This window comes from Rhinopithecus roxellana, chromosome 8 (genome assembly GCF_007565055.1).
Source record: "Rhinopithecus roxellana isolate Shanxi Qingling chromosome 8, ASM756505v1, whole genome shotgun sequence".
Classification (NCBI taxonomy): Eukaryota; Metazoa; Chordata; class Mammalia; order Primates; family Cercopithecidae; genus Rhinopithecus; species Rhinopithecus roxellana.
Window position 1 is genome coordinate 22,634,380 of NC_044556.1, and position 144,179 is coordinate 22,778,558.

At 38.9% G+C, this 144,179-nt stretch overlaps 2 protein-coding genes across 6 annotated transcripts; one reads left to right on the top strand and one right to left on the bottom strand.

Annotated features, from left to right (window-relative positions):
* The first annotated feature begins 2,526 nt into the window (after positions 1 to 2,526).
* Positions 2,527 to 97,794, top strand: ABCD3 (ATP binding cassette subfamily D member 3). Of its 4 annotated transcripts, none has more exons than XM_010385133.1 (23): positions 2,527 to 2,798; positions 45,284 to 45,320; positions 51,798 to 51,896; positions 54,936 to 55,024; positions 60,789 to 60,858; positions 62,176 to 62,273; positions 62,646 to 62,769; positions 65,295 to 65,351; positions 67,450 to 67,592; positions 70,156 to 70,225; positions 73,211 to 73,280; positions 73,363 to 73,460; positions 73,559 to 73,650; positions 75,415 to 75,506; positions 75,593 to 75,665; positions 76,874 to 76,937; positions 84,458 to 84,535; positions 84,641 to 84,706; positions 84,802 to 84,891; positions 85,353 to 85,472; positions 92,635 to 92,739; positions 95,711 to 95,767; positions 97,637 to 97,794. In XM_010385133.1, the coding sequence occupies exons 1-23, from the start codon at positions 2,689 to 2,691 to the stop codon at positions 97,712 to 97,714; spliced, it is 1,980 nt and encodes a 659-aa protein (XP_010383435.1). In that variant the 5' UTR covers positions 2,527 to 2,688; the 3' UTR covers positions 97,715 to 97,794. The 4 variants fall into 4 exon arrangements, with proteins under 4 accessions (XP_010383435.1, XP_030792235.1, XP_030792236.1 ...); XM_030936375.1 differs by lacking the exon at positions 2,527 to 2,798 and adding an exon at positions 3,200 to 3,501; XM_030936376.1 differs by lacking the exon at positions 2,527 to 2,798 and adding an exon at positions 3,200 to 3,484.
* A 12,416-nt stretch (positions 97,795 to 110,210) lies between these two features.
* F3 (coagulation factor III, tissue factor) lies at positions 110,211 to 122,701 on the bottom strand. 2 transcript variants are annotated; one of them, XM_010385134.2, is made up of 6 exons: positions 122,381 to 122,701; positions 121,102 to 121,213; positions 116,835 to 117,034; positions 113,957 to 114,135; positions 113,199 to 113,361; positions 110,211 to 111,506 (listed from the first exon to the last, which is right to left on the bottom strand). In XM_010385134.2, exons 1-6 carry the CDS (start codon positions 122,478 to 122,480, stop codon positions 111,370 to 111,372), a joined length of 891 nt encoding a protein of 296 aa, XP_010383436.1. In that variant the 5' UTR covers positions 122,481 to 122,701; the 3' UTR covers positions 110,211 to 111,369. The 2 variants fall into 2 exon arrangements, with proteins under 2 accessions (XP_010383436.1, XP_010383437.1); XM_010385135.2 differs by lacking the exon at positions 113,199 to 113,361 and having other exon boundaries at positions 111,381 to 111,506.
* Positions 122,702 to 144,179: the final 21,478 nt, after the last annotated feature.

Sequence of the window (144,179 nt, forward strand, 5' to 3'; positions counted from 1 at the left end):
TTATTTACATTTTACCTAAACTCCTTTCTTCTCTAAATACTATAATGACTCCTTATTTCTTCCTTTTTTTTTTTTTTTTTTGAGACATGGCCACATTTCCTCTGCTTTATAGTGTCTTTTGCTGTAGCAAATTAATAAACTTACTGGGTTACAGATTTAGTCCTGGTGATTTTTGTTAGTTGGGCTTTATCAATAGCTAAAATTATTTGAGCTCAAGTAACTCATGTAATTTTTTAGCATCTCCCATGCTTCTTGAACAAGGGCACATTTTAGAATGTTTTGTCAATGGGTCATGTCTATCTTTCCTCTGAAGGTTTTGAGATCTATTTTCTAGACTGTTTTAGACTAATCTTGCTTGTACTTCCTTCATTGTTACAAACTCTAAGATGATACCGTTACTTTCTCACAAGGTTCCCAACTCTTTTCTAGCACTTTGCAATTTATTACTGAATTAGTAATTTCCTCTTTTGTCCTCCTGAGTGACTCCTTTGGTCCTTTAGAATTTAGCTACAGAATCATCTTTGTCAGGCCGTGAGCCTTAATTGAAAGCTTTAGACAAAACTAAATATTTTTGTGTTTGTGTTCCCATAGCGCCTTGTTCATATCTCTAATACAGTACTTACCACATTTATACTTGATTTTTTTTACATGTTTTTCTTCTCTAACAGCCTCTGGAGAATATGATCTCCATGATCTGTTCATCTTTGTGGTATCTGTGCCAGGCATACCCAATTACGTAAACTATGTGAGGTCGTTGGGACTCACAACACAATACTCCAAAATGGAGGCCTCAGTAGCAAAAGTTCTTCTCTGCCCTACTCCGGCACTCCTGTCTCTCAGTCCCGTATTTCCCCAGGCTAGCCACAAAGATTAGGATCCCTATTCCTCAAGGCAAGATGTAAAAACCAGAACCTCTATCCCCTAAAGCCTGCCATAAAAGCCTAAACATGTTTTGCTAATTTTCCCTCCACCTTTTTCTGTAAAATCTGGCCATAAAGAAATGATCTGACCTGCCTTGTTTGACTGTAGGCCGTAAGAGCTCCATTCCATTCCTGCCCCATACCCAGAAGGAAGGAATGGTGCTCAGAAGGGCAAGAAGAATCTGGACGGGCCTTGCTGGGTGTCCCCACTCAGTCTATTAGCATTGGATTATACCATTTTTGTCCAATCACATTTCTACATAGCTGTTCATACTTTGTTGAACCTAAACACAAAAATGGACAATTTTCCACGTATCTTTGGGTCACCATTCTGAACGCTCCCATGTATACACGTTAAATTTGTATGCCTTTTCTCCTATTAATTTTTTCTTCTATTAATCTGCCCATGTCAGTGATTTTCAGTGAACTTTCAGAGGGCCAAGACCCTTGGCCCCTCCAGGTAATGAAAATGTTCACATGATAAATAGTGAATTAGTAGGAGCTCACTTTTGCATAGTTTAGAATTCCCTGTTGAGCACCTCTACACGCCTGCCATTATTGTACCTCGTCTTTGTGATCCTCATAACCTGTATTAGGCAACGGCTCATTTATATTGAGAAAACACCTAGGGCACAGCACCACTACTTTGTAGGCTACTTTAATATGTATGTGCATTACGCGAGGTTTTATGAGCTTATTTTCTGACACTCTTGCTTTTTTCCCTCCAGTTTCCTCGGCTGAAAGCAGCGATTCACTGTTACCGTATACATGCTAGGCTCAATGCTGGGGATAACAATTCCTGCATCATAGGGCCAGACAGGAGAAGAATGTTGTAATCTGCAAAAGCCCTTCTGATTCTGGGAGTGAGGCCAGCATTAATACAACGCACGATTGTTACTTCTGAATGTCCCTTTGCAAAGAACAGTGTTTCTCAAACTTTTTTTCTGACCAGATCTGCATAAATACATTTTACATCGCCGCTGGCGATGCATACGTGTAAAACACTGAAATCAAAATTTCTCCAAACAAATCCTTTACTACGTGATGTACTGTGAAACTTTTCTATTTTGCGCTATTCTCAATTTTAGGGTGGTGATCCCGATCTACCAAACCGATTTCACAATGAGCTAGAGACTATAACCCGCGGTTTGGAAAACACCGTCTTGGAAAAAGCTCTTTGATCTGTGTCATTCTCCTCACATCTCCCTATGTTGCGGAGTTCCGATTGTTTGGTTTCGTCCTAATAATCACTGTGCTGTGTTTTCCCTACACGCTGTGTGACGGGGCCGCCCGCCTCCTTCCTGGGCTCCTTTAAGAGGGTGGTAACGGTCCATCACCGCGGGAGTGGAGAGGCAGGGCCCACTAGGTCCTCGGTGCAGGCCGGGCCCGCTCATCCACTTCTTGTGAAAGCCCGGGTGTGCGCGCGAAGAGTGGGAGAGTAGGGGTGAGGGCGGGGCAGCACTGACGCCTCGCAGGGCTGAGTAGCAACAGCGCCTCCGCGCCGCCTTTCCGGAGACCCCGAGGGGGTCCGCGCGTGCGCAGAGCGCGTCCCGGGAATTGTTCCTCCCTCGGAGGCTGCCGAGCGCGCTCCCGCCGAGCCAAAGTACAAAGTGGGCTCCAGAGCGCGGGCGGCGCGGCGGCGCGCGCCAGGGGGCGGTCCTGCGCGGCCGGTCCCGCCCTCTGCTCGCCTCCCAGTCTCCTCCGCGCTTCCCGCACTGAGGTATCCGCCGCCGCTCCTGTCCGCCGGCTGTCTTGTACCGGCAGTGCCATGGCGGCCTTCAGCAAGTATTTGACGGCGCGAAACTCCTCGCTGGCTGGTGCCGCGTTCCTGCTGCTCTGCCTGCTCCACAAGCGGCGCCGCGCCCTCGGCCTGCACGGGTAAGAACGCCCGTAGCCGAGCCGCCTTCCCGGGCCCTAGCGGTCGCTCCCCGCGCGGCTCCCTCCCCGCCCGGCGGACAGGTCCCTTTGCCCGACGGGGTAAGGCGGAGAGAGGGCCGACTGCGACTGCCATGGGGCTCCAATGTCAGGGTGTGCTCGAGTCCCCGCCGCGACAGCATCGATCCCAGCCGGCCTGTCCGGTGACCTCGCTCCACCCCGGGAGTGCGAATTCTGCGCCCGCGGGCGAACCGGCGTCCAACCAGCCCCCAGGGAGCAGCCTCCATTTGGGGGTGGGAGGGGGACGCGGTGTGTCCCCCTCCCTACATCACCCCCTTCTGTATCAACTTTCTGGGTGTGTTCTGGTTTTGCCATCTCATCTCCAGACAGACCGTGAAGGATTTGTTTTGGGGACGTGGATGTGTGATTGAGGATGGGGATTGGATTCGCCAGGCTGGAGGCTGGTGTTTAAGTCACTTGGACGAGGTTTGGCTCCATTCCCGAGTAACTGCTGTTGAAAGTCGCGAGGGTGGCTCCTGTGAAACTATTCCCGGTCCACTTGGCAAGATTGCCATCTAAAGTGGTGACCCCTTGGAGTCGGTGAACCCTTTGGTCGGTGAACGCCCTGGCATTTCATCCGGAAAGGCTGGATCGGGTCTGTCGGACTTAGAGAGCTCTGTAGGTGAAAGGTGAGAGTGTGTTTTAGGTGAGGATCAAGCTCCTTTTTAATGACACTCCACTGCTTCCACCGCGAGAGAATTTCAGTACTTAAATTTAACTTTGGGAGGCTATCAGATCAGAGAAAGGAAAAAAGAGAGCTGAATTACGGTTGTGACATACAGGTATGTATGCCACATACGTACAATTTTTATTTGCTGGACAAGTGAATGAGAAAAGGCTACTTCCCAAGCGTTCTTGCCAGTCATTGAATATTTCGTATTAAATCTTGACATACTATTTTCATGAATTTTATTTTATTCATTCCTCTGAGCAGGTACTGTTGCCTCCCATGTTTGATTTGCCTACAATATCTAATTAGTAGTAAAGTTTGCACTAAAACACTGACAAGTAGACTTCTAGTTTATAGTACCCTTTCCATTAAGTTCTTTCTAGCCGCCTTCTGTTTTTATCTTACTAGAGTCTGAAGTGATGATCTTTCTTTTCCTTCCTAAATCCATTTAACAGAGTTGAAAATGATTTGCAGCATAGTCTGGGCAATACAGCGCTTACTCATTTTTCTTCTATTCAGTTTGCTTTTAAAAGGATTAATTTGGGAAAATATAAAGCAAGTTTTTCTGTTGGTTTGTATAAACTCCCAGTTGCAAATAGAAGTTACCTGTTACCTGGGAACATGCCGGTAGAAAGAAGATGTTAGGTCCTTTAACTTGAATTCTGTTTTTGCAAAGAAGTGTTTCAGGGCATAGAACAAGTGTTTTACTATGTAGGAGGGGACTGGAGGATGGCCCTGCCAGTTCGGATTACTTTTATAATTTTTTAAAAAGAAACTTTTTTTACTGAAGTATCACATATTTATATGTATATGTGATATAGTATCACATATATGTCACATACATGTAGTACACATAAGTGTAAAGCTTGAAGAATTTTTACAAGTAGAACACACCAGTGTAATCAGCACCCAGATCAAGAAACGGAACATTATTAGCATCCCAGAAATTCTCCTCATGCCCCATCCAGTCACAGTCCACCTAACTACTAAACCAGTTTATAAGACCGTAAATAATTGGTAAGGGAAATTTTGAACATAATCTAATGGGAAATAGTAGTGATAGAAGTAAAATAATATAATAGAATTTGTCTTGTTAAATAATTTTAGCTGCTCATTTGCCATTGTAAAATGCCTAAAAAAACCTTTTTTTTTTTTTGAGAAATGTTATGAGCTTTTGTGGGGATTAAATTATTTAGCAGGAGATGTACTGAACAAAAGATTATTATTAGTCTTTTGCATTGGGATGAGTGGGGAAAACCTCTATTTTACACATTATTTTGTTGGAGGAGATTGCAGATTCTGAGCAGAGAATTGTGAAGTTTAAATTGTTGAGATGAAATGATTGAACTATTTTGAAACCATTAAAAATGGTATTGAGTGTATTTTTGTAGATATTATACTTCCAGAATCTTAGGAATATCTTTCAGTCACCACCTTTGGTATCACAGTTTGAAGATTAGAGGATTCTTTTTTTTTTTTGAGACGGAGTCTCGCTCTGTCGCCCGGGCTGGAGTGCAGTGGCCGGATCTCAGCTCACTGCAAGCTCCGCCTCCCGGGTTTACGCCATTCTCCTGCCTCAGCCTCCCAAGTAGCTGGGACTACAGGCGCCAGTCACCTCGCCCGGCTAGCTTTTTTTGTATTTTTTAGTAGAGACGGGGTTTCACCGTGTTAGCCAGGATGGTCTCGAACTCCTGACCTCGTGATCCGCCAGTCTCGGCCTCCCAAAGTGCTGGGATTACAGGCTTGAGCCACCGCGCCCGGCCAGAGGATTCTAACTTTATATTTCAGTGGCCTTTTGAATACCTTTGGCAACAGAACTAATTAATTTTAATATCTGGTGCTTAGTTAAGGAAACTGTGGCTACTTGGCCTTTTTTTGTCTATGTTGTTAATACTAGGTTGGTTTTAGAATATATATTCCCTAAAATTGGAGAGATAATAGAGCTAGTAAAAATCACTTTAAAAGTTACAGTGTAACATTGTTCCAAACATTAGGAGAATGAGTAATTAAATATTCTGGGTTATTTTTAATTTTTGTTAATGTAATTTGTTTTCACTTAGTTAAATCTCATATGTGTGTGTTTCTGACCTTTTATTGTGGAAAATTTCACACGTATAAAAAGTAAATAGGATAATACAAGGATTGTTCAATACACTTTACCCAAGGGGTACCAACAACATTCTATATTCCTGTTTCATCTATATCAACCTGCCTCTCACCCCTTATTTTTATAGTTTTTTTTAGATAAAATTTATATACATTGAAATGTACAAATCTTAGTTATACATTTTTTTAGACAAATGAATACACTGTAACACATCCCTATGACAAATTAGAACATTTCCTTGTCCCCAGAAAGTTCCCTTGTATTCATTCCTGATCACCCTGTATTCACTCCTGATCCCACCACTGCTGTACTAACTTTTCACCTTAGTTTGCCTAATCTTACATTTTATTTTATTATTTATGGGGAAAGCAGAATCTTTTTACTCATGGATAAAGAGGGCTATTTAAAGGAAGTGTCTATTTCAGAACGTTATATTACTGTGCTGGGAGCTGTGTGTGTGTGTGTGTGTGTGTGTGTGTGTGTGTGTGTGTATTACAGAAATATATGACTTGTTTTCTCAGGGAGCTTACCTTCCTGTTAGGGAAGAGAAGCTTAAACACTGATAGCAGAATGAAATGTACAAGTAGACGTGTGTTAGAAGTTCTGAGAAAGACAAGATTAATGTGTTTGGGAAGGGATGGGGAAGGCTTCATGAAGGATGTGTGTTAAGCCTAGAACGAGGGTAGGAGTGGATAACTGGAATAAAGTGACTGTTATAGCATCCTTTATCAGATTTTTGTTGCATTTATGATAGGAAGAAACTTTGTGGTGCCCTTTCAATCCATCTTCCACTGGCACTGGAGCTCTTTTTAAGAAGCTCAGATATGATCGTAATATTCCTTCATTAAAATCATTCATCTACTCTAAAATACAAACTTTCTGTATTCATGGTGTGGTCCTTGCCTACTTTTCCCACTCATCCAGCCATAAGGAATTAACTTATAGTCTCTAAGTATGACAGTCTCTGCCTAGCCTTTGCAGTCCGATTGCAATCACTGTCATCCCCACTATGTCTCCTCATGTTCTGATATTTATTTATTTATTTATTTATTTATTTATTTATTTATTTATTTATTTGAGACGGTCTGTCTCTTTCGCTCTGGCTGGAGTGGTCACTGCCCACTGCGACCTCTGCCTGCTGGGCTGAAGCAGTCCTCCCATCTCAGCCTCCAACGTATAATCGCTGGGACCACAGGTGCCTGCCACCACGCCTGGCTAATTTTTTTGTATTTTTTGTAGAGACAGATTTTCACCACGTTTCCCAGGCTAGTCTGGAACTCCTGAATTCAAGCAGTCCGCCCACCTCAGCCTCCCAAAGTGCTGGGATTACAGGCGTGAGCCCCTGTGCCCAGCTGATACTTCTTTTTCTTTAAGACTCAGTCAACACTTTGTCTTAGGTGTTTTCTATCTTTTTCTGATCTCCAAACTGATGTAAGTGTCCTCTGCTTTTATGATACTGTAGGCCATGGGTCCCTAATGCCCGGGCTGTGAACTGGTACAGGTTGGTGGCCTGTTAGGACCCAGCCACACAGCCTGTGCAAGCGAGCATTACCACCTGAGCTCTGCCTCCTATCAGATCAGCAGCGGTGTTAGATTCTCATAGGAGCGTGAACCTGTTTTGAACTGCACATGTGAGGGATCTAGGTTGCACACTTCTTATGAGAATCTAATGCCTGATGATCTGAGGTGGAACAGTTTCATTCTGAAACCATCCCCCACCCCAACCCCAGTTTGTGGAAAAATTGTCTTCTGCAAAACTGTTCCCTGGTGCCAAAAAGGTTGGAGACTACTGCTCTAGGAATCCCTTACTCTGGCACTTACCACTCAAAAGGTTGGAGACTACTGCTCTAGGAATCCCTTACTCTGGCACTTACCACTCTGTATTGTATTAGTTTGTTTTCTTGGCTTTTGCCTACATCAGATCCTAAGTTTCTTAAGGGCATGAACTGAATCATTTTTAATTCCCTAGTTTGGCTATGTCATGGGTTAAACAGTGTTTATGGAGAGGATAAATGACATAAGATAGTTGAAGAACTTTTAAGGGTAATTGACAGGCAGTTGGAGATGCCTAGTTCCAACATGAACAGAAACATTCTTTTCACAGAAGTAATAGTTGTGTACCTGAGCATATATAACCTGACCTGGGGAGTGGGAAATCAGTGGGCCAATTTTAGAAGACAGAGAATGCTACCCATCTATATAGCCACAGTATTTTATTATCTTCAAAAAGCAGAACAGAACAAAGCAGTTTCTTTCGCTGCTTATCAGTGCTTGTCAAATAAAGTTCAGATTTCTCATCTTGGATTTCAGAGCCTCCCTCAATCTGGTCTCATTTTACCTGGCTAATCTTATATGCCATTGCCTGCCAACGGGTACTCTCTGTTCCAAATAGGCCAGTTTCTACACTGTTCTTTGAACAGGCCACACTCATTTTTGGCTTTGGAGCTTTATTCATGCTGTTACTCATACCTGGAATATCTTTCTGTGGTATCCCTGTTCTCCAACTCTTGTCATCCTTGAAGGCATCCATGAAGTGTTTATTTAACTACTCTAGATGATCTAAATGATGATCACCTCTTTTAAAATTTCTGAAGCATGCATTTAAATCCCTTTATTGTTTTACCTATTCATTGCTTGACTGGATATAATCTAGCTAGGTATACCAAAGTCCACCTGCTTATGGGGTGATTTTCCTGCTTTTAAAAGCCTCCATCTGTAAATGGTGGGAACACAGTTTCCTCTCCTAAATATTTCTGAGGAATTTCGGGAACTTGTGTTTCTCTTAGTGACACCTTACTTCACTTCCTTTGGAGCACTTTCTGCTCTATTTGAGAAGAAATAGAGTTCTTCTTGTCTTACATCTTGTCTCTTGAGCCTGTCTCTTTGGTGTCTGCCTTGATTTCTCTGAAGAATCAGTCACAAAGCAGATATTTATAGTAGGGCTTTATTGAAAATTTGGGAGGAGTGGTAGGGATTATATCCCATAATAGTCAACAACTTAAAATGCTTTTATTTAGAAGTTTCTTGGACATTCCCATGCTGGAAATTTTTTGACTTTTTTTTTTGTCCTAAGTCTCAGCCCTGTGGCCTGCTGTTGGGCCTTTCTTTACCCACTGGGTGTCCTTATATCTGTAGTTTCTTACTCCCTGCACTACCTTACTGCCAACCCCCCTACAACTTTCCTGCAAACTTCAAAATTCAACTTCCCTTCCCTAAATCTGCCCCCATTCAAATCAAGCTCTAGAAGGGGCTGGCTTCACTTTTCTCAGTTTCACAGGCGCACTGGGTGTTTTGCACAGGACAAGCATGAGTCATGTGAGGGTCTAGAGCTGCTTAAGACCCTTACAGTGACCCATGAGTAGATGTTATATGGGCTGGCCCTGTTTGGATCCTCAAAATAGAAAAGAGATGCTTAAGCAACTTTGGATGGAAAAAAAAAGCACTGAAGAATTTGCCAGCCAAGGTAGCTGTGTACTGAACCCAACTGAGGCAGATCAGGGCCAGAGCAATGTTCTGAGAACTGTGGAGCTATTTGTGGTCTGCTAGGGGGAACTGAGTACAGGTTGTTTAATTAATTGTATGTGCCTGTTATTGGCACATTGGCGTCCTTGGATAGGCATTCTGTTTCAAGGCTTTTGCACTTGCTGTTTCCCCTGCCTGAAGTGCTCTTTCCTCAGATACTTACATTGCTTACTCTCCCTGCTCTTTCAGTTTTTTCTCAGACATCTTTTTAGTGAGACCTTCTATTGCCATTCAATTTATTTTCATTTATTTATTTATTTTGAGACGGGGTCTCACTCCGTCACCCATGCTGGAGTGCAATGGCATGATCTTGGCTCATTGCAACCTTTGCCTCCTAGGCTCAAACAGTCCTCCTACCTCAGCCTCCCAAGTAGCTAGGACTACAGCCACACGCCACAACACCTGGCTAATATTATCTTTTGTAGAGACAAGGTCACATTATGTTGCCTAGGCTGGTGTAGAATTCCTGGGCTCAAGTGATTCTCCCACCTCAGCCTCCTAAAGTGCTGGGATTACAGGCAAGAACCACTGTGCCTGGCCCCTGCCACTCAATTTAAAATAACATCCTGTCTACCTTCCTGGCTTTACTTTTCTCCTTAGTACTTATCACTATAAAATATGCTATATATTTTACGTATGTATCTTGTCTATTGTGTATGTTTGCAGTATATACATACTGTTAGCATGTAAGTTCCACAAGGGCAAGAATTTTTGTCTATTTTGTTCACAGTTATAGCCCCAGTGACTAGAACCGTGACTGACATATAGTAGACACTCATATTTGTTTGACTCTACAACAACAAATGAGATGCTCATTTCTTGGGGGCTGTGGTTACTATTGTTTTAAATAACAAATTCTTTTTGCTACAAATGTAAATGTTATCTTTAGTGTATTTATGAGGTCTTTAGGAGCTGGACCACTTATACCCCCTATATGTACAGGTAAAGCAAATCTCAGAAACTTAAAAAAATGCTATCATTATCATCACCTGCTTTTGACAGTTAATAGAGTGTAAACATTAAAGACAATTTAAGAAAATTAAAAATCATTCATAATGTTATAACCATAATACACATATTGTTTTATTTTTATTTCCTTTTATTCTGTATTTATGTGCATTTTTTACATAGTTATGTACATGTTTTGCTGTTTTCATTTAAAGCATACCTCTTTCCTATATTTCCCTATACATGACCTTCATAACTATACTTTTAAAGAAATATATAAATATTCCTCTATGTGGCTATATCTTAGTTTATTTTACTGTTAGCTATTGAGCATCTAGACTGCCTCTGGAATTTTTATGGATTATACTGTGTATTTTTGCAAGTGAACGTTTTCATCTCTGCCAAATAACTTCCTGGGAATAAGTTGCCAGAACTAGGATTAATGAATGGAGGCTTATGAATTTCCTTAGTGTTTGTGGAAACCATGGGTATTCTTAAACTACACAGGTTGATGTATTACTTTTCATGAGTTGTGCCAATTTGCAATACTATGAATGAATGCTAACTTACCTACTCATCATTAGGGGATATTAAAATTTTTTTCTACTTTACAGGTGCAAAATAGTCTTGAAAGATTATTTTAATTTGCATGTATTTTATAATTTGCAAAAATGAACATTTTTATATGCAGCAACTTGATCTTTATTATGGAGGCAGTTTGGCATAGTGTTAAAGAATAGTCTTGGCCGGGCGCGGTGGCTCAAGCCTGTAATCCCAGCACTTTGGGAGGCCGAGACGGGCGGATCACGAGGTCAGGAGATCGAGACCATCCTGGCTAACACGGTGAAACCCCGTCTCTACTAAAAAATACAAAAAACTAGCCGGGCAAGGTGGCGGGCGCCTGTAGTCCCAGCTACCCGGGAGGCTGAGGCAGGAGAATGGCATGAACCCGGGAGGCGGAGCTTGCAGTGAGCTGAGATCTGGCCACAGCACTCCAGCCTGGGTGACAGAGCAAGACTCCGTCTCAAAAAAAAAAAAAAAGAATAGTCTTTAGAGTCAGATACGGGTTCAGTTTTTCAGTTAGCCATTTGCCAGATCTGTGACCTCGGTCAATTTACTTAACCTCTCTGAACCTCAGTAGAACAGAGATAGTAGTATTTACTCACTCACTCAGCAGTTAAGTGAGGATTAATGGAGAAAATATTTTAACCCAGTGCTCAGTAAATAAAAGGTAGCTCTCATTCCTATGCTTGCTAAAAGAAAACTAAAAGGACAACAAAACATACCATTGTTAACTTCTTAAAATCTCCCGAGCCTTCCTAATTTCCTCAGATATACCCATGACAGTCTCCCGAAAGAAGCCTTTTTCAATTGATAGAATCATTTACTTTCAGAGTTGGAAAGTATCTCAAGTTAGTTTTATGTGACATGGTTTTTAGGTTTCTGTATTTTTTCAGTTACTGCTTCCTGAATATGACAGTCTTTATTTCTCCACCTTTTAAAGAGGCAGTGCTAAATGGAATCCAGCATTCAAAGTGTCTTCTCACTGACACACTAGAAAAGAACTGTGACCTGCCTTGTCCTAAGCTTTCATTAAAGATCCTAAGATGTTAAGCTTTCATTAAAATAGCATGAAGTTACGTTCATTTTTATGACTCAAATATTTTTCACTTGTATTTAACTTACACAATGTTTCTTTCCCCCTCCTCATCTTGATGTGTTTGATTTTTTTTTTGAGATGGAGTCCCGCTCTGTCACCCAGGCTGGAGTGCAGTGGTGCAAATTTGACTTACTGCAACCTCCGACTCCCGGGTTCAAGTGATTCTCTTGCCTCAGCCTCCGGAGTAGCTGAGATTACAGGCACCCGCCACCACACCCAGCTAATTTTATTGTATTTTTGGTAGAAATGGGGTTTTACCATGTTGACTGGTCTTGAACTCCTGACCTCAGGTGATTCGCCCACCTTGACCTCCCAAAGTGCTGGGATTACAGGTGTGAGCCACCGCGCCCAGCCTGATTTTTTTTTTTTTTAAACCTGGGTGCAGGTCTGTATACTTATTTTTGGTTGGACACATTACTTCTTCCCTCTGAAACTTTTTGATCTGCACAATTAATTACTATTCCTTCTGTATGTTTTCCTAAGAAACTTAAAAAACTGATTGGGCAGGACTGAGTATAGAACAGTATGTTTACACCACTATAATCTTTCTATTAATTAACACCCTTTGGTTATTGTATTGGCTCTCATCTTTAACTTACCAGCACCTTTTCACACATTTCCTTCTGATAGTAGACCTGGCATTCTGACGATATCCATAACCTGATTCATACTGGGCCAGAGTCCTCTTTTGGGATGTTTCTGCTGGAGCTGGTGTGGGGAAGGGTCTTTTTTTCCTGGTCATAGAGGTGTGAAGATAGACCTTAGAACTGTATGTGGCCTTGGTCTCTTCCATGGAAAGGGCAGAAACCCTGATTTTCTTTATCATCAAATGCTTTGTAGCATAGTGAACAAAATTTACAAAAAGTTCATGATCCCTTTCAAAGAAAAGAATGACCTTAGTCTGACAGAATTTTTTGGTGAATTCATATTTGCTCCTAAAATTTACCACTTCCTTCTAAGTACCCATGCCATACTGCCCATTTAGATAAGTAAGTTGTAATTTTTTCCCCAGAATCAACATCACACTCATCCATGACCTGATGAATATCATCACCTTCTAATCTGTTTCAATGTAATATGAACTTGAATTATGAAGGAGAAAGATAGGATCTTCCTGCATTTTCTTTGGAATTATATATGCTAAATTAAATACAATTTTATGGGAAATGGTATTTCACTGTGTTGACCAGGCTAGTCTTGAATTTCTAGCCTCCAAGCGATCTGCCGCCTTGTTCTCCCAAAAGTATCAGGATTACAGGCATGAGCCACTGTGCTTGGCCCTGTTATTTCTTTTTGAAAGATTTTTAGGTAACTGTTGTTTGAAATGGCATTTATATTATTTCTACATAAAATTAGGCATCAGGCCCTTGCTTAAACATGGCTTTCATCATATTCTTTTTAAGGGTAAGTCACTTTTGTTTTAGGCATCTCTGTCAAGAATATAGCCTTCTATAAACTTAAGAATAAAATTCTTTGGATAACTGCTATTTATGTAATACAATGGAACTATTATAAATATTAAGATGGTTTGAAGCCTTCTTAGGTAAAATAGAAGGAGTATGCTGAAAGGTGTTTTGTTTATTTTTTGTTTTGTTTTTTTTTTTGCCACAAGATTGAGAAACGGAAAAGTTTTTTTTTTTTTTTTTTTTTTTTTTTTTTTTAGGCGGAGTCTCGCTCTGTCGCCCGGACTGGAGTGCGGTGGCCAGATCTCAGCTCACTGCAAGCTCCGCCTCCCGGGTTTACGCCATTCTCCTGCCTCAGCCTCCCGAGTAGCTGGGACTACAGGCGCCGCCACCTCGCCCGGCTAGTTTTTGTATTTTTAGTAGAGACGGGGTTTCACCGTGTTAGCCAGGATGGTCTCGATCTCCTGACCTCGTGATCCGCCCATCTCGGCCTCCCAAAGTGCTGGGATTACAGGCTTGAGCCACCGCGCCCGGCTGTTTTTTTTTTTTTTAAACACACCTTTCTTACTGGTTTGCTAGATTAGCAGGCCTGAGTGAATGCAGTTAAGTTAATAAAGTATAAAATTGAAAATAAAGCTCATCAAAGCATAATCAGCTAGTTTGATATTTGTAAATGGATGTAGCCGTCTCACCACTATAATGGTACTAGAATAATAGACATAAAAGTGGATTATATGAGTTACTCTATGCTGAAATTATTTTGACTTTAATACTTTATTAATACATCTATTGGCATTAAAAAGCACTGTGTAGAATGAGGCAACTGCTCTAGGTAAATAATAATTTAGTCAGCATGTTATGTTGATATCATATATGTGATATATATGATATGTAATGTATCATTGTATGTCACTATTTTAAAAATATTTATACAGTTTCTTAAACGTATGAAGTAAGCAACATGAGACAGTATGATATGGTCCCTTGTGGAAGGGACTGGTGGGAGGTAACTGAATCATGGAGGCAGGTCTTTCCCATGCTGTTCTCATGATAAGTCTCATGAGAGCTAATGGTTTTATAAAGAGGAGTTCTGTACAAGCTCTTTTTGCCTGCCGCCATCCGCGTAAGATGTGACTTGCTTCTCTTTGCCTTTCACCAGCATTGTGAGGCCTCCCCAGCTACATGGAACTGTAAGTCCAGTTAAGCCTCTTTCTTTTGTAAATTGCCCAGTCTTGGGTATGTCTTTATGAGCAGCATGAAAACGGACTAATACGGAAAATTGGTACAGGTAGAGTGGGGCGTTGCTGAAAAGATACCTGAAAATGTGGAAGCAACTTTGGAACTGGGTAATAGGCAGAGGTTGGAACAGTTTGGAGGGCTCAGAAGACAGGAAAATATGGGAAAATTTGGAACTCCCTAGAGACTTGCTGAATGGCTTTGACAAAAATGCTGATAGTGATATGAACAATAAGGTCCAGGCTGAGGTAGTCTCAGATGGAGATGAGGAACTTGTTGGGAACTGGAGCAAAGGTGACTCTTGTTAATGTTTTAGCAAAGAGACTGTCAGCATTTTGCCCTTGTCTTAGAGATTTGTGGAACTTTGAACTTGAGAGAGATGATTTAGGGTGTCTGGCGGAAGGAATTTCTAAGCAGCAAAGCATTCAAGAGGTGGCTTGGGTGCTGTTAAAGGCATTCAGTTTTATAAGGGAAGCAGAGCATGTAAGTTCAGAAAATTTGCAGCCTGACAATACGATAGAAAAGAATAACCCATTTTCTGAGGGGAAATTCAAGCCAGCTGCAGAAATTTGCATAAGTAATGAGCAGCTGAATGTTAATCACCAAGACAATGGGGAAAATGTCTCCAGGGCATGTCAGAGAACCTTTGTGGCAGCCCCTCCCATCACAGACCTGGATGTTTAGGGGGAAAAATTGGTTTTGTGGGCTGGTCCCAGGGTCCCTCTGCTGTGTGCAGTCTAGGGACTTGGTCCCCTGCATCCCAGTCCCTCCAGCTGTGACTAAAAGGGGCCAAGGTACAGCTCAGGCCATGGCTTCAGAGGGTGTAAGCCCCAAGCCTTGGCAGCTTCCACGTGGTGTTGAGCCTGTGAGTGCACAGAAGTCAAGAATTGGGTTTGGGAACCTCTGCCTAGATTTCAGAGGATGTATGAAATGGCTGGATGCCCATGCAGAAGTTTGCTGCAGGAGTGGGGCCCGCATGGAGAACCTCTGCTAGGGCAGTGTGGAAGGGAAAGTGAGGTTGAAGCCCCCACACAGAATCCCTGCTGGGGCACCACCTAGTGGAGCCATGAGAAGAGGGCCTCTGTCCTCCAGACTCCAAAAGGGTAGCTCCACCAGCTGCTTGCACTGTGCCTGGGAAAACTGTAAACATTCAACGCCAGCCCGTGAAAGCAGCCAGGAGGGAGGCTGTACCCAGTAAAGCCATAGGGGCAGAGCTGTCCAAGAGTATGGGAACCTACCTCTTGTATCAGTGTGAGCTGTATGTGAGACATGGAGTCAAAGGAGATCATTTTAGTGCTTTAGGATTTGACGGCCCTGCCAGATTCTGAACTTACAGCACTTTTGTTTTGGCCAATTTCTTCCATTTGGAATGGCTGTATTTACCCAATGCCTGTACCCCCATTGTATGTAGGAAGCAACTAACTTGCTTTTGATTTTGCAGGCTAATGGGCAGGTCTCAGATGAGACTTTGGACTGTGGACCTTTGAGTTAATGCTGAAATGAATTAAGACTTTGGGGAACTATTGGGAAGGCATGATTGGTTTTGAAATGTGAGGACATGAGATTTGGGAGGGGCCAGGTTGGAATGATATGGTTTGGCTGTGTCCCCACCTAAATCTCATCTTGAATTCCCAGTGTTGTAGGAGGCATAGGTGGGAGGTATTTGAATCATGGGGGAGGTCTTTCCTGTGCTGTTCTAGTGATAGTGAATAAGTTCCGAGTGATCTGATGGTTTTATAAAGAGGAGTTCCCCTGCACAAGCTCTTTTTGTCTGCCACCATCCACGTAAGGTATGACTTGCCTTGCCTTCCGCTGTGATTGTGAGGCCTCCCCAGCCACGTGGAACTGTGAGTCTAATTAAACCTCTTTTTTAAATTGCCACACACTTTATCAGCAGTGTGAAAACAGACTAACACATAGTGTCTCAGAGGATAAGAACAATTCTGTAAATGTTTCTTAATTTAGTGAGTAGGCCTACACCTAAAAAGCTGTTTTAAAATTAAATGCAACTTTAATTTTAAAAATTAAACATTTTTGCATTATCAAAGTTAAATATACACTATGGAAATTTGAATAACTAGAAGAAGGCAGGGAGAAAACACCTTTTCTAGTGTTTATCATTAGTGTCATATTTTATTGATTCTAAGGTGCACTTTTTTTTACATTTTAGCATATCTTTTCACATTTTAACTTCTCTGAAATTTGAATGTAACTTACAATGGTGTGTATTTCCTTTTTACTGTGCATACTTTTATCTTGCCTGTAAAAATACTGCATATCAGCTTGCATGAAACTCAAACTTCTGACTAAAAATTCATTGTTGTTGCCATTCTTCAGTTTATCTTGGAGGTGTGGCTAAGAAAAATGCAAAAAAGAATAATTTGAGATAAAATCGGATTTTTTTCCTCTTTCCAGAATGAGGGCTGGAGAAAGTAGCTTGGCCTGAGATAGGCAGGTGGAAATCAATGAACTACTCAAAAAAAGAAGAACCCAAAGATCATGCCACCAAGTCAAAGTCAAGTGCTCGCTATGTACCAGATGCAGGGTTTTCAGATGTTAAGCTAAAAAGTAAATTAGACAAGAGTTTTGCTGTTGAGAAACTCATAGACTATTGAAAGAGAGAATGTCGTATCTTAACATTTTACACCAAATTTCTAGTTCATCCCTGGTAATATTTTATTTAAAATACGGTTTGTTGTTGCTTTTTGAGACAGGCTCGCTCTGTGGCCCATGGTGGGGTACATGGTGCCATCATGCCTCACTGCAGCCTTGACCTCCTGGGCTCAAGTGATCCTCCCACCTCAGCCTCCTGAGTAGCTGGAACTATAGATGTGCGCCGCCATGCCTGGCTAATATTTTAATTTTTTGTAGAGATAGGGTCCCAAAGTGTTAGGACGTTATAGGCGTGAACCACCATGCCTGGACTAAAATATAGTTCTTTATTTACCTATGAATACAGTTATGTTGCATCAGGAAATTAGATTTAAGGTATTATCAACTGTAGGACTCATGTGACCTTCCCCCCCATCAACAATGCCCAATATACGTTGTTTAGTAAAGAGGTGGGGTGGAGGAAGCAAGCATAGGACAGAATAAATGAGGTGATCCCATTTCTTAAGTATCATATAATTTCTAATTTAACTGTTGCTGGATGAATACATTTCTGTATGTATTTTATGATTGGTTCAAGAAAATATCTATTCTCTCTTCCCCCACTGGAGGAAACATGAATGGGGAAATAATACCATTTATCCAGTACGTTCTGTTGAGTGCTGTATGTCAGTAGGCTAGGCTTTGAGATACCAAATTAAATAAATGTTATTTCTAACTCCAGTCTTGTGGCACTATTACTACAAATGCATAGAAAATTTGTACAACTATGACTAGACCTGTGGTAGGAACACAGTTTAATTCTTCTGGTTGTTACCTGGGAGGGTTTCACATTTGAGCCTGATCTTAAGAAATCTATAGTGTTTTGCTAAGGGGTAAAAGGTATTCCAGGTAGGGAAAACAGCTTGCACAAAGACATAGAGTTAATGGAATTACATTTGAGAAGGAACTGCAAGGACACGAAGCTGGAGATATTACTATAAATAAAGTATTTATTGAACACTTACCATATTTTAGACATTGTTCTAAGTGTTTTACATTTATTCCTAACAACAGTCTTTTGAAATAATTCTTTCTATTGTCTTCATTTTACAGGTGAGGAATCAGAAAAGTAAAAATGGTATCTAATTATGAGAGGCCTTAAGTTCGAATTAACCATGTGGAAGGTAAAAGGCAGAATAAAACATTTAAATCAAAGTCTTTCAAATGAATTTAGATTCAAAGAACTCAAGAATCATTCAGGAGTTAAGAAAGGTTTTATATTAAATTACAAAGTGAAGTTCATTATTAAAATTCTGTTTACTATGTTAAGTCATGCATTGCTTAACAGTGGAGATATGTTCTGAGAAATGCATTGTGAGGCAATTTTTTTTTCTTTTTCTTTTTTTCCAGACAGAGTTTCACTCTTGTTGCCCAGCCTGGAATGCAGTGGTGTGATCTCAGCTCACTGCATCCTCCACCTCGCGGGTTCAAGCGATTCTCCTGCCTCAGCCTCCCAAGTAGCTGGGATTACAGGCATGCGCCACCATGCCTGGCTAATTTTGTATTTTTAGTAGAGACAGGATTTCTCCATTTTGGTCAGGTGGGTCTCAAATTCCTGACCTCAGGTGATCCACCTGCCTTGGCCTCCCAAAGTGCTGGGATTACAGGCCTGAGCCACCATGCCCAGCCCAGTTAGGCAATTTTATTGTTGTATGAATATCACAGAGTGCACTTATACAAACCTAGATGCTATATACACACCCAAGCTGTATGATATATGGTACAGCGTATTGCTCCTAGGCTACAAACCTGTACAGCATGTTACTGTACTGAATACTATAGGCAGTTGTAACACAATGGTCATTTTTTTTTTTTTTTTTTTGTCTAAATGTCTTTTTTTTAGACTGGCTCTGTCACCTAGGCTTAAGTGCAGTGGCGCAGTCTTGGCTCACTGCAACCTCCACCTGCCAGGCGCAAGTGTTTCTCCTGCCTGAGCTTCCCCTGTAGCTGGGACTACAGGCGTGGGCCACCACATCCTGATAATTTTTTTTTTTTTTCTAGTTGAAAATGGGGTTTTGCTATGTTGGCCAGGCTGGCCTCGAACTCCTGGCCTCAAGTGATCCGCCCACTTTGGCCTCCCAAAGTGCTGGGATTATGGGTGTGAGCCACTGCTCCCAGCCTTTAAACATGTCTTAACATAGAAAAGGTACAGTAAAAATATGGTATAAAAGATCAAAAACAGTATACCTGTATAAGGTGTACTTACCATGAATGGAGCTTGCAGGACTGGAAGTTGTTCTGGGTGAATCATTGAGTGAGTTATGAGTGAATGTGAAGGCCTAGTGTATTATTGCACGTGACTGTAGACTTTATAAACACTGTACACTTAGGCTACATGAAATTTATTTTTTTAAAATCTTAGTTAAAAAAAAATCACTGTCTTCCACTTTCACATCTTGTCCCACTGGAAGGTCTTCAGGGACAATAAAATGTGTGGCGCTGTCATTCATATGATAGCAGTACCTTCTTCTGGAATATCTTTTGAAGGATCTGCTTGAGGCTGTTTTACAGTTAACTTTTTTTTTACTTAAGTAGGAGTACACTCTAACAATAAAAGTATAGTATAGTAAATACATAAACTAGTAACATAGTCATTTATTATTATTATCAAGCATTATGTACTGTACCTAATTGTTTTATGTCACTGGCAGTGCAGCAGTAGTTTCGTCACCACATACATGTGAGTAATGTGTTGTACTGTGGTATGATGTCAGCTGTGGTGTCACTAGGTGATAGGAATTTTTCAGCTCCATATAACAAAAGTAATTGCTATCCTTACTTCTGTATAATCACATCTTTGTGTTTCCTATAATTTCATCACCCAAATGTGCATTCCTGAAAACTACAATTTAGTTGTGTTTGTTTGTTTTTTTTTTAATCTAAGTCTCTTAACCTACATATCTCCCTGCCACTTTCCTTTTCCCTTTCTTTCTTACAGTTTATTCCCTGAAGCAGCCAGTTATTTTGACTTGTACAGATTCCGTAGTCTGGATTATGCTGATTGCATAATTTTTCTTCATCCTTTGTATTTCCTGTAAATTGGTAGTTGAATCTAAAACCTTGATCAAATTTAGGTTTTGCTTTGTGTTTTTGTTTTTTTTCCACCTCCTAGGAGTTAGTGTGGTATATTCACCATCAGGAGATATATAACACCAGGCATGATGGCTCTCACCTGTAATCCCAGCACTTTGGGAGGCCAAGGCAGGGGGATAATTTGAGCCCAGGAGTTTGAGACCAGTCTGGGCAACAATAGCAAGACCCTGTCTCTATAAAAAGTAAAAAACATTAGGCAAGTGTGGTGGCGCATGCCTGTAGTTCCAGCTACTGAGGTGGGATTGAGGCTGCAGTGAACCGTGATGGCACCATGCACTCCAGTCTGGGCAACAGAGCAAGATCCTGTCTTGAAAAAAAGAGAGTTATAGTGTCTAATTTTCTCTCTTTTTGTGATTTTTAGCAGCCACTGATGCTCGACACCTAGATCAGTGAATTTATTAAAGCTTGCAATATGGTGATATGTGAATTCTGTTATTTCTTCACTTATAAGGTAGACTGCTTCCACAGAAAGAAACCTTTTCTGCTATCTGGTTAGTAGTTGTACCTAGTGGTGCAGTTCAATTAGGAAAAGTTGGATATTAGCTTCTTTGTTTACCAATTATCAAAATAATATGTTAATTTCTTGTTACCTGAAAGTGACCAGTGAATTCTTGTCATTATGAACCTTTTGATTTAATTATTTGTGCTTTCATTACAGCTGTTGTCCTTATTTTTGCTCAATTGTCCCATCTTGGACCAATGGGAGCCTCTTTAAGCTGGCTCCTTAGTGCTTTTGACATGGCTTTAGTGATCTTTGATAGCTTTCATGCTGTCTGTAGTAAGAAGTTCTGGGTTCCTCTTAGACATTTCCTGACCCAAATCTAGAATCACATTTTTTTCATAAGAAGAGGTTGCTTCCTTTTGTTGGGAAGTGGTATTTCAAGATCACAACTGGAATTTAGGGATGCTTATTGCTACTAGATTGGCCATTGTTTCTAGGCTTTTCTTATGGACAGAGCCAGGATATGTATACTGACACTTCCAATCCATACACAAGATTTCACGATTTTTAAAATTTTCATCTTCTGTTTACATCTGTATCTCCTTGTATCCCATACTGATAATCCTGATTCTCAAAGACATAGTTGATGGTCAAATTAGAGTATCACGGAAATACTCAGTTGCATTATCCCCCTTTACAAACTCAGTGTTCTCCAAATAGTAATACAAATATTTCTACTGTTAATATGATTACTGAAAATAGTTAATTTTTTTTCACATATGCTCTTTACATTCTTCTTTATTTTTTGGTTGTACTGTATCTGTGTTGTCAGAGCATATTGACACAGGCATGCCTCATTTTATTGTGATTTACTTTTTTGTGCTTTGGAGGTAATGTGTTTTTTACAAATTGAAAGTTTGTGGCAACCCTACATTGAGCAAGTCTGTTGAAGCCATTTTTCCAACAGCATGTGCTCACTTCATATCCCTGTATCATATTATGGTAATTCTCGTGATATTTCAAACTTTATCATATCTGTTACCGTGATCTGTGATCGGGCATCTTTGTTGTTACTATTGTAATTGTTTTGTGGTGTCATGAAATGCAAAAGCTAGGTTTCTTGTGCCAGTTAGCCAGGTTGTGAATGCAAAGGAAAAGTTCTTAAAGGAAAACTGCTCCTTCAGTAAACACAAGAATGCTAAGAAACAGCCTTATTGCTAATAGGGAGAAAGTTTGAGTGGTCTGGATAGAAGATCAAACTAGTTGAAACATTCCCTTAAGCTAAAACCTAATCCAGAGCAAGACCCTTACTCTTTTCAGTTCTATGAAGACTGAGAGAGGTGAGGAAGCTGTAGAAGAAAAGTTTGAGATTAGCAGAGGTTGGTTCATGAGGTTTAAGGAAAGCAGCCATCTCTGTAATATAAAATTGCAAGGTGAAACAGCAAGTACTGATGTAGAAGCTGCAACAAGTTATCCAGAAGTTCTAGCTAAGATAATTGATAAAGGTGGGCGACACTAAACAACAGGTTTTCAGTGTAGACAAAACAGCTATCTATCGGAAGAAGATGCCACCTAGGACTTTCATAGCTAGAGAAGAGAAGTAAATGCCTTGCTTTAAAGAACAGTCTGACTCTTTTGTTAGGGGATAAAGCAGCAAGCAGTTTTAAGTTGAAGCCAATACTCATTTACCATAGTGAAGATCCTAGGGCCCTTAGGAATTCTAAATTTACTCTGCCCACATGTAAATGGAACAACAAAACCTGGATAGCAGCACATCTGTTTGCAGCATTGTTTATTGAATATTTTAATACCACTGTTGGGACCTACTGCTCTGAAAAAAGATTCCTTTCAAAATATTACTGCTCATTGTCAATGCACCTGGTCACCCAAGAGCTCTAGTGGAGATGTACAAGGAAATTAGTGTTGTTTTCATGACTGCTAATACAGCATCCTTTCTGTAGCCCATGGATTAAGGAGTAATTTTGACTTTCAAAGCCTATTATTTAAGAAATACATTTTGGAAGGCTGTAGTTTCCATAGATAGTTATCCCTGTGATGGATCTGGGTTAAATAAATAGAAAACCTTCTGGAAAGGATTCAGTATTCTAGGTGCCATTAAGAACATTTTTGATTCATAGAAGAAGGTCAAAATATCCACATTAATGGGATTGGGGTTCAGGATTTCAGTGGAGGAAGTAACTGATGTGATAGAAATAGCAAGAGAACTAGAAGTGGAATCTGAAGATACAACAGAATTGCTTCAATCTCATAATAAAACTTGAAAGGACGGCCGGGCGCGGTGGCTCACGCCTATAATCCTAGCACTTTGGGAGGCTGAGTGGGCAGATCATGAGGTCAGGAAATCGAGATGATCCTGGCCAACATGGTGAAGCCCCATCTCTACTAAAATACAAAAAAATTAGCTGGGCGTGGTGGCGTGCGCCTGTAGTCCCAGCTACTCAGGAGGCTGAGAGGGGAATCCTTTGAACCTGGGAGGCGGAGGTTGCAGTGAGCCGAGATCACACCATTGCACTGTAGCATGGCAACAGAGCAAGACTCTGTCTCAAAAAAAAAAAAACTTGAAAGGATGAAGAGCTGCCTCTTATGCATGAGCAAAGACAGTGATTTCTTCAGATAGAATCTACTCTTGGTGAAGATGATGCGAACATTGTTAAATGACAACAAAGGATTTACAATATTACGTAAACTTGGTTGATGTGACAAGATTTGAGAGGATTGATTGACTCCAATTTCGAAAGTTCTGTTGTGTAAAATGCCATCAAACAGCATAGTATGGCACAGAGAACTCTTTGTGAAAGGAGGAATCAATCACTATGGCAAACTTCAATGCTGTCTTATTTTAATACGTTGCCACAGCCACCCCAGCCTTCAGCAACCACTGCCCTGTTCATTCAGCAGCCATTAACGTGGAGGCAAGACCCTCAACCAGCAAAAGGATGAACATTTTTTAGCAATAAAGTATTTTAAAAACCAAGGTATGTCCATTGATTGTTTTTTAGATGTAATGCCATTGGATACTTGATAGACTACAGTATGGTGTAAACATAACTTTTGTATGCACTGGGAAACCAAAATGTTCACGTGACCCACTTTATTGCCATAGTAGCTTTATTGCAATAGTCTGGAACTGAATGCAGAGTGTCTCTGAGGGTACAGTACTATGTATTCTTTCCCTTTTAACTCTCATTTAGTCCTACTTCTGCAAGTAAATACATACTGAATGCTCACTACCTCTTTTTAGGTCACTGGCTTTATAGTCATTCTTGTCCGGAGCTTGTTCTGTAGTAAATTCCTCAGGAAGAGCTCATGGAACAATACTCCCTGAATTCTTTCATGTTGCAAACAGTTTGTCTGTGACCTTTGTACTTGAAGTTTTGTCTGGATGTAAAATCCTAGGTTCACATTTTCTCTTCTTGAATATCTTAAATGTGTTATTCTATCGTTTTCTGACGTTGAGGTTTGTTAACAAAGTTTGTAGCTAATCTCATTCATTTGCTTTCCCTTTTAAATGACTTGGTCTTTTGGGTATCCAAAGGATTTTTTTTTTTTTCCCCACATTTAAAAAAAATTCTAGGTTGGGCGCAGTGGCTCATACCTGTAATCCCTTCACTTTGGGAGGCTGAGGTGGGCAGATCAGTTGAGGTCAGGAGTTTGAGACCAGCCTGGCCAACATGGTGAAACCCTGTCTCTACTAAAAATACAAAAATTAGCCAAGTGTGGTGGCATGTGCACGTGATCTCAGCTGCTCAGGAGGCTGATACAGGAGAACGTGGGAGGCAGAGGTTGCAGTGAACTGATTGCGCCACTGCACTCCAGCCTGGGCAACAGAGCGAGAACCCAGGAGGTGGAGCTTGCAGTGAGCCGAGGTTGTGCCACTGCACTCCAGCCTGGGTGACAGAGCGAGACTCCATCTCAAAAAAAAAAAAAAAATTCTGTTTTGTTTGAATGTATGAAATTTTATATCTGTATATAATTTGTATATTTACTTTCATGTTTTATCTGTTGTGTTTATTTGCTCTTGTACTTTTTATGGTTTCATATCCAATTTTGAAATTATTTTTCTTTCTAAATTTCTAATTATTTTGTCACTACATTTGTAAATTTAAAAAATATTGTTTTATGCTGTGAGTGTGTGTCTAGCACTGGCTTCTTGTACTTCTTTTAGAGACAAGCTCTCACTGTGTTTCCCCGGTTGGAATGCAGTGGCTATTCACAGGGGCAATCATAGCTCCCTGCAGCCTTGAACTCCTGGCCTCAAGTGATTTTCTAGCCTCAAGCCTCCCAAGTAGCTGGGATTACAGGCACACACCACTGTGCCTGGCTAGCATTGCTTCTTAATTTCTTCTGGATTATTTTGATACCATAGTTTACAGTTTTTATATCTTGTAGGAATGTGTTTCTCACATGCTTTCATTGTCTGTAGGGATGTTATTTTTATTTTTGTATTTTTTCTTACAATGTTGTAAAAGATTTAACTTTGACACTATGCCATTGTTTGCTTTTCTTTTGTTGTCTGAAATTAGTTTTTTCAACTTTTAGAAGAGGAAGTTTGAGTTAGGATAACTTTTCTAATTTATGCTCTACAGCACCCTCTTCCCTGGTTTTCATGAAGTGTTTGAAAATACTGTTTACTATCTGAGATCCAGTCTAGGCTGTTTCTTTCTTTCACTTTGTTCCTGTGATCTCACATTATGTTCTATTCCTTGCAGTTTCTCTTCACAGGAGGCTCTGTTCTGAAAGGGAGCTTTAACTGTTCATGTTGAGTCTTCAAGGGTCCAGGCTGCTCCACCCCCAGTAGACCTTACGTTGAACTCCTTGCGCTTGCTTACAGTGCTGTTTGTTGGACGGTGTGGAACACCTCCCACTTTCAGCTGCTGCTCTCAAATTGGTGCTTTAAGCTTTCCAGTGAGTTCTTGTAGTGATGTAGGGATCTTCCCCAGGTGCATAAGATACCCTATTACTTCACTCTGCTACCTTTCAGGTCTTGTAGTTGTTGGTAGGTTGTTACCTCCTATTCATATTTTGGGATTTGTAGAAATACTTTGTCGTCTAGTTTTCTAGTTTTCTGTATGTGTTGTCCATGGATTTTGGGTTTTGCTATCCTAGTTGCTCAGTCAGGTTTTTTTCTTGGGAGTTGGAGGATGGGTTCAGGGAGCTTCAAAATAATCCCGTTCATCTCAAATCACTAGAATGAGGATAGAATTTTAAATAAATGCTAGTAGGATAATTGGTTAGCCATTGGAAACGCGATAAAATGAGATCTACATCTCATACCATACGTAAGGTTAAATCCATTGAAGTATACAAGTGCCGAAGAAAAACATGGGTGGATTCCTCTATAACCTGGGTGTAGGGAAAGCTTTTGTGTGACTCAAAAATCCAGATGCAACTAAAGAAAATTTTGATACATTTGACTATATAAAATTAAAAAGCTTCTGTGTGGTAAAAACCCACCATAACAAAAGACAAATGACAAACTTACAGAACATGTCTGTAATATATATCACAGATAAAGGGCTAATAAATATATAAATGATTCTTAAACATGTGATTACCTCACTTAAAATAAGAGAAATGCAAATTTAATCTATACTAAGATACTGTTTCACATATTACATTGGCAAAAACTTAAAAATGTAACAATGTACTTTATTGGTGGGGCTGTAAAGAAACTGGAACTCTCTTACAAGCCTGGTGGTAATGTAGAGGTACATCCTTTGTGGAGGGGAATTCGACTATAGCTAACAAAACTGCATACGCATTTGTGTATTGACTCAGCAGTCCCACTGAGGATACAGCTCTGAAAGTGTGCAAATACAGATGTGTAAGATTATTTATTGGAGCATTGCTTGTTGTTACAAACTATTGGAGACAACCTAAATGCCCATACATAAGAGGTGGTTGAATAAACTATGTTACTTACACACAATGGAGTGTTATAGAGCTGTGAAGAAAAATAAAAATGCTTTCTACGAACTGATAGAAAGTGATTTCTAGGAAACATTAAGTGAAAAGTACAAAAGACTATGTATGCTATCTTTTATGTAAGAAAGAAGGGAAAATCAAATAAAGATGTGATTTGCTCATTTTGTACAAAAAGAAACAAGATGGATAAATAAGGAAATTATGAAACTGGTTACTTAGAGGGTATGAATAAGAACAAGGTCAAAAGGAAGGGGTGGTTGAACAGGGTAAGAGGATATTTTTTGGGATAATCAGAGAAATTGGAATAAGGTCTGATTGGTTTTAGTATTCTATCCATGTTAATTTCATGATTTTGAGAATTGTACTGTAGTTATGTAAGAGAAAGTCTTTTTAGAATATAAACACTGAAGTATTTAGAAGTAACTTAATCTCAGATGGCTCAGGAAAAAGTGCATGTGTGTGTATATATAGAGAAAAGAAGAATAAAGCAGATTTGGTAGAACATTAGTTGGGAAATCTAGATGGAAGGCTTAGAGAATTCTGTGTATTATTCTAGCAGATTTTTGGTATGCTTGCGATCATATCAGAATTAAAAGTTTATTTTAAAAATACTGTGCAGGCCGGGCGCGGTGGCTCAAGCCTGTAATCCCAGCACTTTGGGAGGCCGAGACGGGCGGATCACGAGGTCAGGAGATCGAGACCATCCTGGCTAACACGGTGAAACCCCGTATCTACTAGAAATACAAAAACTAGCCGGGCGAGGTGGCGGGCGCCTGTAGTCCCAGCTACTCGGGAGGCTGAGGCAGGAGAATGGCGTAAACCCGGGAGGCGGAGCTTGCAGTGAGCTGAGATCTGGCCACTGCACTCCAGTCCGGGCGACAGAGCGAGACTCCGCCTCAAAAAAAAAAACAAAAAAAAAAAACAAAACAAAAAAAACAAAAAAAACTGTGCAATTGCTATAAGCCATTTTCCCAGAATTCCCTCTGTAAGATGACTTATGTGGCTCTTCTGCCTTTTTTCTAAAGAACTTCCATATTCTTGTGGAACACTATTTGATAGTTGCTGTGGAGGAACCCAATTTTATGAGTGTAGTGAATCTTATAAACAAGTTATGAAATATGCTTTAGTTATCAACTCTTGCATTGGTATTGTATATAATTTTTAAAATAGTCTTTACATTTAAAAAAGGGTTTAAATGTATTTAAGAGGTATAAGTGCAGATTTCTTACATGCATATATTACATAGTAGTGAAGTCTGGCCTTTTAGTGTACCCATCACCAGAATAGTGAACGTTCTACCCAATAGGTAATTTTTCAACCCTCACCCCGCCATCCTCCCACCTTTTGCAATCTGCAGTGTCTGTTATTCCACTCTGTATGTCTATGTGTACACATCGTTAAGCTCCCACTTATAAGTGAGAACATTTGATATTTGACTTTCTTGAAGTTATACATGGGATAATGGCCTCCAGTTCTGTCCATGTTGCTGTAAAAGACATGATTTCATTCTTTTTTGTAGCTGAGTAGTTTTCCATGCTATATAGGTACCACATTTTTCTTATCCAGTCTTCCATTGATGGGCACTTAGGTTGATTCCGTATCTTTACTATTGTGAATAGTGCTGTGGTAAACATACCAGTGCAGGTATCTTTTTTATATATTTGTTTCTTTCCCTTTTGGATATATACCCAATAGGGGGATTGCTGGATGGAATGGTAGTTCTATTTTTAGTTCTTTGAGAAATCACCATACTGTTTTCCATAAAGATGGTACTAATTTATATTCTCACCACAGTGTGTAAGCATTCCTTTTTCTCCACATCCTTGCCAACATCTGTTGTTTTTTGACTTTTTATTAATAGCCATTTTGACTAGTATAAGACGGTATCTCATTGTGGTTTTAGTTTGCATTTCTCTGATGATTAGTGATGTTGAGCATTTTTTCATGTTTTTGGCTCCTTGTATGTCTTCTTTTGAAAAATGTCTGTTCATGTTCTTTACCCACTGTTTAATAGGGTTACTTGTATTTTCTTGTTGAGCTGAGTTCCTTGTATATTCTGGATATTAGCCCTTTATTGGATGCATAGTTTGCAAATATTTTTTGCCATTCTGTAGGTTGTCTTTTGCTATGTAGAAGCTTTTTAGTTTAAGTCTCATTTGTCTGTTTTTGTTTTTGTTGTGCTTGGTTTTGAGACTTGGTTTTAAATTCTTTGCCTAGGCCAATGTCTAGAAGAGTCTTCTCTTGTTTTATAAACAAGTTATGAAATGTGCTTATCAGCTTCTGGTATTTGTGAAGTTTTAGGTCTTATGGTAAGGTCATTAATCCATCTTGAGTTAATTTTTGTATGTGGTGAGAGGTAGGGGTCCGGTTTCGTTCTTCTGCATATGGCTCTCGAATTTTCCCAGCACTGTTTATATTGAATGGGGTGTCCTTTCCCCAGTGCATATTTTTGTCGACTTTGTAGAAGATCAGTTGGTTGTAGGTATGTGGCTTTATTTCTGGGTTCTGTATTCTGTTTGTATAGAAATTTTAGAATTAGCATGTTGGGATTTTGGTGGAGATTGCTTCTGATATATAGATCACTTTCTAATATTGGTTATATTGCCCTCTTTTTTTTGGATCAGTCTTGCCATGAGCTTATAAAATGTGTTAATTTTTCCAAAAATTAAACTTTTAGTGTAGTTTTCTCTCTACACTACACTTCTTTCTTTCTTTTTATTTCATTATTTTTTGCTTCTATCTGTATTTTTATATTTTTCGGCTGGGCGCGGAGGCTCACACCTGTAATCCCAGCACTTTGGGAGGCCGAGGCGGGCAGACCATGAGCTCAAGAAATCAAAACTATCCTGGCCAACATGGTGAAACCTTGTCTCTACTAAAAATACAAAAATTAGCTGGGCATGGTGGTGCGCATCTGTAGTCTGAGCTACTTGGGAGGCTGAGGCAGGAGAATTGCTTGAACCTGGGAGGCGGAGGTTGCAGTGAGCCAAGATCATGCCACTGTGCTCCAGCCTGGGTGGCAGAGTGAGACTCCATCTCAAAAAAAAAAAAAAGGAGTCCCACTATGTTGCCCAGACTGGTCTCAAACTACTGGACTCAAGCAGTTCTCCTGCCTTGGCCTTCTAAAGTGCTGTGATTACAGGTGTGAGCCACTGCACCTGACCATTTTCATTTATTTTAAATTATTTTAGACACTGGACAACATGCTGAACCTTCTTTTTTAATAAATGCATTTAAGGTTGTAAAGTTCTTTGTGAACACTGCTTTAGTTGGAGTCTGCAGGTTTTTCGTTATATAAACCTTTAAATTTGGTAAGTCTGTTGTTACATATATTATTCATTTCTAAATATTTTCTGATTTCTTTGACCCAGGACTTTTTACCACCCCAAAGTTCAGTGTTTTCAACGATTATCTTTTACCTTCAATTCTGTGGGTGGCTGGGCAGTTCCTCTGCTGGTTTTGTCTAGGTTCACTTGTAAGACTGTTGATTTCTTTTTTCCATTATTTCATTTTTTATTGGGAACAGGCCCCCAAATCTGGCCATAAACTGGTCCCAAAACTGGCCATAAACAAAATCTCTGCAGCACTATGACATGTTCGTGGTGGCCATGATGCCCACATTGAAGGTTGTGGGTTTACTGGAATGAGGGCAAGGAACACCTGGCCCACCCAGGGCAGAAAACTGCTTAAGGCATTCTTAAACCCCAAACAATAGCATAAGCCATCTGTGCCTTAAGGACATGTTCCTGCTGCAGGTAACTAGCCAGACCCATCCCTTTTTTTGGCCCATCCCTTTATTTCCTGTAAGAAATGCTTTTAGTTAATCTGTAATCTATAGAAACAATGCTTATCACTGGCTTGCTGTCAGTAAATGTGTGGGTAAATCTCTGTTTGGGGCTCAGCTCTGAAGGCTGTGAGACCCCTGATTTCCCACTCCACACCCTATATTTCTGTGTGTGTGTCTTTAATTCCTCTAGTGCTGCTGGGTTTGGGTCTCCACAACCGAGCTGGTCTCAGCAAGTGGCGCCCATACTTGGGGCTCGAACCCAGGTTGAAGGGTCACTGAGCAACAGTTGGAGAACGTGGAACTAAGCTGGAGGACATCCGAGTACTCTTAAGCAATCCCGTGGTAAGAATGGGAGCTCGGAAGCATCAGGGTAACATTGGGACAAGTGTGGGCTCTGGTTTGTTCCACCTTGGAACCTTTTCACACTAATGAGGAGGAGGAAGGAGAGTATAACGAAGTAACAGAGCAGGTCTGTTTGCCAGCTAAAGCTAAAGCGGCAAAGGAGGAAGAGGTTCATTCCTACCCTTCTGCACCCCCTCCTTATTTTGAAGAAAAAGAGTGGCCTTACCCTCCAGATCTTTCTTTTCCAGAGGACACTGGGTGAAAAGTAGTTGCCCCAGTGACTGTTTGAGCAGCGCCTCGAGCGACTGCTCTCGGTTCCATTCAGGCAGGAATTCAGCAAGCTAGAAGAGAGGGTGATTTAGAGGCTTGGCAGTTGTCTGTTAGAATACACACCCCAGATCAACAGGGAAATATTCTAGCTACATTTGAGCTTTTTCCTTTTAAATTACTCAAAGCATTTAAACAAGCTAGTAATCAATATGGACCAGGTTCTCCTTTTGTAATGGGACTGTTAAAGAATGTTGCTGTTTCCAGTTGGATGATTCCTACTGACTGGGACGCTCTTACTCAAGCTTGTCTAAGTCCTGCTCATCTCTTACAATTTAAAACTTGGTAGGCAAATTAAGCTTCCATTCAGGCTGCTCACAACACCCAGGCCCAACCTCAAATTAATATAACTGCAGACCAACTTTTGGGGGTCGGAGGCTGGGCTGGTTTAGATGCATAAGTGGTTATGCAGGATGATGCCATAGAGCAGCTTAGAGGGGTGTGCATTAGAGCTTGGGAAAAAATCACTTCAGGTGGAGAACAATACCCTTTAGTGCTGTAAAACAGAGACCAAAAGAACCGTACATGGATTTTATAGCTTGGTTACAGGAGTCTCTTAAAAAGGTGATTGCAGATTCAGCTGCTCAGGATCTAGTGTTGTGATTGTTAGCTTTCGGCAATGCTAATTCCGAGTGCCAGTCTGCTCTGCGACCTATTAGAGGGAAAGCACATTTAGTTGATTATATCAAGGCCTGTGACGGTATTGGAGGTAATCTGCATAAGGCTACTCTGCTAGCCCGGGAAATGGCAGGACTGAGAGTGGGTCAAAGGAAATACTCTGTTTCCTGGAGCTTGTTTTAACTGTGGGAAGCATGGTCATACTAAAAAAGAATGTAGAAAAAGAGTCAGGCCACCAGATAGGGGAGAAAAGAAAATTGCTGAGCCTGAAATATGTACAAAATGTAAAAAAGGAAAACATTGGGCTAATCAGTGTCACTCTAAGTTTGATAAAGATGGGAACCCGATTTTGGGAAACGCCATGAGGGCCCGTCGTGGGCCCCATTCCAAATGGGGGCATTTCTGGCTCAAGCCATTCCCTCACCCTTGTACAATGTCTGTCCCCTGCCACAGCTGGTAGTGCCACAGTAGATTTATGCTGCACAAAAGCTGTGAGCCTTCTGCCTGGGGAACCCCGGCAAAAGGTCCCAACAGGAGTCTGTGGACCCTTGCCAGCTTGGACGGATAGGATTGCTTCTAGGAAGGTCTAGTTTAAATGTAAAAGGAGTGCAAATACATACAGGAGTCATTGATTCAGATTACAATGGGGAAATTCAAATTGTTATATCTACTTCTGTTCCCTGGAAAGCAGAGCCAGGAGAGCGTGTAGCGCAGCTCCTGATTGTGCCGTATGTGGAAATGGGGACAAGTGAAGTTAAACGAACAGGAGGATTTGGAAGCACAAATAAACAAGGCAAAGCCGCTTATTGAGTGAAACAATTACTGATAAATGTCCTACCTGTGAAATAACTATTCAGGGAAAGAAATTTAAAGGTTTGGTAGCTACAGGAGCAGACATTTCAATCATTTCTCTACAGCACTGGCCGTCTGTGTGGCCAATTCAACCCGCTCAATTTAACATAGTTGGAGTTGGTAAAGCCCTTGGAGTATATCAAAGTAGTTATATTTTGCATTGTGAAGGGCCCGATGGACAACCTGAGACTATTCAACCAATTATAACTTCTGTACCTGTAAATCTATGGGGAAGAGATTTATTACAACAATGGGGAGCACAAGTTCTAATTCCAGAGCAGTTATACAGCCCTCAAAGTCAACGTATGATGGATGAAATCAGGTATGTCCCTGGTATGGGACTAGGAAAAATTTGCAAGATTTGAAGGAACCTCTTTAAGTGGAAAGACAAAGTTCCCATGAAGGTTTAGGATATCATTTTTGATGGCAGCCATTGTTAAGTTTTCAGAATGTATACCTTTAAGATGGTTAACAGATAAGCCAATTTGGATAGAACAATGGCCACTAAGTCAAAAGAAACTGGAAGCTTTAGAGGACTTCGTTAATGAACAGTTAGAAAAAGGACACATAACTCCAACATTTTCCCCTTGGAATTCTCCAGTTTTCATAATTAAGGAAAAAAATCAGGTAAATGGAGAATGTTAACTGATTTAAGAGCCATTAATTCAGTTATACAACCTATGGGAGCATTGCAGCCAGGATTGCCTTCTCCTGCTATGATTCCAAAAAATTGGCCTTTAATAGTCATAGATTTAAAAGACTGTTTCTTTACTCTCCCCTTAGCTGAGCAGGACTGTGAATGGTTTGCATTTACAATTCCTGCAGTAAACAACCTGCAGCCTGCTAAGCGTTTTCATTGGAAAGTGTTGCCACAAGACATGTTAAACAGTCCAACAATTTGCCAGACTTATGTAGGGCAAGCAATAGAACCTACTGGTAAAAAATTTTCACAGTGTGACATTATTCATTATGTGGACAATATACTTTGTGCTGCCCGTACTCGAGAAGTATTACTCCAATGTTATGATCACTTGCAAAGTTCAGTTTCTGGCACTGGTTTCATTATGCTTCTGGCAAAATTCAGACTACTACTCCTTGGGGACCTTAGTAAATGACATTACCATTGTGCCACAGAAAGTAGCCATATGTAGGGATCAATTGAAAACATTAAATGACTTGCAAAAATTACTAGGGGACGTTAATTGGATACGACCTGCTCTAGGCATTCCTACCTATGCCATGAGTAATCTATTTTCTATCCTTTGAGGAGATCCTAGTCTCACTAGCCCTCGGCAATTAACAAAAGAAGCTGAGGCAGAGCTGCAGCTAGTCGAAAAGCAAGTCCATAAAACTCAAATAAATAGAATAGATCCAGAGAAGACTCTAGATTTGCTAATTTTTCCAACTCAGCATTCACCTACTGGTGTTACTGTCCAAGAGCAGGACTTAGTAGAGTGGCTTTTTCTTCCACATGCTAATTCACGGACTCTAACTCCTTATTTGGATCAAATCACTACTATGATAGGAAATGGGAGAACTTGGATTATTAAATTACATGGATATGATCCTGGAAAAATTATCATCCCTCTCACGAAGGCACAAATACAGCAAGCTTTTATAAATGGGCTTTATAAATGATCATCAAGAATACACACAAAGTCAGCTAATGGGCAAACCCATTTAGCTGACTGTGTGTATTCTTGATGATCATTTTCCTAAAACAAAACTGTTTCAATTTTTGAAATGAACTAATTGGATCCTCCCTAGAATAACTAAATTTAAACCAATTGAAGGTGCTAAGAATGTTTTTACAGATGAGTCTAGTAATGGTAAAGCTTCTTATTCTGGATCAAAAGGTAAAGTTTTCCAGATGCCTTGTACTTCAGCTCAAAAAGCGGAGCTTATAGCTGTAATTGAGATATTGACTGCTTTTAATATGCCTATTAATGGGATTTTTGATTCTGCATATGTGGTTCATTCCACACAATTAATTGAAAATGCTCAGTTATGATTTTTTCTGCCCATGTTAAACGTCACCTTTTGCAGTGTTTTGCGGTGATGGACATTCCAGCTTCTATTAAAACAGATAATGTACCAGGCTATACTAGCCAAGCTCTAGCTACATTTTTCTCTATATGGAATATTAAACACATCACTGGTATCCCGTATAATTCTCAAGGACAAGCCATAGTGAAAAGAATGAATCTCCCAGAAACAGCAGTTGCAAAAGCAGAGGGGGCGGTAAACAGGGACTGTGGGACAATCCATATAAAATTGAATCTAGCATTATTAACTTTAAATTTTTTTAGTCTGCCTAAAGGCTAGGTGCTATGAGCAGCCGAACAGCATCTACAGAAATCAGCTGCAAAGACAGAAGCAGAACAACTGGTTTGGTGGAGAGAGCTGATAACAAAAAGTTGGGAAATAGGTAAAATAATAACTTGGGGTAGAGGTTATGCTTGTGTTTCTCCAGGACCGAATGAACAGCCGATTCAGATACCATCAAGCCACTTGAATCCTTATCGTGAGCCAGATGCTGAGAGAGATTCCGGGAGGATCCTAAGGACCCCCCAGTTGCAGCCATGTTGAGACTGATGCTGAGGAGGACCCCAACTGTCATGAGCAGCACCTGTCAAACACAGCCATCTACTTGGGGACAGATCAAGAGGCTGTCACAGATGGCAGAAGAAAACCTAAGGAAAGCAGGACAACCAGTTACAATGAGTTATTTAATGGTAGCCATGATAGTGGTGATCACCATTGCTGCGAGTATTCCTTCAACAAGGGCTGACACAGAGAACAATTATACTTATTGGGCATATTTATCAGTCTTGGCTGGCAGTAATGCCAGGATGTAATCGCTCTGTGACACAGTTACACATACTTTCTGATCTCAGTATTTACCATAATGAATCTGCTCCTATAATTGAGGCATACCACCCTCAAAAACCTATTTGTAAACAAAATTGAACCTGGCCAGAAAAAATGAACGAACAGGCAGAGGTGCTGCACAGTGATTCCTATGGAATCATTATTGATTGGTCCCTTAAGGGGATGTTCAGCTTGAATTGCACCTCTCAGTCTGTGTGCCACAGCCACACTATGTTCAACTGGTCTGAACAAAATGGTCAGATGGTAGAAATGGTAAGAAGTATGGCAAGAGTTCCTATTATCTGGAAACATGGCAGTATAGTGGCACCTCAACCTCAAATGATATGGCCCACTGTAGGAGCTAAACATAAGGATTTGTGGAAACTATTAATGGCTCTGAATAAGATGAAAATTTGGGAAGGAATAAAAAAGCATCTAGAAGGACACTCTACAAACTTGTCTTTGGATATTGCAAAATTAAAAGAACAAATATTTAAAGCATCCCAGGCACACCTGACCTTAATGCTAGGAACTGGAGTATTTAAAGGAGCTGCAGGCAGATTAGCAGCTAGTAGCCCATTAAAATGGATAAAAACACTTGGAAGCTCTGTGATTTCAACCATGATTGTGCTTTTAATCTGTGTTGTCTTTGTATAGTCTGCAGATACTGATCCCGACTCCTGCAAGAAGTAACTCACCATGACAAAGCTGCCTTTGCTTTTATCACTTTGCAGAACAAATAAGGGGGACATGTTGGGAACAGCCCCCCTCCCCCCGCAATATCTGGCCATAAACTGGCCCCAAAACTGGCCATAAACAAAATCTCTGCAGCACTGTAATATGTTCATGATGGCCATGATGCCCATGCTGAAGGTTGTGGGTTTACCAGAATGAGGGCAAGGAACACCTGGCCCACCCAGGGCAGAAAACCCCTTAAGGCATTCTTAAACCACAAACAATAGTGTGAGCGATCTGTGCCTTAAGGACATGCTCCTGCTGCAGATAACTAGCCAGATCCCATCTCTTTGTTTTGGCCCATCCCTTTATTTCCTGTAAGAAATGCTTTTAGTTAATTTATAATCTGTGGAAACAATGCTTATCACTGGCTTGCTGTCAATAAATATGTGGGTAAATCTCTGTTTGGGGCTGTCAGCTCTGAAGACTGTGAGACCCCTGATTTCCCATTCCACACCCTATATTTCTGTGTGTGTGCCTTTAATTCCTCTAGTGCCACTGGGTTAGGGTCTCCACGACTGAGCTAATCTCGGCAATTTTTACCCCTTCTAGTAGTTTTCTATTAGTTGTTCTCTCTCTTTTTTCTTTTACAAGTTACCCTAGAATTTTTAACATGGGTTTCACTTTTTTTCAAGTCTAAACATTAATCAGTAATACTTTATCATCCTCCCAGATAGTAAAAATACTTTAGAACACTGCCTTCATTGACTTTTAATTTATGTGCATTTGTTGTAGTGTAACTTTTTCTTAGCCATGTGAAATCTCTTAAACCTATTGATTATATATTTAATTTCAATTGTATATTTTATTTTTTGAAATTTCATTTGGTTTTCTCAGATCAGTGTTACTTTTTGGTGGGTATCTTCTTGGTAGGTATCTACTTCTTGGTACCTACTTCTTGGTAGTTATGTTAAAATTTTTTCTGTGTGTATTTACAAAAATACAGTCTACATTGTTTTATAGGATGAGTCTGGAAATGCCAACTGAAATTTTGGGTTTGTTTTTGTTTTCTACAATTTCTGCTAGTCCTTGGTTATGGAGTCTAATTTCCTTAGTGCTTGGATTATTTTTTATTATGGTCTGGACATTTTATTTAAAATTACTTCTCAGAATAATTTTGAGGCTTATAATAAACATACTTTCCTTTTAAGAGCAAAGTCTGCTTCTTTACCTAGGAGCATTGTCAGTCAGGGAACGATTTAAACCAAGTTTCTTGAGAACACAGTCTAAATTTTTTAGTATAGCATCTTAATAAACAAAAACAACACTCAACGTTTCCGATTTTATATTGGTTTCCCAAAGGATTTATAACACTGTATTTCCAAATCATTGTCATGTTAATGTCTTCCAGATCAACAGCTCTGCTCATGAACTTCAAATCTAAGCATTTTTAAAAATTGTCTTCTGAATATTTCCATATACTTAGCTTACTGGAATGTGAAATCAACATGTTTACAATGAATCCAATTACTGTTTCTCTGAATGCTTATTTTACTGTTATTCTTTATTGTAGTCAGTGAAATCACTGTCCTCCAGTCATCCAGGGTGGAAACTGCCTTTGATACTTGGAGAAAAATACTTCACCTTTTGAGATACCAGTTTGGAGTTGATGGCTGCTAATACTTCCTCTGACTTTAAGTTTGTGGTCTTCTCTCCCTCTCATTTCCATATGCAGTTAATCAGTTCTTTTGCTTATGGTGTTGCCTTATTGTAGAACATAATATCATTCTTTTAATCATCTCATCCTATATCCTATTTTTTAAGTCTAAGTTTAGATTCCACATCATTTCTGGAGTAAAGTTTTCACTTTTTCTCCCCCTTGGGTTAACATTAGTTGCTCTTGCCTTTCATAGCACCTTGTTTAGACCATAATACTTAACTTTCTCTGATATGATAGTTGCTTATCTGTATTTTTCTCTAGCTGGATTATGAAATCCTTGAGGGCAAGTACTTTACCTGTTAATCTTTAAGTCACTTATAATATACCGGGAGAGCTTGTGGTTTGTAGTAGGGTATTGATAAGTTTGTAGAGTTTCCACTTTCATATTTTCATTTTGCAATTCTGTTTCCTTAATTATTCTAAATTAGTGTTTCTTAAAGTAAAAGGCAATTTTCTTTATATTTGGCTAAATCTTAAGTTAAAGACCCTGTATAATTCATTCCTGCCTACTTCTGCTCATTTCTAACCTTTCTTATCTTCACTCTATATTCTGCATATTTGTTGGCTTCCTATCTTCTGTTTCGCTTCTTTTCACCGTGATAGTGCTTCTTAGTCTGTAATTCTAGTAGATCAAAAACATCAACGTTTAACATAATCAGCCTATGACATGGCTTTAACTACTTTTGAGCATTTTCAGTACTGAATCAATATGTGGTGTCTTTTTAAACACTTAAGCTGTCAGTGAAAGTAATATGTGTCCAAGTAGGGGTCTTTTAGTGTGAAGTTGTGATTATATTCAAAATTAGATAAGTTATTTAGAAATATTTTATGTACTAGAATTAATAGAGATATGACAATTACCTTTTTTGTTGTTGTTTTTTAAAAGAAGTAGATTCAAATGTAGCTGAACATCTGAGCATTTATTTTGAAATGGTACCTTAAAACAATTGTCTTAGCCAGTGGGTGTTGTGAGGATGTGTATCCTTCTACTCCTAAGATTGCTCGTCATAGGCAGCTGCTCTGTGGTTAACTTGGTCCGGTTGGTTTACTGTCTTGGCCCTGGCAGGTTTCCCAGTTTCATACCTGGTCACTTAGATCTTTTTGCTTTGTTGATAAAATCCAGAAGTCTTGGCCTGACTCAACTAAAAATCTTCCTTTAAAAAATATTTGTGAAAGGAAATTTACTGACATACTAAGTGAAAAGTTTAGAAGGCAAAACAAGATAGAAGTACCTACTATGTATCAGACATAGTCTTAGGCCTGAGTAGAGATGAATAAGACATGGCCCCTGCTCTCAAGAAGCTGATGAGGGGAGAGGTATGATGTACAGATTGCCTAGGGAACACAGAGGGTGTACCTAATACACACTGTGTGAGAGTAGAGAATAGACAGGAAGGTTTCTTAGACAAGGTCACCATGTAATTTATTATCCTAACTGATACAGTTTTGAGACTGAAAGAGTATAATTAATTATTATATCAGGACAACAGGTGTAAACAAGGACCATTCTGGGCAAACTTAATACACATGACCACTCCATTCCAAGAAAATAGGTGCTGAATTTTAAAGAGAAGTAGTAATCAAATAGGTTGATTGATGAAGAGTCCTTTAAAGCAGAAGAAATAGTATGTGAGGAAATAGTGGGGTGAGAGTGAGCACAGTATTAGGTTGAAGCATGTGCAGTTGCCATTTTATAAGTGAGAAATGGTCAAATAATTGCAGGTTCTCATAGTTTAAGCTGATAGATGAAGGTAACTTGAGCACAGAGTGTTTGTGCCTAGTGGCAGGAGATGAACCTGAAAAGAAGGCAGGAGCCAGATTGTGAAGTTCTTTGAGTACCATTTTATGGAATTTGGATTTTATTCTGAAAGTCATTATGTGCATGTTTATTTTTAAATTTTAATTATAAGGTATTCATTTAGTTTTTGAATAGGCAATACATTCTCATGGTCTGAAATTAAAAAAAAAATCTGTTGGTTTAAGTGGGAATAGTTTGTGGTTTTCTTCATTTAATTTTTGTTAGATTTTGGTGTCAATGGTTTTTTGTTTGTTTGTTTGTTTGTTTTTGGAGACAGAGCCTTGCTGTGTTGCCCTAGCTGGAGTGCAGTGGCAGAATCTCAGCTCACCACAACCTCCACTTCCCAGGTTCAAGTGATTCTCATGCCTCAGCCTCCCAAGTAGCTGGGACTACAGGCATACGCCAGCACGCCCAGCTAAGTTTTGTATTTTTAATAGAGACAGGGTTTCACCATGTTGGCCAGGCTGTTCTTGAACTCCTGGCCTCAAGTGATCCACCTGCCTCGGCCTTCCAAAGCGCTGGGATCCACCCACCTGGACTTCCAAAGTGCTTGACCTTCCAAAGTGCAGGTGTGAGCCTGCCCGAGTTTGGTTGTCAGTGTTTTACTTGCAGCAAAAATAATGTGGAAGCTTCTTTTATCTGTGTCCTAAAACAATTAAAGCCCTGGAATTATCTGTCCACTGGGGGTTTGTTAGCATTCCCCAGTAAATTGTTTGGGTTTGGTTCTTTTTTGGGGGAATGGAAGGGTAGGAGGTAGGCAGCTCTCAGACAACTTTATAATTTCAGTTTTTCAGTCTGCTTAGTTTTCTCTTCTTTCTGCTAGGTTTGGAAAATTATATTTTTCTAGAAAATTACCCATTTCATTCAGGCTTTCAAAATTCTTTACATAGGGTTGAGATAAGAGGTCTTTTACCTTTTTTTTTTTTCAAATTTTATCTATGTTCATGCTTTTTTTTTATTTTTTGTGTTTTTATACTCTTTTTAAAATTAGATTGTCTCATGATTTATTTTCTAAAGAATTAACTCTTGAATTTTAATGTATTAGTATTTTGTTTTCTAACTCATTAGATTCTGCTTGGGTGGTTTTAAATTTCTTCTGCTTTTTTTTGTTCTTTGTAAACTTTTGGTTGGATGCTTATGTTATTAACTTTTTTTTTCATTTTTTATTGAAATAAATAAGGTTCTGAGCATTGCTCTAGGTGAATGCCACAGGATATATATTTTATATAGATGTATGTGGTCTATACATATATATATGGCTGTGCATATATATATGTACTTGTGTATATATATTCAGTATGTATATACATATGCACATATTTGATGTGGTTATGGAAATAAATTGAAAGAGGACAGAAACGAATGATAAGGAACTCAGAAAACAAGTGAGAATATTGTAATAGTTCACATGAGAAATTTTGATGGCCCGAATTGAAATCATAGCAGTAGAAATGGAAAGAAGAGCATAGAGAGAGATTGGAAATGAAGTGTATGAGAAAGGGAAAATAAATATCTGAGAATAACTCACAGCTTTGTGGTTTGGGTAGCTGGTAGATAAAGGTGTGTTCACTGATTTAGGGCTTATGTTCAGTATGGAATAATGGAAGAATAGATTTGGGGTGGAAAGGTGAGTTCAGATATAGACATGTTTGCATTAAATCCAGGTACAGATACCTTATTAAAAATCAGATATTCAAGTCAGGAGCTGAAGAAAGAGGAGGAAGCTAGAGATTTTGAGGGAGGGGGTCAGAGAAAGGGTAGAAAGCTGATTTTGTGGTTTGACTGAGGTGTTATAGGATAGTATCTCTATGACCTAGAGATAATAGGTCTAAAGATGTGTTACTCAGGGTCTAAATTCTTATAGAACTTTCTTCTTTTTTTTTTTAAGATGAAGTCTTGGTCTGTCACCCTAGCTGGAGTGCAGTGGCGTGATCTTGGCCCACTGCAGCCTCCGCCTCCAGGGTTCAAGCCATTCTTCTTCCTCAGCCTCCCGAGTAACTGGGATTGCAGATGTACACCACCACGCCTGGCTAATTTTTGTGTTTTTAGTAGAGACAGGGTTTTACCATATTGGCCAGGCTGGTCTCGAACTCCTGACCTCAAGTGATCCGCTAGCCTCGGCCTCCCAAAAGTGCTGGGATTACAGGTGTGAGCCACCACACTCGGCCTAGAACTTTCTTTATAGAACCAATTTTCGTTTTGATGATAAAAATAAATGAATATAGGCATATTCTGGGTTGTCTGAATGACTATCATGCTACACAGATTTTGGTGCCAGTATTGTGTTTAAATGCTTGCTAAGTGATCATCTAGAGCCCGCATGTCTGATAAACCTGTTGTATTGGAACGTAGATCAGGCTAAGTGTATTAATGTAAAATCAAGAAAATCAACTTCAACTTCTGTACTCATGCTGAATTATTTTGCCATTAAAAATTTCTTTTATAGTGATAATTACAGGTGAAAGGTATTTTCATAGAACTTCCAGAGAAACAAATCTTATAAAGAAGTTTGAAGCTTTTAAGAAACTTACAAAGGAATTTTTTCTTTTTTTCTTGATACCGAGTTTTGCTCTTGTTGCCCAGGCTGGAGTGCAATGGCACGATCTTGGCTCACCGCAACCTCCGCCTCCTGGGTTCAAGCGATTCTTCTGCCTCAGCCTCCCGAGTAGCTGGGATTACAGGCATGCACCACCACGTCCGGCTAATTTTGTATTTTTAGTAGAGACAAGCTTTCACCCTGTTGGTCAGGCTAGTTTCAAACTCCCGACCTCAAGTGATCCTCCCGCCTCAGCCTCCCAAACTGCTGGGATTACAGGTGTGAGCCACTGCACCTGGCCAAGAAATTTTAATTGTCACAGACTGATTAAAGAAAATAGGACTTATGTAGATTATGTGTTCAGGCCAATTGAAGCTTTATAAGATGTCATGGTTCCCTCTGAACAAAGTGTTTCATGGAAACTTGGAGAGACAAAAGTGATGAAATGATGGGAAAGCTGACTGACCATGTGACTCACTGGTAGGTGTGTGTGTGTACATGTATATATGTATTTTTGTGAGCATCGCACTGCATGAATCTCCACTTATCTCTAAATATCAACTTATAACATTTATTAGTAGTAAGCAGTGTGGCATTTTTATTGAATATTTTTTTACTTTTATGTTGATATACATACATATACATTGTGAAATGATTACTATTATCAAGCTATATTCACCATCCTGTACATTAGATCTCCAGAACTTTCTCATCTTGCGTGACTGAACTTTGTGCCTTTTGACCAACTTTTCCCCATTTCCCCCAACCCCTGAGCCCCTGGCAACCACCATTCTACCCTCTGCTTCTATGAGTTTGACTTTTTTAGATTCCACACGTAAGTGAGATCATGCAGAATTTGTCTTTTTGGGCCTGGCTTATTTCATTTAGTATGATGTCCCCGAGGTTCATCCATGTTGTAGCAAATGACAGAATTTCCTCTTTTTTTTTAGAGACAGAGTCTTGCTCTGTCACCCAGGCTGGAGTGCAATGGCGCAATCTCGGCTCACTGCAACCTTTGCCTTCTGGTTCAAGCCAGTTCTCCTGCCTCAGCCTCCCAAGTAGCTGGGACTACAGGTGCATGCCTCCACACCCAGCTATTTTTTTGCATTTTAGTAGAGACAGGGTTTCACCATGTTGCCCAGGCTGATCTTGAACTCCTGAGCTCAGGCAGTCTTCCTGCCTCGGGCTCCCAAAGTGCTAGGATTAAGGCCTGAGCTGCTGCACTCAGCTCCTTTTTTTTTAAGGCTGAATTTATTCCATTGTATTTATATACCACAAATTCTTTATCCATTCCTCTCTTAGGTTGATTCCATGTCTTTTACTGTTATGAATGATGCTGCAGGGAACATGAGAGTGCAGATACCTCTTTGAGATACTGATTTCATTTCCTTAGGATCTATACCCAGAAGTGGGATTGCTGGATCATATTAAACATATGGCAATTATGTTTAATTTTTTTGAGGAACCTCCATACTGTTTTCCGTAATGGTTGTACTAATTCATATTCTTCTCAACCAACAATGTACAAGTGTTCTCTTTTCTCCATGTCCTTGCCAACAGTTATCTTTTATCTTTTTGATAGTAGTCATCCTAAGAAGTATGAGTGTTAGCTCATTGTGGTTTTGATTCGCGTTTTTCTGATGATTAGTGATGTTGAGCATTTTTTCACATACTAGCCGGCCATTTATATGTCTTTTGAGAAATGTCTATTCAGGTCCTTTCCTCGTTTTTTAAAATTGGATTGTTGTCTTGCTATTGAGTTCTTTGAGTTCCTTATATGTTTTGGATATTAAGGTGTATGGTTGCAAATATTTTCTCCCGTAGTGTATCTCTTCACTGCATTGTTTCTTTTGTCATGCTAAAATGCATTTTGTATAACAGTTTTACAATTCATAAAAGATTTTAAACAGGTAAGTAACCCTATAATACAACTGAAGTTAGAAATAATAATACCTTACGTGCTTTTTAAAATAAAACATCTACTGTACTTAAGTTTGGCTTTCTAGTCTTGTTTAGTGACCTGGTATCTTATTACTGAAGATGTGCATTCTGCAGATCATCAGAGTTCAAATAGGATGTTGCACATAGAGGGTTGAATAGTGTGTGACCCCTGTAGTAAACTCAGATTCCCCTTTAAAGAAGAGTTTACTGCCCAGCTGTGAGAAATGTGAGATCCTGACAGCCCCCTCTTTCCCCACCCTTGTCCCCCACCTTAGAGTCTGGCTCAGCTCTAGAGACATTCCCCTCTCCTCATGTCACAGACTTACTGGGGCAGCATGCATTTGCAGACTGAGCAAGGCAGAGGTAAAAAAGGCCTGACCATTTCAGCTGGTCACAGAGCACTCTGATGGACAGTGCTTGCTTTAGAACTTCCTATATGGTTGGCTGAAGTTATGTTGGGCTTGCATCAGTTTGAGTTCTGTCCAAATCTGGTTTCTCTGCCTTCCATTCACAGGTGTTTATCCCTAATGAACATTTGTACCCCAGTCACCATATTACCTCAGCTTCAGAGAAACCAGCCTGCAGTAGCTCCTGATAGCATGGAGCTAGTTTAGTGGAAGGGAATATACGTCAAACATGAAATTTAAAATGTTATCAATGTTATGTAGAAGCATAGGGTGCCATAGTAGTGCGTTATGGAAAGGACCAATGCCCAGCTAATTATATTGTTTTGGGAGGTACCCTAGACTAGTAGTCAGAATATGAACCTTGGGCATACTGCTTACTCTCTCCAGGCCACTTTCCTCATTTGTAATATGGGAATGACACATACTCTGTCATCCTTTAGAAGACTAGCCTGGGATTGCTCACGTGGCTGGGGAAAGATTCCCAGCAGTAAGAGGGAGCAATGCACATTTTCCAAGCCTCTGTTTCTGTCAGTTTGTTGATGTCCCATTGGCCAAAGCGGTTTACATGGCCCAACTGTGATTCAAGGATGAAGAAGTAGACTTGCATTTATGTTTGTATTTACACACACACACGCCTAAAAATTACCAAACAGAATGTTATATAATAGTGATAGTTAACATGTATTAAGCACTTTTTGTAAATAATGCTTAGTAAGAGTCAGCCGGACTATTATTATTTAATATGTTCTATCTCACTATGATATGAAAAAGAAGAAACGCTTTTAAATAATTTGGTATATTTGACATCTTAAAATCATTTTAATGGTAACACTTTTCACATAAAGTAAAGCTCTCTCTCTTTTTTTCCTCTGCAGTAAGAAAAGTGGAAAACCACCATTACAGAACAATGAGGTAACATTTTAAATCATCTTCTTTTTGGGATTTCATGTATTTATTTCATTTATTTTGTTATATGGTTCTGATTTAGGATAAAATTTTATAATTAGTAGGGAACTTAAAAATACCTCCAGTCTTCTACACATTACAGGAATGCTGTCTGAAATAGGACTCCTGACAGGAAAGTGTTACCTTAGGAGGCAGCCATAACTGCATTAGTTCTAGCCCATGATGATATTAATTTCCCCACTTCTAGCTTCTTAGCAGTGACTCTGTTATATCTTTTGTATCGAGATATATCTTGTCCCCCCACTCTTTCCCTCCCCCTCCCCTCCTCTTCCCTCTTTTTTCTTTTTCTTCTCTTTTCTTTAAAATTTTCTGTTTACCAACCAGGTCTCATTCTGTCATCCAGGCTGGAGTGCAGTGGCATGATTATAGTTCACTGTAACCTTGACCTCCTGAGCTCTAAGGATCCTCCTACCTCAGCCTCTGAAGTAGCTGGGACTATAGGTGTGAGCCACCTGGTCTGGCTCTGTTTTCTCTAGTAGACCCACATATATTTGAAGATAGTTGTATCTTATGAGGTTTTCTTTCCCTGTGCTTAGCAATCTTGATTCCTTCCAATATGTCTAATGTGACATGGGTTCTGATCCTTTTTCAGTTCTGTATACACTCCTTTGGACCTATAAGAGTTTCCTTAGGCATTGTGCTTAGAATGGAATGTAGTTGTCCAGTTGTGGCCTGACTAGCATGGAATATATCAGCATGATTACATTTCTTGATATGAATACGATATTGCTAAATTTCATCCTAAAATTGCTTTTATTTCTTTAACTATTACTATTTTTTACATTAAGTGAATTTTTTATGGTAAATTATAAACTTCAGGTGTATTTCTGACAAACAGCTCTACATCTCTACATGTTATATTCATGATAGCTTTATTGAGTTATAATTATATACCATAAAATTTATCCATTTAAGTGTATAAATGAGTAGTTAGTATAGTCACAGAGTTGTGTGGCTATCACCATTACCTAATTTTAGGAAATTTTCATCTCTCCAAAAAAAAATCCTATACCCATTAGCAGTCATTCCTTATTACCCTCTTCCCCCAATCCCTGGCAACCACAAATCTGTTTCTGTCTCTGTTGACTTACCTGTTCTGGACATTTCAAATAAATGAAATCATATAATATGTGGCTTTTTATACCTAGCTTCTTTCACTTAGTACAGTGTTTTCAAGGTTCATCATGTTGTTGCTGTATCAGTATTGCATTCCTTTTTATTGCTGAATAGTGTTCTTTGTATGCATATACCACATTATGTTTATCAGTTCATCAGTTGGTGGACATTTAGATTGTTTCTATTTTTTGGCTATTATGAATAATAATGCTGCTATGAAAATTAGTGCACAAGTTTTTATGTAGAGATATATTTTTATTTCTCTTGGGTGTATATATAGGAGTAGAATTGCTGGGTCATATGTTAACTCAGTTGATTTGTTTTAGATAAACATTAATTTATTGCTGTAAATGTCAGCTGATTGGGTTTAACCTACTATCTATACCATTAGTCTAATTTGTAGTGCAATTCTTACATCTGATGTGTTAAGTAGAAGAATTATCTACAAATTTAATTTGCTTTTCCTTTCTTTCACAGAATTCTTGATAGTATTGACTATGTAAGGACCAAGGAGATTGCTCTGTGATATCTCTTAATCTTTGTTTCTGGTTATTCAGCTGTGACTACATCCAGTTATAGCAAAATCTGGTTCTTACTTGTCCATTAAGGCTACAATAATTTTATAAGAAACCTCTAATTCCTTTATTAATTTATTAATTCACTTAGTAAGTCAATCTTTCAGTAAATATTTATTGAGCTCCTCATATATGCCTGGCATTGTTCTTGGCTCTGGGTATATGACAGTTATAAAAATAAGTTTCCATCCTCATGGAGCTTACATTCTACATATCAGCTAGTATGCTAGTATGGTATCCTTAACAAATAAGAAAATTGGAACAATTTAGCATGATGTACTTTTAGTAAACTCATGCTGGCTTCTAGTGATTAGTGTCTCTTAAGTCTTCCCCAACTCTCCATGTCAGTGTCTGTTCTCTGAATATCCTGGTGATTGACATCAAGATTGTCATTCTTTAGTTTCCATAATATTTCCTTCCCAGTCTTTGAAAAATGTGATAAGATGTGTTTATGTTCACTTCTCTGATATCTCCAGCTCCATGATCTCTCATATCTAAGTTATATCTGAGCAATCAAATCTTAGTTATCTGAACTTAGTCATATCTGTTATTTGCATATCGGAGATCTGCAAGTTCTAGGACAGCTTGATTCATTTTACTCATTTTTTTCTTATTTTTCTGTACAGTACTGTTTAGCATATACTTATTTGCTGGTTGCATAGTGTGAGCAAGATAAATTTAGGTTATATTAAGTGATTGGCAATAAAAAGGATACAAGATGCACACTGATACATTTGTTAAATTTATAGGAAGTGCACATGTGTGCTAAAATGAAATCTAGTAGGATATGTAACAAAGACAGTAGGTTTAGTTTTCTTATTTTTGCTTATCAGAATTTTCTAGTTTTTCTACAGTTAATATGTTACTTTTGAGGAAAGCAATTTAACCCATTTTCTTCATAGAAATTTTTTTATATCCTTTGTGATGGGGATAGGGTGGGGAGAGGCAATTTTCATAAGACATAAATTTTAAGGAGAAAAAAGGATTTAATTAGAAAGAGAACAGTATAATGAAATTCAAAATGTATAAAGATAAGTACTGTGCTGGGTTCAGTATTTAGCATTCCCATGCATATTTTTGTATTTTGGCATGTGTGTATATCCATAAACAATATAGGTAGAATTACTTTACATATTTAAAAGTTTCATAAATTCATGTGTAAAATGAATTGCATGCATCATTCTAATTTTTTCCAGCATACTGTTTTTTAGATCACTCCATGTTTAAAGCTGTAGACCTGCTCTTGCATATTCTATTTCTATGTATGTGAGCTGCTTTCTTTTTTACAGTTGTTACAGAGTTTTCATTGAATAATTTTGCTATGATTTATGTAATATTGGTATACATTTAGGTTGTTTTTCATTTTATGGTATTATAAACAGAGTACGATGTTTTCATTTGTGTGGCTAAGCATATGTACAGGTATGTTTGTAGGGTAAGTTCCTGAAAGTAAATTTACTAGGTTATTTTACATTTTACAGTCAGTGTACATTTTACATTTTGATAAATGATATATAATAGTTGTACCAGTTTTCATTTTTCCCTACAATATACAGGAATACTTCTACTATGTCAGCACTACATGGCCTCTTATTTTACTGCTATTTCAAACATCTTTTTCAGTCAATCTCACCTAAGGTGATGGACATATCAATAGGAACTTCTCATTGTACTTTGACCTTGTTACCTTTTGAATTTTAGGTTTTCTTTTTTCCTTTGTTATGTTATTACTTTGACTTCTCAAATAGCTTTTAATGATTTGTTTGCTTTTTCTATAATATTCATGTTAAACTTATATCACCACAGTGGTCTTTTTTTTGTATTTAAAAAAATTATTGGGAAGTTTAGAAGTGGGAAAAGTGGTCTTTTTTTGTATTTAAAAAAATTACTGGGAAGTTTAGATGTGGGAAAAGTTCGTTTTGAATTTAAAATGGAATCTTAGGAAAGGCTAGTAATGTTATGAAATATACTGCCTCTATCGTTACTCTTATTAGATTGGTTTCAGGTAGAGTTTTGCTGTGATCAGGATACTCTCCTATTCCTGACGTCTCTTTGAATTCAGCCCTTCTGAGCCAACCTCCCCGTCCAGGTGGTCCTTTGCAGAAAACAATGATAATTTGGGAGAATATAGTTACTTCCCTTCATGGATTGAAATGTGATGAAAATCCCTCAGCTTTCAGTCACTTTAAGGATAGGGAAAGTGACAACAGGAACGGAAGAAAATGAGGAGGAATTTTATACCAGTTAGCGACTAATATTTTAAAGTGTTTCAGCTTTACTCTATTGTAACTCTTTTTTTCCTAACCTTCCTCATTGTTTGTCCTAGATCATTTCTTTAGCGTAGCTAGAAACAGGTGGTCTTCTGTTTAACTCAGATGTCCGTTTCACCTCAGGATTGTGCCACTTAAAAGTTCCTGCTAGGAATGGAGAAGGTTGTTGGCTACAGGTAAGGCAAGCTGAAGTGAGGAGGGAGTGGTGATGGTGACAGGAGGAAGAACAAAATAGTTTAACTTCTTTTTTTTTTTTTTTAAAGGTAGTTAATATGTATGGCCTTCTCTGTACTCGTTTCTTCCTATGTTTTCCGGGTTTGGGGAGAACACAAACAGAGATTAGGTTGAATGTGTAAGGTTTAGCTTGAGGAGAATACTCTAGTTCAACTAAATGGACTGTGAATAGGGCTTTTCTCTCTGTTTTGTTTGCTCTTGTGTCCATATCATTTGGAATAGGGTTTGGATCAAGTAGTTGTTTGTTGAGTGAATGAATGCATGCATGTATGAATTAAGCAGACTGAGCCTGTAAGTCAGTAGGATGAGGTTTTCAACATTATCTGAAAGACTTGAAATGCTGAGTCTCTGTTCCAGCAGCTGCAGATTAGGCTGATTCTTCTCCAGTTCCTCCTCTTGTAGTCTTTCTAGTCTAATCCTATAAACACAGTGCCTTCAGACTTCCTTTCGTGGCCTATAGTTCTGCACTGCACTCAGTGCCTGTTTATTAGGATAATGTCTATAAAGCCTTAGCACAGTGTCTGACATATAGTTGGTAGTTATTATTCTAATTTGGTACCCAAACAGTTCACTTAAGGCACAAGTTAGATATTTATTTAATCAAAGCACATTTACATTATATCTAGCTAATAGAGTTACTCTACAAATACAAACAGGTATTTGTTTTCAGGAGCACAGTAGTTAGCCAGATAAGTGAGCTGTGATTATGGAGGTGAGGAAACAGTCAGGGAATTGGGGTTTTTCTGGAGTGTCTTGCCTTTTCCAAGAAGTTTCCCCTGTCTATTCTCCCAAACAGTTCAAGAGTAATAAGTCTCGTCACTTTTTTCCTTATCTTTGCAAATGGTTTAGTACTTCCATTTTCTTTTCTTTTTTTTTTTTTTTTTTTGAGGCGGAGTCTCGCTCTGTCGCCCGGACTGGAGTGCAGTGGCCAGATCTCAGCTCACTGCAAGCTCCGCCTCCCGGGTTTACGCCATTCTCCTGCCTCAGCCTCCTGAGTAGCTGGGACTACAGGCGCCCGCCATCTCGCCCGGCTAGTTTTTGTATTTTTAGTAGATACGGGGTTTCACCGTGTTAGCCAGGATGGTCTCGATCTCCTGACCTCGTGATCCACCCGTCTCGGCCTCCCAAAGTGCTGGGATTACAGGCTTGAGCCACCGTGCCCGGCCAGTACTTCCATTTTCATGGAGCTAGTGAAAATGAAAAAACTCTTGAGAGAGGTAAGATTATCTTCTTTTAAATCCGTCTACAATAGCAGTAAACTCTCAGTCCTTACTGTGGCTTCAAGCCTCTGTCCTTTATAAGCCCTGCCTACCTTTTAAACTTCTCTCATTCTTGTTCCCTTTGCTGTAGCAATACTGCCATCTTGCTGTGAAATGTACACACCTATTTTATTTCCAACACGTATTTTTGTGCTTGGTGTTCCTTGTGCTTCACTCCCTCCACCCTGGTACCCACTTTAAATAATCACATGGCTTTTCTTTCTTTATGTCTAAGCTTAAATGTCAAGAGGCTTTTCAGACCATCCTGTGTGAACTGTTCTTTTTTTTCTCATGACCCTGCCTAGTCTATCCGTAATAATTTATTTATTGGTTTATTTTTTGTCTGCGTTTCTCCCGCTAGAATGTGAGCTGCATGAGTGAAAGAACCTTGTCTGTCTTTGAATTTTCTGAGGAAGAGAGAGTGAATTGACAGACTGTATATTGGAAATGGTAAATGGTAAATCTAGGAATCCAAAAATTTCCTATATTTGGTATCAGGGAAAATTCTGTTCAGGATTTTTTTTTTTTTAATATGATGTTAATCAGGAAGTGGCTAATATAAAACTCAGTAAGCCCTTGGCCTTTTTTTCAGCTGTCTCTCTGACCTCATCCTCTGTGATGGTACCTTCCTCACAGCTCCAGCCAGGTTGGCCATTTTGTTCTTCCTCAAGCACGTTGCAGGCGTTCACCTTGGTATTTTGCAGTTGCTATTTCTTCTACTTGCAGTTTTCTTCATCCAGATAATTATGTGGTTCCAGAATGCACTTCCTTATTCAGTTTTTAGATAACATTATTTTCTCAAAAACATGTTTGAATATGAGGAGCAGTGTAAGTATGCAAGTCTGAGTTTTGTAAATTCAGTATTTATCTTGATAACTGTTTATATTGACTTAGATGAAACATGGTTCTTTAATTTTATGATACATTTGTTATAGCGATCTTAAAAGGGCTTCTTTTTTTTTAATGCAGAAAGAGGGAAAAAAGGAGCGAGCTGTGGTGGACAAGGTGTTTTTCTCAAGGCTCGCACAGATTCTGAAAATCATGGTCCCTAGAACATTTTGTAAAGAGGTAAGTCTTATGAAATTGTAATCTTAAGTATATTGGACCATTCTTGAATAAAATACCTGAATCTGGGTAATTTGTAAAGAAAAGAGATTTAATTGGCTTGTGCTTCTGCTGGCTGTACAAGCATGGTGCAGCATCTCCTCCACTTCCGGGGAGGCCTCGGGAAGCTGGCATTCACAGCTGAAGGTGAATGGGGAAGCCAGTGTCTCACATGGCGAGAGAGGGAGCAAAGGGCCAAGGAGGTGCCATGTACTTTTGAACAACCAGATACATGAGAACTCACTCACTATCTGGAGGACAGCGCCATGCCATGAGGGATCTGCCTCCATGACCCAAACACCTCCCACCAGGCCCCACCTCCAACACTAGGGATTACATTTCAACATGAGATTTGGGTGGAGACAGATACCCAAATTATATTATTAGGTGTTCAACTTTCAAGGTTACATAAGATTAGAACAATAAAATCATAACTCTGGTTATACTATAGGTCAAACGTTTTCTCTGTAGGTAAAGAAGACTACTAAATTTTTGTCTTTAAATCATCACCTGTCATACAAAAACCCTTGTTCAGTGCCAGTTTTTAAATAGTTTTCTCTTGTTTATGAAATATTATTTCATTTTATGTGAAATACTAGGGTACTGCCGTGCAGCTACCCCAAATGGTATTGCTTTGTTATAATTAAATACTGTCAATAAAAACTGGGTTAAATGTCAAAAGACAAACCTTTTTATTACATTGAGATGTTAACAAGTCACATTAGTGTGGAATGTATTTGATTAAATATTTTTAAGATACTCAAAATGATACCTGGATTCATCAGGTATTTCAGGAAGTGAGCTGATTGTATGAATAGTTTTATAATTCGTTCCTTTGCTCTTTTATCAAGATTATCTTCATTATTTGATAAACATTTTTAATGATTATTAAAATAATGCTGTGTTCTCCATCTTCCTCAGCATTCTCTCATTCTGTAACTAGAAATATCATTACCTTCAACTCTTCCTCTTCCCCTTGTCACCCTTTTTGACCACTGGGATCTGCTAATTTTTCCTGTACTTAACTGTTAAAGCATTGTAGTTCCCAAAGACAACGTCCATTTCTTCATCATGCTGGATTTGCTCTTCCCCTCACCTTGGCATCATGTCCTGATGATTCTGCCCTTGAGAAATTCTTTTTAAAAAAAGTAATAGCACTTGTTTTTTCCTAATTAGACAGAGGTAATACATGTTCCTTGAAGAAAATTAGAAAATGCAGCTAGATTTTTTTTTTTGGCACCTATCAGCCTCTTACTCATTTTGATATATAGTCATCTTGTGTGTAAGCATATATTTTAATTTAAAAATGAGATCACACACTTTTAAGATCTGCTCCTTCCCTTATATTATAAATGTTCTTTCTAAGTATCCTAAAGTTTCTCATAAATTATTCTCTCCCTTTACATTCTTACCGTTCTCACTATATCTTACCTGGATTATTATATCTTAATTGGTCTTTTTGCTTCTTTTCCTTCTCCAATTTGTATTCTTTCTTAAAATCCTGATTAAAACATGTGACTTTTTTTTATAGGGTAAATCACAACCTGACTTTGGCCTTCCTTTTAATATCATCTGCTTAGGAGATTATTGTTTTATGATCTGGCCCTATGTCCTCAATCTTTCATTTGTTTACAACATCATGTCTGTGACATCCTGTCCGTCCCCACAACAGAAACAAATATGTTTTTAAAAATTGATTAATGCTTCTTATCTTTTTTGTGACTATTTCCAGTGACTCTTCAGGCATAACAAATTGTTTTCTCTCATTTCTACAACCCTCCTGCCTTTGAAGAATCCTTATTTAAAATACAAGCTTTTCTGGAAAGATTCGTATATTACCTTCCAATCAGTTAACAGCTTAATGTTCATTTCAACTATTGCAGGGGTTCAATGAATGTGAAACAAATTGGAGATATTGGATGAGTCCTTGGGAATTAGTAAGGGAGGTAGAAGGGGCTAATTTGGCCAGCCTCCCACCCTCTGCAGGCCTTCTTTCCTTACTTTGGCTTCTATGTCACTGTCTTCTTCTTCCAATTTAGAAAATTTAAGATCAGCTTTAAATGTATGTACTTGGGGTTGGGGTGGCAGGATTCTCATCTCACAGAGAGATAACTGATTCCTACCCAGTGTCTTGACTTTCCCTGCTTTGTAATCTGTCTTGCACAGCACTGCTTAAGTAATATTCTTTAAACATCACTTTTTAACATCACTTTTTGTTCTACTGAGAAGCTTGCAATAATTTTATGTGTATAAACTCAGTACAGTACCATAGTTCATGTGATTTTAATCCCTTTTTTCTCCCATTAAATTCTTCATCTTTTTTACCCTTAATCCTCATTCTCTTTTTTGTTTTACTATTTATCGTATTTCTAATGCCATAACTGTCTTTTGGCACCCCAAACCTTCCCATCCCACAGCTTAGGACATGAAGTGATACAAATATGTTTGCCTAAATTTGTCTGCTACTTTTAAAGTATAATTCTTCCCTTCATAACTAAATTGAAAGCCCTATGAGGGCGTGGACACTATTATAAGTTTTTCTAACAAATTAAACCAAATTTATTCTACCTAGGCAAAATTGTAAGCTTCAGTTTTGGTTAGTTAGCTGTATATTTACAGTTACTGTCTTTTTTCTTTGTTAAAGTTGTATGTTAAAAATATAAGAAAATAACAGTACACTATAATCTGGGTAATCTAAGTTATATTCCTAGCTTCTGTCCTTGACTAGGTATATGAAGGCAAGTCCTTTGACCTGCCTTGAATTCACTTTTGAATTCTGAATGAGAAAGATTAAATGAATCTATGAGGCCTTTTTCATTCATGTAATATTCTTGAGTTCCCTTTTAACTATATTTAAAATTGCTCATAGAAAAAATGTCAGGCAACTGTATTAAAGCTTACATAAAGCTTTAGATTTGGAAACCAAAAATTGTTACCAAGGTAATATTTCTTTGAACTTTCTAAAATGCATTTAGTTAATTTACTATACCTGGTTTATTTTAGACAGGTTACTTGGTACTTATTGCTGTTACGCTGGTGTCTCGAACGTATTGTGATGTTTGGATGATTCAAAATGGAACACTAATTGAAAGGTACTTTTTCATTCACCTTCCTCCTATATGTATGCAATGCTAATTGTCTCATATTTAAGCATGATCTTTATAAGCAAGAAATAGATTCTAAATTAGGTAAAAGATACTCAAGTCAAATTATGTGTTTGTTCATTTACTTAAAAAATACTTAGTGTTTCCCATGTGCCAGGCAATGTGCTATACTGTGATAAGGATCTATATGCCAGCGACTAGGAGAAACTGTACCAAGCCTTGCTGAGCTGACAGTTTATCAAGAGTTAGAGACAGGTAGACAGAAAATTAAAATGCAGTATAATAAGTGCTGTAATGGGAATTCTAAAAATCCACCAAGTTGGATTTCTGAAATTAATTAGATAATTTGGAGGAAAATTTCAAAGCATTTCAAAGAATCACATTGAGCGTGTTTATTAGAAGGGAAAACAGTTCTTAGACATTTCTTTCCACATCTGGTGTTAGTGCTTTTTACATTTTTTCATTATAGTGTTTCTACATATTATTAATCACTGCAAATTGCTAATTTTGAATGTAAAAACATAAGAAATGTCAGTTGGGATATCTTGGGTTATAACAATTTACCATTTATCCGTTAATAAATAATTTATTTTTCATAATACCAATTAGAATGTCAGAGTAAAAAATTTTGCTAGGAATTTTATTTCCTGATATGCAATATTTTGTCAGAAAATTCCTTGGAGTATTTCATCTAAAATAACTTTTTGAATGACAGTACTTAAAATTGTTAAATGCCCCAACATTTTGGAATAAAGGTTTTTTTCTCTTAGATTATTGATCTGCTTCCTAAAGATTTGTAGGAAGTGGAAGAATGCTTTATCACCATGTTCTCTGACTCATTTCTCTAGGACAGTAAAGAATCTTGTATGTACAGGATTAAAGCCCTTAAAGTACATACCTCTGAATAGGGGTAAATTATGTAGGCCCTCACATTCCACCCAAGTCTCCCTGAAACCTGTGGTCAGTCCTGTGCCTTTTAATTTTAATCAAAGTACTATATGAACATAGCTTAATGTCAAATGTCCTGCAGGACTTAATGACAAAACACATCAGTTCCTTGGCTCCTCTCACTCCTGCCATTACCTGGAGTCAGTCATTTTCTATTCTTTTTACTGTTTCATTTATTTTGTGTCTGCATTTCTATATTGCATACTTGTATTACTGCTTATAGATTTCTCAGTTTCAAAAGTGTAAGTGTTCATCTCCTACTTTGGAAGGTGAGAATTAGCCCTTTTACACTCCCTCCATGCTCATCTTCTCCATGTTTTATATGTATAATAAAAATTATATAATTTTTTGTTAAAGCACAATTTATTGTTTACATAATTTTGACTATTGCTTACAGCTGAACCACATGGCATACTTTGGTAGTTGCTTTTCCATACAACTTTTTGTTTTTCCTGGTGTTTACAAATTGGCGGTTATTTGTGCACATTATTATTTTTTTAAAACCTACTTCCCCCTAATTCAGCTTGAGCTTTTTGACAATACTGTGAAATCTTCTCAGTATTGTAATATGGTCAGACACCAACTAATCTATCAACTTCATCTTTCTATTTCCACCCCCGCCCTATACGTTTTGTAGTTTCCTGTGTTCTTGCTTTTTTTTTTTTTTTTTGAGACGGAGTCTGGCTCTGTCGCCCAGGCTGGAGTGCAGTGGCACAATCTCAGCTCACTGCAACCTCCGCCTCCTGGGTTCATGCCATTCTTCTGCCTCAGCCTTCTGAGTAGCTGGGACTACAGGTGCCCACCACCACGCCTGGCTAATTTTTTGTATTTTTAGTAGAGACAGGGTTTCACAGTGTTAGCCGGGATGGTCTCAATCTCCTGACCTTGTGATCCGCCCGCCTCAGCCTCCCAAAGTGCCGGGTCTTCTTGCTTTAATTAGGATTGGTTGCATATTAGGCACACCAAATAGCAATCATGTTTGAACTTGCTTTTATCATTATTCTGGGAATTTCTTTCATCTTTGTATCCTGAATTAAATAACCTGTTTCTGGATTTTTTTTTTTTTTTAATCTTCCTCAGTTTACTTTCTCGGCTTGGCAGATGCACTCTTTTTCTGAGTAAAGGTGAAGGGAGATAAATTTTTGAGACCTTGTAGATCTGAAAATTTCTTTCTTCTAGTCTCATACTTGATTGATAATTTAGCTGTGTTGGTGCATTCCAAGTTGGAATTCACTTTTCTTCAGAATTTTGAGAGCATCACTATGTTCTGGGTCTCAACCTTGGCTGCAGAATGATTGGAATCATCTGGAGAATTTTAAGAACTATGAATGTCTGGGCCCCACCACTAGATATTCTGATTCAATTAATCAAACCTTTTTGAAGCATCTGGTAGATTCTGTTGTACAGCTCCAGGGTGGGTATTGAGGCCTCTTGCCATTCTGATTGCTCAGCTGTAGCTGGAGATTTGTTTTGTTTCTCCCTCAATCTCCCCCTCCGTCTTTTTAAAAAAATTGTTGATGTTGTGTTACTGGATGTTTGAAAATTTCACTGAACATTAGTATGAATTTTTTGTGCTGGGCACTAGGTGAACTCTTTCTCCATCTAGAAACTCATTCTTCATTTGAGAAATTTTCTTGTGCTTAAAAAGAAATTATTCCTCTCCAATTTTTCTGGAATTCTTATTAGCTGAGTGTTGGAGCCTCTGGACTGATGATCTGATTATCTTATAATTTCTCTTCTATTTTTATCTCTGTCATTTTATTTTATTTTCAAGGAAATTTCTTTAACTTTATTATCCAGTGAATTTTTATTTGTTATAATTTTATTTCCAAGAGTTATCTTTTATATGGATGTTCATTTTTATAGCAATCATTCTTTTAAGGATGCAATATTTTTTCACCTCTGAAGCTATGTAATTTTTTAATGTGTTTTTAGCTCCCTGCATTTTTTGTTTCCTTCATGGTCCTTTGTTTGTTATTCTGTTGTCATTCACATTAGAGGCTTTCCTCAAGCATTCTATGACTCTTGGCTGTGAATTCATATTTAAAATTAAGTGCCTTAAACACTTACTAGAAGCTGGAGTTGAGAGCTTGTTAATTGGTCTCCCTTGAAGGGTGTTTGTAGGGGGAGCCTAATCATGTGCACGTGTGTGTAGTACTCAGTTTCAAAATTTAATTATGAGATTTTTTAAAAATTGCTTTTCATTTTTTATATGAGTTTCTGAACAATTTTTTAAAAACCATTATTTTGGTACACTTTACACTTACAGAAAAGTTGTAAAAATAGAATAAGGGGCTGGGTATAGTGGCTCATGCCTATAATCCCAACACTTTGGGAAGCTGAGTCAGGAGGATCACTTGAGACCAAGAGTTCAAGACCAGCCTGGGCCACACAGTGAGACTTCGTCTTTACAAAAAATAAAAAAGTTAGCTGACTGTGGTGGCATATGCCTACAGTCCCAACTACACAGGAGGCTTAGCAGAAGGATCGCCTCAGCTTAGGAATATCCTGTCTCAAAAAAAAAAAAAAAAAAGATTAACATAAAGAACTTCCTTATATTCTTAACCCATACTCACCAATTGTAAAACACTCATTTTAAAGTTGTTAACTTTCTCCTAAATAGTTTTGAGCCTCTGCTGTGTATGAAATTCTTTAACATTTGGACCTTATCTCAAAAAAAGAAGTTTTAAAATATTGTACATTTATACTGGATAATTTTATTTGAAAAGTTAACATATATCTCCATCTCAGTATTTAAGCTACAGTGCAAATTTATTTATTTATTTTCCCTTTTTGCCTTTTCTAAAGTAAGTCCAGATTCATGTATTTCTGCTAAAGAGAGCCTCAAGGAGACTTATTATGGTCCTTAATGTACTTCATTTGAATATTCTTTTCATATTTTAAACTTATTTGTTGATGGTGACTAATGACTTTGGAGTATAGACAAATCTTAATAGGAAAGACACCCTTTTTAAGGTAGAAACTATACTAATTCTGTGACATGGAGGAAAATTCTTCGTACCTTGTTGCTGCTTTATCTAATCATAAAAATGTTTTATTTTCACCCATTTGGCTACAAGCAGAATTTAAAAATTACCAAACTCTCTTTTATAAAGTTTCTTAAATATTTGGAAGTTGTAGTGATTAGGGCTATTGTAAAATTGTTTTTGTTAATTTTTTTTTTTGGCAGTGGAATAATAAGCAGAAATAAGACTTTATTCAAGAGACCACTTTTTAAATTTATAGCTGCTACTCCAATGGTAAACCATTGCTGAATGATGGCATGTTCTTGTGTGTTTCACAGCTTGGGCAGCACTAAAGCACTTTGGTTTTATGTAAGATTTGGTTCAAACAATTTTAACGTAAATTCTCTGAACCTTTTGTACTGTCTTGATTGCTTAATGTCTCTAATATTCTTATTGCTATAAACAACATTTTTGTGTGGTTCTATTTAATTTTCTTGTAGTCAGCCTTTTTGTTTTAATTGTTTTGCTTTTTAGGGGCTACATAAAAATTGTAGTATTAATTTCTTTCAATCAGTCTAAAGGAACATTTCCCAAAGTATGTTCCGTGGAATCTTGGCTATGATAGAGGAAATGCTTCATACTACAGACCCCTCACAGAGAGTTAAAATGCACATACTATACATTAAAAGCTTTGAGAAGGTCTTTGGTAAAGACATTTGTTAGCTTTGTTTAACCTAGGATTTCCCAAACTTATTTATCTACTCCCTCATAGAAAGGAAATTATTTCTCTAGTCATATACTAGTTATTTTTGTGTGTGCATGGGCAGCTAGGTTTAAACCAATTAGTCCAGTGTTTCTCAAATGTTTTATACAAATATGTCTTATGAAATTTGGGAATATTACTAAGTATTATTTGAAATAAGAGTTCTGTGATCAAATAGATTCTATCTTTGTATTAGGTCATACACATATCTTACTCAAAGATCCTTTACTTATATCATAATGCTCTGTTCAAATTTTTAGTTAAGTTTTAGAACCCTTTAAAAAAATTTTTAATGTATATTTTAAAAGCAGAAAAATACGTAAAACAGATTAACAATAGGCAAAAGAGGAGCTAGTCTAGTTGAAGTGTGTGGAGGAACATGAAGCCTTTATAGATCCATTCTGGGCTCTGATTCATGCGTTAGTCCCAGTCTTGGCAAACTAGGGCCCGCAGGTCAAATCTCACTGCCTGCCATCTGCTTTGGTAAAGTTTTATTAGAATAGAGCCACACTTCTTCTTGGCTGCTTTTTTTTTTTTTTTTTTTTTTTTTTTTAACTGTGGCAGAATTGAGTAGTTGCAGCAGAGCCCTTAGGGTGCACAAAGCCTAAAATATTTACTCTTGACCCTTTGCTGATCCCCATTAGTCTGTCTCCCTGCCATTAGTTCACACAAATGAGAATCAGATTGTTAAAATAGTTTAAAACAAACAAATGGTACTTTGTTTATTCATAATAATCCATTCCTGGAACTATAAAGTTGTTAATTGTTTTGCTCTCTAAATTTGTTTTGTAGCCACTTAAGCCTTTTTTTAAAGCAGCCATTTTTACTAAGAAGTAATTAGTTATCATTCTGTTTAATTTCGCCTTTTGCAGGATGAGTTTCCAGCAAGTTCAAAATGATGACGTTTTAAAGTTGCAAACATGTTTTTGCAAAAAAGTGTTTTTCAGCATCTTTTTTATTGATTGTTTTGATTTAATAGAAGTTTCCTAGAGTAATTTTAGAGCTTTACAGAAGTTTTCCTAGTGTTAGATTTTGCTTCTTTTGCAACTAATGCATTGCATGTGGTGTTTTGCAGTGGTATCATTGGTCGTAGCAGGAAAGATTTCAAGAGATACTTACTCAACTTCATCGCTGTCATGCCTCTTGTAAGTTTAATTTATTAAAAATCTTTTTAACACGGGAAATTTGCATCTTTTAAAAATCTTTAAGGGTTTTACTTATTAAATTCTTTAAAGATTTATGATACTATATTCTTATTTTCAGTTTAGGTTTGTAATTTATAGTATGATTTTCAATGTAAACCTTCATACTAGATAAAAAGGGGATTATGTTTGGTTTAGCTTCATTTGTAATGTGTATATATATATTCATATACATATGTATGTGGGTGAGGGGGTTTTTGGCATTTTTTTTAACCTTCAGTCCAGGTTTTCTTCGGTGTTTAGCAGCATCCCATTAGATAGCAGCAGCACCCTTCTCTTAGTTGTAGCAACCAGAAATGTTTCCAGTCATTGCAAAATGTATGTGGGCAGGGGGCAACTTGGGGAGTTGGGGGGGATTTAGAGGGGGGAGTGCAAATCATCCTGGTTACTTTAGGCCATAAACTAGTATCGTAACTTGTACTAGTAATCTACTTTAAGTTAACTTGGAATTTATGGTCTGAATTTTTTACAGATAAATTGTTTAGTCTAAAATATCAGTGATTTTCTTAGTTTGGTTCTCATTTCTTGGCACTATAAGAATTTAATGTTCTCAATTTGTGAGTAAAAATGAGAAGCTTGGTTGTAAAATCCAGTTACGTTGAAATTGCCAGAAATTCTTGTTTAATAAAGCTGGAAGATGGGGCTGCATAGCTTTCAGACTTTTTAAAATAAGCAATTGGAATAAGCAAGCACCACAGATATGAAAGATGAAGATTCAGCAAAGACCACTTGAGAACATTTTTAATGTAATGATGGAAAATGTGAGTAAAGATGGCTCTAGATATAATCTGGAAAATAGCATTACTTGGTGTAAAACCTGTAGTTTTTTTTTTTTTTTTTTTAACAAATGCAAATACAGTGTATATAGAATTCTGTTGTCTAGGGTTGTGGTGCTGATAGTAGGAAACAGAAAATATAAACATAAATGTCTGAACTCCTAAAAGCAAGTCTTTACATTGGCTAGAAAGGGGATAGATTTGACTTTTTGCCCACTTACCAAAAAAAAAAAAAAAATGGCAAGATACGTCTCATAATTAATGATATTAACATATTCCATCTAAAGTTTAACATAGAATAATTCAAACCAGGTACATTTGATTTAGCTAAATGCAGTAAAGTAAAACAGAACTGAATTATATAATTTGGATTCAGCTATAAAAATTATAGGATTTGGGACACAGGAAATAATGGAGAAATAATTTATAGTTTAGTAAGCAGAAATGAAAAGCAAAACCAATAATATTTGTTTGTTTGTTTTAGATCTCTCTGGTTAATAACTTCTTGAAGTATGGGTTAAATGAGCTTAAACTGTGCTTCCGAGTAAGGCTCACTAAATACCTCTATGAGGAGTATCTTCAGTAAGTGATAACCTATTTTTATATTAAAAATATTTAAATAGAAGAGTACTATTTGTGAAGCTGATCAATATAGCGGTTTTTCTTATTTATTGTATGTTTTCTAAGAAAACCACTCTTAGGTACAGAAGCATATTGGGAACAACCTCTCAGTTATTTGAAATCTAGTACTGGCTTTTCCATTAATTGACAAGTCATCATTTTCTGGACTTGTGTCCTCCTCTCTAAAATCAGGGCAATTGATAGGATCTCTTCTGACTCCAAACTTTTTTGTTTCTATGTATTTGAGCTAGGCAGTGTAATGTGATTTTTTTGGTTGTCATTTTATCTTTAAAGTCACTTGTTTTAAAATTACTTTTCTTCATGCTATTTTAGATCTTTCACATATTATAAAATGGGAAATCTGGACAACAGAATAGCTAATCCAGACCAGCTGCTTACACAAGATGTAGAAAAATTTTGTAACAGTGTAGTCGATCTGTATTCAAATCTTAGTAAGGTAAGTTTCTCTACTTTTTAAAAGATTATTTGTTTAATTCGTTGAATTTTGAATCTAAGCAAATTTATATAGAATTGATTTTATGGACAGAACAGCAGCATGTAAATATTTAATGCTTTTGTAAGAAAATTAGAGTTGTAATAGTTTTAATTATTTTAATTTTTTCTATTATTTTTGTGAGGTACTTTGGCAAAGAACTGATAATTTAGTGTCTTATAAGGATTTTCTAAGAATTTTGCAGGTTGATTCCATTAAAACAGCAGAAATTTGAATTCTTATCTTTTGACCTGCATGTGTCGGCCATTGTTAGAGATTGACTGTCAATTTACGTTTCTAATTCCACACTTAGAACACTAGACTAGGACTTCCTTTCTGCCCATTTCTCTGCTTCAGTATCTTTAATTCTAATAGATCATTAGTAAGTAGTAGTCAAAACATTTCACAAGATGCAAGTATATTTCAGTTTTCTAATTACTGTTTTTCCCATTCTCCTCAGAATATTGCCAAAGCTCCTGACTCTGATAGGCCTTAACCAGTTTTCCTTCTTGTCACTGATTTCTCCAGTTCTTGTCTTAGTCATGTTATCTCACCACCCTTACAGCTTTCATTGTAGTCTTCTTATTAAACCCTCTCCTTTGCCATTACCTCTTGCGTTGACTGTGTTATGTAGTAGGCACCTATAAAATAGTCTGCCCAGCATTCCCTCCCTTCTTCATCTGAGATGCTTCAGTTCCCACTCTAACTCATGTGATTTCCCTTGGTGTTGGGTAGGAGCTTGTCTCATACTGGACCAATGATAGTATCTTTGCCTCTGGTCACAGTTGACCTAGATACACAATTTTGAGACAAAAGAAAACCAAAACTATGAAAAGGACTGGGTCACATTGTAAGAATAGGAATGTCCTAGCTTCAACCAGGTTGATGGAGGGAAGGCAATTCTTAGAGAGATATATCCACAAGAGCTGCTCTCCTCATGCCCAGGCCCAGTGCTTTTCACTTCCAGCCCAACTTTCTTATTTATTTAGCTCTCCGGAAGCCTTTGCTAACTGATCCCAAACTCAGGAACTCTGACAACTACAAATAGTTCAGTAATTCAGCTTTCTCTTCTGTTCCCATTACAACATTTGAAAGTTTGTTCTCTCTCTCTCTCTCTCTCTCTCTCTCTCTCTCTCTCTCTCTCTCTCTCTCTCTCTGTGTATGTGTGTGTATGCATGCATGGCGGGAATGGGGGGTGTATATATACAACTTTCCATATAATTTTATAGACATTATTATGTATTCTTTAAATCTTGGTACTTGAGCAACTCTCAGGTTTTGTCACATCTGGAATAGAGAAGAATATTAAATTAATTAATTGTAGTGGGGCTGTGCACCAGTGTGTAAATTAGATGTTTTAAACATCGAATTGACCTCCAACTTAAATTATGAGTCATTATTTTTGTTATAAGTTTTAACAATTTTTGAATTTTATAAGTATCTCTAGCTTCTTGATAATTTATAAGGCAAAAAAAAAAAAAAAAAAAAAAGGAAAGGGAAAGGTAGACGTTGAATGTTGAAACAAGCCAGTTAACAAACCAAGCCATCTGTCCTAATAATGTGGATTAGAAAGTGCTGGCTGTTGGCCCGGCACAGTGGCTCATCCGTGTAATCACAATACTTTGGGAGGCCGGGGTGGGCAGATTGCTTGAGCTCAGGAGTTCAAGACTATCCTGGGCAACATGGCGAAACCCCATCTACAAAAAATACAAAAATTAGCCAGACATGGTAATGTGCGCCTTTACTCCCAGCTACTCCAGAGGCTGCAGTGAGCCAAGATCTTCAGGCTAGGTGACAGAGCCAGACCCTGTCTTAAAAAAAAAGTGGAGGCACGAGCAGTGGCTGTTGACTTAAAGTGAATGAACACAATTTGGGTTTCTTGAAAAACATTTCTAACTAATGCAACTGACGGTGCATTAGTTGAGTTGTCTCTGTGTGTGAAGAGCAGTACATTAGTGTATTATTTTGGTTCTAAAGACTTGAGTTTTATATTTCAAAATTAGATTCAATTACTTACTTGATTATTTTGCCATAGAAGTGATAATGTAATAGAGTCAAACAGTATTGGAGCAGGAAAAGCTTCTCACTTTACAGGTGAAGATATGTAGAAACAAGCTGGTAGCAGATTTGGGGTTACATCTCAGGTCATTTTATTTAGTATCTTTACATTATATTGACACATTACTGAGTTACTGGGGGTTAATTATCACAGTAGAGGTACCTTTGATGGAAAGTGATAAATGTTTTTCCTACTTGATGGTCAGTAGACATTGTGTAAGCTGTTCCCATTTTAAGTTTCTTGAGAGGAAAATTGTTATCTTTCACATATTTGATCTACTTACTATCACAGTACATTATACATAGTGGGAACTCTGCATGTGGATAATTGTGTATTAAATGTTTAATAACATTTTGTAGTTAACATGTTGTATTAGCTATCATTCTAGTGCTTTAGTTTTAATTTGTGTATTCTAATATTTATTTTACAGCCATTTTTAGACATAGTTTTGTATATCTTTAAGTTAACGAGTGCAATTGGAGCTCAGGTGAGTCTTCTTTTATTTCACCTTTTAAATTGATATAATACAATATTTGAAACACATACTGTGAATAGCTTGATGGCCTGTAAGAATTTTTGTATATCTCAAAGAATGTATTTTCACATGATTTACCTAACAAAGTCCAGTTATAAAATAATACTTTACTTGAGATTTTAGAAGTACTGATTTTTCTTTTTAATTTTCAATTTTGTGGCATTAAAAACCAGACAAATATATTGGCCAGGGGTAGTGGCTCACGCCTGTAATCCCAGCACTTTGGGAGGCTGAGATGGGAGGATCGCTTGAATCCAGGAGTTCGAGACAAGCCTGGACAAAAAGCGAGACCTGCTTCTTTAAAAAAAAATAATAAAACAGAAATATTTAAACCATGAATATACTTATACTTATTGTTTCAAAGTAATGTCTAAAAAGAGATATGGAGACGTCCATATTAATATGAAATTCTAATGTTAAAGTAACGATACATTTAGAGTGGGTATAACAGTTCCAAGAATATTTTATAATGTAAATGGTTGGCTATCCCATGAGCCTTATTATCCAAGTCTGATGTTTGTGATGGCAAGAATCACTTTTAAGTTTTCTTTGAGTTATCTTATTGAAATGTAACTCTAGTCATTTAATATGTAATGTTATTGTTATATATTTATAACACAACCATATAATAATATGGTTGTTTTATATATGTGTGTGTGTATAAATGCATTTCAGTTGATTAATAAATTATTTCCGTACTGGTTTTTGTTGCTTTCCAAAACACTGGGAAAGCAGGGTTTTGGTTTTGCTTTGTTTTGTTTTTTGAATTTTTCTGTTTATCTTCCTAATTCTTTGCTATCGTGTGATCCAGGTTTTATCATTCTTATGTTTTGTTTTACTGTAAGCAAGTGAATAGGCCAAATCCTTCTGGTCTCCTTGCAGTCATATTTTTATGGTACTTAGCTACATTTTTGTGATACTTAAATATGTCTCCATGTCTACCTGTTATCTGATTCTGCATTTCTTAAAGGCAGAAACTGTTTTAGTTATCTTTTTGGTCCACATTTGTAGTAGTTGTTGAAATGCCTTGAATTGATCAGATTTAATTTTTTAAAAAATCTTGAATACATACTAGCACATATATTATGTTAGATAGTAGGAATAAAAAAATAAGACAGTTCCTGCTGAAGAGGAATTACAATGTGGTAAAACAGATAGATAGTCAAACAGTTATAATGCAGCATGATAAAGTTTAGTAATAGAAGTTTCAATAAAGTATTTAGTGCCAGGAAGAACTGGAGGTGATATCTGAGCTGCTTTGGGGAGGTAAGTAGACATCCATTAGATTATATTATGCTTGCTAAACATAAGAACAATCTCACTGAATGGAAACAGTTCAGGAAACATTTATTTTAGTATGGCAGAGTATAGTATATATAGGGGAATGAGAGAAGTGCCTATGATGAACTTGGAAATGTATACTTGAAGCTTTTCTCTTGGGATGGTCAATGGGTGATGAGGTCATCTACAAAATTATTAATACATAGTACAGCAGCTGGACGCAAGATGTACAAGCAGGGAAAGACAGAGCTCGTTCAGGGGGAGCTGAACTTGAGGCATCTGCACAGTGTTAAGGTAAGGATGTGTAGTACTTATTTCTTGGGTTCATAAGAGTTATAGGACCGGGGTATAGATTTGAGATGAGAAGAGAACTGAGGAAGGAATTTGAGGGAATATTAATATTAAAAGAGAAGGCAAGAAAAAGAGGTCTAAGAATTATTGTGGAATCTTAAGAGATTATCAAGAAGAGTTCAAACAGAAGAGTGTTAGATAACAGGAAAAGTGAGAACTGCAATTAGGAGTTTTTAGGTGAGCAAAATGTAGGAGAGCTGAGGGATAAGCTACAGTGGTGAGAGGAAGAGCTCATGAGTGGTAAAATTCTAGAGGCTACTGTGTACTTTTTCAGAAAAAAAACAAGGGGAAACAATTACCCAGTAGAGCAGTTTCTTTCAGTCATTGAGGTTAATTATAAAAATTGTACGTTTGTATCTAAGTGAATTTATTATTATATCCCAGAACTTTCTGTATCTTTCTCTCCCGATAATAATAGGGCCCAGCAAGCATGATGGCCTACTTGGTTGTTTCTGGGCTATTCCTAACTCGACTTAGAAGACCCATTGGTAGGATGACAGTAACTGAGCAAAAATATGAAGGAGAATATAGATATGTTAATTCTCGGCTCATCACAAACAGGTAAAGACAAATGCATTAAAACCTTGCTAAAAATTCATTTCCATGGATATTGATGTCATTTAAATTGACTCCAAAATGTCTAGTAACACTGTTACTGTAATAATGTGCATATTGTATTGAAAATATACATTATGAAAGAGACTAGTTTTATAAAGTAGTGATCATGAATATTTTGAACTCTTTTTCTTATTAACTATGTAGCATTCTTGATTCACATGTTCATACCTTCTGTTGATGAATTTTCTGTTAATTTTACTTTAGACATAATCAGTTTACAATTAAAATTTCAACTTACAATACCTGTTCTAAGAAAATTTTGTCTCAGTTTTTCCACAAATATTTTTATTTTGACTTTTCATAACGCTCAATGATTCACTGGCACTGCTTGTGCCTCTACCTATTTTCTAGAGTTTTTTAAATGTAAGATAAGAAGAGAAAGTGTGGACTTTGGAGCTAGCCATACTAGTTTCAAAATCTACTTCTTCCACTTATCAATTGCATGTATTTGATTTTAGCAAATTATTCATAGTTTCACTTTTGTTTATAATAGGTAGATAATATAGGGTTGCAATGAGGATTAAATTTGATAATATATATAAAGCTTCCAGCTCAGTTTTCTATATGGAGCAAATGCTTAATAAATGTTCTCATATATTGATCTGTCAATGTTAAGTCATTTTGACGGTTTTAATATATATTTAATATTCTACTCTATAGGCATTTACAAATGACAGTTCCTTCTTCCTTTATTTCCTTGGATTGCTAAAATAGTACAAGTTTTAAATAGGGTTTTTTGCTCTAGGAGGCAGTGGAATAGAGTTAAGAGGTGATTTGCCAAGTAAATGAAAGATGCCTTTTACTGAAAGAAACAGAAAGCATGACTCATGGCTCCAGTAATAAGAACACTCACTGCTTCACATGAGAACGCTTAAGACAGGGCAGTTCCAGGCATGGCATTATCAGGGCTCTGGCTCTCTGGTGTCTCTTGTCTGTGCCCTGTTTTGTATGCTGCCCCATTCCTCGGGCTAATTCTTCTTGTGACCACAAGATGGCGATAGCAGTTACAGATTTCACTAGCTCCTCTCCCCTCCAGAAAGCTCCAGAAACAAAAAGGGGCCATCTCGCCTGGTGTATCTTTATGAGAGCAAAGAAACCTTTCCCAAGAGCCCCACAGCTGACTTTCCCTCTTATCTTATTGGCTGGAATTATCACTTGACCATGCCTAAAGCAATCACAGCAAAGTGATTGGCTTAGACCAGTTGGGACCCTATAAATGGGGTTGAGGCATTCCTAAAGCTTTAGGGTACACGGAAAATAATAGATAACTTTAAGAAAGTTGGGTTTATTTTAGGAAGAAGGACAGTGAAGAGAATAGATGTTGGATGGGCAGCCATGAATATTCCAGGATGTTTTATCCTTTCAGATTTTTTGTTAAGGCTAAAATGACTCAGTTCAGGAGGAGAATCCTCACCTCATCTTCTTCCATAGGCCTAGGTGTAGAGAGGAGGTAGAAGGAAGTTTTTTAAAAAAGTAATTAGAGGTATAGAACTGTAGGCTGCTTATACTCTGAGGCTCTGTGTCATTTTGTCAGGGAAGCCATGAAACACATGACAGATGTGTCATATTTTATGGGAAATTAATTTTACTTGAAGAGGTTGAGGTAGGTGGTATCTTGTTTTTATGAAAAACGCAGGTCCATTTCAAAATAGAAATATAAAACATAAATTGTTTAGGAGAAAAAAGAGACTTTAAAGAAATACTTCAACCTTGCCTTCTAGACTTCTCTATGAATATTTACCTCTGCCATAAGAGGTACTTTGCTGGGAAAGCTTACATCTTGCCTGTGTAATAGAAAGACTATAAATGTTAGGGTCAGATAGGAGTTATGATTTCAACTCCCTGAGCTGCTGTGTCTGCAACCTTTCAAATTTACTTAACTACACTGAACTTTTCTTCATCTATAAAATACCCTTTTTTTCTAGTCATGATCCCTGTGGCCCTTGTGGACCCATGCACAGTTGCTCAGGAAAAGTGGAATTGTTTTGAGGATATGATGGGGCTCCAGGGTTTCCTCCTGGGAGCTGGCACTTTGAAGCTGGTGGGACTTAGCCTGCTTTTCTGTCTTTACAAGGCTGTATGTCAAGGCATCACTATCCATCTTTTTCTAGCTGTTGCTTTTTCATCTCCTTTTTGTTTGGGCCTATACTTTAACTTGAAGTCTGCAGTGTCGGTCCCAGCCCTGCCTTTCTGTATATCACAGCAACTTCTTTCTCTAATTTAGAATTTCTGAGAATTAGTGCAGTGTGTCTTTTGCAGCCAGGATACCTATGGCATAGGTTGCAGTCCAGCATATGATTCAGTCAGGGGTGTATTCCTGTGCTCCGATCAGCTGAGCTAGGAACAGAATCTCAAGTAGAGACTGTGGTTTGAGATGCACCAGATAAGCTCTTAGTCACAAAATGTCCATTTAAATACAAACATTCAGCCATCATATACTGTATTTCAATTATTTTTCAAGTATAGGTAACATTAAAATTAATTGCTAAATTATTTTCTTTAATAGTGAAGAAATTGCCTTTTACAATGGGAATAAAAGAGAAAAACAGACAGTCCACTCAGTCTTCCGAAAACTGGTAAGGAAACACACTTGAAGTTCATGTGTTTATGGAAACGGTTTTTTTGTGTGTGTTTTTTTTGCCTCTGACCGATACACCCACACCCACACACACACATACACACACACGTATGTATACGTATCTTAAAGATATTTTGAAAAATAGCTATAAAGGATTTTATACTGCATTTTTAATAAAAAAATGCAAGATTAAAAACTATCATATCAATATATTCAAGTGCCCATTTATAAAATTGCATAGATTTATTAAAATAATATTAAGTGTATTTTTACAGAGGTTGCTTAGGAGCCTTATTTAGTGATAAATTTAGTGATTCCCACAGAAAGAATTTGTTCCTGTAGCATTCATGAAAATAAAATGAAGATTATTATGTAAAGCAGGGGTCAGCAAACTTTTTCCATAAAGGGCAAGATAGTATGTGTATATTTTAGGCTTTTCATACCACACAGTCTGTTGCAACTATTCAGCTCAGCTACTCAAGAGTAGCTATATATAATACATAAATGAGTGTGGCTGTGTTCTAATAAAACTTTACTTACAGAAACAAGTAGCAGGCTAGATTGGGACTATGGGTTGGAGTTTGCTGGCTTTTTGTTTTAAAGAACTAAAGCATTGTTTCTTGTGAAAACTGTACTTCATTTTTTGATTGCCACTTGGAAAATTTGAATTCAAGTACTTTTATTCCATTATTTATTCAAAAGATATTGAATGCCATCTAGTTGCCTGTGTTTATTCCAGGTGCTAAGGATGATGGTGGTGGACATGATGGATAAAATCTTGCCTTTAAGGAGCTTACATTTTAGTGGAAGTCTGAAGTTTGTGAAATTAAGTGTATATTTTAGATGAGTTAAAGAGGTTAAATAAATTGTCATTTTAAATTATTTCAGAAATTGGATTTTTGCCTCGTCAGTATTTAACATGGCAGAACTTTTAGAGTGCTCACTGGTAGAATACATTTAAGGTAATTTTTCAGGGGCCTGCAGTTCACCAGCTTGCTCTCCACGTGGCTTGCATATTCTCATCCTTTAGATTTTCAGCCCAAATGTTAACACCTTATTGAAGCTTTGTCCTCCCTGATCAGCCTATTTGAAATAGCTCCAACAGTTTCTTCCTGTTTTAATCATCTTTCCTTAAAAGTATGTGTATATATATATATATATAACCCTCTGCATCTGTGGGTTCCAAATCCATGGATTCAACCATGTGCAGATTGAAAATATTCAGAAAAAGAAATTGTGTCTGTACTTACATACACATATTTTTTCTTGTCATTATTCTCTGAACAATACAGGCATTAGTATAACAGCTGTTTACATTGTATTAAGTATTGTAAGTAATTTAGAGATGACTTAAAGTGTTTGGGATGAGCCAGGCATGGTGGCTCACTCCTGTAGTCCTAGCACTTTGGGAGGCTGAGGCAGACAGATCACTTGAGGTCAGGTGTTCGAGACCAGCCTGACCAACATGACAAAACCCCATCTCTGCTAAAAATACAAAAATTAGCCAGGTGTTGTGGTGGGCGCCTGTAATCCCTGCTACTTGGGAGGCTGAGGCAGGAGAATCACTTGAACCCAGGAGGCGAAGGGTGCAGTGAGCCAAGATGGCACCACTGCACTCCAGCCTTGGCGACAGAGTGAGACTGTCTCAAAAAATAAATAAGTAAAGTGTATGGGATGTCACGCTCAGGTATATGCAAATACTATGCCGTTTTTCCTTAGGGACTTGAGCATCCATGGATTTTGGTATCCGGAAAGGTCCTGGAACCAATCCTCTTTGGATACCAAGGGATGACTGTATTACAGTCTCTAATTGTTTACTAGCTATCCTCTTTCATTAGAATGTAAACTCCATGAATTCAGGGACATTCTGTGTTCTATTCATTGTATCTCCAGCTTGAGCACAGTGTCTGACATGTGGTAGCCATTGAATAAATGTTCCAGACATTGTCTAGTTGCAGAAGATACCAAGTTGTTAACAAGCTACCCTGTACTCAGGAAGCCACATTTTAGTGGAGGAGACAGTAAATAAACAACTAGATGTTCTGTATAATTTAAGGTAGTAATGAATTCTGTGGCCAAAAGTGAAGCAGGATAAAGGTATAGATATGAAGGGGGCTATTGCCCAGCTACTTTAGCTGGAATGGCCAAGGTCTTTCTTGAAGAGGTGACATTTAGTCAGAAATCCACATGAAAGTGAAGGAGTCACAAAATGTAAATATCTTAGAAGAATGTATTCCTGGCAGTGGGAAGAGCAAGAAGAAAGCCTTAAAAAGGTACGTGTTTGAGAAACCATTATTTCTAGAGCTTGGTGAGGAGGAGCAAAGTAGAAGCATATGACCTTAAAAATAGAGCTCAGTGCCAGATCATGCAGGACCTTGAATAATCTGGTAGATGGACAGTTTGAGAATGTTACAACTCCAGAATAAAAAGCAGTTTTAGACTTGTAGTTTTGAGGCAATGCATGCTTATGTTAAAGCTAAAACTGAGGCTGTGTGGCACTGATTTACATTAACACTCAGTTCAGACTGGGTGTAATACAATTCTTAGATAAAGCACAGACCATGTGTCTCCACTGAAAGCAAAGCATTGAGTGCCAATCTGGACAGCTAGTGTTTCACTCAAACTAGTTAATATCTCTCTGTTCTTTTTGCTTTCGTTGTTGTTCTCTTTTGGGATATATGTATCCAAAAGCATGGTGACTACAATAGCATTGTTCTTTTTCATGCAAGAGAAACAGCATTGTTAAAATTGTTTATGTAATTTCCATGCTGTTTGCATAAAAATGATTTCATGAAGTGTTTGTTTGGCACCCACTCTGTGATAAGCATTGTGCTCAGTGGTGTGATGTACAATATGAACAGAAATCACGGGCATTCAGTAAGTATTTGTTGAATAAATGAACGATGCAGTTTGTTTTATCCTCATAGTAGATTTAATTTTTTATACATAGAAAAAAATATGTTTTTTTGTTTTTTTCTGCCAGGTGGAGCACCTACATAATTTCATTTTGTTTCGTTTTTCAATGGGCTTCATTGATAACATTATTGCCAAATGTAAGTATATTTTGAAAGAGATGAGATTTGTGGAAAAGGTGAAATACTGTTACTGTTTTAAATCTTACCTGTTTGGTTTCAGACCTTGCCACTGTGGTTGGTTACCTAGTTGTCAGTCGCCCTTTCTTAGATTTGTCTCATCCTCGACATCTCAAGAGTACACATTCGGAACTTCTAGAGGTAAAGTGATGATAACAATGAAACTGTAACTGTAAAAATAAAGCCAGATTTTTAGTCCTAGAACTATAAGTAAAAACTAATATTTATTTCTATTTAAGGATTACTACCAAAGTGGAAGAATGCTTTTGCGAATGTCTCAAGCTCTGGGTCGAATCGTTTTGGCTGGGCGTGAAATGACTAGATTGGCTGGGTAAGATTAGTAATAATGAGCAGTTGCAAAAAATAATTTTAAAAAATATGGTATTCTGAATGATTGTACCAGCTGAGGTTAAGATAAGGGAGCAACATTTCCTACCCCAGGAAGGTGGTTTTGATAGAAAATTAAGGAAAATTTTTCTGATGGTGGACTTTTCATGTTTCTTTAAGACAACTGGTTTGCACATTACAGTAGATTAGAGGCTGTCAAGTTGTTTGCTTCATGGACACTGGTATTTGCTAAGTTGGGAAATATTGAATCATGGCAGTCTTAATTCACAGAAAACTACGTTAATGAATAGAATTTTCTCATTTAATTTTCTTGTCCTCTACCATACTGTTTTTTCGTAGATCTTTGATACCGGCAACCTAGCAAAAACCGATGAATAGAAATGAAGTTGACTTTAATGGGAAAAAAAATGAGACGTTAACTTGTATCTGTAGGTGTGCTTGTGAATGTAGTCATATTATCTAGTAGTAAAATTGTCTTTAGACCATAGAATGTAATTAAATATTAATATTTCAGTATTTCAATCTCCAATATAAAGGGCATGGTGTGGTATTAAAAACACCATAAATTTTAGGTCACCTGAAGAAGTTTGATGACATAATAGCTTTCCTAGGCCTGTGATCCATCTTCGTATTTCTCTTTTTCCTCCTTCTTAGCTCCTGTGGCAGTTAAGGTCTTCATGGCAATATAGAAGTTGTTAACTACTATGAGTAGAGTCTCTTTCATGAGAATACGAACATTCTTCCTACTTGTTAACTTTTCTTATGGCTTAATAGTTCATGGTATATAAGGTTCTTTTCTGTTCCTTAAGGGTGTTTCCTTTCTCTCTCTCTCTCTCTCTCTCTCTCTTTCTCTTTCTTTCTCTTTCTCTTTCTCTGTAGGTGTGTGTGTCTTTCTCTTCCTTCCCTCCCTCTCCCTGCCTTCCTTTCTTTCTCTTTTCTCCACTTTGTTTAGGTATGATTGACATATAAGAAACTGTTCGTATTTAATGTATACAGTTTGATGAACATGGGGATAAGTTATACACCTGTGAAACTATCAAGACCATAAGCATTCATCACCTCCCAAAGTTTGCTTTAGAAGGTTTCTGCTTGTTATTCAGAGGAAAATCCTGTTTTCTTCTTCGATGCAGAATACTTTCTCTTTGGCGATCATGGTCATTTTTGTTATCTCCAACCTCTCGTTGTTAGTTTTGATTTTCTCTACTGCCACAGTGATTTCTATCTAATAATAAGAACTCTTCATCTTTCCCCTCTTGAGAGTAAGAAAGAGGGAATCTTTCAGATTCTTCCATTTGCAGGGAGGCAGCATGCATTCAGCATACATTTAATGAATGCCTTCCTTGGATAGAAAGACCAACTTTATACATGGCTTTATAGGTCACTTCAGCAAGAGCTCAGAGTCCGTACTTCCTGGGTCTAAGGAATATACTAGTGTAGTGGTCCTTTTGTAGTATACAAGAGAAACCTCCTGAAAATTCTCAGCAAATAACTGTCCTGACTTGGCTATTAATGAAGTATCTGTTGAGTTGGGGATCCTATGGAAACCTCTTTCTTCATCCCTATATTCCTGCTCTCCTACTGAAACATAATAAAGCATGCATGCTATCATTGATACTTCATGTTGATGAGACTGTTAGGTTACTTCATTTATACTAAATTATAATTTTAGGAACTTAAGTTTGTGTAAAATAAAAGATGTGACAGTAGTCTGGAGTTTTGATTATGGTTTCCTTTTCTAAAATTTTAGTTTTACTGCTCGGATTACAGAATTAATGCAAGTACTGAAGGATTTAAATCATGGCAAATATGAGCGCACAATGGTCTCACAACAGGAAAAGGGTAAATATGAGTGTCACGGTTTAAGGTCACAATTTTAAGTGTTTGCTGACATAATGTGATGCTTTAATACCTATTTTCCATTTAAGGTATTGAAGGAGTACAAGTCATTCCCTTGATACCTGGTGCTGGAGAAATCATTATTGCAGATAACATTATAAAGTACGTACAGAAAAAGGTTCTTTAGCACCATAAATGTTTGTTCAACTTCATAGTAGTCTTTCTTTTTCAGCTTACAATTGCTTAGTGTTTAAAATTATTTCTGCTTTTTTGAAAAACAGCTTTGAGGTATCATTGACATAAAAATTGCGTATATTAATATTTAAAGTATACAACTTGATGCTTTGATATCTGTGTACGTTGTGAAATGATTACGTTTAGGCTAATTAATTTACCTATCACCTCTACATAGTTACCATTTTTGTGTGTGCTTGGTGAGAATTTAATCTAGATGTGTCTTAGCAAATTTCAGGTATACAATGTAGTATTTTCTACTATTCTCCCTGTACAGTGTATCTACAGAATTTATTCATCTGGCATCACTGAAATGTTATGCTGTTTGACCAATATAACCCCCATTTCCTCTCTCCCTACCCCCCTGGCAACCACCATCCTACTCTCTACTTCTATGAGTTTGACTCTTTTAGATTCCACATACAAGTAAGATCATATAGTGTTTCTCTTTTTGTGTCTTGCTTATTTTGCCTAACGTAATGTCCTCCAGATCCGTCTATGTTGAAAATGGCCCAGTTTCCTTCTTTTTTAAAGGTGGAGTAATATTCTATTGTGTGTATTTTGTGTGTTTGTGAATATATACACACTATATACACTATATTTTCTTTATCCTCTCATCAGTTGAAGGACATTTAGGTAGTTTCCATGTACGGACTGTTGTGAGTAATGCTGGAGTGGACATGGGAGGAAGATTCTCTTTGAGATACTGATTTTACTTCCTTTGGAAATGTACCCAGAAGTGGGAATGCTAGGTCATACAGTAGTCCTACTTTTAATTTTTTGAGGAACATCCATACTGTTTTCCATAATAACTATACTATTTGTAGTCCCACCAACAACATACAAGGTTTTCTTTCTGCATATCTTTGCCAACACTTACCATTTGTCTCTTTGATAATAGTCATCCTAACAGGTGAGAGGTGACATCTCATTGTGGTTTTGATTTGCATTTTCCTGATGACTAGAGATGTTGAGCACCTTTTCGTATGCCTGTTGGCCATCTGAATTTTTTCTTTTAAGAAGTGTTTAAGCCCTTTGCCCATTTTTAAATCAGGTTATTTGTATTTTTGGTATTGAGTTGTATTAGTTCCTTATATACTTTAAAGTAGTTCTCTTTTTTTGAATTTCCTCTATAGGTTTGATCATGTTCCTTTAGCAACGCCAAATGGAGATGTTTTGATCCGTGACCTTAATTTTGAAGTAAGTTTTTTTTTTTTTTGAGACGGAGAAGCTTAAATCATCTTTAAAATGTGAACTGAAAAAAGGTTACCTGAATATTTAAATTAACTTTAAGGCTCGACTTAGTCTCTGAATCCACAGAATTGCTTTAAAAAGTAAGTTTTTGAAACACTTAGAAATCTATTTTTCTTAATTGACAGGACTTCAAAATTTCAAATACTACTACCAAAAAACTTTTTGCAAATGAAGTTTATGTCAAGAAAGCCATAGAAAATACAGTAAATTGGAGTCTCCAGTGTAAAATGAATATTTAAACACAAATATAATTTTAGTCTCTTTACATTAAAAAGAAACTTATGGTGTGGTTAGTATTTTTGTGACTGTACAGGATGATTTGTACCTATAAAAACAAAATACAGACTGTTTTATTACTGATGAAAACAGGGGAAGAGCCTCACAGTAGCGCTACAAAGAGACACTCACCTAAAACAAGTAAAATCCCATGCCAAGTAAATACTGATGTTGATTCAGTCTACTGTGCTAATGAAATGGGATATGCCAGACCAAATTAAAAAGAAAAGACAAAAGTTGAATGTTTTTGTATGATTTTGTAAGACTCGCAGATGTAAGGGTTACTATTTAGGTTTTCTCTGTGTTGTGGCTTTATGAATGGTTCAGATCCAGAAATCTTCATAATTAGTAACAAATTCCTATCACATAGGCTATCTTCCCCATTCTAGACACCATTTCTCTAGAACAACACTTTCCTGTAGAACTTTCTGCGATGATGGAAATCCTCTATACTTTCACTGTCCAGTAAAATAGCCATGTGTAGATATTGAGCATGTAAAATGTGACTAGTACAGCTGCAAAACGGAATTTAAATTTTAATTTAATTAATATGATTTAAAATTAAATAGCCACATGTGAGTAGTGGCTGTGGTATTGGACGGCACAGCTCTGGAATTCCTCTCCACATGCTTATGTGCATGGCCGTCTGTAGTTTGTGTTTTATGTGGGGATTTTTTTCCTACTGCTGTCTTTGAAGGAATATTGTCTGATAGTTTATAAAATAAAGAGTATGATTATTGGACTTGTTTTTAATTTGTTACAGTCTTAAGTAAGTGTTCAGTTTTCTGCTCTTAGTAATTTGTATTAAGCACATGTCTACCTTCTTTTCAATGAATTATAAAAATGAAAATTGTTACTTATGCAAAGTACTTTGAACTTATTCAACAACGAGTAGTCTATTATTATCATATTTATTCCAAAGCCAGGAAATACAAGATAAAGTACAGAAAATGTAAATGTATTTGGTAAATATCGACTGGCTCCACATATCGCAGAAGTGTTTTCTCACGTAGCTCTGGGTACTTCAGTCACTTGAATGTTCCTTTGGCAAGTAGGTAGCCAGGCTTGATTTCCAGTAGCCCCTTTATTGCCACTGTCCAAGGATAAAAAGGACGTGAGACTTTGTTGAAGGATGCCTCTTGGCCCTTTCTCCTACTTACCCTCACTTCTGTCTTTATGCAGAGATAAAATATACCAACAATATAGGGACACACATGACTGAAGCACAATGAGAAAGGGCGTTGGGATACGCAGAATAGATGGATCATGATTATGGTCCATAATAATCTTTTGTCATGATGTTACACTAAAGCTGTCACTTTCTTTTTTAGTTCAAAGTCTTTTCTTTTAAAACCCTTATGTTTGGCTTTAATAGACTTCTGTCATTTCTATAATTTCATTTTTATAGTCTTAAAAATGTCCTTAATTTTTTCGGTTTTTTGGATTTCATTTGGAAAGTCTCAAGTCCTCACTTGTTGGAGTGTTTTACTTCATAACCATGCTCCATACTTCCTGGTGTCTATCCTGTGATTCTTGTTTTCTCCTCCCCTGGGAACTGTTTCTCTTACTCCTGTCTTTTTGGTTCACTGTTATGAATTTTTACCTCTTTCTGACTTAAAGTATTCTAAAGTAGACTTGGGTTTCTCACATTCATTATGTCTTTTTATTGTTTTTCTTAGCATAGTCTTTCTATAGTCAACAAATATTCTTCAGTTCTTTGCAACCTCTAATTATTTTCTACTCATCTGGCTTACTTGAAAATAAAGATTACTTTCTCTTGGAAAGAGGCATAATAAAACTGAGACTTGACCTCTCAAATAAATGTTTTCTACTTTATGATTCATTTGCCTTTTGGGTTACATTTGTAACCAAATAATAAACACTTCTTTGGAATAAGAGATTTTATACCATTTTCCATTAGAAATTCCCCAGTACAGCCATATTTATCTGTCTAGATATTATTCTGGGAAGTGTGTAGACTGGAGAGAACCTAAGAGGTAACAGCTTGCAGGTTACCCTGTGGGGATTAAAATAGTACTTTGTCTGAGATGGGCGGATTGCTTGAACTCAGGAGTTTGAGACCAGCCTGGGCAACCTGGCAAAACCCCGTCTCTGTGAAAAATACAAAAAAAAATAGCCAGGTGTGGTGGTGCACACCTTTGGTCCTGGTTACGCAGGCGACTGAGGTGGGAGGATCGCTTGTGCCAGGGAGGCAGAGGTTGCACAGTGAGCAGAGATCGCACCACTGTACTCCAGTCGGAGCTACAGACTGAGACCTTGTCTCCAAAAAACAAGTACTTTGTAACTTACTAAGATTTTTACCTTTTCAGTAAGGCATACTTACAGTGTTTAAAGAAACTAATCAGTCTTCATAAACACCATATTTTTATATAATTTTTCTTTTACTTAAATTTATGTGTAGAATTTTTGATTTGTTATAAATTTATAGAAGGTAGGATTTATCAAGGACTATTATTTGGGGGTATATTTTTATTGGTAAAAATATGGTGGTTCAAAGCATTGGTTGATCCAGTAAAGCATTCTGAGAGTCTCAATAATACAATGCTGTCAAGAACATAATTTTCAGTAAATGTTACTGTTGGCTTTTAGTCTTAATTTAACCCCACAAAAAATATGTACTTAATAAACTTGTAATACAGACAAATTATCCCTGGCTTATCATGGCTGACATCGTAATTGGAAGTTTTGTTTAACACCGCCAAAAGCCATGGAATAAAGAAAAGTGAATGCTGAGTAGGCTAGCCAGGCTTGATTTTGAACATCAAAGAATAACTCAGGATTTCAGTAAGTCTTGTTGTTATTTGTATACATCATTACAAATCTGTTTTTGGGGTTTCCTGGCATATTGCAACAACTAATGTGAAGGGTATTACTGGAGGCAGGAATGTTGATACCACTGTAAGCCACAAAGAGCAGTTGGGAGGGGAGAATGTATATATGGCCAACATTACTGAAATAAAGCATAGTAGCAGGGGACCATTTAATTACCAGCTCACTGAACTTTAGGACCTTCTAAGGGCATCGCTGTTACAGTAGAGTATGATTATTTTATATGATAACCTTAATTTATGAGGAACATTCAGTATATTCAATTTTATATAAGGAAATTATGTTATTTAAAAAGTCTATCAAAATGATTCTTTAATTATCAGAAAAAATGTTTATTCATTTGGAAAAGTCACTTAGAACAACTCTTTAACAATGATGCGTGTAAATTGTTATTTTCTTTTAGATCAACTATGTGTCAGGCTGCTTCATTCTTTTTTCTTTAAGAAGTTTTTAAAATGTAATAATAAACATAAAATTTGGCTTTTTAGCCATTTCTAAGTGTGTGATGCAGTGACAGTAAGTGCATTTGCAGTGTTATGCAGCCACCACCACTACCCATTTCCAGAACTTTTCCATCATCCCAAATAGAAACTGTGTACTCATTAAACAATAACTCTCCTTCCTTCCTCTCCCTAACCCCTGGTAACCTCTCATTCTTTCTGTCTCTATGAATTTGACTGCTCTAGGGATCACATATAAGTGAAGTCATACAGCATTTGTCCTTTTGTGGCTGGTTTATTTCATTTAGCATAGTGTTCTCAAAGTTCATCTATATTGTAGCATGTGTCAGAGTTTCATTCATTTTAAAGGTTGAATGCCATTTCATTGTGTGTGTGTGTGTGTGGCGGGGGGTGGGGGGCACATTTTGTTTATCCATCCATCCTCTTGGGTTGCTTCCTTGCTTCCACCTTTTGGCTGTTGTGAACAATGCTGATGGCTGTGTGTTTTGTCACAGTAAAAGCCAATGTCCTTTCAATGCTTGCCACTACCCTACCCCTACCTGATACCTCTCCGATCTCATTTCCTACTATTATTCTTTCCTGTTCGTTCCTCAGTAAAATCAGTCTTGTTTCTGCTTTGTTTTTTCTTTTTTCTTTTTTTTGAATAGGACAGCTACATTCCTGCTTCAGTGCCTTTGTACCAGCATTTTGTTTGTTTTGTTTTGTTTTGTTTTGAGATGGAGCCTTGCTCTGTCACCCAGGCTGGAGCACAGTGGCACGATCTTGGCTCGCTGCAACCTCTGCCTCCCAAGTTCAAGCAGTTTTCGTGCCTCAGCCTCCTTAGTAGCTGGGATTACAGGCACATGCCACTGCATCCGACTAATTTTTGTACTTTTGGTAGGGACAGGGTTTTACCATGTTGGCCAGGCTGTGCCAGCTTTTTATGGGTAAAGGTGGGGGCTAGAACAGTCTTCTTTTAGTTAAATCCTAATTTACCCCTTCTTTCAAAGTTTTACTCAGTTGTCATTTTCAATAAAGTCTACTCTGACCACCTTAAAAATGCAACTTCTCTCACCTGCTTCCAAGTTCCCTTTATCTGTTTTTTCCTCCAAACTACTTATTTTTTCATACACTATTTAACTTGTATATTATGTGTATTCTTTATGTCTCTTGCCACTAGAATGTAAACCAGTAAAGGTAGAGGTTTTTGGTTTTTTGTTTTTTGTCTCTTTTGGTCACTAATGTGGCCTACTTGCCTAGAACAGAGCCTGACAGAGAGCATTCAATAAATATTCATTGAATTAAATAATAGGAACAGAAGGCTCACCAATTTAACAGATTTGTTAAAGGCAGGTTACCAGCTAGGGTAATTCATATATCTCTCTGATATTTTCTTTCCTATTGTGTTGCATTGGTGTTTAATGTTGTAAGCTAGAATTATAACTAAGATTTTCTGATTCTTTACAGAGTTGAACAGATACTTATAAGATCATAAGCCTAGAACTTAACTACTCTTTACATTTTCTCATTTATGTTGTTGCAGAATAATTTAGTGCCACTTGTAAATATTTATAGTGTACATATATTTTGATAAAACAGTTATAATTTCTAAGAATGGAATCTACAGAAACATTACTTACTATTGCATAAGTTTACTTGCTGACTTGTACACTCATTGCAATATTATCTAGAGGAGCAAAACAATGCAGATGACCTAAATATTTAACCAAAGGGGAGTGTTTAAATAAGTTATACTATATCCTTACTATGGAAGATGTTGTGGGAAGTCAGGGACCTCGAACGGAGGGATCGGCTGAAGCCATGGCAGAAGAACATAAATTGTGAAGATTTCATGGACATTTATTAGTTCCCCAAATTAATACTTTTATAATTTCTTAATGCCTGTCTTTACTGCAGTCTCTGAACATAAATTGTGAAGATTTCATGGACATTTATCACTTCCCCAATCAATACTCTTGTGATTTCCTATACCTGTCTTTTTTTTTTTTTTTTTTTGTTTTGAGACAGAGTCTTGCTCTGTCGCCCAGGCTGGAGTGCAGTGGCCAGATCTCAGCTCACTGCAAGCTCCGCCTCCCGGGTTCACGCCATTCTCCTGCCTCAGCCTCCCGAGTAGCTGGGACTACAGGCGCCCGCCAGGTCGCCCGGCTAGTTTTTTTGTATTTTTAGTAGAGACGGGGTTTCACCATGTTAGCCAGGATGGTCTCGATCTCCTGACCTCGTGATCCGCCCATCTCGGCCTCCCAAAGTGCTGGGATTACAGGCTTGAGCCACCGCGCCCGGCCTCCTATACCTGTCTTTAATCTCTTAACCCCATCATCTTTGTAAACTGAGAATGTATGTCGCCGTAGGACCCTGTGATGATTGCATTAACTGCACAAATTGTTTAAACAATATGAAATCTGGGCACCTTGAAAAAAGAACAGGATAACAGCGATGTTCAGGGAACAAGGGAGATAACCATTAGGTCAGGCTGCCTGAGAGCCGGGTGGAACAAAGCCGTATTTCTCTTCTTTCAAAAGCGAGTAGGAGAAATATTGCTGAATTCTTTTTCTCAGCAAGAAACAGCCCTGAGAAAGAGAATGCGTTCCTAGGGGGAGGTCTCTGAAATGGCCGCTCTGGGAATGTCTGTCTTTTACAGTTGTAGATAAGGGATGAAATAAGCCCTGGTCTCCCGTAACGCTCCCAGGCTTATTAGGATGAGGAAGTTCCTGCCTAATAAATTTTGGTCAGACCGGTTGTCTGCTCTCAAACCCTGTCTCCTGATAAGATGTTATCAAGGACAATTCTTGCTGAAACTTCATTAGCAATTTTAATTTTGCCCAGCTCCTGTGATCTCGCCCTGCCTCCATTTGCCTTGTGATGCTTTATTACCCTGTGAAGTCTGTGATCTCTGTGAGCCACACCCTGTTCATACACTCCCTCCCCTTTTGAAAATCACTAATAAAAACTTGCTGGTTTTGTGGCTTCGGGGGCATCATGGAACCTGCCGACTTGGGATGTCTGCCCCGGATACCCAGCTTTAAAATTTCTCTCTTTTGTACTCTTTCCCTTTATTTCTCAGACCGGCCAACACTTAGGGAAATAGAAAAGAACCTACGTGAAATAACGTTGAATTATCAGGGGCGGGTTCCCCCATAGGAAGATGCTTGAGGCATTAAAGGAAAGGAATAGGGAAATCTGAATATACTGACCTGGAAGAATGTCTGTGATATATTGTTAAATAATAAAAGCAAGTTGTAGAACAGTCCATAGAGTATGTTTTCATTTTTTTAAAAGAGACTGTGTATACATATGTATTTATTGTTTTCAAGAATTCTCAGTTTTTTAAACTTTAGTTCTTCTATCTTAAGTTGATGATATCAATCAGTCAATTTATGTATTTATTTATACATACATGTATATAGATGTGGTCTTGTTCTGTCAGCCTAGGTGACATCATAGCTCACTGCATCCTTGAACTGCTGGACTCAAGCAATCCTCCCACCTTAGCCTCCCGAGTAGCTGGGACTACAGGTGTGCACCACCACACCTGCCTAATTTTTTATTTTTATTTTTTGTGGAGATGAGGGTCTCACTTTATTTCCCAGGTTAGTCTCAAACTCCCGGTTTCAAGTCATCCTCCTGTGAGCCACCGTACTCAGCAATAATAATTTTTTAAGTGAAAAAAAAAAAAGTAATGGTAAGAATTGGAAGTAAACAAAGTAAAAGGTCCCTTTACAATACCTCTTTACTGCTGTACCTAATGCTACATTTACAGACAAATAGAAGGCTTATAATTAGCCAGGAGCTATTAGTACTTGAGTCTAAGGAAATACTCATTGAGTATATGTTAATTTGATTTAATTACTTCACCGACTGATTTTTTTTTTTTTTTTCCAGGTTCAATCTGGGGCTAATGTTCTAATTTGTGGTCCTAATGGCTGCGGAAAAAGTTCTCTTTTCCGTGTTCTTGGTGAAGTAAGTACAAGTTGGGCTCAAAATTTTGCAGTCTTATTTTGCCATACTGTCTACCACTTTGTAAATTTTACAATTGTTCTTCTCCCTTCTCTCCTTTTTTAATAGTTATGGCCTCTTTTTGGAGGACGTCTAACTAAACCCGAGAGAGGAAAGTTATTTTATGTTCCTCAAGTAAGACCTAGCTTGAGTTATCTTTGATTTAAAGATCCTTTTGTTAATTTATTTTTTAATGTTGCTTCTAATGACTTTTGCTCTACTACTGTCAGAGACCTTACATGACCCTTGGAACACTTCGAGACCAAGTGATATATCCAGATGGACGAGAAGATCAGAAAAGGAAGGGAATATCTGACTTAGTAAGGGAATGTTTATATCCGAGATCCACTGAAAATACTCCATTTCAGATTGTTTATTTTAATCAATTAAATATTTTAAATGCCAGGTAGTTTATCTTAATCTGTAATGCCTTCCAAAGCCATTAATTATGATTTTCTAAGCTGAGGTAAGATGATAATCCCTTGGCTTAAAAAGAGGTTAATCTTAACCTTTGCACTATTGTTTATTTTCTCATTGCCATCATCCTTTTATTATGTACAATAGTGTTATTCTCTTTAAGCTACTAGATGTATTTTGTCAAGTTTAGTGTAGATAGGAGCTGAATGGTTCAGCGCTACCTTGTGCCACATTCTTTTTTGAAATGTATCTTTTAAGTGGTACAGACAATAGAATTATAGTGATTCCAGTTTAAAAAATAAACCAAGATTAAGAATGTTGGCTTATATTGAGTTTGATTTCCCTTTAATCATTTTGCTGAAAGGTACTGAAGGAATACTTAGACAACGTCCAGTTGGGTCATATCCTTGAACGTGAAGGAGGCTGGGACAGTGTTCAGGATTGGATGGATGTACTCAGTGGTGGAGAAAAGCAAAGAATGGCAGTAAGTATACTCTGAAGAAATTGCACAAGAATGCAACTGGTTCCAGCATTTTGATTAATCAGGATACAAAGTTTCATCTTATTTTTTTTATTCAGCAGCTGTTTCAGTATGGATTAGTTTCAATTATCATAAAAGTGCTTGAAAATCTTTAACTTGCATGTAAATTTGGAATTCTGAAAAATTCATAAATATCCTGCCAGTACCTATGAAAGGAAAAGCTGCACATCCAACTATATACCAGTAATCCATTTTTCTAAAAGTTCAGAGAAACTCTGTAACTCATTAGTCCTGGAATGTAAGGTAATCCTGGCTGGGTTATGAAATTTCTTCTCATGTCTCTTCCCTGTAGACATCTCTTTTGTCTCACTCAGACTTTTCTTTCTGAAATAGCTGAAGGTATTAGAAATGATCCATTCAGATTTTATCTTTATTCTGTTCTTGCCCTTTTCCTCTACTATATGTATGTTTTTGTTTCAAGGTTCGGTATCCACTACTTAAAGTTACTTAGAATTTTTAAGTTTTCCTAATATAAACAAGCATTTGAAAGAAACTACTTTAATTGTTATGATGACTAAACTTGTCCCAAACCAAAAATATGCACTAAACACTACACAGAAGAATGAGACCAGCCTGGGCAACATAGCAAGACCCTTTCTTTACAAAAAAATTTTAAAATTATCTGGGTGTAGTGGCACATGCCTATAGTCCTAGCTACTGGGAAGTGGAAAGATTGCTTGAGCCCAGGAGTTTGAGGCTGCAGTGGGCTGTGATCACACACCATGGCACTCCAGGCTGGGCAATAGAGGGAGATCCTCTCTCTAAAAATAAATAAATAAATAAAAAAATTTAAAAAGAATGGTAGTTTGGGTACCTTGTCAAGAGGGGCAACTTCATGAAGAGTCATTTTTTCAACTATCTGTTCCATAGTTTGAATAGATCCAAGCAAGAGATTCTCCTCTCCCCCTGCAGAGTATTAGCCTCATGGAGATTAGAGAAAACTATAACTAAGGAAAGAAAGCGAAAGAAATTGACTTATGGCAAAATTTCTGGCCCATTATATTCAGGTTATATTCCACCTTTTTGTTACCTCCAAGTCCCTGATTTTGCAGGTTATTTTTCCCAAAAGCATACTCACTCTACATGAGGTTAGTATTAACTTAATAGTGTGACTTGCCTGGCTAGTGCTGTAACGTGAGATGAATCTAGTGTGAAGAATGAATCATAAATGGGAGAGATAATAGCTATATTCAAAATGGAAATTAGGCTGAAGGAGTGAAAATTTGAAATGATTAGGCATTTCTAGAGTCAATTTAGAAGAGGACTGTAGAAATAACTGCAAATCAAGAACTGCAAAACAACTTTAAATTTCTGTGCTATGTCTTTAGAGAAAATGGAAGCATATGGTTCAGAAATGAACACGATGGAAACTGAGAATGAGTAATGAATGTACTTAAACCAAGGAACTCTGTGTGTGTGGTATAAAAATACAGAGGGGATAATTTTTATTTGAAGGTTAGGAGTTCAAAGGCGTGCCCAGAGCAGTGGGGGGCTGAGGCAGGAGAATCGCTTCAACCCAGGAGACATAGGTTGCAGTGAGCCAAGATCATGCCACTGCACTCTAGCCTGGGCAACACAGCAAGACTCCGTCTCAAAAGGAAAAAAAAAAAAAAAAAAAAAAAACAGATGATCCAGCACAGGTGTTTGGGAAATGGGGAAAGCTCACCTGTGACACCGCTGCATATATAATTGGAGCATGGCCAAGCCATTGGCAGGGTGTGTTCTGTGTAAGCCAGTGTCTGGAGAATTGAATGTGATGTGCGAAAGGGAGCATGTTGTTTTGTTTCAGAGTGGGGAAAGGAGAAGGCTAACGCTACAAATATTAACGTTGGTGAAATTAGGTCAAGACTGTATATGTGTGTTCATTTTACTGTCCTTTCAGTTTTTTGGTAGGATTGAAAATGACCAAAGTAGAAAGTTGGGGGGGGAAATAGGTATTATAATTTTTAGGAAGAACAGACCTAATAGGCCTAGCCACTTAGAACAGTGAGTCAGCCAGGGTTGTTGCAGCTAATATCACAATTTGGGATATCTTGTGTTTCTGACCAAAAGTTATCTTTTCCACTCCATTTTTTCTTGCTCTTCTATTTAGTAATGAGTTTTCTTATTTTGAATTATGGAAAAGTGGAATATTTATTTAAGTATAAATTGGGCCAAACCCCTTTACCAGAGATACCACTGTTACAAAATTTTTACTGTTTTTTTAAATCCATTTTTGTAAATTTTTTTTTAACCTTAAATAAGCAACTATGCCCCTTTCTCAAATTCCCTGAGATCTCTAGATTATTGATCCTTCCCTTTTCTTACAACTGATCAGTGCTTTTCTGTCTCTGCCTCCTTTACTGTCCAGTACAGGCTTCATAATCCAGGGCATGGCCTATAGGAGATAAGATATATTTCTTAAGGGATGAACAGTTCATCCGTTCCCCTTAACTTCCTTTCCCACTTTTTGTGTCATCCTATTACCTAAATCCCAACCCAGTTCTTTGCCTTGGCAGCTCTTTGCGGTGGCACTTCTCTAACCACTCTTCTGAGCACAGCTAAAACCATCAGATGGGCTCACAGCATGGCTTAGCATCATTTTACTTCTTTTTATCCTTCTCTCATTTTTCATGACAATCATTTTTAAACTACCAATTTTGGATTTTCTACCCCATTACTTAACCCACCACACTTGGCAGAATAACTTGCCTTCTACTTCTCAAAGAAGATAGGCTGTTATTTCAGTTCAATAACAGCTAATTTTTATTGAGTGCTGAATAGATGACAGACAGTATGTCAGGCACCTTACACAGGTGATCTCATTTCATCCTCACAGCAGTCCTGTGAGGTAAGAACTGGGAATGCCACCCCTCCTGTTTTTGTTTTTGTTTTTTTTCTTTAAGACAGAGTCTCATTCTGTCACCCAGGCTGGAGTGCAGTGGCACGATCTCAGCTCACGATAACCTCCGCCTCCCGGGTTCAAGAGATTCTCCTGCCTCAGCCTCCCAAGTAGCTGGGATTACAGGCACGCACCACCACATCTGGCTAATTTTTTTTTTTTTTAGACGGAGTCTTGCTCTGTCGCCCAGGCTGGAGTGCGGTGTCCGGATCTCAGCTCACTGCAAGCTCCGTCTTCCGGGTTCACGCCATTCTCCTGCCTCAGCCTCCCGAGTAGCTGGGACTACAGGCGCCCGCCACCTCGCCCGGCTAGTTTTTTGTACTTTTTTAAGTAGAGACAGGGTTTCACCATGTTGGCCAGGCTGGTCTCAAGCTCCTAACCGCAAATGATCCGCCTGCCTCGACCTCCCAACGTGCTGGGATTTCACGTGTGAGCCACTGCGCCTGGCCGAAATGCCCCATTTTACAGAGGAAATTGAACTTCTGTGCAGTTTAGTAACTGGCCAAGCAAAGATAGCTAGTAAATGTTAAAGCTGATGGTGGGGGCTTTGTCAGGCTTAGGCAAGCAGTATGGCTCCAGTGTGCATATGCTTATTTACTTTACAACGAGCTTGTCCAACCTGCAGCTCACGGACGCATGCAGCTTAGAACAGCTTTGAATGCAAGCTAACACAAATTCATAAACTTTCTTAAAATATAACGAGATTTTTTTGTGGGCGTGAATTTTTTTATTTTTTTCGAGACTGAGTCTGTCTCTGTCGCCCAGGCTGGAATGCAGTGGCGCGATCTCGGCTCACTGCAAGCTCCACCTCCCGGGTTCATGCCATTCTCCTACCTCAGCCTCCCGAGTAACTGGGACTACAGGTGCCTGCCACCACGCCCGGCTAATTTTTTTGTATTTTTTGTATTTTTAGTAGAGACGGGGTTTCACTGTGTTAGCCAGGATGGTCTCGATCTCCTGACCTCATGAGCCTCTGCACCCAGCCGTGATTTTTTTTTAAGCTCATCAGATATCGTTAGTGTTAGTGTATTTTATGGGTGACCCAAGACAATTTTTCTAATGTGGCCCAGGGAAACCAAAAAATTGGACACTCCTGCTTTACAACTTTCTTGTATTGTGGCATTAAGTAGTTGACAACATAGTGGGAGAGAGAGACACATGATAAGAAAATGTCCATGTCATGTGCTAAGTGTGGTGAGGGAGGGTATGCACAGAGTCCTTTGGGAGCAGAGAGGAGAGACATTGGTGGAATGCCCTCAGATAACCATTCCTCTTAATTAAGTGTGTGCTGCTCTGTCCTGACCTTCCTACTTTCACTGTCTGTGGAAGATATGTCATCCTTCTTGAGAAAGGCTAGTATCTCCATCTATGTTTATGGACCCTCTGTCTTCTGACTTTATCACATCCTTTTCCTTCAGTTATGTCCCCTCCCTCAGCCCTCACCTACATTTAACCTCTTCTTGTCCTTCTCTTGCGGAAAGACATTTTTCGGTTCTCTTTGATCTAAAAAGCAAACTCAGCCTTAGCCAAAGCTTCCCTGTGGTCTGTAACTTTCATTTTCTGCACAGTTGAACTTCTTCATAGTCTATACTTGCTGCCTCCCATTCCTCACCTCATGCAAATAGGTGGAAAGCTGTTTTAGTCATTAATTTATTAGATATTTGAATGCTACCCATATATAAGTATTGAGTACGTAGTAGTGATTTAAAACAGTCTCAGCTTTTCTGAATTTTTTTTTTTTTTTTTGAGACAGAGTCTCACCCAGGCTGAGTATCACCCAGGCTGGAGTGCAGTTGCACAATCTTGGCTCACTGCAACCTCCACCTCTCAGATACAAGCGAGTCTTGTTCCTCAGCCTTCCAGGTAGCTGGAACTATAGGCATGCGCCACCATGACTGGCTAATTTTTGTATTTTTAGTAGATACAAGGTTTCACCATGTTGGCCAGGCTAGTCTCGAACTCCTAGCCTCAAGTGATCTGCCCTCCTCAGCCCCGCAAAGTGCTGGGATTATAGGCATGAACCACCATGTTCTGCCCCAGCTTTTGTGAATCTTATAGCTTAGGCAGGTAGACAAAGACAAATATACAATTCACAATATATGAAGTGCTTCAGAGGTGTTACAGAAAGGACCCACTTGGATTGTGGTTAGGGATGAGGGTAGGATTGCCTGAGAATATGACATTATAAGCAGAAATTTGAAAGCTCTAAGGAGCAGAGTAAGGCATTTAAGACATACGAAAAGAATGACGTGTGCTTAAGCCTCTAAGGCATAAGGCACCTTGTTCCTAGCAGTTGAGAGGAGGTGGTGTTGGCTAGAATGTTGAGGTTAGAGGAAGTAGGAATAAAATTGTGCAGGTCTTGTAGATCATGGTAAGGAGTTTGAATTTTAAGTGAAATGGGAAGTTGAAAGGTTTTAAGCCAGAGAGTGAAGTTCCCTGATTGACATGTTTGAAAGATGTTCTCTGGTTACGTGGAGAGTGGACTGGAGAGGAGCAGCAGAAGTGGTAGGAGGTTACTTGTAGTCTATCCGGACAGGAGATGAGTATGCTCTGGGCTAAGGGCATGTTTGTGGAGATGAGGAAAAGTAAGTGAACTTGAAACTTCACATTTCTTACTTGAATGGACTTTTTAGTTCATTCTAAAAATAGTGGTGGGAAAGTGAAAGGCAAGAGGAAAAGGGAAGGACCAGACCAGGGAGGACTCCTGGCTTTCTAGCTGGAACAACTGTTTGATAGTTTATTTGCTGAAGTGTTCAAGATTCAGGGAAGGGAATGGATTTTAGAGGGAAAATCTAGAAATTACATTTGAGTTTTAGACTTTTAACGTTTGAGAGTCTTGTGAGATACCCAAGTAAAAACTCAAATAGGAATTTTTATTTTTAATTTTTTAAATGTGTTAAATTTTAAATTTTTGTTTTTTGAGATAGCATCTTGCTGTTTCAGCCATGCTGGAGTGCAGTGGCCTGATCATAGCTCACTACAGCCTTGACCTAATGGGCTCAAGCCCTCCCGTCTTAGCCTTCTGAGTGGTTGGAACCACAGGTGGACACCATCATGCTTGGCTAATTCTTTTTTTGTTTTTTGTTTTTTTAAGTGGAGATGTGGTTTCCCTATGTTGCGTGGGCTGGTTTCAAACTCCTGATCTCTAGCAATGCTCCTGCCACAGCCTCACAAAGTGCTGGGATTATAGGCGTGAGCCACTGTGCCTGGCCGAAATTTTTATATATCTGGAAATTAGAGAAGTATGAGTGAGAGATGCATATTGCAAGTTTATAGAATATAAATACTATTTGAAATCAGAAGATTGGATGAGATCACTGAGAGATAGAATACAGGAAAAAGAGAAGGAGACCTAGAAATTAGCCCTAAGGAGCTCCTGTATTTAATGGTCAAGTGGAGGAGAAAGTGCTAGAAAAGAAACTGAGAAAGGATCCTCAGAAGTGGGAGGAAACTTAGGTGCATGGTTTCACTATCACTTTCTCAAGAAGGATGGAGTGGTCTTCTAAGGAGAATGTTGCAGAGAAGATAAATTAAGGTCTTAAACATGGAGATCTTTTCAGGGGGCAGATGGCAAAAATTGGAATATCTGTTACACAAAAGATCAGAATAAATAGTCCCCAGAAAATACATGGGAACAAAAATGTGGGAAAATGTTCATCATTCCTGATAGTCCAAGAAATGTATGCTATAATTTTGGTGTTAATTTTCATTTATAAAATTAGCAAAGGCTTAAAAAAATGAGCACAACCAGAACTGACAATGGGGATATGAAACAGGTACAATAAAAAATTATTGGTGAGAATAGTAATTGGTACCATTACTTAAGCAATAAAATATTTAAAATAGAGACCCTTTTGCATCAGAGTCATCTAGTCTGAATTCTGAGATTTGGTTAAAATATGTACTCTGTAATCTTACTTGTTTAGTGAGCTTTCTTTAATACTAGTTTGAAACTCCCTCTCTCATCAGTCTTAAGCTTTGTGTTTTACTCTGAGCAATTAATATTTCCCATGAAGTACATTTTTCCCTTCGTTCAGGATGACAGTGAAAACAGTTATGTTTATATTGTTTCTATTTCAGGGACGTAGATATTTTGAATTAGAATAATTTTTATACTTTTGATTTACAAGACTGCAAATGCATATTTAACTTAAGTTTGTTTCGGCTTATTAATTTTAGGTCTCTGCCTGTGTTTTACACAAAATTTTTTTTTTTATGCTTCAGATGGCAAGATTATTTTATCATAAACCCCAGTTTGCCATTTTGGACGAATGCACAAGTGCAGTTAGTGTCGACGTGGAAGGCTACATTTACAGTCATTGTCGAAAGGTAAGTGTGCAGGTGCTCAGTTTGAGGAGCCATGGCATCCTTCCTAGTGTAAACTGTGTCCAAATCTGTCCAAAGAGAAGATTCCAAGTCAAAAAGTAACACGAGTTTCTACCAAAAGATTTCTTGTTTTAATAAAGATTTAAAACATATGAGTAAAAGAAAAATAATTATAAATACAATTCTGTATATAATTCTCTTTATATATAGAAATAGATTTAAATATGTTGCTTTATATCATTAATATTAAATTTGTTTTATATCTCAATATATTAACATTTATATATATTATATATAGCATATAATATATATAGCATTAATATAATGCTAATATATTAATGAGATATAAAACAACATATTTAAATCTATTCCCCTTTACCTCATTACTTATACTCAGAGTTAATAAATTGCCCTTTTCTTAATTTATTCCATTAACTTTATCTAAAGGTAGGGTTTTTTTAAATGAATAAGACTCAACAATAATTATTTGGCAATTTTTAATTTATTCGTTTTATTTTCTAACCTGAGCACTATTTTACCAAAGCTGCTTTTAGTAGCCAAGTCTGAGGCTGTCTTTATTGGTTCCATTCTTTAAGTAATTATTCAATAGTATCAATTTTCTTTCTTTTTTTTTCTTTGAGAAATTGTTACCAACATCTATACTGTGGTTAAATTTTGGAACAATTGTAGTATATCCGAGCCATTTTATGGTTTCTATATAAGTAAATGAGGTAGATGAGGATTTTTAACATTTTGTATTCATTCTTTGGGAGTTCTCAATAAATAATAAAGGTCATATTGAGTATATATAGTATGAATTCCTACTATTAAGCCCTGCTAAACCAGAATCTGCATTTTAACAAAATTCTAAGATGATTCAAATGCACATTAAAGTTTAAGAAGCACTGGTGTGATGATAAAAGAATAAATTTGGTATTCTTTGTAGAAAGATTTTAACTACTGATTTTATCTTGTTAATGATTTATTTTCTATTCTGAATTTGCCTTGGTAATATATAATTATACATTTGTTCATGTTGGTTTTCAAATTTCATAGGTATTAGAGATGTTTATGGTATTCTCATATACATAAAACCATGTAGTCTGCACTTAATTCAATAACATAGCGGCTCTTTGCTGGTAATTTTGACCACGTGATTTCCTTTTATGCCTTAGCTATAGGCTTGCAGTCCCCACAGAAGACTGTATAAATGCTGTAAAACATCAGTTCCATTTAAAAGAAAATTCATATGGGGCCTCATTGATAATTTAAATTACTGTGATAGCACTTAAACATGTATAAACATGAAATGAGGTGTGAACTCCTTAAGCCTAGAGCTCTTTTACAGCTACAAAATTAATATAAAGTTGCACATTAAATATAGACAAAACAAATACAGTTTCTAATTTGCAACATTAAAGAGACCTATGATACCATTTAGATGAAACTAAACAGTGGTTTGGGATTTAATTAAGGAAAGATAGAATCTGAGGTTCAAATTTTATTATTTTGCATTTTGCTTTTTGTTTTGACTTACATACTTCATATATTTTTTATATCCTCATATAAAGAATGTGTGCATTAAGTAGATATCTGATCCAACTATTGTAGAATCATGAACAGAGAAATAATATCTGAAATGAGCTTTGAAAAATCAGAAAAGTGTGGTATGGTTAAAATATATGTTTTATTAATACTGATAATATGTTTATTTTATTATGCAATTCCTAACCAATTTAAGTTCCTTTTTAAAGTGCAGCCAAACACATTAGAAGTTTTATGTTATATCGCTTTGGCAATCAGAGGTGTAAATACAAACTTAGGAACTTCAATCTCATGGTAAAAATGACCCAGAATATACTTATAATGATCTTTTAAAAATTATAATCAAAATGAAAATGAAATTAAGAAACCATGGTAAAAATTTCCCAGATGCCCTAAGCATGCATTTGCCAGCCTTGAGTGATCCACTTGGAGGAACAGTGACCCAGAGTGGGGTTTCTTGGTCTTGGCACTATTGACTTTTTGACTGGTAATTCCTGGTTGGGCAGGGCTGGGGGTTGCTGTGCACTGGAGGATGTTTAGAAAGCATCCTTGGCCTCTACCCATTAGATGCCAGTAGTGCTTTCAGTGGTGACAATAAAAATGCCTCCAGTCATTGCCAAATGTCCCCCCAAGGGACAGATATCACCAACCTCCCCGCCTTGGTTGAGAACCACTAATCTAGAGCAACTACAGCTGTTATCTATTAATGTTTTTGTTCTGTTTTGTTTTGTTTTTGAAAATCTGAAGTACAGATCTATAAATACGTATTCACAATCTGAAATCCAGAAAGTGCTTAAATTTAAAACATTTTTCATAATTTTGTAGCAAGTTCACTGGGTAAAACTTTGCCTAAGCTAACAAAAGATATTTAAACTCTATTTGTCTCACTTAATATCAGTGTCCATATGTGTTGCTGCTGAAACATTTATGTGTTTAATTACAAAATTCTGCCTCAGAACTCTCTGGGGGTGTTAAATAATACATTTTCAAAATCTGAATTCCAAGACACATTCCAAAACAATAGTTTGTGGTAGGGGATTATGACCCTGTATTTGAGAAGCAAGTTGACTGTCAACAATGCTATACTGATTTAATTTTTCCTGATTTTGACCTGTGGCTATTTTTATCCTTCTCATATTCCTCTCATATATTTTTCACAATAAAATAGGAGACATGCTAGGAGATATGTTTTTTGCCCAAAACAAAATAATACACTTAATGCCAGTACCTGGTAGTTTTTATTATGTGGTTGATGGCCAGTGTTTTCCATTGCTATAAACATTTGGCATCAGTTGTAATTTTTTTCTCATTGACTTTGCTTTTTAACTTTAATCACTGAAGACAGTCCTCTTAACAGCTTAAAGTACATGGACTGGTTTAATGTGTGACTCTGTTATTGATTAAACCTAAATCATTTTCTTTGTATTAGGTCGGCATCACTCTCTTCACTGTGTCTCATAGGAAATCTCTTTGGAAACATCATGAGGTTTGTATTTCTTTCACTGAATGGTACAGCGAAATTTTATTTTCTTTAAAATAAGAATTCTGGTGAATATGGTTTTAAATTTTATGGTTTGTATCCCCTTAAACATATGTCTTAAGGAGAAAAGGTGGTTTTATTTGTTTTATAAAATAGGATTTTCTTAAATATTGTAGTTGTCGGTTTTGAAAGCAATGGTGTAACATTTTTTCTCCAGTTTTATAAGTGACTCTTATCTGTTAATAGTAACTGACTAAACTTTGCATAGTCTTATCACAAATATGGTGAAGTAAACTTTTCTTATCCAGAAGTGACAGAGGAGAAAAAGTCTTAAGAAGAATTAGATGGCAAAAAATTTAGGGGTATTTTTAATAGAAGTCAGGACTACAAGGGGGAAGATTGAGTAATGTCAGCTATGTTTATCAATGCACTGTAGTAAATAGGATTCATTAGGTAGTGACTGTAATTTACAAAGATATTCAAGTGAAGCTTACATTGGTGCACGTGTATTACTTGTTCTGTTGCTTCAGTAGTGCCATTCTCACTATGGCAGTTCTCTTCAACTCTTAATGTAAAATGCTCAAAACCTGGAAGTAAACCCAGTTTAATTCTCTTTCTTTTCTTTCCTCCTCCCTCCCTCCATCCCTCCCTCCCTCCCTCCCTCCCTCCCTTTCTTCTTTCCTTTCTGTCTTTCCTCCTTCCCTCTTTCCTTTCTTCTCTTCTTTCCTTCCTTTTTCCTTTTTTTCTTCCTGAATGATATAGAAATTTTAGGTAAAAGCAAGGGTTTGAGAAAAATTGGAATAATGGTAAGGGTATCTTGCTACACAAAACACATAACCTGATTAAGGACCCTTTTTTTTGCCAGATACTGAGCTAAGTGTCATAAGGGATGCAAATTAATTACAGTCTTTACCTTCAAGAGCTTTAGGATGTAGATGATAGTCTACAAGTGATAAAATGAAGAGCATAAGATTTGAAGTTGGAGAGCCTGGGTTCAGGCACCAGTGTTTCTAGCCTCAGTTGCTTCCTTTGTATAATGAAGTTATTGATCCTTACCTGCCTATGTCTTAGCTTACCATGAAAATTAGACAGGTAGACTATATGAAGGTACTTAATAAAATTCAATGAAATTGTATATAACTGTATGACTTTTAAAGATAGCTTTTATTATTTTATTGCATATTATAATTTGTCAGTTTTTCATGAGCTGAACAGGAAATTGAATAACTAGAAATCAAAGCCCTTTAAAATACAGCCAAGCCTTTGTGTTTTCTCAGAAGTTCATAAGTATTATAGCCATAGGACATTGAGAGGAATTGAGAGCATCTGAGTTTCACCTTCCTCTTCTTTTGGAGGTATAGACAAGTAGCAAAATAATCATCAGGCCAGTGATCATGTGAAGGAGGGGAACACAACTAGAATGAGAGGGGCCAGGATAGCTAAGAAATAGTAATACAGAAAATGGAAACTCAGAAAGCTTTCTGAAAATAAGCCACTAAATAAAAACAGAAGGCTTTGTAACTGCTGTTGTGTCTTCAGAGGTTAGGATATATAGGCACTTTTTATAGCTCTTTTTCCCCTCTACTAAATTAAAAACAAATAAAAAGCCTTAAGCTAGAGATTTCGAGCTGATTAGGAAATCAGGCTACGGGAAGCAATACTGACTGACCTATGGAACAGTCCTGCATTTAGCACAGTTTAACCTACTGGTAGTTGAGATTCTTGGTCATGGAGTTAAGGAAGCATTCTAATTTGTGGGATGCTTACAGATTTAGCTCCCTTAAAATAATGAGGAAGTCTGTATTTTACTTTTCATAAAGGACAGTACTGTATTCACTCTTAGTTACTGAATTTTTTCCCCCTTCTTTCCCATAGTACTACCTGCATATGGATGGCAGAGGCAACTATGAATTCAAACAGATAACAGAAGATACAGTTGAGTTTGGCTCTTAGAGAAATCTGGAGAACTATACCTGCTTCAATGAAATAATTACAGAATACACTTAGAAATGCAAAGTACATTGTAAAATAAAGTTGAGCTTGGTTTTTTTTTTAAAAAAAAACAAAGCAACAAATTAGATATAGAATAATGGAGAACAAGTTGTTAAAACATTTAATATTATATAGGATATTGCTAATTGTGTATATGTTGGTTTAATTATTAATATGTACTAAGAATGTCCTTATTCTTGTGGTTAAAAACCTGCCTAAATTAAATTGGGCTTCAATCACTGTAACCTGATTCATCCTGGGATGTAAACCATTTGAAGTCAGCTAATTGGACTTTTATGGCTCTATCTTTTCCTTCAATGAAGAACCCTACTTAAAACCAGGTTATCATTTGTCCTGTTCTAGCCAGGTAGTCTTCAGTTTCATTTTCCTGTGCCCCATGGTAGTTGGAAACAAATCATAATGTATTATTTAAATGTATAACATCATTGCATAACAGCATTTATTATACAGTGGCAGATTTCTTTAGCTGCTACAGTAATACTCATTCCTTGTGTGTGTCTTGGAGTGCATTTGACTCCAGGAAAGCCATTTTGATTTTCCTTAACTAAATGATAAATGTACCCCTCTCAGTCTGCAGTATTGAATTGTTTAAAGTATATGTGCAGTCTTGCTTACAAGGAGGGGTTACCATGTATCACACTAATCTTCCCAATGTTTGGGATATTAAAACACAAAGTCCTTAACATGCCAGGCTCAAGGTCTTATGGGAGTTTTAGATTTTTTTTTTTTTTTTTTTTTTTTTTTTTTTTGAGACGGAGTCTCGCTCTGTCGCCCAGGCTGGAGTGCAGTGGCCGGATCTCAGCTCACTGCAAGCTCCGCCTCCCGGGTTTACGCCATTCTCCTGCCTCAGCCTCCCGAGTAGCTGGGACTACAAGCGCCTGCCACCTCGCCCGGCTAGTTTTTTTTAATATTTTTTAGTAGAGACGGGGTTTCACCGGGTTAGCCAGGATGGTCTCGATCTCCTGACCTTGTGATCCGCCCGTCTCGGCCTCCCAAAGTGCTGGGATTACAGGCTTGAGCCACCGCGCCCGGCCAAGTTTTAGATTTTTTAAAGAATTAGACAGATTTGTGTGTGTTAGAAGCCCATTTATTAGAAGTGTGGTGGTTATTTGGTATTAAACTCCAGATGAGCCATAGGAAGGCACTACATGAAGTAATGCACTGAGTGTGCAATGCTATCACTGTCTTTGACTGTGATTTTATGTTTAAAAAGTATGTTCTAAAATTATTATATATACATGGGTGAATTATGTTTCTGAGGCACTGTTTTATCTCTGTGAATCTTGAATAACTTTTTAATATTTGGGTTACTATGTTGAACGATCCTAAGAGAAGATGATTTCATTTCATCAAACCATCATTAATGACTTTATGTATTATTTGCCCAGGGAGAACTGAAACTGAGTATAATCAATAAGCTAGATATGAAATCAGTTTCTCAAACTGAGCTTCTGAAAGGGGCATTTTATACTCTTGTTTCTGGGGAACTGGTTTTGTTTTTTTGCAGAATTAACTATAACAATCACTGGCTACTGAAGTAAACGGATGTACTGAATCCCATAATACATAACATTCAATTTTTACCACTTCTGTTTAGCAAACTTGTATACTTATTTTCTGTTCAGATTAAAAAAAGAAAGAAAGAAAACAAAACTCAGATATCCTATACAACCTTTGCTTGTTCTTTTTATTCTGGTATCTAAATACTGAGAAGTTCATTTATAATTCAGCCTTGACTTGAAAACATACATAGTTTAGTCTTGACTTGAAAAACACAAAAATAAATTCAGAAAATGCTTTTAGCACAGTGTCTCTTTTTTAAAGTTTTGTCAAGTGTGGTTTTTAATTGAATGAATTTCTCTGTTAGAAAAGTTCAGTAAAATCCGTGTACCTGACAAATGCTACCAAACATCCAGGAGACTTTAAAAGATACTATTCATCTTGGAAAATATTTTAAGGCATGGGGAAGTTTCAGATTTTCAGATTTCTGGATTACCTTAAACCTACTCATAGAAGTATTCTCCTAGCTGCCTTATAATTGCTTTTGTTATGATTCTTGCCATCAAAACAACAATTTGGGCTTTTTTTTCTTAATTCTTTTCTTTTTTATGTAACAAATATTATAGTGCCTCACCATTTGAGGCACAGAGGAAGATCCTTCTGGAGAATCACATTAACGTAATGGTGGTTCTTAGAAGACCCACAATAAAGAAATCCATTGGTTCCAAAACATGATTGACCACGGAACATCTTTTTCTATGTAATTCCTATGAACACCTTCCAGAAACCACACTGGGAAAATGTAGTTTAATCCGAAGAATAAAGCAAAGAATAAGAACTTTCATCCATGAGCACCACGCTGCATACCAACACATACCACTGTGTTCTCCTGACAGGTTTTTATGTAATGAGAAATATGAAACAGTGATGGTAGTTTGTTTTGCATTAATAGAATACAATATATCTAGCATTTGTCTCTTTCCCCCCTTTCTGAATGATTAACATTTGGCTTAAAACCGGTGATACGAGAGCATCTGTCATTACCTTATGTAAAGTTTTAACTTTTAAACTTGGTGTTTAAAATCATAATTTGTGCTGAGAAGCAGAATGAATTTTCTTCTAACAGATGGACTTTGACATTGTTAGCTGCAGGAAGCTGTCTCTTTTTTTTAAACCTACGTTAGTGATTTTTCCTTTGTGAAGAATTGGAATGTTCTGACCATTTCCATATACATAGCATATGCATGTCACTTTAAGAAAGTGCCAAAACAACTGAAAAGCAATCCCCTTCAAACCTTAGGAACAATGATTTTAAACTCTTCTAGTTGGTGTAATTGCATCTCATTTTTTTAAACAATATGCCTTCATAGCTATTTCTTGGTTTATCAATTTTAGACATTCCCTACCACCTTTTTTTCTGCCACATCCCCTCATATAGTTAAATCATTTTTTAAATGTGTAAACATATTATTGTAGTATATGTACAAAAACGATAAATTGAGGCTCTGAATTTTTAAGAAAGCATACACACTCGTAACCACACCCAAACACCAAATGAAATAGAACATTGTTACAGCACTAAAGGCTCCTTCTTGTTCTCTTCCAATTATTAGCTCCTGACTTCTGTCACATAAATTGGTTTTGCCTGTTTTTGGACTTTATATATATTAGATACCCTTTTGTGTATGACTTCTTTCCCTCAGTATTGTGAGGCTGATTGATCCATGGTAAGTGTCACAGTAGTTCCTTCACATTTATTGCTGTGTAATGGTTAATTACAGACCATCCCTGACTTAACAGAGGGTTCAACTTAGAAGTTTTCAGCTTTATGATGGGTTTACCTGGATGTCAAGTGCATTTTTTGACTTAACGTATTTTTGACTTACTGTGAGTTTATTGGGATGCAGCTCCATTGTAAGACCAGCAGCATCTGTATGTGAATAGGCTATTTATTCCTCTTCCCATTGATGGGCATTGTGTTGTTTTCTCTTTGGAGCTGTTAGGAACACTTCCTAGAAACACATGTGTGTGCATTTCTGGAATGGAATGTGTTCAGCTTTGGCACTGCCAAAGTTGTTCAGTTTTTACACTGCCACCATAAGTGTGGAAGAATTCTGGTCTTCCTAGTCCTTGCAAAGACTTGATATTCCCAAGTCTTTTTTTTTAATTTTTATTTTTACTTAATGTATGTTCAGCCATCATTGTGGTTTCATTTTGCATTTCCCTGATGACTAATGAGGTTGAACTCATTTAATGTTTATTGGCTATCTAGATGTCCTCTTTTTTTTAAGGTGCCTATTTAGTCTCTGGGCCCTCTTTCAAATAATGTTCTATTATTCCAGATATTCTATATTCTGGATATGAATCTTTTATTAGATAAATATTCTAATATCAGACAAATTAGACTTTAAGACAGTGAGTATTTCTGGAAATAAAGAGGGACACTTCATAATGATAAAGGTCAGTCAAACAGTATAACATTTCTTAATTTGTATATACCTAATAGCATAGGCTCAATCATAGAAACTGACATAATAAGGGAAAATAGACAACCCCAATTTTTAGAGTGTTACTTACAGACCATTCCTGACTTTGTAACAGAGGGCTCAGCTTCCAAGTTTAATTCCATGATGTTTAATTTCTTTGAAATTTCTGTTAACTCAGGTAAAGCTCTTTTTGCTAGTTCTTAGAGTGGAATAGCAAGCTCTGGGATCTGGGTTTGAAAATGCTTTTCAAAAATAGCAGTTATTCTAAATAAAAATAGTTACAGGCAATACTTAGAAAGCTCTCTCTCTCTCTTAAAAAGATAACTGGTGCAACTCTAATTAGCCAGTCAGTTTGCCAAGTGACTGACTGGAATGCTTGAGGCAATACAAAACTCCAAATTTTGTCAAACACATTTATTTTTGGCATTATCTGTGACCAAGATTATGTTTTAATGATGCTGGCATGCCCTCTTCCTGGAACACTTTGTACTTCCCCCCACCTTACCTGGTTAACTCTGTGTCCTTCAGCTGAGATTGTAGGTAACCCTTCCAGGCCCAAGTTAGGTGGCTCCAGGTAAGTTCCCCAAAACACCCTACTTTACCTAACATAATATTTATGTTCTATTGTAATTGACATTTCACTCTACAAATACATAAGCTCCACAAAAGTTGGGATTATATGTTTCATATTTTAATCAAATCTATAGTTTCAGGCGTGTAGTAGGTGCTTAGTACTAGAATAAATTACTGAACAAACGAGTGAATTCAAATGCATAAGTATGGTTCTTGCCAACGAAATGACAATCCAGAAAAGGTGCTACAATGGGTGGACAACTGTTTTGTACAATAGTAAGAGAAGAGTATAATAAGGAAGTGGGAAGAATGCAGTGGGAATCCAGGAAGAGGAAAGCTCCTTGGTGAGATCCAGGAAACATTACAGTCTTGCTGAGTTGGTAGAAGCAAGGAGCATGATCAGTGGAATCAAGGCAAGAAAGCTTTTGGTCTTTAGGAAGCTGTGGATTAAGACATGTCCTCAAAGTATTGTCTTTGAAAAACGTAGTATTTTTAATATGATCACGACTCTGCCTTTTCTTATGGCTTGGATTCATAACTTGCTGATATTTAAGTTTAATACATTTCATCTTCTCAAGACTGCAGTTCTATCCATTGGTGGGGTGTCTCTCCCTTGTCCATCCCACCTCCCCTACCCTCTTTGTGAAGGAAGGCATAGAGAGCAGTTTCCTAGACTTCAGTGTGCGTAAAAACTACCTGGAAAATGCAGATTATCATTCATTAGCTCTGGGATTGGGCCCAAGAATCTCGATTTTTAACTAGTTTTCAAGTGACGCTAAAGCTGTTGTCCCAGACCACAGTTGAAGTAGCAGGATCTGGGGTGGGAGCTCCGGCTATGGACTAGAGAGGCCATCACAGATAGAGTTGCAGAAATCTGCAGAGTATTCTCTGGGTTCATTTATTCAGGCTTCCGTTTCATGTTCCTTCATGCTTAATCACTTACGGGTCTTTTGAATTTTATTTACAATTCCTTCAGTTCTTTTATAATCCAGTCTGTGAACATTTCAGTCATCTATCCTTCTCAGGAACTCAAGATGGCGCCACAATCTTAGTTGTAAAGGACGCTTCCCTTCCCAAATGACGTTAATATATGCAAGGGAAAAAGCATTTCCTGCCCCTCTGAGTGTCTGTTACATCTCTTATTCTCCAGCCTGAAATATGCTTGAAGAAGACAAATTGCTTTGCAAATGGAGCGTAGTTTTTTGGTTGGTTTTTGAAAATCAGGCTGGATAAAGATTGTCATGTCAAAAAATGTTTTCTTAAAACTCCTTTAGATCCCTATTTTTAAGATTTGTTAAATTGTATATATTCAAGATGAATTTCAGCTTCTCGATTTCAAAATTGCTGGATTATTAATTTTCATTTCACCCAGAAATACAGTGATTTTAAAGTATTAATTATTGATACTTTAATAATGTATAATCATAGGATTTAAGTGAAAAGGGGCTAAAGATCTTAGACCAATGAGCTCACCTGAAAAAAATAGATCTCCCATTTTTGCTTAAACTGTCTTGAGTTTCTGTTCCTTGCAACTGGAAAAATCCTAACAGGCTCATATATAACAAACTTTATAGGGAGTGTGCAGTCTACAGATGGAGAATCTTGTCTATGCTCTATGTATTCTTAATTTGTTTTGGCTTCAGAGCAGGTTGCATTCTGATTTCTCCAAGGCCTGGGAAGCACCATCTGGGTCTGTGGCTATTTCCAGCCTCTCTGCAGTAAATAGTAAACACATATTGCTGATTGCAGTCATTAATAGATCAAGCCAGTGGTTCTCAAACTTCAGTGGGCATTAGAATCACTTGAAGGGCTTCTTGTTAAAACATTGATTGCTAATTTGGTAAGTCTCCAGTCAAGGTCAAGAATTTACATTGATACCAAGTTCTCAGGTGACACAAATGCTGCTTTGAGAACCATCGGATTAAACTAAATGGAATAAAGCAATGGTTTGGATGCATTCAAGAAAATGAACAAAATTTCTTCAGAGAATCATATGCACACAAGATTTAATCTTTGCCACCATACAGATAGCTTTTCTTTAAAAGGAAATAGTCTGACTTAAAAAAAGAATATTAAAAATAAATATGGACAATTGGGCCCCCAGGCATGGAGCAAAGTGTAGCAGGATGAGGGGGATGTCAGAAAGGCACAGGGGTCTGCTACAGAATGGCAAACCAGCATGTGTCTGGATTTAGGAGAAAAAAGATTCATCCACCTTCCCACCAAATCCCCTCACAACAGCTGATGAGTAAAATTCTACCTTTACTCTCTTTTTTTTTTCATTTTAAGAATGTGACTATTGATAAAATATTATGAATCACTGACACTTTAATGTGAATGATTTTTAAATCCTTTCATTAGTTGGAATGGTGAAATGGTGTCCTTTGAAATATCCATCTATGGCCGTGCTTAGTGGTTCACACCCGTAATCCCAGCACTTTGGGGGGCCGAGGCTGGCGGATCATTTGAGGTCAGGTCAGGAGTTCAAGACCGGCCTGGCCAACATGGTGAAACCCATTTTTTTTTTTTTTTTTTTTTTTTTTTTACAAAAAAGCCGAGCATGGTGGCATATGCCTGTAGTCCCAGCTACTCGGGAGGCTGAGGCAGGGAATCGCTTGAACCTGGGAGGTGGAGGTTGCACTGAGCCAAGATCCCTTCACTGCACTCCAGTCTCAGCAACAGAGTGGGACTCTGTCTCAAAAAAAAAAAAGAAAGAAAGAAATATCCATCTATGTTTTTTTCCCAGGTCTGTCTTTTGATCCTTGACCCTTTTCCCAATTTAGTTAGCTCAGCAGTTCTGTGATCACTGTCTCTGGAAGGGATATGGCAGCTGAAAGCAGAGAGAAGTGGAGTCTCCTGTGGTTCAGGACAGCGTGAACAGCAGGACTAGTGCATAGACCACAGATTTAAAAGAGAACATGGCAACGAGTAGGACAGAGGCTTCCCTACCCCACCCTGCCACTCTCAGACTTGAAAAAGACTTCCCAAGCTGAAGGGAGAGGTTAGAGGGAAGTGGAGGGATCTAGAGGGCAGTTACAGTGGTGACGGGATGTGCACTTGAACACAACTCCAGTGGAAAGGTAGGTAATCCAGAGGGAGTCACCAAATAGCTTTGGATAGTTTCTGTCATCTGGTGGAAAGGAAGTCTAAATTTAAAAATCACGTGTTAGAGAAATGAAGAAAAATACTGCTACTGTGCCCGTGGACTCTGTACTTCTCTTTGTACCACTATGGGGCCTCGTGTGTGGGAAGTCATGAAGTCTCGTGGCTCTGGAGTAGGAAGTTGGGCTAAACGGTGAAGGGCTGAACAGGAGGCTCCTGGTGCGTGCGCTGGCCGGCGCTGAGCAGCCTTTTGGTCCTCATGCTCCCATTGGGTGCTCTTCTCTGGAAGCCAGCAGGACTGTAGAAGGAAGGATCATTCCTTCCTTCACATCCAACTCTTCTTTGAAGCCTTTGTGGATCCCCACAGAAGAATATGGTCATTTCCTCCTTGGGCTCCCAGAGAGAGAGAGCTGGTGAAGGAGAGCTGGTGGAAGATTGCTCTAGACCCAGTGCGGGGCCTGGGATCCCTACTGGTCAGCAGAATGAGAAATGAGTTAGAAACAACTAGTCACAGCGTCAGGGAGAGCCAGGGTAAGCTAGAATCCAGGAGCGTCCCTGCATTTGTCTCTTGCCACCTCTAACCATTGATGACCAAATGGCTGCTGCCTCACTTCTCCTGTACAAATCTTGTGAAAATATCTCTTTTGGTTAACTATAATCTAGAACCATCCAGGGACCGTGACTCTGGGAAAAGTAATTCCAGATTAGCCAAACTGACACATTATAAAATTGCTCATAGAATCCTATGAGAATAGAGAGCTGACAGCAATACCCATTAAAACATAATTTATCATTTGTAAAAGGGTTACTTAGATGTTGCGAGGAAAATAGACTGTAGGGGAGTAACTGTGGGAACAGGAGACCAGTTGGAAGGCTATTGCGGTCATCCAGTGAGAGAGGAGAGTGGCGTGAAGTAGAGGGAGAGCAGAGGAGGTGGCCTTTGGAAATGGGGTGTATTTTAAAGGTAGAGATAGTAGGCTTAACTGATGGATTGAATGTGGCATGGGAGAAGAAAGAGAAGTCAATGATAACACCAAGAAGTTTTGGCCTGAGCCAATGGTAGCTGTTTCTTAAAATGGGAAAGACTGGGGGAGAACAAGTTTTGGGTTTGGGAGAAATTAAAGATTCTCTTTGCGTGTATTGAGATTAAGATGCCTGTTAGCTATCCAAGGAGAGAGTTGGTGTAAGTATTTGGATCAACAGTGCAGCTCTGGAGTTCGGAAAAGAGGTTGGGAACTGTGACATGTATTTGGGAGTCATCCGCGTCTAGATATTATGGGCATCTGGCATGATAGAACTCAATAATGGTGCCATGGACTTGAATATATTACCTAGAGAGTGATTATTGTTAGAGAATGAGAGAACTAATGAGAACTAATTATCTTAGTTCAAGCACTAAGATAATCCAATATTTAGAAGTTGGAAAGAAGATGGTGTCCAAGAGGGAAAAGGAAGTTAAGGAGAAAATCCAGATGAGGGATTCCAGGGATCAAAGGAAGTTTGTTTTTTATAAGATAGAAAATAATACAGGATATTTACCTTCTGCTAGGAGTGATCAAATAATACGGGAGAATTTACATGGCTGGAATGAAGGGATAATTTTAGGGGGCAGTCATTAAGTAACTGAAAAGGCATGAAAATGAAATGTTATTTTACACTGGAAATTCACGTTCTAGGCACCTTCTCTTTCTGTTGATATTCGATGGTCAGTGCTTATACAGCAGGGTAGGGTGCTTTTGACTGCAAGGAACAGAAAAACTGACTCAGCTCGCTTAAATAATTAGTCAGGTGATGTCCAGTGAGAAGTCCATGGGTTGGACTTTGAGCAAGGCTTGATCTAGCAGCTTGGTGCTGTCACCAAAGACTTCACTTCTTTCTTTTTTTTTTAAGCAGTCCTCTATAACATGTCTCAAAGAGTGATTACAAACACATGTGAAACAAATGTGACATTCGAAGGTCTTGCCAAATGAATGAAAAGCAAAGACTTCACTTTTTACCATTGCTCTGCACTGCTCTCCAATATGTCAGCTCCACGTAAAGCTGGCTCCCTTTGTGGTCTCAAGACGGCTGCCAGCAGCTCTTGTGGCTACGTCTCTTCATTATGTTCATCAAGAAAGAGCATCCTGCCATTCCCAGAGAAAGCCTTGGTATACACTCTTCTTAGGCTTGGTTAGGTCACATGCCTACCAATTTTTGCAGCCGTGAAGAAGGAATGTGCTGACTGGCAAAGCTGGAATCACCTAGATCACAGTTGAAAAGCAAGGGCTCTGGGAAAGGAGAGCATAAGCATTCATTCTAAGTATCTGAACAAAAGTCAGACGATGTCATAACAGTAATAAACCTTCCAAACAACTATTGGAGGAAAATCACACAATTAAATACACATATCATAGAACAGATTAAAAGAGCATTTGGGAATGAGTTTATTCACCATTTGATGAATAGAGATAATTGTTTAAGGGGCAGTTCCTTAGATTATAAGCCATCAGCTATAACTAAGCTAAAATGTGTTTGGATTTCATGAGTCTTAGTTTCTTATATGTAAGCCAAATTCAGTTAATAATTTAACATTGGAAAAATATCTTTAGAATGCATGAAAGGGCTGGGCACGGTGGCTCAGCACTTTGGGAGGCCAAGGTGGGTGAATCACTTGAAGTCAGGAGTTCGAGACCAACCTGGCCAATATGGCAAAACCCTATCTCTACTAAAAATACAAAAATTAGCCAGGCGTGGTGGCTCACACCTGTAATCCCAGCAACTCAGGAGGCTGAGGAACAAAAGAATTGCTTGAACCTGGGAGGCAGAGGCTGCAGTGAGCCGAGATCTCACCACTGCACTCCAGCCTGGCAACAAAGCCAGACTCTGTCTCACAAAACAAAACAACAAAAACAAAACAAAACAAAGAATGCGTGATAGTTTGGTTTACTGACAATTAGCTCTATGGGGTACATTACTGGTCAAGTAATGAAGTATAATTTGGTCCACTGGAGGGCGGCAGTTTCTGGATAGCAGCCAACAGTCTGTAGTATGGTTTCTGCTCCAGTGTCAATCACAGTGCTGATTTTTAGTAGTGGCTGGTAGGTCTCAGCAATGCGGAGGGATGTGGCAAAGTAGGGAGTGGTTAACATTTGCTGTGTGGAAGCTTTCTGATTATTGCAGTTCAGCCTCATTCCTGTCTATAATGAATCCCTTCCTTGTGGTCAGCCAGATTCCTCATTAGCACCCAGACCTGTTTTCAACCTGCCAGTGTTTTCCTTAGTGGAATAATTCAAATTCCTTAGATAATGAGGCCAAGAAATTACATAATGCTCTAATTAATCCTGGCAGGGAAGTATCTGGATAGGCACCTTCTGCTGTAGCTTGTTTTGCCTCCTCATGTAATGCGCTAAGCTCTTTGTCCCAGGTAGACCCATGTGAACAGGAATTCGAGATAATGGTTGAAGCACCCTTCCTTGAGGATGTGCCCCCATGCCAGTTTCTCTTTTGTTGACTCTGCTGCAAACACATCCCTTTTCTCTGGTATAACAAAACACTACAACAGTGCAAGATTCAGCCTCTCCAGCATCTGTGTTGATGGCAAAAAAAAAAAATAATAATAATAATAATAATAATAAACAAAACCAACCACTGGTCTGTGGTTTCTCCAAAATGGCTATCATTTTTATGAGGATATCAAAGGTTTGTTTCAGGCATTCTTCCTTAGGATGTGGTATTACATAAAACAGTTCATGCTTGGAATTTTATTGACAATGTTCAATTTCTTTGGTGCAAAGGAACAAAATGGACTTAAAATTTGTTCATAGCTACGTAGTGAGCTGAGGCTGCTCATCTGAATGCTTGTTCAATTTCTTTGCGGAACCACTTCTGAGTAGTTGTGCCATCTGGATGTTTTTCCTAGATGGTAACAGTGCCCCCTTCCACAGTGGGAAGCAAAAGTAGTTTTGTGGCCCAGTAGGTGCCAAGAACCTTTTTCATCTCTAGTTAGAATCCTCTTTTACTACAGTTCAGAGAATAAGGCTGTTTTGCATTTGAATGAATAACTACATTCTAGAGATAATAAAGTCAACTCAATTCAGCCATGACTGACTGAGTCCACTGTGCAGTCACCCTCAAAAGCTATAAACCATGAGCTAGGCCCAGTCCCTGCCCTCCAAGAGCTCTCAATCTAGCTTGCTTTTAATTGACTCTAGAGATCTCATTCCACTTGTATCTCTCTCTATCCTATATTGTCCTTTTACCTAATTTTCTTTCAATACAATCATCCCAAGAATGTTTCTTTTTTTCTCATCTCCAATGAGTCAAACTACTGCCAATGGGAAGAAACCTCTCTAAGTCTGCAGTAGAGAGCATTATCTTTTCCCTTCCCTGTAAGACCACATCGCTGCCCCCTGTCATGTGCCTTGTGATGACTCCAGTAGGCAAAGTATTGTCAGGCTTGGTCACTCGCTTGGGGCAGCAGCATGGGAACAGAAGTGACAATGGGCCTGTATAGAGTAGAAGAGTAGGAGATGGGCTTAAAGCTTGAAGCTGTGGTTGCCGGTTTCTACCAGTTTTTTGTTTTTCCCTCTGCCCTGACCTAATTAGGGGCTTCTCCATTGGTTTGCATCCTAGAATGAGAAGACATTGAGAAGAGGTGCAGTCAGCCTACAGTCACCAATATGTATTATAAGTGAAAAAGATACGTTGTTATAAGCCACTGACAATTTTAGTCGTTTACTGTAGTAGTAATACAAACACCAAACCATACATAAATAATAAATGGAAGATCGAATAAGTACAACAGTAACAATTCCCAGTCACCTTTATTTATATAAAAGTATATTAAATAAATTATCTCAATATATACAAATAGAACAATATTACCTATATAAATAGAAAATCCCCATATAGAAAACCCTTTAAAAAATTATATATACAATGTCAACCATAGAAGCCTTGAGTACCTTAAATCATAAACTCTGTAGTTTGTATAGTGGTCTTATAAAAATAGAGTTAGCTCTCAAATGTTTAATGCCACTTCAGTCAGTGAAAGTGCAGACTGTAAAGTATATTAGGAAGGTGCCCAGAATACCGACGTCTCCCGCACTTAACACATTCATACAAAGTCTGCCAATTGTTTTGAATTTCCAAATGTATTCCTGAAAAAAAAAAAAGAACCTAAACACTATATTACAGACATATGTTAGAAAAGTCCTAGAAATTCACCCAATTTCCATTTTACTTTCTTACATGGATTGAAGTCAGCCTCTCAAAAGCTTTTAGGCTGGGCACGGTGGTTCACGCCCGTAATCCTAGCACTTTGGGAGGCCGAGGCGGGTGGATCACCTGAGGTCAGGAATTCAAGACCAGCCTGGTCAAGATGGTGAAACCCCATCTCTACTAAAAACACAAAAATTAGCTGGGTGTGGTGGCGGGTGCCTGTAATCCCAGTTACTCAGGAGACTGAGGCAGAGAATTGCTTGAACCCAAGAGGCGGAGGGTGCAGTGAGTTGAGATCATGCCACTGCACTCCAGCCTGGGCAACAGAACGAGACTCTATCTCAAAAAAAAAAAAAAAAGAAAAAACGAAAAAGCTTTTCAAAAGTCCACCCAGGATTTTTAAGGCATTTTCTCATTTGTTTTTGCTTGGATGACCTCGTTACTCCTTGAGTGCGGAATATATAATCTAAAGCATGTTATGTGCAAAAGGTGCCATAGTGTTAAAATTAAAACTTGGAACTGGTTGTAGTACCATTCGTTACATTTCAAAGTGACTAATGCTGATGTCAAAACCAGAATGCTAATGGTAATAATAGGTCGTATCAAGAGCTTTTTTTGAACTCCAGGGTCTTCATGCTCTGAAATACTCATTTGTGTTTCCATGTATTCTATTCTCTTAAAAGTTCTCAGTCACAGTGCAATACAGCATTTGCAGTAGCTCCAACGGTGCTTCCTTTATGCAACATTCAGTGGGGAGTTCTCCTTCCAGCTCCGCCCCACTCTTGCCTTTCTACACTTGTGTAGAGATATAGCCAGGATGATGACAAGGATGATGACCACAAATACCACAGCTCCAATGATGTAGAATATTTCTGAAAAATAAAGGGCATCTAGTCAACTTGGAGAGCTCAAATCCCATTTATCAGTGGGCAAAATTGAGGGCATAACCCCAAATTACACCATCCTATTTTTGTGCAATTTGAAATTTCTTTCTTTCACTCTTTCCACCACACTTAGATTAGGAAAGAATTTGTCAAACCCTGAACATTTCAGAGTAATTGACAATGGCTAAACACATTTAATGGGCATTTAATAAACTGAATAATGTGCAGTCCAGAAAAGATATGTAGTTGGAGTTAAGAACAACAGCTGGAAAGAAGTGCCTAAAAACGATGCTGAGATTGATGGCAATGATTATGGTAGAAGGTGAACCCTAAGTGCAAAGTGGGATATCCAAAGTGCTACCAGGAGTCGGGTGACAAAGAGATAGCAACTAGTTGGTGCAGTAGGAAGGCTTCCTGCTGGAAGTGGCATTTGAAATGCCTCTCCAAGATAGAGAAGGGCCAAGGAAGCAGAGAAGTGTGTGTGCACAAAAGGAGAGGCAGTGGAATTAGAGCTAGGCTTTAGGACAATGACTGAAGGCTGTGGGTAGGATGGCCCAGAGGGAAGCAGGACCAGAGGTAAAGAGAAACCTCTCCCATCAGTGGCAATAAACAGGAGAGAACAGTTTATTTAAAGTGTTTTAAAATGTTCAAATCGCATCTTCACCTGGAGCTAGGCCATCATTTCTTTTTTTTTTTTTTAAGTGAGATGGAGTCTCGCTCTGTCACCCAGGCTGGAGTGCAGTGATGCAATCTCAGCTCACTTCAGCCTCCGCCTCCTAGATTCAAGCAATTCTCCTGCCTCAACCTCCTGAGTAGCTGGAACTACAGAAACGTGCAACCATGCCCAGCTACTTTATGTATTTTTAGTAGAGCTGGAGTTTTATCATGTTGGCCAGGCTGGTCCTGAACTCCTGACCTCAAGAGATTTGCCTGCCTGGGCCTCCCAAAGTGCTGGGACTACAGGTGTGAGCCACCACACCCTGCATAAGCCATCGTTTATATCCCCTGACTCTTTTCTTCACTGAAAGTACTCAGAATACTTTCCCTGTAAGGCATGGAGCAAGATGCACAGGCTTGCAGCTTCCTGCACGTCTGAATGCCCACAGCACTTCTGGTTAGGGACCGTTCCCCGCACAATGTGCCTGAGCTCCCAACATCTGCACACGCGTGGACACACATGTGTCAGCCATATGCACACATGCATGCGGGTATATCTGATATACTCAATCCCTTCCCTTGATGGGTTAGACTCTATAGCCTCTGTGGCGACAGAGGGTACTCACAAATGTCTACCGGGTCCTGCTGCAGCTGGTCCAGAAGCCACCACAGAATTAGAATTTAAGCATGAAAAAATGCCCAGGGAAATCTGTGACTTGATGCTAAATCCTAAACATAGTTTGTGTATCCAGGGCTCAGCAGAGGGCTTAGCACACGGTAGGTGCTCAAGAAAACCCTTGCTAATACAGGGGCTCAAACAACACAGAAGCATTTCTAAATGTCCAAAATCTTAAGAGTCACCAAGAGCAAAACCAAAACCAAAACAAGCAACAACAAAAAAACCTCCAGGCAGTTTGTCTTCCTGAATATTTAACCAAGGAAGTACATCCCAGCCCTGAGGGTGGAGCTACTCCTCCAGAAGGCACCCACACCCCCACGCAAATGGCCGGCAGAGCCACTCACCTCTGAATTCCCCTTCCTCGTGGCCCATACACTCGACGGGGCTGTCTGTACTCTTCCGGTTAGCTGTTCTTCGGGAGGGAATCACTGCTTGAACACTGAAACAGTAGTTTTCTCCTTTATCCACATCAATCAAAAACTCATTAGTGTTTGTTTTGGCTGTTTTCTGTAAAAAGATAGAGTTCTTAATTCATCTGGGCTCAGAGTCAATTCTTTCCCCTTCCTTAAGTCACTGCAGAAGTAAAATCCTAGGTTCTAAGCAAAGTGTACATGAACATAGCTGACACGTGAAGGATTAGAAGTGACTTCACTAATCAGTTTCCCTTGATCACTGCTAAAAATGCCTTTTCCAAGACTGAGAACATCCAATTTAGGCATATTGAACCCTATTTAGCCCCTTTAGAAGACATCTGCAGTAAAAGAAAAAGGAAGGGAGTATTATACATTGAACAAAAACACATTTTGTGCCCGGGATCCTCAATAGAGGGAGAAATGTGAGCGTAGGGGACCTTTAGAGATGGCCTGATCCAGCGGTTGGCTGAGGAACCTGGGGGCTCTGAGGGGGCCCTGCCCAGAGTCACAAGGTAATGGAGAGTCACAGGTAAGACCAGGCCTGTTGTCCACCCCTCCCCACCCCTTCTACTCCACCACCTTCTCAACAACCCTGTTCTGCTATTTTTGAATTGGGGAAGAAATGGGCTGTAAAACCCAAGTATCCACAATTTAAAACAGGTCATAAAAACAAATTAAAAAATTCTCACCTTTCCCGAACTTGAAGATTTCCAATAATAGAGTGTATAAATTAAGTCCTTGCCAAAAACATCCCGGAGGCTTAGGAACGTGTCGTTCCTTCTGACTAAAGTCCGTTCATCTTGTACTGTCACATTTACTTTTGTTCCCACTTGTTCAAAACTCTGAATTGTTGGCTGTCCCAGGTTTGCTGAAGCAAAGGAAATGAGCTTGGTTAGAACCAAAGAATTCGATACAAAGTTAAATCCTGTTTCATTTTCACAATTGACAACTTAATTATCTCTCATATAAAACATCTACATAGAACCAGCTCCCTGAGAGAAGCAGGCACAGCAGCCCGGAGCTGAATCCTAAGACATTCTGTGGCAGTGCTGTCCAAGGGGAAGACAATGGAGTCTCAGATATCATTTTAAATTTTCTGGTAGTCACATTAGAAAAAGCAAAAAGGAACAGGTGAAATTAATTTTCATAATACATTTTATTTAACCAAAGATAATTGACCCCTGAACAACATGGGTTTGAACTCTGTGGATCCACTTATATGCAAATTTTTTTCAATAAAAGTTACACCAAGTGTGCCTGCCTCCTTCTACCTCCTCCACCTCTTCTCCTGCCATGGCCCCTCCTCTTCTTCCTCCTCCTCCTCCTCCTCCTCCTCAGCCTACTCAACATGAAGATGATGAGGATGAACACCTTTATGATGATCCACTTCTGCTTAATTAATAGTGAATATATTTTGTCTTCCTTATAATCATCTTTTCTCTCTTTCTTCCTTCCTTTCTTTCTTTCTTTTTTTTTTTTTTTTTTTTTTTTTGACAGAGTCTAGCTCTGTCACCCAGGCTGGAGTGCAGTGGCACAATCTTGGTTCATTGCAACCTCCTCCACCTGGGTTGAAGTGATTCTCCTGCCTCAGCCTTCCGAGTAACTGGGATTACAGGCACCCACAACCACGCCCGGCTAATTTTTGTATTTTTAGTAGAGATGGGGTTCCACCATGTTGGCCAGGCTGGTCTTGAACTCCTGACCTCAAATGATCCACCCACCTTAGCATCCCAAAGTGCTGAGATTACAGGTGTCAGCCACCATGCCCAGCCTCTCTTCCTTATAATTTTCTTAATAACATTTTCTTTCCTCTAGCTTACTTTATTGTAAGAATACAGTATATAATGCATGCAACATACAAAATGTGTGTTGACTGTTTATCTTATTGGTAAGGCTCCAGTCAACAGTCAACTAATACATAGGCTATTAGTAGTTAAGTTTTTGGGGAGTCAAAAGTTATACTCGGATTTTCAACTGCACAGGGAGTTGGTGCCTCTCAGCCATGCATTGCGTGAGTCAACTGCATATATGTGGAATATAATCATTTTAACATGTAATCAATATTAAAAAGTTTTGAGATATTCTACACTTCTTAAGTTCCAGTGTGTACTTTATACTTACAGCATTAGCCATATTTCAAGTGGTCAACAGCCACATGTGGCTAGTGGCTACTATATTGAACAGGGTGGTAGCATAAACTACAACATTTTAGGTCCAAAAAATTGTAGGGCTATCAGAAAGCCCAGGAAATGTCCTTGGTACCTCGAGAAGCTGATTTAACCACTGGGTCTCTACAATGGCTCAATTATCTCATATGCTTTGGTTAAATGACAGGAAAACAAACATCAATTCACAGGCCAAATATGCATGTGCACATGCAAAACAAACATATAAAATATTTTCTATCTTGCACCAACAAAGGATTTGAAGTAGCTTACAAAAAAACTCAAGGACTATTAATATAAAAGAGAATCATGAGGATGCCATTAACTAGGGGTGAAATGAATGTCAACCATGCCGCTGTCACCAGAGGGACTGCTGACGCCGCTACATTCTTCCCTGGTGCCACAAGAGACACAGGCAGAAGCACCCAGGGGTCTGGAGGGTTTTGCAAATGGGGGCTCTGGGAAGGTAGCCACATTCACCTAGGGTCAGGCCCCCTATTTCAACCCTCAAAGTAGATACCAGAGGAGGATGGTTGGTTGGTTGTCTGTCCACCCCTTCTCCTCACCTTTCCTACCTTGAGAAACTGTTCTCTCTCGCTGGGCCTAACACTAACACAACACCTTCATTCTAACCAGCTGGCCTTACAAGAGAAGCTCATGTCACTCTACTCAATGTGCTGCATGCGTTTATCTGAAATGCCTAGCTCAGAGCCACAGTTGCGGCAAAAGAATTTACATCTCCTATCTGACAGGAATTCTCTTCATTCTCTTACTGGCTCCTAGGGCCAGCTTACAGGGGCAAAGGCTGAGGAGGAAAGTATTCCACCTTCCCAAAAGCAGAACGAGGGTGACAGGCAGATGGCTGAGCAGGTGCTGGCACATCATGGAACTCAAATCATGGCCAAGTGATTGGAAAAGGTCAGCATAATTAGGCTAATGATGGGCTCAGAGGGAAGCCATGGACTTTCCTCATCGATTTATGACCATTTGGGAAAAATCCTTAACCGGGATTTTTGGTATGATAATGGGACAGAAAAATCAGGATATATGATACATATAGGGAAAAGCTAAAACCCCGGCCTTGGTGGATTTCCTATCCCTACCCCCTTCCCTGGCCTGCCCTCTGCCAACACACATTCAGCTGGTTACTGAGGACAGTAACAGGGTCTGGGGACAGACTCGGGGAGAAAGTTACTTGATGACACTGTCATCAGCTCCAAAGTTCATATTCTGTGAACCTCCTACCACATCTGGAATGTGTGAAGAGGGCTGTGTTACGTACCAGTTTCCGAGAAAAAAATAGTAAATATTTTTGACTTAGTAGCCCCTAAAGGTATAAGATCACAAGAATATTCAGACGTTTATAACAAGAATGAATAGTGGTACAGCCCAAGTGACTTACTCTCCAGGTAAGGGGTGAACTCTGGGGAGTTCTCATATGGGGGCTCCTCAGTAGAACCTGTGCTCTCCACATTCCCTGCTGGGTAGGAGAAGACCCGTGCCAAGTACGTCTGCTTCACATCCTTCACAATCTCGTCGGTGAGGTCACACTCTGTGTCTGCTGTGTAAAAGCATTTGCTTTTCCAATCTCCTGACTTAGTACTAAAGAAAGAAAAGAAGGAAGAAAAATAAATGGAACACTACAATTTGCACCCAACAGGATAGACTGCTTCTTGGCTGTGGTGTTCTGTGCTAACATCAGGAGCCCTGCAATCAACCCTCATGATGCAGTTACTGTGCGAGCACTTTGCTTTTTTTTTTCAGCATTGTTTTGTAGAGATGGGGTCTTGCTATGTTGCCCAGGCTGATCCTTCTGTTCAGCCTCCCAAAGTGCTGAATTTACAGGTGTGAGTCATCATACCTAGCAACACTGAGCACTTGGGATGCATGTTTGAGTCCCCATAGCAACCCAGGGGATGGCTCTGTAATTTGCCCTGTTTTTACAAATAAGGCAATTGAGACAAAGTGAGATTGGGTGACTAGCTCAAAATCACACAGCTGGACTTTGAACCAGATAGCTATTTGACTCGTGGATCTGTACTCTTAACCATTTTGTTAAATATCTTCCTTAGAATGTAGATGCTCTGTCATGGTTACAGGGGAGAAAGAGCAGTTTTCCATCAAGAAGAGGCAACTGAGACAAAGTGAGGTTGTTTACTATAGTCTACTTATTATATCATATCATATAGTTTGTTATATCACGTTCTATATTCTATGTAGAATAGTCTATATAATAACATGTTATACATATATTCTCTCATGACCACTATTAATGCTATTATTAATCATTCATTGACTCCACTGTATGCCAGGTACTCTACTGGACCGTTTACTCATGTTACTTCATTTGATATAATTCTTCCAAGAAGGTATTGGATCTTTCTTATCTGTGAGGACATTGAAGCTCACAGACACTAAGCAACTTGCAGAAGGTCACATACCTAACCAGTGGCAGAGCTGGGTCTGTTTGCCCCATTATACTACATGCCTCCCTTGCTTTTGCAAGATGCGAATCCATCCCAACCAAGATTACAGAATGACAGTACAGGTAGTATCTGTCTAACAAAGTCTGAAACTAAAAAACTAAAGACAGATCGTTCTTTTGTGAGATGTCATTGAAGGGGAAATGATTTAAAGGACTTCTAAAATGAAATTCTTCTAAATGACCAAAATAATAAATAGGTGAAGTGTCACTGCAACTTGATTCACACGCTTCTGTCCCATAGAAAGTGACAGTTATGCTGCTCTTCCCTTTGGCATTACTGACTACCAGAGGCAGACCCATCGTTCAAGGCCAGGTCCCAACTCCACCTGCTCCAGGAATCTCCAGCTCTCCCTGCTGAGCATTTACATTTCCCTCCCCTGTCCCCCAGCATGAGTTCCTCCATGATGCTGTTACTATGAACACAGTCGGCCTGGTACGAGGGGTGCGTGCCCTTGTGTGCTCTGTCAAGCAACAGGGCTGTAGGGTCTCGCTGACTATTAGATGGTTTGTATTTACAGGTTGAATTAATACATAATCTTGGGGAAAACGAGGCACCATGTGAATGCCATTGTCTAAATTCACACATAAAACCCATAAATATATTTTCTTTCAAAATCTGAACTAAGTAACCAGGCCAAAAGGATTTGGGTAAACACATTCTTTATCCTAAAGTGCACAAACTAAGATTGATATTGAAATATTTTGGTTTCTATTTATTTAATTTTATGTGATAAAAGTAGAGAGGCTATTTTGTTCCAGAATGACCAAAATGTGTTTTATTATATCATTTCCATTTCAAAAAGCAAATGAGACTATGCTGTTTCCTTTTTATCACTATAGCAAATAGTTGTTCAGATAACAGGAGAAAGTCTCCTAGGGCTTTCTATGTACCATAGAGATACAATATTTGGTTCCTCCCAGCTCACAGCAGGGGCCACATACTCTACAGCAAAATTCAGCACAAGGATTTATACAGTACCATGGTAAGTTGTAACTGTGTGAACAGGTAATGAAGGAGCAATCCTGTAGAAAATCCCTCTGAGTGCCGTTAATAGCGTTAACACTTTAAAAGCCTCCAAGGTTCCTCCAGGCATTGCAAAACCCTCTGATTTGGAACTCTGAGTTGACTAAAAAATTCAGTCACTAATGTGGTTGCAGGTTGTTTTCCAGAAGCTTTGTAAATTCAGCTTTAGAATTCAGAACATTTCTATGGAATGAATATCACAGGTGATGGTTTGTGCTAAGGCTTAAGCCAATAACATTTCCCAACCACCACTGAAAACTGTTAGCAAAGGTGAAAAATGCAGTTGGAGCTCAAAGCAGCGGCTTCTGCATAGCAGTAGTGTCCGGCGGCTGGAGCCAGGCTGCAGTAGTGAGAGCAGTGGGGAGGGAAGAGGGGCAGCTGCTTAAGATGCTAACTGTAGGGAGGGAAAACAGGCAGGGAGGAAGCCCCACTGAAGAGATTCAGTGGGCAAGGCTTTCCTTCTTCCTCCTGCTTTGTGGCCTCCCATCAGACTGTAACAGAGCCATCTAAGGGGTGTGTGGATACTGGGTAGACCTTGGTTCCAGACCTGACATGGGCACTTACCATCAGTGTAGTCATGAATAAATCCCTCACTTTCCAGAGCAACAGTTTCCTCATCTGTAAAATGACTGCTCTGGTCCTTTTTAACCAGGAATCTCATTTATTCCTGGGGTGGGCAAGAAGAGTGGACGCTTCAGGCGCAGGCTGATAGAAAAGCTCCCAGGCCCTCCAGCACAGCAGCAAGGGACTGTCCGGTCCACAGGACCACCCTGAGTCGGCTGGCATCCCCCAAGCTGTAGCCCTGCACTCTGATGTTTGCAGATCAGAAGCTGTGCTCATTTAAATAACAGCAGCCTTATAAAGTTCAAGAACTTATAGTTAACAAAGGCTTATGTTTAAAAAGCAGGTGAATCGTAAATATATTCCCACATGTCCCTCAAATATTAGATTGAATATATTTAGGAGGTAAGCATTCCTCTCAAAATCTAATTTTTGCCATCTAGAAGGAAAGTGTTTACCAAGGTAAACTTCAGGCCTGTATCAGAGAAATTAATTACTAATTCTCAATTGGTGAAATCTGACTTGACAAGTTTGACCACAACTGTAATCATTATTTCAGGTTATGAAATTCCTTCGTCTTTCTCTCCGCGCCCCCACACATATCCACACATGCATGCACACATGCAGGCAAGTTCTCCCTGCTGGTTTGGCAACTGCTGTCATGAAGTTCATTTTGAAAAACAAGAACATTCACTTAAAATATCCATCGTATCTAGAAGTTGCATTCCTAATGCTGTAAAAAGCCTGGCACAAGCTAAAACAAAACAGAACAACAAAATACCTTTCGTTTTAGCTGGTGATACTTTTGTACCTTTACATAATTAGCATTAAAATAATTTCCACAACAGCTATTCTCTATTTCATAAGATCTCTACCAAGCCTCCTAGAACATTTCAAAAACCAAACACTTGCCAAGAATATGGTGAACACCATCAAGGAAGACATAACCTTTAGATTGAATATGCTAAATTATCAGCTCCTGGGGACAGCTGCCAATCAGAGTTGAGGCATCAAGAAGCAGAGCCACCCCAGACCCAGAGGGTACAGACAGCGGAGTATTTCTGCTCTGCCAGGCTCTGTGAGTCACATATTTGGCCTCCTCCACTAAGATCATGTATACTACCAAATTTCGATTCATGGAGTCCAAAGACAAATGAATCAAACACTGCTTAAGGGCAATGCATACATTGGGATTCCTCCCCACCTCTTCCCTAAGGTGTTAGACATGGCTCACAGTCTAGACAGCAACAGAAAAAGACATCAATGTTTAGATGAGATCAACTAATCTATCATGACCCAAAGCACACTTCAGTGCTTACTCAAGAAGGTTCACCTCTCCACAGTTTATACTTCACTTAGGAACTCTCCCATCATTTCCAAAAACAATTAAAACAATTAAAATGTTCTATCAGTTTAAGGTCTGGAAATGTTGCAGGCCTAATAGAGTATGACACCGGCCAGCGAATTGCCATGAATCCCTGCTTCTTTGTCATCTGTTAAATAATTTCATCCAGAAATCAGCTTTAAGAACATTAACGTTCAGCATAGGAGAGTAGAAACATCAAAACGCTTAATTTTCTTTTTTTGTACCTAGCTTACCTTATTTGAACAGTGTAGACTTGATTGATGGGTTTGGGTTCCCACTCCAAAACTGTCTTAAAATTAGTTGATTTCCAAGTTAAATTATATGCTGCCACAGTATTTGTAGTGCCTTTAAGCAACAGAGAAACAGCTATTATTACATGCACTTCTCAGCACTCGACTGTGTTGATGTATAAAACACCTTCCCACCTGACATCACCATAAACCTCACTTTTTATTTTTCAACAACAAAAGCTTCATTAGTGAATTATCAAGAGAAAAAGAATCTTCAAATTTTTTCTAGACCTAGAATTTCTTCATGACAAGATTCACCTTGTAATCCCAGGACACTGGCAAGGATCTTGACATTTTCGTTTGAAATTATTCATGGACAAAGCCTTGTTATAACTTGACTAGAAAGAGCCCAGGGCCATCAGTGTGCCAGTCCAGGACTCAGCTCAGGAAGAGTCAGGTTCAGCCCGCCAGGAAGGGTTTTCAGTAAGTTATGGAAAAAAGGCAAATCCCACACGTGTGACAAGAGTTAGGACTGCATACAAATGAAAAAAGCCAAACTTCACTTTTTCCATTTTTATCTGAAATGTCTCTATACTGAAACTTCCACGGAGGTCCATGTTCGTGTGGCCTGTCACACCGTCGGCTGTACTGGATCAGGATAATTTATTATGAAGATCTGCTTTGCCAGTACGCAGCAGGCCCCAGTCTCTACGCGGTACCGAACACCGTGTAGAAATAGGCGGCATGCACAACGTTGTACCTGCTCCAATCTAAGCAGCAATCCAGCCCGTTTGGATTGCCTCTACCCAAATCTAGAACAAAGATGGCCAGGAAAAGACCAGGGACGCTCTTTATTAAGGGAAGATGCACATATAATGAAAGGTAATATCCAAACCTCTGCACGCCAACACGTGCAGACGCAAGCCCAAGTCCTATTATATTGAAGGTCGCAAATCACTGGGAAGCCCTTTCCCCAGAGTTAAAGCAGGAGCCAAAAGTCCGCTTATGCAACAACAGTCCAATTACTTGGACACCCCGAGCAAAACTCTCTAGCAGAAGGGGCAGCGGGGTCTGGGGCGCCAACTCCCTCCCTGCAACTCCCGCCGGCGCCCAAGGGACTGGGTTCATTCAAGCCCGGCAGGGTGAACGCAGCCGAGTCCCATAGGCGCGGGGGGCAACATGGGCGCCCCAGGGAACCAGGACGAGCCCGCTGTCAGCCGGGACTGTCTCCTCCCTCCTGCGCGTGGCGCGCCCTGAGCTTCCAGGGGCCAGTGCCACTCACCTGAAGTGCCGGCCACCTGGGCGAAGACCCAGCCGAGCAGGAGCGTCCGAGCGACTGCGGTCTCGGGGCGCGGGACCCGGGGCCAGGCAGGGGTCTCCATGTCTACGAGTTGACCGCGATATCGAGCGGGTTCAGTGGCGCCCCGGAGGCTGGGGAGGTTGGGCTGCAGGCGCCCTAGGCCGGCCAGAGGGAGTGCGAGGGGGTGCCGGGAGCCCGGAGTCTTGGCGAGCCGGTGCCCCGCGCGCTATAAAGGGCCAGCAGCCAGCTTTCCCGCGCCTCTGCCCGCCCCCGGCGCCCGCCCCCGCCGCTCCTCCCGACTCCCCGCCCCCGGCCCGGGTCACTCGCCGTCGCGGTGGGCGGCCCCCGGCGAGTCCACACCCCTGCCCCGCCTCCTCCCGGTAGGAAACTCCGGGACCCTGCAAGGGGTGACTCACCCCAGTGATTCAACCGCGCTGCCGAGCGCGGAGCTGCCCTGGGGGACGCAGGCGGGTCTAGGTGCGGCGGGGGCCCGGGTCCCCCAAGGCCCTCGGATTAACCCAGGCCCGCGACTCCGACGTGAAGCTTAGGTGGGCTGCAGGTCTATGGCAGGAAAGGGAGGGCGCGTTGGAAGGATTCTTCCCTTCCATTTGGTGATAAAGTGGGAGCGGCGGCATTTACAACCTTTAATAGAAAGCACGGGCTCTGGGCTCCGCTCGGGCGGCGGAGGGCATTTCCCGGGCGCTTTGCCCACCTGAGGCTGAGGCTCGGGACCTGCAGCGAAGTAAACGTGTGGCGGTGAGCAGGGCGCTCTCCCAGCCACGATGGCTTCTTCTACCCCACGAGGGTAAGAATACCTGGCCTACCCACCTCGCGGGGCCCTTAGCGGGTCGCACAGGAGAAAGGCGGTGCGAATGCCGGAGTCAGCCACGATGTGACCGGCTCGGCTCACAGGTCTGAGCGTCAGTTGGCCCGGGCACCGCCCGGTACGACCAGAGATAGTGACTGAGGAAGAGCAGCCTCACATCTGGCATTTTGCCTCTGGGAGAATTCCAGCGTGACATCTGCAGCTCTGTGGTTCCAGAGAGGATGGTTCTCACATTGAAGAAGACATCTGTGGGACTGAGTTCCACCCAAAGGCAGAGAAACCAAAAATGAAATTGAAAAATGTAATCAGACTTGTGTGGCACTGGTTTTAAGCTTTGGTTTTTCTAAATTATTTTCTGGCTTCTCCTTCTGGGCTTTGCTGTAAAGTTGCCAGGCATGAGAACAACTCTTATTCTATTGAGTGGCATTTTAAGCCATCCTGTCAAAGGATCTCCTGTCGTTTGTATTATTATTACTCTAGATTGCCCGCAAGACACGACTGGATAATTCTTAGTGTAAGAATTGTTTGTTTCCTCTCTCCTTCTTTCCCACGTTTTCCCAGGGAAGTCAGTCTTGCATTTTAGTGCATACTAAATACATATTTCATATAGCTTGCTGAACCACTTGTTTTAACAGAATAAAACAGTGCAAAATTTTAATGTTCCCCCTTTGCCTGAACTGAAATAGCGCATCCAGGTTTAGCCCTTGTGGACTTGCCTTCCTCGAAGCAGAAAGTTGCCCTTGCTGGTTTCCTCTTTGAGCTCTCTGCCAGCTCTGAAACCCACAAAGTTTATATTTGCAAAACTAAGCCGTGCAAGCCTCTTTTGATGCAGACTCTAGCCTGAGACATTTTCCCTAAGGGATCTTCAGCTCCACCTGGGATGTGATTCTTTGCTCTCTGGGATTGAAGGTAGCTAAAGAGAAATAGTTACACCTCAGGTTTGTTACAAGACCCAAGAAACTGTTGCAATTCCACTTGGAGTCACTGACTTTTCTGAAATCATATAGGGTTTTAAACAATGTCAAGATCAGCCATTTGATAAGAAAAATGTTTACCATTGGATTTTGATATAAAATGTGCCTTAAATATTGACAAATTAGATGAATATTTATTTTGTATATCCATTAAAATTGTCAGACAGGAAAGAGAAGAATTCGTTGGGTGTCTGCACAGGCTTTTTAGGAAGTACAGAATGATGTTATTCAAGATTTTAAAATGTTAAAATCATTACTATTTTCAAGAAGAGGGAGGAAGAAAACATGGTAAATGACATTTCACTGTGAAATGTTTTTCCCTGACTGATCTAACTGTGGCCAGATCAGTTTTTTAATGGTGCCAAACAGCAGTTGATTATAAAAGGTACATATCTAAAATTTCACTGTTGAAATGTGTTCACAAGAACAAATTGATTGTTAAAATTATTCCCTAACCTTAACACAATTTTTTTACTCCTGTCAGTAAAGTCAAGCTTAGCAGTTACCAACTCCCTCCTCCATGATCTATCTTGGAGGCTCTGAGAAGTTCAAAGAGTTACTAAACTATAACAATAATCTCTCTGGCTTGACCAGTCCCTTTCCGATTAGATTTTAGGATGTCAGAGGGTGGGAGAGGACCTCACAGACATTCTTTTATGGATGAGGACCCTGTGGCGGGCTGATCTGAGTAAACTGGCTTGCCTAACCACACAGTGCAGATCTGGTCTTCTGACCCCAGGGGCTTTCCTTTCCCTCACCAGGCTTTCTCTTACTCCCAATGAAGAAAGTAAGACCGGGTGGTAAATCCATCAAATGAGTGATTAATTAATCCATCCATAAGCACTCGAAAATGTTCTGCATGTACGAAAACTGCACAAAAGTACAAAACTGCACAAAAACTGCACACAAAGTATAGAAAATACTTGCAGTTTGGGGAACTCATTGTTCTTAGGCAGAAATATCCTGATGGTTAGTCCTTGAAATAAACAGACAAGGAGACATGTAGAAGAGTCTGAGTTCCCTTTGCATAACCAGTGATGAAATGTGGTTGATGAAAAGTCTAAAAATGACTGCAAAGATGTTTCAGCCCTTCCTCTGTACTTTTATAGTACTTGTTGCCAGTTTTATCAACTCAATTTCATTGAGAACTTCACTTAATCTCACTTGTGTGTTTACCTGTTAATCTTTCCTGTTGGATTGGGTTTTTTGTCTGTTTTTTTTCCTCTCTCAACCCTTTCCACAATCATCAGCACATAATAGGCACTTAATACCTTTTGAGTCAATGAATACTTTATGAAACTATGCGTGCAGCCAAATATTTCACTGGTGTTCAAGAGATGAAATCTGTCACTGAAAACTCTCTTTCTAGGAGCCGGGCAGTGAGTGTTTCATAATGCTGAGATTGGTAAGAAAATACAAATCCATCATGACTGGAAAGGCACCACTCGACAGCAAGCTCTAGCAGTTTAACCAGTGATTAACTATCTCTGCACCACCAGAAAATCTCACCAGGAGGAGAGATAGCTGAGAAGCAGAAACCAGATGCAGAAGTTTGGAAACTAGCTAGCATTTTCCCAAAAGACTGGATTCTACGGTGATTCAGAATATACTTCATCATGTGATGAGGTTGTTGATAGTTTTTCTTGCAAACAAAGGCTGAATAACTTTTTAAAACAAATTCCTCAAAATGTCTATCTTCCAGGAAAGACACAGGTTAAGATATATGATAGCAAGTAGAATTGAGAATAATTCAGAGAAACTTATTTTATGCATGTGAAATGCTAAAAAGAGCAATGAAACCATTTTGCCCAAAATTCAGGTAAAAGGCAAAGTATGAGAAAAGGCCAGAGGGAATTAGGAGTTAGTAGGAACACAGAGTCCTGGAGGAAAAGGAAAAAAGTGACTCAGCAGAACCTAAGAAACATCTGGCAGGGTATAGTTAGTCATGGAAAAATTGGCAGTCATGATTATGCATTTTGTGAAAATAGGGATATACTAGTCCAACAGTTCATTTAGATCAAAATTAAATAGTTGAAAGTCAGTACGATAAAATCTATTATCCTGGTCATTCAAAATACTTCTATCAACTGCCCAGAATAGCTTACAGGAAGCTTTACTAAATGAGTTATCACATAGCACCAGTATTCTGAAAAATATAACTTTAGAGAAAAACTTTCCAATTCAAGTCTTAGACTGGGATTGGTATTTTCAGCAGATATCTATTTTTATAAACCTAAAACTTAGCAAACTACCTGTCAACTTTTATTTTGATGAACAGTAAATATTATTTTTATTATCTACATAGAATCGTGACAAAATAGATAAATCATAAATATGAATTGTATTATTTTAGTAGCAAAAAGCCATTTAAAATGAAAACCCTTAACCTATGTTCTTATTAGTATAGTATTTATGTGACTTAAAATTGTGTATACGGTATCATTTACTTAAGCATCTCTTAATTCCTCATTTCTGTAACTCTTTCTACCTGACAAATGCACTAGATTTGATGAACAGAAATTCATTCATTCAACAATTGCTTGAATGTCCACCAGATACTGGGTTCTTTGCTAGATTCTGGATGTACAGAGTAAAACAAAGAAGTCCCTTTCCTGTTAAACATATCCTCATTCCTACTTATGTCCAGATTTTATGTTTGTTTGTTTGCTTTTTGAGACGAAGTTTCGCTCTTGTTGCCCAGGCTGGAGTGCAATGGTGCAATCTCGGCTCACTGCAACTCCACCTCCCGGGTTCAAGTGATTCTCTGGCCTCAGTCTCCCGAGTAGCTAGGATTATAGGTATGCACCACCATGCCTGGCTAATTTTGTATTTTTAGTCCAGACGGGTTTCTCCATGTTGGTCAGGCTGGTCTCGAACTCCCGACCTCAGGTTATCCGCCTGCCTATGCCTCCCAAAGTGCCGGGATTACAGGTGTGAACCACCGCGCCTGGCAGATTTTATGGTTTGAATGATTTTCTGTCAGTATTTGAATTGGATATAAAACAATCTTAACAGTGTTGTTTATTTACAAATTTCATTCTGTCCTCCCCCCTAAAAGATATAGTTGTGTCATGATCAGTTCATCAAATAGGTATCTTTAGCTCAAAAAATGACTTACAGGTTTAAAATATACATTCTCTGCCAGTTTGAATGTATTGATGAACTCTCAAAGTTTTGAATATGGAAAAAACATGAAGCTCAACAAGAAAGACAGCTTTATAAAAGGACAAGTCTAGCAGAAAAAGATAACCAACTAGGAGATTCCTCCGGTGAAGAAAAAAATACGTAAAATAATCAGCTTGAAAGCATGTGTGCAAGGTATTTCATTGTTATTTTTATGTTTGTTTGTTGACATTTTATAGCCTAGTTCACCGATGCTCCAAATTTTGAGCCTGTAACCCTTCCAATCCCTTGCTGCCTTTGATGGTGACGTTCCATCCTATTATTCCAACTCCACATTCAAGCAGAGCTCTCAAGACAGAGGTAATTCCTTAGTAAGCAAAGTTATTTTCACACTGGAAACATGTTTATAACGTTTGACTAGTTGTAATTGTCATCCTAAACCATCATTACCCTTTATGTTACAACATTTTAGCATCTCACAGTTCTAAATCAACTACTTCTAGTCTCACAGTTATCAATCAAATACTTGTATTCCCTGCCATAAGGGGAATAACAGGTTGCTTAGGCTCATTATTTGTGTCCCCTCACACCCCCCCACCCCCCAACAAATTCGTATGTTGAAATCCTAACCTCCAATGTGATGGTGTTAGGAGGTGGAGCCATAAGTAGGTGATTTGGTTGAGGATGGAGCCTTTGTGAATGGGGTTAGTGCCCTTACAAAAGAGCTTCGTCTTCCTTTCCGCCGTGTGAGGACATAGCAAGAAGATGATTCAGGAATCTGAACCAAATCTGCTGGAAACTTGATCTTGGACTTCCCAGCCTCCAGAACTGTGAGAAATAAATCTATGTTTGTTTAAGCCAGTTGGACTATGGTATTTTTTTGTTATGGCAGCCTGAATGGACTAAGATACAGGACATATACTATGGAGACAGCTATTAAAATGATCAAATTAAAATGATTGATCTTAGACCTGAACCTGATTTTAAGAATAGTGTTTACTTTGCATCTCCAATCATAATGGATTTGTTAACCAAGATCCTGCCTTCTATGGGTTAATGAATACTTATTGAGGGATTACTATGTACAGGACAGTGTATCAGGAACTATGAGTCCCTTTGGTAAAATGTCTTGCAGCTAGTCAGGGAGAGGAGACAAATACATAAGCTTCCACAGGGGAAAGTGGTGTGAGTGAAGTGGGATATAGTGCCACATCTCTAGCTAGTAGATTGGGAGCCCTGCGCTGGAAGAGACTGCTTTATCATTAGAGGTATCTACAGTGCTAGGAACAGTGCCTGGCACACAGTAGGTCCTCTGTATTGATAAAGCTTTGTTTAAAGATATAGAAGATGTTCAGGACCTCTACAGAGAGAGTTTGGTTCTCACTGGGGTGATGAGAGAAGGTTCCCTAGAGGAAAGTAGTATTTAAGCTGTGTCTTAGTCCATTTAGTCTGCTCTAACAAAATAGACTGGGTAATTTATAAGTAACAGAAATAACAGTTCTGGTAGCTGAAAAGTCCAAGATGAAGGTACTGGAAGATTCGGTGTCTGGCAAGGGCTCACTCTTTGATTCACAGCTGGAAACTTGTTGTTGTATCCCCATGGTAGAAGGGGCAAGGCAGCTCCCTTAACCTCCTTTATAAGGGCACAAATCCCATGCATGAGAGCAGGGCCTCATACATCACTGCCTAAAAGGCCCCACCTCTTAATACGATCACATTGGGCATTAGTTTCCAACATATGAATTTTAGGAGGAAACCAACATCAGACCATAGCAAACTGGACCACAGAGGAACAACAGAGAGGAGGAGGAGAGTTTTAGTAAGAAAGAGGAGGTCATGGCCACTAAGAGTGAGCAGAAAACCAGTTATAGGCAGACTCTGGAGATAATGAAGATTCAATTCCAGACCGTGGCAATAAACCAATATCACAAGAAAGCAAGTCACACAAACTTTTTGGTTTCCTAGCACATGTAAAAGTTATGTTTATACTACACCATAGTCTACAAAGTATATAATAGCATTATGTCTAAAAAAGTACAGACCTTAATTTAACAATACTTTATTGCTAAAAAAAAAATACTAAGAATCATCTGAGCCTTCAGCAAGCTGTACTTTCTTTGGTGGTGAAGGGTCTTGTCTTGATGTCGTTAGCTGCTGACTGATCAGGGTGGTGATTGCTGAAAATTAGGGTGGCCACGGCAATATCTTAAAATAAGATGACATGAAGTTTGCCACGTTGATTTCTCCTTTCACAAAAGTTTTCATCACCTTATACTGAGGTTACACACCATGTCTGTGTCTTCTGCTCTAGCCTATCATCATGCAGGCAGGAATGTGTCTGCCTTGGTTTTCCACCAAAGGCCAGTACCTCTAAATGCTTAGATGCTACAATCAAGCACTTTCCCCCCCACCCCCCAAAAAATGGATGATAACAAAGACATAGCCCTGACATGGTTCTGACAGGTTATGTCATGGTTATGGTTATGACAAAACCTTTCTGAGAATTCAGAAAATCTGCAAAATGGCTTTGTTCTGTCTTTTATTTCTTCTTGGCTGATGTCATGATGTCAACGGAAAAGCAAATGATCATTTGGGAATATCCAGTGATCTCAATACCAGTCTATTACTTGCTGCCAGTGAAATGGCCAAAAAATATTGTTCTAGCATCTTAGCATCTTATAGGTATTAACTTACTTAATGCTCACAACAACCTTATGAGAGGTAGGTGGAACTATACATTTTACAGATAGGCTACCTGAAGCCCAGAGAGGTTAAATAACTTGCCCAAAGTTGCACAGCTGGGAAATGGCTGAACTGGGATTTGAACACAAATAGTGGAGCTGCAAGGTGCACATCCACAACCTGTGATGCTATGTGGCCTCTCTTCAGTCATGACACCAACACATGCACACTTCCCATGAAAGCTCAGTGAAAACCACTGCACTGATTCAAGTCCCTTTTTCCTCTTTCCCCTGTATTCTCTACCTGGTGAAGTTGACCCTCTATGACGCACCTGGCTTCAAAATATGGGGACTTTCTGAAAGAAAACTAAGCCAAAACCTGGCCCAAGTCAAGAACAAAGGGATCTTTCTTTTACTTTGTTTCCAACTCATTTCATTAACATCTAGATTGCTTTTCTCTCCAAAATAGGAAAAAGGAAGCTATCTCTGAAAATGGCTTATTTACCCTGACAACATGAGATAAATGCTCCTCAGCATCTTATTATTTATTAAGAAATATGGGTCATGATTACAACTCATAAATGTTAGGAAAGCCTTTTCTGACCTACTTCTTGCTTATGGCATCATTGAGCTGATGAGTTAGACTAGTCCATAATCACTTTCGCTTATCTATCAGCCATTCCACGGCCCTTTTCTCACCTATGAATTAATGTTGTATTTATCATCGTGATACAGACATCCAGGCTCAAACTGGAATTTGTTGTGCAGTCACTTCTATTTCTCTGGACTATTTGTGCAGTGATTTCTCCCTACTTGAGAGTCCCACAGGGAACCTCTACAGATGAGCTCCCTCCTGTGGGATGTAGGGTGGTCTCCACTACGACCTAACTCCTCTGTGATCAGTCACTTCCCCAAAGCTAATCTAGGTTGCCTGGTACCAGCTTCAGAGCCTGCCTCTGGGACAAGGTTAGGTGATACCAGTGCCTGGGTGTCACCTAGAAAAATGTCGGCGTCTGCAGAACCCACGACTGAGGCTGATCCAGGGAAAAATCACCTTGTGCCCTTTTCCTCCCTCCCATCGGAAACATCTTTATCATTTGGCAATCAGGTTACAATAATCATTACAAGCAGCCATTAAGGAAAAAACCCATGGGTGCAATGGTAGCTGATTGAGACGGCGCTTGTGTGTGTGTGTGTGTGTGTGTGGTGTGTGTGTGTGTGTTAGGGAGCTGTTGGGGAAGGTGGAGATAATTTTATTTTTATAATGAAGAGGGTTTGGAATTGATTGTGTAGGCATGAGCCACAAACACCCACCAGCTCTTTCCGAATATCCCACGAATGTCAAAGGAGAGCTTGGGACCCATAGGTGAGAAAGTCATTTTGCCTCTGTCTTTATAGGGCAGAAAGGTCATGCTGTAACTGGAGATATTACCCCAGTGATAACAAGCAATACCAATAGATTCTGAGTCCCAGCTGCTTTTTAGCTGAGTGGGGTAGGAATGGTTTCTCACAGTCTCATACACGTATGAGTTACAATAACAATAGGTGTGCCAGAGCTGCTATCTCTGTGGTTCTGTTTCACAGAGAATTCCACCCACTCTAAATTACCAAAGAGAACTTCTTCCTTCACTGCAGTTTCAGCTCCAGCTGCTGCATTCTTTCTTGATATTATCTGATGTCTGGCCCTGCTTTGGTCTCTGCCTTTTGTATGCTGTATCCAATGTGGGCCTCCTGAAAATCTGATCCCCAGATATCTGATCCAGGCCTTTTCTGTTGCTAGAGAAGTGTGCATGCTGGCTCTTGGCTTTCTTATGTGCTTGTGACCTGTTGGGCAGAGCACTAAATAAATATTCTCCAGTCAGCATTTCAAAGAGAAGATTAGGAACAAGTTAAGCCTTTAGTTTAAATGGTTCAGTTAATCCAGGAGCAAAGCACACTGAGGTTTGAGGCCATGTGAAATAGCTGACGTCTTAAAATGAAATATAAGCATGGAAAAGTGGCACACGTGCCTTCCATGAAGGGACGGAAACGTGAATGCGTGCTGCCCATATGTGTCTAGCCATTTGTTTTTCCTGGGGTTTAGCTGTACTATCCGTAAAAATGGGGCAATGTGCCTGTGGTCTGGATCTCATATTTTATGATTTGCTACTTAAAGACTTGAACATTTGGGCCAGAGTTGATTATCATAGCTGACTTATGCCAGTTATATTGAATAATTACTATTTCTAATTTTATTTTAAAGTTTTAATTGACATTTATCTGCTTCTAATAATTGTAGTTCATAGTTTCTGTGAACCTACTTTCCAAACTGACGTTGTTCAAAGCATCCAATATTTGCAGATATAAACTGGTTGTGAGAGTTTAACACCAAAACCAGACTGATTGTTTCTTTTCACAGGAATTGACTCAGATATTAGAGGCCATTTGCTTGTGGGTCTGTTTGCTTTAGTTCAGCATTGACACATGCAGTAGTTATGGTTACTGCAGTCTTAGCACTGTCCATCATTACTAAGACTCGGCCATACAGGCGGTGCCCAGTGAATGCTCAGCTCTCAGGGCTGGATAATCTCACCAGGCACACGGGTAGGGCAATCACACACCCAGGACAGGGTAGGTGATGCCCAAAGGAGACGACTGGGTGAAAATGGGTTGCATGACAGGCTCTGCACCTGCTATCAGTGTTCATCACTTTCTGTAGTCAGCAGGGATGTGCTGTTCTGGGAAGGGCTTTGGGGAGGAGAGAACTAAATGGGGACAGGTGAGAGAGTAAGGCACGAAGCAATTTTTCTGGGATTCTTCTATCACCTATAATATCCCACCAGACAAACTCACTGAATTTTCCGCCAGACAAACTCACTGAATTTCCCCTTCAACTAATAACCTCTGACCTCTTGATTCTTCCAAGCCTTCTTGATGATAATGGACAAGTATTGGTGGTTTCCCCCAGCACCCACTTTCTAATCCTCCCACCTTCCCTAAGCACCTGCCTCAATGAGTAGATTTCCCTTTGCGTGAACACTTCACAAAGAAACCATTGTTTTACCAGCATTGATGAGTATTCTACCTAGGGTATTGTTGTTTAGTCACTGATAACATCCTGAATATTTTGAGTGCTTGCCATGCACTAGGCTTCTCTAATTTACTGCTCGTGAAAACCCTGGGAAGCAGACGCCATAACCTGCCCCATTTTACCCTTGAGAAAGCTGGGGCTAAAAGTGGCTAATGTAACTTGCTCAAGATCACACATTGGGGTGTGGTAGAGCCGGGGCCCAAAGCAGGTTGTTTGACTCCGTGCGCTTGACCACGACCCAGCCGGTGAGTACCCTACCCAGCACTCACTCTACATCGGCACAGAGTGAGATTCTGCGATGGCATCAGAAGAACAAGCTGTTCCTCCTGCCCTAGAGGGGGCCTAGGGAGGGGAAGGCAGAAATACGCGCTACAAGAGGACACAGTGCCAGGTCCATGACACAGGCAGAACAAGAGTACTACAGGGGTCTGAGAACAGAGTCGACAATTCTGGGTTCGAATTATTTTCTCTTTCAATTCACCTGGCTAACATGAATTATTATATATTAAAACAATGACTCAGACTGAAAACTGGGGAAAAAGTGCCTTTTACACCCACGCAAAACGGATGTATGGCTTCAAAGAAAATTTGAGAGTCCATTTTCTCATTTGCATTCCCTGAATATTTGGATGCCTCTGTGTTCACTTTTGTTTTTTCTCTTACTGCCAATTCTCTTCAAGGGTGAATTTAGCTTTCTTTAGCAGTTTACTTCATTCCTTCCCAAGGTGTTAATGTTGATGTAAAATCTTTTGATTAACTCTGAGGAGGAAGAACAGTCCCTTAAGTTGATCTGCCCCTCCCACACCCGTTAAACTGATCTAGCTTAACGAAACCAGTCAAATAATCAGACAAACCCCACATCCATCCAGCCCTCAAGTTCACCCCCCGGACGATTGTTTGATTGATGGGTCATGTTTTGACTTGGCTGCTCAAGCCAATGACAATAATGACAGCGTTTGATCTTGTAAACAAAGGCTAAAACTTCGCTGATGTCTTTAGGTGTTGAAAGGAATAAAAACTTCAGATTAGTTTAATGATCAAAATGCTACTGAGGATCAGATCCAGGTAGAATTTGTTTTTTTCTGTGTCAATTCACTCAGAGTGAGGCAGCAGGAAACTCTGGGGTGCGGTGGGTGAGGAGGCTGGAACGAACAAGACCTGAGCGGGTACAAGTGTGGCTTCCCAACAGCCCTGCTGAGCCCCAGGCTGCAAGCCCCGGTGGGGATGGAGGGTGGGAATGTCTCAGCAGGACTCCAGCAGACTTTGTCCTTTCTTGAAAACACAAACAGATTGAGAGGTCTGCACAAATCGCTACATGAGACCCAACATCCTGTGGCTGAGTAAACGGAGACACTTGGCTACCTAAGTCCTTGCTTATGTTTAAACATTTAGTATTCCGGGAAGCAGAGATTTTACACCAAGGATGTCCAGGTTTGGACATGATTTTTTTCCTCTTATGAAACAGAAACATATCTGCACTCTTAAGATACAACAATATCATCCCAGAAATGCAATTCTGAGCGTATTGCCAGAGAGAAATGAATATCTTGAAAAACAAAGAGAGTCTTCTTTTTCCTTATCAACCAGATAAACCCGTTTTTAAAGAAAAGTTTGCTATGCAAGAAATTTATTCAGATGTATTTTTTCCTAATTGTTAATCAACCAGAAAGTAAGTTATACCATTGGATTAGTTTACTTACCTAGACACTTTTTGAAAAGCATTAATCTAAGAGGAGAAAAATCAGACTTAGAAGTAAATAAAATATGGTTTTTCCACTCCCTGCCCCCTTCCAGATGGGGAGGGATGGATGGGCTGTGACGCCCCCCAGCCAAGAAGCTGGAAGAACTTTCTCCAGTCCTGCAGAGCTGCTCAGAGGTCTGCCTTGTATCTGCCTGGCTGGTCCGGGGAGGTTGGAAGACAAACTGTAAAGGCTTTCCATGGCTGGACATCAGCCCTCAGAAGTACTGACTGGAGGTTCCCAAGCTGGCTCGGATCAGCTTCACATTGCCCCGAACAGTATCATCACTGCTTTGCCCTGGTAGGGAAACTACTCTTCACCCTCTGTGTGAACCTATGAAGCACACAGGTCCCTGGAACAATTTCTGAGTTTGAAGTTGCTTGGATTTACCACTGCATGCTGAAAACAATTTTAATTTCTATTTCTTTTGGAGCAACCATTTGAAAGATTGCTGGTTGAAAAGAAAGAACGCTAACTTGGCAATGATTTTGCTTGCCTTCCAAGCCTGGAGACAGCTGGGGTACCTGACTTGTCACTCACTCAATGTCAGGCCACATTTCACCTCTGCCAAAGCCATTTGTCCAGTGTGCTTTGGATGCCAGTGAGAACCCAAAGCTAGATCCAGTGTAGCTGTCCCAAGGAACCCGGCAGATGACTCAAGGCTGCAGGTCTGGATTGGTGAGGTTCAGTGGGAAGGGAGTTGTCATCAGAGCCAGACACACCTACTTTGGAGTCCCAGCTTTCGATCTCCCAAGCTGTGTAAGTTTGGGATAGTTTCTTAAATTATTTAAGTCTTTTTTTGTTTTTTTAATATCATTCTTCAAATGAGGAGAAAAAAGCCTGTTTTGAAGGGTTGTGAGGATTGCAGATGGTGGGTGCTGGCACCTCAAAGGGAGCGCTGAAGATTACAACAGCAATTATTAGTAATAGATGCCTGTCTAGGATAATCCTGTATGTATGAAGTTGGTGGTCACTTCTTAGTTGCAGCAAGTGTGGCTTTGGCTGGCAGTTCTTAGCTCTCTGCTACGTCACGAAGAAACCCAAGAAAACAGAGTTATGTTTGCTTTGTAAAACAAAGTATTACTAGAACATTCTGCTCAACTATATACTGGTAGTTTTTATAAACAATTTATTCTAACTTTTTTTTTCAAAATACCGTTGCAAAAAAGTCTTCTTTTTTCCTCTTTGCACAGTCATTAAATTTCAGCAGTTCTAAATTAGAATCGCATCTAACAGAGTGCATATGAAATGTGTTTACCATATTCGAATATTTTCTGGCATATTAATTAATTAGTACTCAATATTTTATTTATTTATTTATTTATTTATTTATTTATTTATTTACTGAGATAGAGTTTCGCTCTTGTTGCCCAGGTTGGAGTACAATGGCATGATCTCGGCTCACTGCAACCTCCACCTCCTGGGTCCAAGTGATTCTCATGTCTCTGCCTCCCAAGCAGGTGGGATTACAGGCACGCACCATCAAGCCCAGCTAATTTTTCTATTTTTAGTAGAGACGGGGTTTCACCATGTTGGCCAGGCTGGTCTTGAACGCCTGACCTCATGATCCACCCCGCTAGGCCTTCCAAAGTGCTGAGAATTACAAGCGTGAGCCACCACGCCCGGCCTCAGTATTTATTTATAACATCAGGTTACTCTGTCCAGTAACTAAAAGAAATTGGCAAATATGGATCTGTATCTTATTTTTTTTAGCAGAAGAATTCTGTCCTATATTGCTCTTTTCTTTTGGGTGTTGGTCAAATTTAAGTAACATATACAAAAGTGTATTTTATGCTATCTGTTACTGGAAATAAAAGCTCTTTAATTAGTTAACTGAGATAGGTGAAATAGGATACTAATATACAAAGTTTTAATAGTCCCAAGATTGGCCCAATAGCTATATGGACCATTATACTGTGTATTTAAATTAATTTTAATTTTAAAAACAATAAATATATTGTTATTATATAATCTTCAGTAAATAAAGAATATATAGAAAAAGTGAACCTCTCCCCCTCATCGTCCCCCAGTTCTACTCTTCTCTCCAAACGACTGTTATGAATTTGATGTCTCTCCTTGAAGATCTTCTTCTATGTACATATACACACATATATGGGGCCTCTGCAGATATTCTATTTTTGTTTATTCCATAAATGGGGTTATACAGAATGTATTCTGCAGGTGGGTTTTTGTTCTTTTTTACAATGTTTTGGAGGGTTCTGTACGTTGATTGCTATTCTTTTTTTATTTTTATTTTTTTTCAAAGAAAGCCTCGAGGCCCCCTGCTATAGGTTCAGAGTGGCTCCTCCCAGGCAGTTAGACTCCCTGTCTATTAAGCTTGGGGAGGATGTGCCAGGCAACTCCCAAGGTTCAGAGGCATATTAGGCTTTACCTTCAATGGGCTTTATATTAGGGTGTAGACACCAGGGCTTTCTACCTGGCTTTACATTAGGGTGGTTGCCTTAGAGACAAAGACTTGCCTTCTAGGAAGACCCAGTAAGCAGTAAGGCCACAGTCAGCATCTTTAACTCTAAGACTTGGTTCCTGAGAGCTGGCTCTGCTCCTTTACCATCGACATAGTGTATAAGGTCAGCTCATGCCCCATACCTGAAGTCAGCTGCTATCTGTTTCCAGATATGCTCAGAGGTAACCCAGACCTAAAGCCTTTTAAAGAACTCAATAACTTTGTTTCTACTAAAACATTGGCTTCCTTAATTGATTTCTTTTCTGTGTTTATTAATCTTGCCTGTTTATTAAAAACATGTTTGCTTAGTCTTTGTGAGCAGGATTAAAAAATGAAGAGATTCAGAATGTTTAACTTTGTAGAGCCCTGGACTCAGACCTGGTAAATATTGGATGGTGTCGATAAACACGCAGGTTCTGAATATATGACCTCGTGGGGCTAGACAGGTGTCTTTCCTTATGAGACATCAGCTAAATTCTGGCTTCACCAAACTCTAAGCTGGAGGGCATGACACCAAGGTTTTGCTTTTGATTTGAGCTCCTTTGAAAGGGACTGATTGATGCTGTTCAGAAACTAGGTAAACTGCACGGTTAATTTTATTCAATAACTCTGTTGAATGTTTTGAGCCATTGCTTTTTTTTACGCAAAAGGAAAAAGCCAGTGATAGCTTACATTACGATCTTTTAAGAAGTAAAAAATAAAACACCCAGGTAGATTGATAGGAGACGGGAAGAAGGAAGAACCTTGCACCCCAAACCATCCTATTAAATTCTGACTGGCACTGATTTCAAAAGCATGGGGTGAGAATAGTCTGCAGCATAGCTTCATCAATGAGCACTCCGAGGTCCAAAGACTGAGATGTGCTGAGAGTAAGTGCCAGCACTTCAACCCTCATCAAATAGAGGGACTTTTGCTATGGAAGGTGATCAAGGGACTTGTTTGGAGGCTGAAGGGAGCCTTTCTCCCTTCGTGCCCTTTGAGAAGAGGAAGGGGAAAAGAGTGGGCGATAGGTGTGGGGAGCCTTGCTGGCTTGTCTCAACTGATAAACATGCCAGAGACAAAGTACTTCTGACTCTTAAACAACAGTTCAGGGCTGGATGTGGTGGCTCACACTTACAATCCTAGTGCTTTGGGAGGCCAAAGCAGGAGGATCGCTTGAGGCCAGAAATTTGAAACCAGCCTGGGCAACATAGTGAAACCCTATCTTTACAAATTTTTTTAAAGATATATAGCCAAGCATGGTGGCAGACACCTGTACTCTCAGCCACTTAGGAAACTGAGGCAGGAGGATCTCTTGAGCCCAGGAATTAGAGGCTGCAATGAGCTACAATTTTGCCACTCTCTTCTAGCCTGGGCAATAGAGTGAGACCCTGCCTCTAAAAAGCAAAACAAAAAAAAAAATTTAAAAAACACAGCAATTCAGTAAGCAGCACGTGGTGGGGTGGGATTTGCCTAAAGCAGCTCCTAATGAGAACATAATGAGGGCCCGGTGAAATGGTCCTTATTTAGAATAGATGTCATTAACATACTTCTCTTTTCAGTTTTTCTCCCTGGTCTGTAGGTTTTTTATATTAGCCCTTAAAAAGCATGTGGAGCTACCTGTTTGCTTTCCTGTGCCTGTGCTGAAAGTGGAAATAAGCCAGACAGAGCCCACTGCAGCCTTTTAGTTCTACAATCTGCTTGTCAAGCACCTCCAATTCTCTTTACTCAATTTTTTTTTTTTATTTTAAGTAACACTTACCTCTTACCAAAATGCTAGATAGTAGTTTTTAAGAAAATTATGTTGATTGTCTCTTCCTTGCCCACCTCCTGGACTATAAATTCCTTGAGAGTAGGTATCTTTGGGTATTTTATTCACTTACATTTGTCCCCAGCACTTAGAATAGGGCTTAAAATACAGCAGATGTTCAATAAACATTTCTTGAATGCGTGAATGAACAAACCACAATCCTGGTTTTATATTTTTATATGCCAAAGGGCTGATAATAGACACATTTTAAAAAAATTTTAGGAGCTGTCTTTGGGAAAGCAAAAATTCACCTCAACATCTTTCCTCCCTCCCTATCTATAGTCTACACAGCTGTGCAAAGTATAGAGCTGTGGTCAGCTGACTGGACAGGCAGATTCCAAGCAGGGCATAGTAGCCAGACTGGAACATGACTCATTGTGTTCACTGCTGAAGACTTTACTGAAAGGCAGTGGGATTTAGTAACATAGGGGGGATTTCAAAAGAAGGGATACAGTGGCTCAACTTAGTGAATGTGCCACCTGAGTAAGTCTTGTGGACTTGGAAATGCAATTCATTCACGTGCTTCATTATGTGAATGAACTCCAGGCTTAAACAGTCGTAAGAGACTGCTGTCTTCAACCATAAATCCAATTAGTATGGCACAATGGAAAGATGTAACTCTTAGGCAGACTGGATTAAACCGAGCTCTCTAGCATAGTTTCTCCCATTGAAAAGCTGCACAGAAAGCCCAGTTACCAGCTTGGTAATGCTGGAATTGGAACCAGGGAATATAGTTCTAGGACTTAGATGCTGGATGGCCCAGGCTCTGACAGCTGGATGTGTCCTCCACAGCTGGGATCTTTATGCCCATATTGGCCTCCAGAGGCTGCTCTGGGACACCTGCCTCCAGGCAGGACACCCTCTAGTCTCTTGGGATGGAGCAAATGGCCAAAATTTGTGTCTGAAACTCTCCCTTGTTTATGCTTCTGTGGGTGATGAATACAGTCCATGAAACATGTTAATACTTCAGTCAAGTCTTGCTCTGGCCTGGGAATCATTTTGTCTACTGACTCTCAGATTAGAGATGCATGAAAGCAATAGATACTTCTTGAGTATTCTCTCCAAGTTAATGAACACAAATGGCTCTTCTCTGACCCATTGGGTGACTTGACTTTATAGTTTAACTCTTCAGAAGGTACCCATTTCTCTTTGAAATGTTTGGAATGCCCTTTGAAAACTGGCACAAGAAAAGGATGTCCTCTCTCACCACTCCTATTCAACATAGTGTTGGAAGTTCTGGCCAGGGCAATCAGGCAAGAGAAAGAAAAAAGGATATCCAATTAGGAAGAGAGGAAGTCAAATTGTCCCTGTTTGTAGATGACAGTATTGTATATTTAGAAAACCCCATTGTCTCAGCCCAAAATCTCCTTAAGCTAATAAGCAACTTCAGCAGTCTCAGGATACAAATTCAATATGCAAAATCACAAGCATTCCTATACACCAATAACAGACAAACAGAGAGCCAAATCATGAGTGAACTCCCATTCACAATTGCTACAAAGAGAATAAAATACCTAGGAATCCAACTTACAAGAGATGTGAAGGACCTCTTTAAGGAGAACTACAAACCACTGCTCAAGGAAATAAAAGAGGACACAAACAAATAGAAGAACATTCCATGCTCATGGATAGGAAGAATCAATATTGTGAAAATGGCCATACTGCCCAAGGTAATTTATAGATTCAGTGCCATCCCCATCAAGCTACCAATGACTTTCTTCACAGAAGTGGAAAAAACTACTTTAAAGTTCATATGGAACCAAAAAAGAGCTTGCATAGCCAAGACAATCCTAAGCAAAAAGAACAAAGCTGGAGGTATCACGCTACCTGACTTCAAACTACACCACAAGGCTACAGTAACCAAAACAGCATGGTACTGGTACCAAAATAGATATATAGACCAATAGAACAGAACAGAGGCTTCAGAAACAATACCACACATCTATAACCATCTGATCTTTGACAAACCTGACAAAAAGAAGAAATGGGGAAAGGATTCCCTATTTAATAAATGATGCTGGGAAAACTGCATATGTAGAAAGCTGAAACTGGATCCCTTCCTTATGCCTTATACAAAAATTAATTCAAGATGGATTAAAGACTTAAACGTTAGACCTACAACCATAAAAACCCTAAAAGAAAATCTAGGCAATACCATTCAGGACATAGGCATGGGAAAAGACTACATGACTAAAACACCAAAAGCAATGGCAACAAAAGCCAAAATTGAGAAATGGGATCTAATTAAACTAAAGAGTTTCTGCACAGCAAAAGAAACTACCATCAGATTGAACAGGCAACCTACAGAATGGGAGAAAATTTTTGCAATCTACCCATCTGACAAAGGGCTAATATCCAGAATCTACAAAGAACTTAAACAAATTTACAAGAAAAAAACAACCCCATGAAAAAGTGGGCAAAGGATATGAACAGACACTTCTTTAAAGAAATCATTTATGCAGCCAACAGGCACATGAAAAAATGCTCATCATCACTGGTCATCAGAGAAATGCAAATCAAAACCACAATGAAATGCCATCTCATGCCAGTTAGAATGGAGATCATTAAAAAGTCAGGAAACAACAGATGCTAGAGAGGATGTGGAGAAATAGGATCACTTTTACACTTTGGTGGGAGTGTAAATTAGTTCAACCATTGTGGAAGACAGTGTGGTCATTCCTCAAGGATTTGGAACTAGAAATACCATTTGACCCAGCCATCCCATTACTGGGTATATATACCCAAAGGATTATAAATCATGCTACCATAAAGACACATGCACACATATGTTTATTGTGGCACTATTCACAACAGCAAAGACTTGGAACCAACCCAAATGTCCATCAATGATAGACTGAATTAAGAAAATGTGACACATCTACACCATGGGATACTATGCAGCCATATAAAAGATGAGTTCATGTCCTTTGTAGGGACATGGATGAAGCTGGAAACCATCATTCTGAGCAAACTATCGCAAGGACAGAAAACCAAACACCGTATGTTGTCACTCATAGGTGGGAATTGAACAATGAGAACCCTTGGACACAGGACGGGGAACATCACACACTGGGGCCTGTCATAGGGTGGGGGCTGGGGGAGGGATAGCATTAGGAGAAATACCTAATGTAAATGACGGGTTAATGGATGCAGCAAACCAACATGACACATGTATACCTATGTTACAAACCTGCACGTTGTGCACATGTACCCTAGAACTTAAAGTATAATAAAAAAAAGAAAAAAAAAAAACATAAATCATGAGATGTTAAGGGGTTTTGGTGGCTACAGCCATTAAGAAATTGCTGGTGGTTGAATGACTGAAAGGACCAATAATGCATTTTAAAGCGCTTTTTGAAGACATAGAAGTAGCCAACAAACATGAAAAAATACTCAACATCACTAACCATCAAAGACATGAAAATCAAAACCACAATGAGATATCACCTCACACCAGTCAAAATGGCTACTAAAAAGTAAAAAAAAATAACAAGGGCAGCAAGGCCGTGAAGAAAAGGGAATGCTTATACACTGTTGGTGGGAATGTAAATTAGTTCAGCTACTGTGGAAGCAGTATGGAGATTTCTCAAAGGACTTAGAACTACCATTAAGTCCAGTAATCCCATGAATGAGCATATACTCAAAGGAAAATAAATCATATATCAAAAAGACACATGCACTCATATGTTCATCAAAGCACTATTCAGAATAGCAAATACATGGAATCAACGTAGGTGTTCATCAATAGTGGATCGGATAAAGAAAATGAGTACATATACACCATGGAATACTACACAGCCATAAAGGAGAATAAAATTGTTTCCTTTGCAATAGCATAGACGCAGCCGGAAGCCATTATCCCAATTGAACAAATGCAGGAACAGAAAACCAAATACTGCATGTTCTCATTTATAAATGGGAGCTAAACATTGGGTGAACACGAACATAAAGATGGGAATCATAGACTGTGGGGAATATTAGAGTGAGGAGAGAAGGAGTGGATAAGGGTTGAAAAACTACCTATTGGGTACTATGCTTGCTACCTGTGTGATGGGATCATTTGTACTCCAAACCTCAGTGTCACACAATATACTCACGTAAAAAAACCTGCACATCTATGGCCTGAATCTAAAATAAAAGTTGAAATTATAAAAATATATTTTAAAAAATGTTGCACATATACACCATGGAATACTATGCAGCCATAAAAAAGGATGAGTTCATGTCCTTTGCAGGGACATGGATGAAGCTGGAAACGATCATTCTGAGCAAACTATCACACGGATAGAAAACCAAACACTGCATGTTCTCACTTACAGGTGGGTGAACGATGAGAACACTTGGACACAGGGCGGGGAACATCACACACTGGGGCCTATTAGGGGGAGGGAGCTGGGGAAGGGATAGCATTAGGAGAAATACTTAATGTAAATGATGAGTTGATGGGTGCAGCAAACCAACATGGCACATGTATACCTTTGTAACAAACCTGCACATTGTGTACATGTACCCTAGAACTTAAAGTATAATAAAAAAAATTAAAAATAAATAATTATGCCTTTAAATGTCCACTTTAAATATGCTAATTGTTTCAATAAAAATATTTTAAAGAAAAAAAAAGAAATGTTTGGAATGCCATTCTATCTTCCCCATCCACTGCCTTTGCCTGTCAAGCAGTCTTATGTGGATGGATTTGCTCTCCTAAGCAGCCTCTCCCACAGAGAGATGAGGGAAGTTGTTTTTTGATCCAAACACTCCGATCTCTGGCAATTTGTTTCCTCCTCTAAATTAGTGAAATTAGTGAATTGCCTTTTGAGTGTGTATGACCATCTTTAGTGAACTTGAACCATTCAACGTGTCCCTCTACAGTGTGCTTATTGTGGGTAAGGAGAAGTGGGAAAGTCACTGTGGGATTGAGAGAGATGCCACCTAAGATAGATTTACTCTGCATCTCTGTGAGGGCTCCTCAGCCCATTCCAAACACCAAAGCCACTTTTGTGTGAGGTCATTGACCTTTAGAGTCTCTTGGCCTCTTGTGCTCTCCACTCAGTAGCTTTCATTGCCCTGCCTGGGTTTGGGGCCCAACCCGTGACATAGATACGTTTGGGAGGCGAA

Excerpts from the sequence above, each read along its gene's own strand:
- ABCD3 (XM_010385133.1), top strand. The coding sequence starts at position 2,689 with ATGGCGGCCTTCAGCAAGTATTTGACGGCGCGAAACTCCTCGCTGGCT. Across the intron at positions 84,707-84,801 it reads AGTTATTTTATGTTCCTCAA|AGACCTTACATGACCCTTGG; the intron begins GTAAGACCTAGC and ends TACTACTGTCAG. Across the intron at positions 84,892-85,352 it reads GGAAGGGAATATCTGACTTA|GTACTGAAGGAATACTTAGA; the intron begins GTAAGGGAATGT and ends TTTTGCTGAAAG.
- F3 (XM_010385134.2), bottom strand. The coding sequence starts at position 122,480 with ATGGAGACCCCTGCCTGGCCCCGGGTCCCGCGCCCCGAGACCGCAGTC. Across the intron at positions 117,035-121,101 it reads GTCTACACTGTTCAAATAAG|TACTAAGTCAGGAGATTGGA; the intron begins GTAAGCTAGGTA and ends TTCTTTCTTTAG. Across the intron at positions 114,136-116,834 it reads GTTCACCCCTTACCTGGAGA|CAAACCTGGGACAGCCAACA; the intron begins GTAAGTCACTTG and ends CCTTTGCTTCAG.